Source organism: Phoenix dactylifera, chromosome 2 (genome assembly GCF_051530095.1).
Source record: "Phoenix dactylifera cultivar Ajwa chromosome 2, Ajwa_hap1_PhDact_Kaust_v1.1, whole genome shotgun sequence".
Lineage (NCBI taxonomy): Eukaryota > Viridiplantae > Streptophyta > Magnoliopsida > Arecales > Arecaceae > Phoenix > Phoenix dactylifera.
The window spans coordinates 37,955,697-38,077,592 of record NC_143191.1 but is presented as its reverse complement, the minus strand read 5'-3'; the positions used below and the strand labels follow the sequence as shown (position 1 = coordinate 38,077,592).

Below are 121,896 nucleotides of genomic sequence, written 5' to 3'. Positions count from 1 at the left end.
AAAAAGAACAATAATAAAAAGCAACAAATATAATACAAAGAGCAAGAACAAATTAACATATACGGCATAAATTAATAACTCGATATCTAGTACACCAACAAACATACGAGATTTCAAAGTTTCATATGGCGATAAATTGATCGACATCTAAGTAGTTAAATCACTCCTCTACTTTGAGGAGGTTTCATGGTTGACTTTGTCAAAAATTTTGGTGGTCTTAATACCACTCTCAAACTATTGAGATTTTAAACAACGACACTCTTTCGTAGCCAACAAATGGTATCTATTAGAAGAGGCTAAATTTGTTGTAACCATGTAGATATCAACTGCTTGGATTCCAACCATAAGTAAATATCTGTATGAGTTAGCCCTTCTCGTCTCATGGCTTTATAAATCACATTAGTTTGCAGACATTACATATGTTATTATTTTCTATGAGCCTGTTTATAGACCAAACAAACCCTATATTTCGACAGCGAGAGAGAAGCTTCTATTCGAGCATCAGATTTTTTTTTTTTTTTTTTTTTGTATCTTTTTCATTCCTTTGAAGGATGGCTCATACTTGTCGTTTTGCAAGAGGAGAATAAATGTGACAAGAGGAATAGGTGGGATCCATGACGTCTGACGCCTGGGTGGTGCGCTCGGTGGCGAATCGGGCCACCGCGTCGAAGGTTTACAGAGATCGTAGATAGAATAATTTTATCCCCACTGAAGAGCTTTTCTTTGATGACCTTTCGGTGGCCACCCCAACTTCTATTTTTTAATGTTTTTTTAATATTGTATTTCACGATGCAGGTGGTTTTTAGCTCCAAGGTTGACAGAAGAAACGAAACTATTGCATGATAGCAATAGTATAGAATGGTTTAAACTAAAACAAAAAAAAAAAAGGAAAAGAAGGGAACAGCAGTCCTCACGTACTCAAAATATATAAAAAAACAGCAACAACGCTTTTGCCAACAGATTTGAGCCACCCGGGAACAGCATGCAACAATGTTTTGACCCATAGAAACCGACCGCCAAATCTGAAGGTTGAATCCTCGAGGGAGGGGGTGGTGGTTTGAGTCAAGGGTGCAAAATGGGTCGGGTCAAGAGTTTGATTGGCTGGTGTTTGCAAAATGGGTTCAGAATGGATTAGGGGATAATTTGTTGGAACGATTCATGCAATGGATCGAATCTTAAACATGTAGTTTGATGCATGAGGCTCCAAAAATTTAGTATTAGCTCAACTTGATCTCCATAAATTATTGAAAATCTAAGCTTTAGCGAAGTCATTTTCCAACTTAACGATGAATGATTTTACTATCGATATATTCATTTTATGGCTAACCCATGCGGCCAAGCAGCTCGTGTTGGTCCGAATCCATGAGCCCTGACAGGCTCACAAACTTGTGTCCAACCATGCTCATTAAGCTAGCCATTGTCATGCCATAATCTTCAAAAAGAAATCATACAAAACCACATTATAGGGACCCTGGATTCATGACAGGTTCGTAACCTTATCCCATCCGGCATGCATATCCCTCAAGATAAGCTCTTCACCATGACCAAGGCTCATTTCTTCTGAAGGTTAAAAATATCATGTCGGAGCTTGGATTCTGCCCCACTTTATCACAGCTTGGACCACCGAGCGCTCACCAACCGGTCCGACGAGGGACCCCGGTCCAACTCGTCGTGGTTCGTTCGAAACCAGTTCGAACCGTTCGGTCTAAATTTGTAGAGGTTGACGTACGGGCCACGCAAACCGAGTCGGAAACCCGTCGAAAGAGAGAGCCGTTGAATCCGTGCAGGTGAGTGGCATTGTCGTGGAAAACACCAAAGTACGTGGGCATTTGGTAGTCCTAAGGAGAAAACCGGTGGCGGGGTCGAAAGTATCGCCCGCGGGTACTGCTACGGTTTCTCCGATAAGTAGAGGCCAGAAACACTGGTAGGGGGAAGACGGTGATAGAGATCGAAGAGAAGACCGGAGAAGAGAAGGGTAGGGGAAAAATGAATTCGGATTTCGGCGTTCCCCGGGAGCTCTCTGAGCTCCAGCAGAAGAGAGCTGAGTACCTTGCCGAGCTCCCTCCTTGCCTTCAGGTCTCTCCTCCTTTCCTTCTCTCTCTACTTCTTGTTCTTCTCTGGCCATTGCTTTTCTTCAATATCGATCGAGAGATTTCCTTCTCCTTCTGATCTGTCTCTTCTTACGGGTTGATTCGATGCTGGTGCTTTATTTGCTTGATTTTTTTGTTGGAGTTGTTTCATTCTGGTGATAGAACTGTTTGGTACTCTGCTCGGTTACCGGCTCAATAGTCGTTTGGATTTGATGATTGTTGCGAGGAGATCGGTCCTGGCCCCTTTTGAACGGTCGGGGTCTCAATTGTTTTTTTAGTATTTTGTGGATTGGATTTTACTGTAAAGGAGCAAACTTGGAATTGCTGCACAGCTTATACTTTCCGGTCTTGAATCTTGATGGTTTAGATTAGTAGGTTGCATGGTTTAGGAAAAGTGAAGCAAGTCTTCTTCTTCTTCTTCTTTTTTGAAGGAAAAAATGATGCCTTTAAGTGGGATTATGGGTTTCCCGTAAAGCATCAAGTTAGGTGCCAGTTTCTTTGTGTTTCATGTTATGCTGATCACCTGGATGTAAATATTTTGACCAGTTAGCAGTAGCAGAAATTTAATTCATGCCATATATACATTGTCTTTTTTTATCCTTTCCCTTTTTTTAATTTCTGTGCTCAATATTTTTGGAACATTTTTTTGCTGGCAGCAAATTCCAAGCATCCACATCGAATGACATATTTAATGAGCTCGTGTCTGATTCTAGTAATTTTGGACTTGTTCATAACGTTGATTTGTATAACTGGCATGTGGCAATGATAAGTTGGTTGAATTTATGCATGGTTATTAAGACTAGATGAAAAGTTTTTTTTTTTCTATATCAGAATATGATCTGAATCCATGGGTTTCGAGCTATCAGTCCGAATTATTTTACATTGTTTTTTTTTCAAAAGTCCGATAATTGCCATGCTGTTATCTTATTTGACTTATTTTTTTCTAATTTGTGTTTATTTTCATTACAATAAACAGGGGACAACGGTGAGGGTAGAGTTTGGCGATTCAACTACCACTGCAGATCCATCTAGCGCGCATGTTATCAGCCGGGCCTTTCCACACACATTTGGGCAGCCGTTGGCTCATTTCTTGAGGGCAACAGCAAAGGTCCCTGATGCTCAGATCATAACAGAGCATCCACCTATGAGGTCTGTATTCATCTGTAACTTGTCATTTTAGCATATCTTTAGCTTGGGACGCATCAACTTGGTAGTCATTATGAACAACAAATTGTTGTTATAACATTTCGATTTATGTGTAGTGCTGAATTTATAGGTCTGAATGGCTTATTGCAGGGTTGGCATCGTATTTTCTGGGAGACAATCACCAGGGGGACATAATGTTGTATGGGGCCTTCACAATGCTCTCAAAATTCACAACCCTGACAGTGTTTTGCTTGGGTTTCTTGGTAAGCATGTTTAGCAGCATTCTCTTTAGTCATACCTTCTCCTTAAAGTTCACTTACTCCTAGTTAGATAAGCTGTCATGGTGTCATTTCTCTCTGTGTATATTCGATTCGGCTGCCACAGACAAGAATACAACAACGATAGAAGTCGAGTAGCTTGTTTTTATTTTGTACTCTTTATTTTATGGATGGAAGGGCCTGTAGGCAATCGGCTACACAACAATGGGTAGCCCTCCCCTGAGTAGCTAGTTAACACTTGTGGATTGCTTAGTTTTTAAGGAACTCTGCAGGTCTATCAATGGCATTAGTTAGGATTTGTGACGACTTGTTTGGCAAGTGTGATGGAAGTGTTTGGGGCTGGATTGCTACCTGTTTGTCATTTCTGATAATAGTTATGTAGTAGTCTTACTAATGTTGATGATTCTTCACTGCCAAGCTCTGAGCATCTTTATGCGCCTACCTATAAGGTATTGGTGAAATCACAGAAATGAAGTTACGGGTTGATACAATATTTGAGGGATCAGTGATATGAAATAAAACTAACGAAAGAGCTGCCAATGCAGGGAATAGGGATTTTATCTTCTGATGTATTACTAGTTTGCCAGCTCATACTTAGACTTGTAAATGTGTGTAAAATTAAATCCCAACAAAAGAGCAACTAATCAAATATTTGTTCCTATAGTCATCTCGCATTCCCACTTTCATGTCAATTAGTCCATCTGACCAGTTGTCTTAAAGAGTGTAGGATAAACATAACTTGGAGGCCTAAATTGCTACTAGAGATATGACCTGATTGATCTTTTGTTGTGAAAAAAATGTCTGTCAATATTTCTTCTGCTGATTTCTCTTGTCTGCGGGGACAGGTGGCACTGAAGGTTTTTTTGCCCAGAAAACTCTGGAAATCACAAATGATGTTCTTTCTACGTATAAAAACCAAGGTTTACCAAGCTTAACCCCTCTTCTTTTGTCTCGGTAATGTTGGTAATTCTTTTAATTTACATTAAATTTTCGTTTTCTGAAGGTGGTTATGATTTGCTTGGTCGAACCAAAGATCAAATAAGAACAACTGAGCAAGTTAATGCTGCAATGACTACATGCCGTGCTTTGAAGTTGGATGGTCTTGTTATTATTGGAGGTATCCCACTAATTCATGTAGGGAGTTCAATATTTGCCACCAGACTAGTAGTTTAGTTTCTTATTTGTTTCCTTAATTATTTTTTCTTTAAAAGGGGTCACGTCCAACTCTGATGCTGCCCAGCTTGCAGAGACCTTTGCTGAGTCAAAATGTCCAACCAAGGTACATTCACAGATATATGCATTACCTAAAGAGTCATTTTTTGTTGTATGTTTAGTCTATGTGCATTTTTCTTTTGCGTACATCTAATATCTGTAAACTCTATGCTATTTCCTTCTTACTTTTTGTGATAAAGTTGCTATGTAAACTGTAGCTGAATGGTGCAGATGTTTTCAGGCAATAGTAGTTTATGATTTCTTCCCTTTATGTCTATGTAAGCTTGTATTTTTCCGATGACTGAGAGAATTTTCTGGACAGGTGGTTGGCGTTCCTGTCACATTAAATGGGGATCTGAAGAATCAGTTTGTTGAAACAAATGTTGGATTTGATACAGTATGCAGGGTACGACTCCAGTGATACCATTCCATATACACATCAAGTTAGCATGATCTAACATGTTTCTCCCTTTTTTTTTTTTGGAATTCTAATTATTTCACTTTATATGCTTATGCACTATTGCTTTTGGACATAATACTCTGTTGAGTATGGTGATTTATCACTCGTGGTGGATGCAGTTCCAAACTCCAATAGGACTTGAAATTCATGATTAAATCAGCAGTTTATCTAAAACTGGGAAAATGGATACTTCATAAATATGGGAAAATGGAGTCTTGATACAATATCGATCTGTTTTCATTACTAATGATAATTGTTATTATCAAGTAGCAATTTCCATTATTTTTTCTCATAATCTTTGAGAAATTTAAAAAAAGTGGATTGACTTTTCTTTACTATTTTTTTCCTTTGTCTGAAGCTTATATTTTTGCTTTCTGATTTTAGGTTAATTCACAACTCATAAGCAATGTTTGCACAGATGCTCTCTCCGCACAGAAGGTATATATCATGATATCCTGAAGAAGTAAACTATATTTCTTTTAAATATCCAGCTAGCAGCTATGGCTTAGTTAGACCAGTTAGAAAATTCCTATCATGCTGTACTTATGGCATTGATGTTGTGGGTACAATGACCTTTTTTAAGTGTTCGATCGGTGATCAAAGAAGTTGGAGATGTTTATTTGCAGTGCTTATGTAACTAAACATTTCTCAATGGTCAAAGTTTTTCATTTTGCTTGTAAAACTTTGGTTACTCAGAAGATCATTCTGGTGGCATGAACTGTATATGATTTGTGTGATTTCACAATTTTGCATTGAACATCTTTTAAGCAATCAATGATTTCCATTTGCCTTTTGCAGTATTATTATTTCATTCGCTTGATGGGTCGCAAGGCATCTCATGTGGCTTTGGAATGTGCTCTCCAGTCACATCCAAATATGGTTTGGCTTCTTATCAGAAAAAAAACTGACAAACAGAATTTCATTTCTGATAACACATAATAAATGTTTCTTGATGAAAGAAATAGTGTACTATGTATTTTTGGTAAAGATTTCTTATGGAAAAATAATTTACATATTAGCTTTTCTATTAATGCTGTGTATACTTTCCTTGCTTTGCTTCGATATACTCTCAGCTCATCTTAGGTGAGGAGGTGGCTCTGTCAAAACTTACTATATTTGACATAACAAAGCAGATCTGTGATGCAGTCCAAGCCAGAGCAGAAAAAGGTTGGATGCAACTGGTTATACTTGTTTAATGACTAATTTGTTCTTTCTGATGCATTATATGTTTTTGGTGCAGACAAGTATCATGGTGTCATTCTTATTCCTGAGGGTCTTGTAGAAAGCATTCCGGAATTGTATGCGCTCCTTCAGGTAGTTTCCCTTGTTATATATACGAACTGCAGCTTTAGGACTTGCACCATGGTTTTTGACATCGCTGAAAGCACATATCTTATGTGAACTCTGTTTCACTTTTTGAACTTTTGATCCTATCATTGTAACTTCTTTAGGAAATTCATGGTCTCCACAACCAAGGTGTTTCTACAGAGAATATTTCTTCACATCTTTCACCTTGGGCATCTGCCTTGTTCGAATTTTTGCCTCCTTTCATCAGGAAACAGGTCATTTCCTCCCTTTTCTATGAATTAGAAAATATTGGATAAAATCATTTCTATAACATGCCTGAATGTCAGTTTTGCTGATAAGCTGTTCAATGATGCAGCTGCTGCTTCTTCCAGAATCTGATGACTCTGCACAGCTGTCCCAGGTAGATGTGCTTCAAGAGCAGCATTTTTTTGTAATGAAGGCCTACAACATTTTGTAATTTTATGTTTTGGTTTAATATCTTCCTGTTCAGATTGAAACAGAGAAACTTCTAGCCCAGTTGGTGGAAAAAGAAATGAACAAGCGTATGGTAGGTTCAGTTTCTCCCCTATTTAGTGACTATGCAACATGGAGAGTATTTCACACCTAATATATTGCACTTAGACTGACAGAATTTGCTAAGAAAACTTTTCTTTCGTGCTCCAGGTTGCACGTTACCTGCACTATGAAAGAGTGCACTATTGCATTTCTTTAATTTGTTGTGTTGTTTTGTACAACATTTTGTATAGGGGCTGAAATTTGCTTGTGCTCTATATCTATGTCGCGTCTTTCTTTGCTACTCCTTCCTGAGTTAATCTTTAAGTGCACTAAATAGTCTAATGTTTTTCCAGAAAGAAGGCACATATAAAGGAAAGAAATTCAACGCTGTCTGTCACTTCTTTGGTTATCAAGCTCGGGGATCCGTACCATCCAAATTTGATTGTGACTATGCATTTGTAAGTTCTGGCAAGAGTACTTTCTGTTGTTGTTTTATAGTTATTCTGCAATCATTATGTTATCCTTATATGTGCAGGTTCTTGGACACATCTGCTATCATATTCTAGCTGCTGGTTTGAATGGATATATGGCTACTGTAACAAACTTGAAACATCCTGTGCACAAGTGGCGATGTGGTGCTGCTCCACTGACGGTGGGATCTTTGTGCTCTTTTTTTTTTTAAAAAAAAATTAAGCTAAAATGATTTATTTTTGAAATTATGATACATCTGCAAATGTAAAGTGGGAAAGGACTGGACAATATTAAAATATTCAAGTATATCATGTCTGACAGTACATATTGTTTCTTGCAGGCAATGATGACTGTGAAGCGATATTCACGTGGTCCTGGATCAATACCTATTGGAAAACCTGCCATCCATCCTGCTTCAGTTGACTTGAAAGGAAAAGTATATGAGTATGTTCCCTTTACAACTTCTGACTGATTTTTTGGTTGCTTTCTTTTCTGCATTTTGACCAAAATCAGGCTCTATTATTTATTAATTTATAGCAGCCATAGTTGCTGATAAAAGCATAGTTCCTCGCCATCCTTTATTTTCTTTTTCTGCGTGGTTAATTGTTCTTTAGCTTAACATTTGGAAGATGGTGATCGGTTGGATCTTGCATGGATCCAGATTTATACCTGCAAAGACTCAAAAATCTGAATCCTGATCCGCATCGACCAATTTTCAGACCTATGTTCTTAATGAGGTCCATTTTGTCATCAGATGGAGTTTTTTTTTGGGTTTAATTTTACTTGGGTCTAGGGAAAGGGATCTACTTGCTTATCAAATTAGAGAGTAGGAAAGCAAGGGACGGCTATCGTTACTATAGAAGAGCATGATACTGTGTTCTTCTTCCCTCGCAGCTTCTGATGGGCGAAAAGATCACAATTAGCAACTTGCCGAGAGAATGGGTTATCCAAGTACAGATCTGGCCATGGAGGGTTAGGCTTGATTCATCCACCTGTGAATGCAGATGGATTTGAATTCCTAATTGTGAATTGGCATTCAGTTGCTGCATTACACATAAATGGAGAGCAGAAAGTATTGACCCCTCTTCCCCAGCTCTCCGCCACAAGGATGGCAAACCGCAGTGGAGCGTATTTTGTAAATCTACCAAACAAGTAATCCAATGGCCAGTCTGCCCCATTGCCACTTTGTATGTGGTTTGATGGGTCAGGATTGGGTGGTTGGTGGGTGCTCATTGCGATGCGATCCTAAAGATTCACAACTAAAGCTAAGAGAGATATTGGTTCATATTCATACAAAACTTTAGAAATAAATATTATGACCATTTGAACCATGTTGTGTGTGCATGTGTTTGTGTGCTGGGCTATTAGACCCTTGAAGATCTAATACGGATTAATAAGCTCTTGTATCCTTATGAGATCTGTGATATTAACTCTGATATCAACTAAATAGTGTGTCATGTGGATTGGAAGCATAACCAAAAGTTTGAATTATATGTTGATTGTGTTGCTGGGTTATTGGCTTCCATTGCTACACTATATGTTAGTCTTGATTGGTGTTTGGATGCTGTTTATGGTCATAAGAAACTTTTATGGATTATTGGCCTCCATTGCTACACTGCATGTTAGTCTTGATTGGTGTTTAGATGCTGTTTATGGTCTTTAAAAACTTTTATGCTTTTCCTTATGGGTTGTTTTAAGAGCTAAAATTTTTTAGTTATTATTTCCAAATATTGTTAATGAGAATTCTGAAATTTTTTTTATATATAAGTAGCCCAACTTTTGGCAGTGCTAATGATGATTATGTTCGTTTCTGGCTTTGGATTTCAGGTTGTTGAGACAAAAGGCACCTAGTTTTCTGATGGATGACTTGTACAGAAACCCAGGACCACTTCAATTTGATGGTCCGGGTGCTGATGCGAAGACTTACACATTATCTGTTGAAGATCAAGATTACATGGGCCGAATCAAAAAGCTCCAGGAATACCTTGATAAGGTACTCATATTGACTTCTATGTTCGAGTAGTTTTGCTTTCCCTTTCCCTTAACTTCAAGTTGCAAATCAATTTGCTTCTTGGGTCAAATTAGGGTTAGTCACAGGTTTGCAAAGCTTTTTAATTGCATGTCATATTATTGATCCTTTATTCTCGACATCATTTCCATGCCCCTTAGTTTCACACTCCATTTTTTTTTTCAGTCCTATGTTGCCACCTTCAAATGCTCCTTCCTACATCAGTTCTAATACATTAGTTTCCTACATCTTCAAATTTGAGTCCGCACTCTTCTCCGTACTGGCCATAGTTCGGCATGTATTTTTCTCTTTCTTACTTGCATGATTCAGTTCCTTTTTCACATGATTGCATGTGAGATGGTGGGACGGATAAGAAATTTGAGCGACAGTCGCTCACCCAAAGGTCTCTTTATTTGTCGGACATAAATCATTGATACACCATTTTGGTTGATTGGTTTAACCTAGACCTTAAAGTAGTTGGCTAGGAACTCCAATGCAGTTCCTTTTCAATGATCTCCATCAAATATTGCAACCTCTCCAACATATCTGTAGCTTTATGAGACCCTGTCCGCAATATTCATGTGATCTAGCATTAGTTTTCTAGATGCTGCCTCGGCCACCTGCATGTCGATATGTAGCTTTAGATACTCCAATTATTGGGTTGTTCTGCTGCTTAATGCTCCTAGTTAAATTTACAGCTCTCATGCATGCACCACCCATGGGCACACTGTGTTTTGCCCTCAAATTCTTATATTTCTTTTGTATGTGCAGGTGAGAAGCATTGTGAAGCCTGGGTGTTCACAGGATGTGCTGAAAGCTGCTCTAAGTTCCATGGCCTCTGTGACAGATGTGCTATCGGTGATGACCGCTCCATCATTCCATAGCCAGCCACCTCTTTGAGTTGCGGAAGCATCTTCAATGGAGATCTACCAGTGACCTGTTCTGTTCATTTCCTTCAACATAATCTACATAATCTTCTATTTTTCCATCAAGTCAGTAATGGTATGAAGTCAGGATCATTGGCATCCTCAACATTCAGCCTACTTGTATGTCTATGCTACCGCGGGCCTCCTGGCATTTTCGACGTTGGTGAGTTCTTACAATGAGTCTGTTTATGCAAAATAATGACACAAGCAAACAGTGTCAAACAACTGTGATTTGAGCATTTGCTTCAGCCAGATGAAGTTCCATGTATTTAATTATAGACACAGCAGGGAATGTAGGCTTCTGAAATTTTTGGGATGTTGAATGGTGATGCGTCGTATAGCTGCAGTGCTGCACTGAGGATAGCTGCTCTTATGATTAATTGGCGTGCATCATTGTAATCCATATATTTACATATATACATGCATATAGTCATGGTAAATGCATCCTTAATATATACTTGTAATGAAATATGTGATAGCCTAATGTCCTCCACATCTTGCTTAAGAAATGAGAGACAGCAGTTTGTTTCTAGAACTAACAAATATTTTTTTTATTTATTTTTGATAGAAGGAATTTACTTGGTCCCATTGCTGAACTTATTTCAGACCACTCCAAATGGTCGTCAGGCGTGAAGAGAAACACGCTTCTGAATCGGATAATTAATAATTTATCCACAACCTGATAGGTGGGTGTGTTCTTGCAAGGAGGCTATCAATGTCTCTTTGGACCACATTCCCCAACAGAAACCCAAGTAAAAAAAAGAGACAAAAAAGGTGCCATTTCCAATCTTTTCATTTCTAAATTAACTATGGGAAGATAGGCCGAGCCTGTACAAGCTCTTACTTATAACAATCGTGATATCCTGCTGAGATTATATTCTTTCAGTAAATTGCAAAAACCATCTTAGCTTTATATTTATTATATTTACATTCAATAATTTATAAAATCTACATTTACACCCAGCTAAATTGGTGGAGCTAATGAAACTACTTATCTCATATAAAAAATTGAAAATATCTTTAAATGTAGTGGAGGGTATATACGTTTTCTTATGCCGTCGGTTTGCTGTTATATCACTTCAGGTTATTTTTTAAATTTTTTCTGATATATCATTTGGATTCTATTTAAGGTTAATGATTTAACTAATATTCTGTTAAATCATAGGTTGTATTAGATAAAAACAAATATAGATTTTTCAAACTGTTAGATATAAGTGTAATTTATTCCTAAGTTTAGAGAACTTTTTGTAATTTATTTTTTTTAGATGATAAATCCCAGTTGAGATTTTTGATATGGACAGCTTGATAATCTATCATAAGTTGTTTATACCAACTCAAATGACCAGGTCTACCGGTACAAATCCTGGACCCGGTCCAATTTATACTTTCCAATTGGAAGATCTACCAAACACCTGCTTTATAATTTCTTTGCTCTTGACAATGTTCCATTGATAGGCCGTCTGCTTATTGTTTCCTAGTCACCTTCAATCCAAGGTGTGACAATTAAGATCCTTAGGGCAGAAGCCAAGTGCAACCTCCCTTGGTTCCATCTTTGCCATTTAAATACAAAAAGAAAAAAAATGCACTAGATGTCAAATTAAAGCAATAACTATCTCCCTCCCTCCCTCCCCTCCACTCTCTTCTATGTGAATTGGTCTATTTTTTTGGCGTATTGTTCTACATTCCACACGTTCAAGGCATAAGTTAAGCAATGAAGCAGCAGCAACTACGTGCTTACATCTGATGCTGGGTCAAATTGCATCAAGAAAGCTTGCATTTTATAATATTTTAAAGCTAACATGGATATAATATCAATCTTAAGACTATTTTTTTTTTTGAAGTTAAATATGGGCTTTATAGTTCAAAAAAAAAAAGAAAAAGAAACATCCAACCTATTCCCATTGTTGAAGTATCATTTTCTCATTTCCTTTGGACTGAACACAATAGAATCTGCCATCCAGAGGTTCTGATTGTAATTACCTTGTCCACTGGTGGCACATTTAAATCTTTTCTTACATTCCATTTAAATGAGATCAACTTTATGTCACCAACTCTCAACTTTGACATCAATCATCTATTCAATTTTAAAGAAAGAAAAAAGTGAGAAAGAAGAGACAACAGATACTCAGATATGCGCATGTATATTCCTACCACTTCCCTTCTAGGACAAGGGCTAAACTAAAACACTAGCTTGGAATCTACAAACACATGAAGTATGAAATGAAGTTTGAAGCATCTCCTGTTCTTTTAATAAGACATTTAGGTAAGCCAGTCTAGTTTACATTTCTGTAGCAATTATTTGAAGAAAACCTTATCCAGTCATCTAAAATTATTGTTTATGTACTTTCAACAATCATAGATGAACGGAAAAACCCTTCGATGAAACCAGAAGACTGCTCATGACAAGATACATTACAAGCTGATGTAAATGTTTAGTTTAGCATCCAGACATCAACTATGAAGGGATGCCTCAAGGCACATCAACTATTAAGGTCTTACCACCACTATTTGACATAAGCGAAGCAGCAGCAGCTGCTGCTCCAGGAACAATACCATTGAAACACTGCGGTTCGAAAGATGCAGGAGCCTGCAGCAAACGAAATCCTCATTAAGATATAATCATTCAGACATCTTATGATCAACAATGACATGGAAGGGTATGCTTATGGAGCCAGATACTCGCCAAAAGAAGTAACAGCAGAAATGACTCCCCTATGGTTTTCGGCTGCAGCAGGGGCTGCGATTTCAACCCGTTGGATGCCCGGAGTAACAGGCACAGCTTCATCAGTGGTGTGACAGTTTGGCACTTTACCGGCAGAAGTCACAATAATAGTTATCTGGGCTCCTCCCTTGAAATGGAAGGCAAAAACCATCTTCAAAAGTTCATGGTCTAACTTGTAACCAAGGGACTAAAAGAAGCACAGCACATTATGACCCACTTTGCTTTCCACTATCGTTCGAACTAAAACTGAGATCTGGTTGGCACCGGCACCGGCACCTCTCATGGCACCCCCAACATGCTGTAGAGTCCTATGCAATCAGAAGACTCAGTCATTCAGGTTAATTTGAAAGGACAAGGAAGTAATGTTGATAAGGTGACTGTGAAAGCTCTACTAAGAAAGTGCAGGCTGTGTTCAATCACACAAAAGACGGACATCAGAGGGCACCACTCCTATAAAACAGAGAGGCATTTTTACATGAGTGATTGACCGCTGAATAAAGACATAATGAATTCACAGTTGCAATATACTCACCAAGGTTTGGTCCACTTTTTATGCACAGCTCATGTACCCTGACACATTCTTATGGAACACCACACTGGTCCTGAAGAAGAATCTCCACAGCCTCAAAATGCTGAAAACAGACCATTATTATGACTCATGTTTCTTGTGCCACAAAAAAAAGAAAAAAAAGGTGTAATCAAATTTTCAATCAATAAAAAGAAAATCTAGGTTTCATAAACCACTAAGCTGTCTTGCTGTTGCTATTGTTCCAACTTAAAACATCAAATATCTTGGAACTTAGTGTTTCTTTCATTTCATATCAAATACTTTCCAAAGCTGAAGCTTTTTATGTAAATGAATTAGTTAATGCTTGTTCAAATAGGGAGTTTTTTGCTTTTGCCATGTCATGCAAGTAAACATGGTGTAGAATAATCAAACAACAGTAGTAGCATAGACAATGCCTGTGACTCAATTATCCCTTGAGCTATGCAATCCATTTAACTTCTTGTTACTCCATCATTCCTTTCCTTCTACAAATAAAACAAACATCATTATAAAATTGCAATCTCTTTTATTACAGTGAAAAAGGGTTTAGAAAATATGCATCATCTTGTATGAAACGCCAATAAAATATTCTACAGGTTAGTTATGATTCAGATAGAAAACTCTTCTGATTATCTGTGTTTTCTGCATAATGCACAGGAATTAATATGGGCAATAAGTTTCAGGACTGGAGTTAACCTTTCCAGTTTAGAACAACCTGCTACAGTCTTTATCTGCTCTAAATCTTTCTTTCATTTTGTAAACAATGGAGGTATTTTAAAAGGATGTAAGAGTGCTAATGAGCTAGGTGAATGCTAGGATTGCTCCAAAACATAACGCCTACTAAAAAAGGTTGCTCCACTAGTAAGTGAACTGCCAAGAACCATTGTCATTTTTATGTAGATGGACTAATCGAATTCCATCACTCAACTTTATTAATCTCATCAAATATGATGTGTGAAGCCATGCTTTCCTGTTCTGTTCAGTACTGACATTGCCATAGTCATTTGTCACAATTTCAGTCCCAGCTCAAGCTTGCTCTTCAAATAATTCAAGTATGTGCACAAGTCTCTGCCGAATTTAATTATTTTCCACCAATATTAGACATTTGCAAAAAAGAATCTGCTAATGCTCAAAGTTTCCCCATGGAAACAAATGTTCCTTTCATCTCCTCATCATGCACATTTTTCAAATCATCCTTTCAGCGCATAGTTTTCCCAAAGGTATACTTTTTTGATCTTATCTTACTTTGCATCTCCCTTATAACACAAACACGACCCCCTCTCATATTGTTTTCCAGTCTGAAATTTATCTTTTGTTCTAAATATTTTATACATTCAAGTAGCACTTATCTACGTCACAATATTAAATAGAGAAAATACGCATCACCCACGACAAAAGTAGGAAAAAAACAAGAAAAGAGAAAAAAAAAATTATGTCTGCAGCCGCTGAGGCATTTCGTCAAACAGTTCGCATTAGAGAACAAGAACATGCAGCCCATGAAACGATACATTTTGGGTTTGTGCCTATATACACTGTCGATGCTTAAATCCAACAATAGAGCATAAATCCAGAACCGCTTTCATAAAATAAGACAAAAACCGCCAAATTCTTCCGGGGTAAAATGACCACCTTTGAGGCGGAGAAGAAAGGCTTCCACCCCCGACACAGCTCGTTCCTAGGAGCCGCCTACTCCCCGAGCCCGACTAGCCTTACGGCTTACGGTGACTCAAAAGTCCAATAACGTGCGACCCAGGAACACTTTTAACTATCGTTCACCGCTTGTTTGTCACGGTCGTCTAGTCCTCAAATGACCAAAATGCCCCTTCCGCTCCCCTCGCTTCCCCAATCCCCATTTCATCTGGAAGAAGGGAGATCAGAGAATCCCTCCCTCTCTTCCCTCCACTTCCCATGGCTTCCTTCCCCTCCGATCTCAAACCCTAACCCTAACAAAATTCGGATCCAACGATTGCCGATCCGATCTGATCTCTTCTGGCGTCCGCCATGGCGTCTGCGCAGCCCCTGGGGGGCTCGTCTCGCGCCGGCCGCGTCCTTGGTCCCGGCCTCGACAAGATCATCAAGAACGCCGCCTGGAGGAAGCACTCCAACCTTGTCGCCGCCTGCAAGGCGGCACTCGACCGCCTCGATGCCGTCACCGACTCCGATGACTCTCTCGCCTCCCCCCTCCTCGGCCTCTCCACCTCCGACGCCGACACTGTCCTCCACCCCCTCGCCCTCGCCATCGACGCCGCCTCCGCCAAGGTTGCCGAGCCCGCTCTCGAATGCGCCCAGAAGCTCTTCTCCCACGGCCTCATCCGCGGCGAGATCGACCACCGATCCGAGGGCGACAACCACCACCTCCACGCCGCGTCCCGCCTCGTCGGATCCATCTGCGGGTGCGGCGGGCTTGGCGAGGACGCGATCGAGCTCGCCATGCTCCGCGTCCTCATCGCTGCTGTCCGGTCGCCTGTCGTGCTGATCCGCGGGGAGTGCCTGGCCCAGATCGTCAAGAGCTGCTACAACGTGTACCTCGGTAGCCAGAGCGGGGCCAATCAGCTGTGCGCCAAGCTGGTTCTGGCTCAGATCCTGGCCATCATGTACGCCCGGGTGGAGGTGGATGCGATGGAGGTCGGGGTTCGCACGGTGTCGATCGCTGATATGTTGGATCTCTCCGACAGGAACTTGAATGATTCGAGTCTGGTACACGCTGCACAGAATTTCATCAATGAGGCGATGGAAGGAAGCGAATCTGATGCGCTTCCACTAAAGGTACAGAAAACGGATAGGGAGGTGAATGGGGGAGTTGATTCAGGTGAATTGAGTAAAATTAGGGAGGATGGGCTGTTCCTGTTCAAGAACTTGTGCAAGCTTTCCATGAAGTTCTCGACACAGGAGAATCCAGAGGATCCTCTTTTGCTGAGGGGGAAAGTTTTGTCTTTGGAGCTGCTGAAGATGGTAATTGACAATGCTGGATCACTTTGGCGAACAAACGAGAGGCAAGTTTTTTTTTTTCTGGTCTTTTCGTTTTTCCTTCAAACTTTACTTAATTAATGATAGGTGATTTCATGTTAATCTGGTTTTTGGCTTTTATGATAAATGATCCATGTTAGACAACAAGAGCATTTCATTTTTTTTCCTTGAAATTTAGCGCAAGATGTTTGGAAATTCATGTTATGACTTCTTTCAACAAATTGGAAAAACACTGGATATGTAGTGTGATGCCTATGACCAAAGCTATGTGAAATATTAGGATACCTTTCTAAAATTTTGTAGCACAGTAGTACTTCCAATATTCGTGGAATAAAATGCTACATAATGAAATCATTGAAAAGTGATGTAATAATGGTTAATACAAGGAAGAAGGATTTTTTTTTTTTTTTTTTTGTTGAATAACCATAATGGCTTTCTTCTACAAAGGCCAACTTTTTAGGTTCTATATTTCATAAATAATTATTTCAAGGGAACTGCAAAATAAAGAGAAGCAAGTCATTCTTTGATTTGACCATTAGTAAAGCATAAGATAAATCATTAAGAGAGTTAAACTAATGCCTACTTAGAAAGGTTAACATCCAAGATGTTTATAGATAGCATGATAGAAATGCTGGAAGAGATAGCACCTAGTTTAAGGAGGGAAGAGAAGGTTAAGGAAGGAGAAAGGAGAAGGAAGTGGTGGCACTAATCCTAACATGGGAAACCTGATTCTCACCCTATATAAATTTCTAAGGATCAAAGCCAACCTTGCAACCAATACTTTATTTTTTGGAGGCGGTGATGGGGATGATAGAGTTCCAACTAGAGGCTCAAGGAGGAAGGAGGGGAAGTATAGGGAAGTAAGGTGGGGAGGGTTGCACATTGGTGAAGGTGTTATCCTCAACCCCAGGGGCCATGACAACAGATGTGGAGATGATGAAGAAGAGAGTTTTAAATGAGGGAAAGTTCAGGACAACATATGTGGAGATGGTGAAGAGGATAGTCTTATGAGAGTAGGGTGTTCAATTGCAAATTCATCACTATTGGAGTCTCCAACATTATAATTTGATTGAGTGGAGGCTAATATGGCACAAAGGCCAGTTTCTTTGGATGGGGATGGCACTGGAGTAGGAGGGAGGGGGCCGCCCATCTTCCTTGTGGTGGAGGAGAGGTCATGAGTGAGTAGTGAAGGACAAAGAGGGAGATTGAGTGAAACCGGTCTAGCTTGAGCATATCAGGTCTAATAGCTCGAGCATCCCATGCCAAAGTCTAGGTGATAGTTGGTGAGAGAGATGACAACTAACAATAATGAAGATGACATACAATAATAGTGGAGGTGCACATAGTTGACGGGGTTTTCCTTTTGTTCTTTTAGTAATTTCTGATCCATCCTTCTCCTCATTCTCTTTTCTTTGTCTTCTTTCTCTCTTGCAAAGTGGTTGTAGCGATGATTCATTGTACTCACCCTTATTACCTAGTACCAGGCAAGTCACACTGTATTAGCAAGGTACCATTACAGTATTGAGGTTTGATATAACAATGAGGTTGAACCAGCCTATACTAGGTGGGACCAATTGGTTCCACTTGTTTTCGTGTTGTACCAACCCTTACTGTTTGATTTCTTTAGTATTTTAAAATACGGTGCATACTACTGCATATGTGTCAACTTATGCATACATGGTCCTTTACTTGCATTGCATATATGTAGTATTATATGTGGTCATATTGCATATGGATTAAAAAGGTGATCCACTTAACATTTCGTTGCTGCATATATGGCCAATTTAGTATGCATACCTGAGCCTGCTTAGCATTTTGGAGCTACATATATAACCCACTCTTATGTATATGAAAGTGAAGCGGTTACAAGTTGATGGGTAAGTTTGATATGAATTTCAGGTGACTTTATACAGACATAATAGTGCTAAAATTTTGGTTATGCTATAATTATTGCTATTAGATATTAGGTAGTAAGCAATAAATACTAATTATTAGTTGTTATTATTATCAATATTTGCAAATATCCATCCATGAAAATAGTATCATTACTATTATTTTTCTTATATTTAATATATTATATTCATTTTTAGATAGTTAAAATAATAATCATGTATATACCCGCATATGCAGCCTGCATATTGCATATACATTAGGTCCTTTAATGGCCCGCATACAGATAGCTATTTTTTATAACATTGGTTTGGGCTACATCATGGCTAGACATGAGAAAAGGGTCTCCTGATCTTGTATTGGTAGGCAGAATATAATAGATTGTATTAGGTGTACCATACCATATTAATAAGGTACTAGTATGGTTCCCAATACTGTTACAACAATCTATGATTGCCACTATCATGACTATATGGGTGGTGGTTATCCTTGGTGTTATTGAGTGCGGTAATGATGGTTATTGCAGCAGGTACCACTGGTAGTTGTTGTTCCTGACAAAGGATAAGGGGAAAAAACTAAAGGAGAAGAGGGTTGAAAAATGAAAAGGAATTAGTAGAGGGGACTTATTCATAGGTTTTTCCTCCGAACTTTTATTTTTTTCTTGTTTTTTTTCGGTCATCTTCGGTGCTTTGACCATTAAGTGTCTGCGTAGTGCCTAGTACAAGATTGAAGGTAAGTGATTTTACACTTCAAGCAGAGTACGACAATTTTTCTTCTATTTTGTGTTATAACATGACTTATTTTCTCTGTGACCAGCCAACTTGAAACCATATTGGAATATATGTATATATATTTTCATTTATCCTTGTATGAAAGAAAGTATAGATATATATGCATACATATATCCACGTGTATGTATGCATGTGTATATATGTTGTATGCTTGTATTTCTGTAGAGACAAACAGACATCTCGAGTCAAGGAAGATAGTGCAGAGATGGTTCCAACGGGTTCAGCATATGCTTTAGAAGTAGGAGGTTAGTAAGGACAGGACCTTGGACTTTAGTTGAAGAGTATATGGAGAAGCCATCTGTATAACAATCAGTGTGAATATTGTGAAAAGTTTTAAAACATGCTAGCTAAAATTCAGAGCGCATAGCGTTGAATTTATAGATTTCATTATTTGAATCTGGAATGGATCTTTAGTGTTCTTTACAATTTTTCTTAGAAATGGAATCTGAGACCAAAGTCTTCTTAAAATTTCTATGCGCCACTAACTGACTGAACTGATCAAACATAACCAATTTCTTTCAAAAATAATGCATTTGATACCCCAGTAAGAACCTGAGATTGAAGGGCTGACCAAAGCAGCACACCAAGTGAAAATGGAACCAAATCCAGTGAACGTTCGCACTTCGCAGACCTGAAGGAAACCAGCTACCTATGTGAAGGAGACTTGAGGACTGATGCTTCTATGCAGCTATAGATTTTCACTTATATTTTGCATTAGCTACAGTTTGCCATGCTTTAATTCTATAATTCTGTTCTTTATTATTATTATCATTTTTTTCCAGAAACAGGCAAAGCAGTACCTGCTAGAGGGAAAAAAAGGAATGGTGAAATTAACAATAAGAAAGAAAATGTTTTTGCTATCACAATATTGAAGAAGAGAACAGAGTCTGTAACACAAACATGTTGTGAACTTTTACCATGTCTTTATCAGTGTTATCTATCATTGTTATTACTTTGATTATGATATTGGTACGTATCTTTGCTTTATACAGGTTTCTTGGGACGATCAAGCAGTACCTCTGCTTATCATTGTTGAAGAATAGCGCTTTATCTGTGATGAGTATCTTTCAGCTTCTATGTTCGATTTTCTTGGGCTTGTTAAGGTTTAGATCTGGGCTGAAAGAGGAAATTGGAATTTTCTTTCCTATGCTTGTCCTACGCATTCTTGAAAATGTGCTTCAGCCTAGTTTCTTGCAAAAAATGACAGTTCTCAACCTGTTGGAAAAGATCTGTCAGGATCCACAGATGATTATTGATATTTTTGTGAACTATGACTGTGACGTGGATGCACCAAACATTTTTGAGAGGTACACTTTCATTCGCAATTAATGTTTCCCTTTACCTTCTTCTACATGGAAAAACACATCTATGCTGCCCCTTAGGCAGAACAAATTAAGTAGAGTATTTTCTTTACTGAACGTTTTTACATTTTTGAGCATCATCTTTGCTTCAGTTTTTATTAAAATGTATTAAAACACTTTTAATTCCATCAGACTTTTGCAGGATTGTCAATGGTCTTCTGAAGACTGCTCTAGGTGTGCCTTCTGGATCTGTAACAACATTGTCCCCAGCACAGGATAATACGTTTCGCATTGAGTCAGTCAAGTGCCTAGCTGGTATCATAAAGTCAATGGGTGCATGGTTGGATCAGCAATTGAGAATTGAAGATTTTTCTCCAAGAAGTGCTGAAACTGATTATTCGATAGAAAATAGTAGCTCATTCACTGGAGAAGAAGGAAATGGATTTGACTATGAGCTGCATTCTGATACCAATTCTGAATTATCAGATGCTACCACATTGGAGCAACGACGGGCTTATAAAATAGAATTTCAGGTGAAAGTAATTTTTTGTATTCCACTTGACATTCTATGTTATTATTTACAATAACCCATGGCATTGTGATGATGACTGCATTGGTCATTGCAGAAGGGTATCTCGCTATTCAATAGGAAACCTTCGAAAGGTATTGAATTTCTGATTAACACCAAGAAGATAGGTGCTGCTCCGGAGGATGTAGTTTCATTCCTGAAAAACACCACTGGGTTGAATCAAACAATTATTGGTGACTATTTGGGTGAAAGGGAGGAGTTCCCTTTGAAAGTTATGCATGCATATGTGGATTCATTTGATTTTGAACGTATGGATTTTGGTGAAGCCATTAGGTTTTTCTTACGGGGCTTTAGGTTGCCTGGTGAAGCACAGAAAATTGATCGCATCATGGAGAAGTTCGCAGAACGCTACTGCATATGCAACCCTAGTTCTTTTACCAGTGCAGATACTGCATATGTTCTTGCTTATTCTGTGATATTGCTAAATACAGATGCACACAACAACATGGTCAAAGACAAGGTGTGTTCAAAAATGTTATTTTTATTAAATTCTAGAACAGTAAAAACTAAATGGTTATATCCTCTTCTTTTTTTTTGGGGGGTGCAGATGTCTAAAACTGATTTCATTCGCAATAATCGAGGAATAGATGATGGAAAGGATTTACCAGAAGATTATTTGGGTTCCTTGTATGATCAAATAGTGAAACATGAAATAAAAATGAATGCTGATTCCTCAGCTCCACAGAACAAGCAGATAAGCAGTATCAATAAGCTTTTGGGCTTGGACAGTATTTTCAGCTTAATCAATTGGAAGCAATCAGAAGAAAAGGCTTTAGGTGCAAATGACTTACTCATTAAGAATATCCAGGAGAAATTTAAAGCAAAGAGTGGGAAGTCAGAGTAAGATTAATTTAGATAAATGCTTAAGAGGATGAATTTAATGCTACTTTGATTATGAATTCACTTTTGTTGGTAATGCAGGTCTGTGTTCTATGCTGTCAGTGATACAGCTATTCTGAGATTTATGATGGAGGTTTGCTGGGCCCCAATGATGGCTGCTTTCAGTGTGACACTAGACCAAAGTGACAATAAGGCTGCTACATCTCATTGTTTGCAGGGTTTCCGATATGCTGTGCATGTCACCTCAGTAATGTGTATGCAAACGCAGAGAGATGCTTTTGTTACATCTGTAGCCAAATTTACATACCTTCACTCTGCTGCTGACATGAAGCAGAAGAATGTTGATGCTGTGAAGGTGACCATTCACAAGGATATTTCTTTTATTTTTAAGTAGTATTATAAATTAACCAACTTTGATGGAGAAGCACACAAAGCACGCCTTCATTATTTTCTAGCATGATAATGAGGCTGCGGTAGATTGACTTTTCTGAAGGATAGGAGCCTTATGGTTACTCAGGCATTAGACTTTTTTCTTGATTAGTTTTGTTATTCTCGTTGCCTAACATAAAAAACTTCTGAGTTCTGAACCTTATCTATTGGAGTGACGAGAGCCTTTTCTTTACTTGCTTATCAATTTACTTGATACGAGCTTGTCTATTACAACACTATGAAGTGACAAGGAATGACTATGAATCATTTTCTCAATATTAGATGTTACTTACACAAGGAATAGGTACTGACTGTATTGGTGTTCCGTAACATTTGATTCTTCAGTATTCAAAATCTGAGCATGCTTACAATTATGTAAGATGAAAATATGTAAAAATGAAAGATATCCAATTACATTATAATACATTCACTGCCACATTGATTTGACTATTTAATGGCACCTTGTTAGAAATTTGCCTTATTTCATTATGTGATTACAAGAAGTAAATGCTATCCTCACTGTGTATATATTAAAAACTCATTACTTTCATTAAAGTATTTGATGATATGACACTCTAAAATGTTTTGCTGTCTTGATACTGTTGGCTGATTGCGGCTGTTTAGCCTCAATATTTTCGCCATCTGTGGAATGGAATTGTGAGCTTTGGTAACGAGACTTGTTTACTATTACTGACACTTGTTTACTGCATAGCTGCAGATGTTATATTGAATTTGGTAGGATTAAATGTGGCATCAGTATTATTTCTTATTATGATGTTGAGGTTGTTCAAGCTCTTCTTTTCTGGTTTGAGATTATGGATCTTCCATTGTGACTTTTGAACTGCATGCATAATGCTGAAACCAAGTGGAACTTGCTGATGTTTCATGCAAATATGATTCTATAATTGTATATCTTACCCATTTTGGTCTGTTAACAGGCTATAATATCGATAGCCATTGAAGATGGTAATTATTTACAAGAAGCATGGGAGCATGTATTGATGTGTCTTTCACGATTTGAACATTTACACCTGCTGGGAGAGGGTGCTCCTCTTGATGCTTCATTCTTTACAGTATCTCTCATGGAGTCAGAGGAAAAGTCACAGAAGTCTCCTACCATTCCACCCTCAAAGAGAAAAGGAAATGCCCTTCAAAATCCAGCTGTAATGGCTGTTGTCCGAGGGGGTTCTTATGATAGTGCATCAGTTGGAGTTAATGCTTCAGCATTGGTTACTCAAGAACAGATTAATAATTTTATTTCAAATTTAAATTTACTGGACCAGATTGGAAGTTTCGAGCTAAACCACATATTTGCTCATAGCCAGAGATTGAATGGTGATGCAATAGTAGCTTTTGTAAAGGCTCTTTGCAAGGTTTCTATCGCAGAATTGCAGTCTCCTACAAATCCTCGTGTTTTCAGCCTTACAAAAATTGTAGAAATTGCGTAAGACTGGTTTCTGAACTTGCCTTGGGAATGTATCTTTCGAGTTCACTATTTCTTGTAAAACAATAATGCAACATATTAAGTTTACTAAATGCTTTGTTCTTTATGTGCAGGCATTATAATATGAACCGCATTCGATTGGTGTGGTCTCGCATGTGGAGTGTTTTGTCTGACTTTTTTGTCTCAGTTGGGTTGTCTGAAAATCTTTCAGTTGCAATATTTGTGATGGATTCATTGCGACAGTTGGCTATGAAGTTTCTGGAGAGAGAAGAATTGGCAAATTATAACTTTCAGAATGAATTCTTGAGACCTTTTGTGGTTGTTATGCAGAAAAGCAGTTCTTCAGAAATCAGGGAACTAATTGTTCGATGTATTTCCCAGATGGTTTTGAGTCGCGTAAATAATGTAAAATCTGGCTGGAAAAGTGTTTTTACGGTATGTTTTGCTCTTCTTTGTCATATTGGCAATTTAACATCTTTTGTTTTCTCAGAGTTATTTGTGCAAATGTTGAACATAAGTGAGAGCTCATGCAGCAGTGAACTTTGTGTTCTCATTGTCCATTTTGCTCATGTATGCCTGAAACTTATAGCTGCTCTTCATATTCCAGGTTTTTACCACTGCTGCTGCCGATGAACGTAAAAATATTGTTCTATTAGCTTTTGAGACGATGGAGAAAATAGTTCGTGACTACTTTCCCTATATAACTGAGACAGAGACCACAACATTCACTGACTGTGTTAAGTGTCTCATCACATTCACGCACAGCAGATTCAATAGCGATGCCAGCCTTAATGCTATTGCATTTCTTCGGTTCTGTGCTGTTAAACTTGCAGAAGGAGGATTAGTCTGCTATGATAAGAACACCGAGTGCCATCCAGAAAACAGAAATCCTTCAGATGGAAATAACTTTTCTGAGAAAGATGACCATGTTTACTTTTGGGTCCCTTTGCTTGCTGGTATTGTCATTTATCAAGGCTTAAATTTCTTGTGCTTTGTATCTCTTTTAAAATTTAAAATTATATCTTCATTTATGATGTTAACTTTTCTCCACATGAATTTCAGGTTTATCAAAATTGACGTCTGATCCGAGGCCTACAATTAGAAAAGGTGCTTTAGAAGTACTCTTTGACATTTTGAAGGACCATGGGCACCTCTTCTCGTGCACTTTTTGGAACAGTATCTTCAAATCTGTCATTTATCCTGTATTTAGCAATGCACGCAGCATACTTGATGGTCAGGTCTCTCCAATGCATAACTCTGAAATCCTTGAGGAAGATTCCTGGAGTCCAGAAACTGATGCCGTGGCAGCACAGTGTTTAGTGGACTTATTTGTTAAGTTTTTTGATGATGTGCGTTCACAACTAGCAATGGTTGCAGCTATTCTCACAAGTTTTGTGAAAAGTTCCTATCCACAATTAGCCAGCATAGGTGCGGCTGCTTTACTGCATTTGACAGGACACCTTGGAAGCAAACTCTCAGACACAGAATGGAAGGAGATTCTGTTGCATTTAAAAGAAGCAGCTACTCTGTTATTGCCTGTATTTTCAAGAATTGTCAGAATAATGCAAAATATTGAAATTTCAGATAAAACTCAAGCTTATTCTGATGCTGAACAGTATTCAGATCATGAATTTGTTAACGATGAGGAGGATGCTAATATGGAGACCGCATCTTATGTAGCTGTAAGACTGAAGAGTCACATAGCTGTGCAGCTTATGGTTGTACAGGTACTTTGAGCATTCTCCTTTTAGCAGCAAAGTTATTTCTAGAAGCTTTTCCTCAGTGCCACAAGCATTTCTTTGTGATTTGATCCATGATATCTTGATGCATGCTTTAAATGCTATAAATTTGCAAGTACAGTTACTTCCATTTTGTAGCTTGAAGCTGGTCCCATCTTTTATCCTTTTGCTTCAGTTGTTGGGTCTTACATGCAATATATCAGAAGTTTCAATTTCAGCATATGAAACTGTTGAACTAAAATATTCTGACCCTTTGAAGTACATATCATTTATATTTATTAGCTACCTGATGATCAGATCAATATCAGTCATTGATGGACTCAAAAGTTATAGCAGTTGAAGTTTAATATCCAAGTAAGAAGTTGTAATGATAATGATACTGGGCTGAAACAATTTTACAAGGAATGTTCAGGTAATCCCATTTTGGGAGTTCAGATGGTGTGCAGGTGCTAAGTATGTGAGAAATATTTGGCCATATTCTTTACATATATTGAGAGAAAGCATGTTACTTTAGCACTTGTGCTACACAATGGAATGCTGATGAAGTAGAATTCAGTGTAGTTGGTTTTAATGTTGCTAATTGCCCCTGTTTTCTTTTTGTGTTGACATGATTAACATTAGGTCCCACTTTATTCAAATGTTAAATGATTGTGGTATAAAGAGAATTAGTTTTCCATGTTACTTATTCAATCCACTAACAAGACCATGCTTTCTTTTGAGAGTGAACTTCATATTATGTATGCAAAAAGCACTTGAAGATGCTTCAAGTGACATTCTGCTTTCAGAAACAAGTAAATCTTTGTTGATGATATGAATGATTCAACAGAAGTTAGTGATCTTGCTAAAGCTACAAGTTAGTGGAACTATATTGTTCTCTATTGGTTCTTTTAAAGCAATTCCATGCTGAAGTGTTCAAAGGAGATTAGTGGCTGAAAGAGGAGTTTATACTCCACTGGAAGATGTTAATGAGCTAAAAGTGGATGGCCTTTGTTATTGAGGTGCTCAATCTTCTTATTCCTTGCAATGAGTCAAATCACTTAACCTATGATCCTTCAATAAGTCCTTATGAAATTTTATGAACAGAGGTGTATATATGTGTTTTTTATATGCTTGTGATTTTTTATTCGTAACCTAGTAATGGTTGTTATATTTTATACAATAAATATTACTAGTTGATGATTGGGTATATAAATAACCAGCTAAGGTGAAAGTAGTTTGATGAGAATTGCATTTTGATGACTAAGAAAGAGCTATGTTTGAACAAAAACTGGGTACCTGAACTCTTAAAAACGCCTGCACTTGACACTTTGACATGGGCATGGGCATGACACCTTTCATGGGTCTGCAAAGAATGGAATTCTTAGATATTAGACTGTTCCAACAATAGTTATTAAAACCGGACTGGAGACTGACCCAGTCAAGGGGTTGGGTCGCTGGTCACTGGTTTGACCACTGGGTTAATCAGTCAAACCGGTTTTGCATTAAAGTGTATCCAAAATTTTAAAATTAATAAAAATTATTATAATGTAAGAATATATATATATATGTATATATATATGATATATATGTTTAATTTGAATTTTGCTCTTTGGATCACATTGATCAACATCCTTCACTACACTTCAGTTGTATCATAAATATAAAGTCACGAATCATCTATTTTTAAGAATTGTAAGAATAATTATATATAATGTAGAATTAACTGGTATATTTTAATTATAACAAATAGTAACATTTTAAAAATACCTAAAAAATTGAAATGAAGTGTATGTACTATGTACTTTTCATTGTTCTACCAAAACAAAAGAAATTGACTGTTGAAATATTATACCTGCTTGAAATACTCATTTAATTATATTTCTTAATGAATCCTAAAGAAACACCAAAATGATCCTCGATGGTTGAGATGTTAGCGTTACTCTAAATTGATGGGGGTTCAGCTCTCCTATTACACTGTATTTTTGGAAGAATTTTTTAGAGTGATTTAAACTGGGGTTCCAAATTCACCAGAGTTTTTGCAGTCTGGCAGGTTCGATCCAGTTTTCACTGGGTTAAATGCAGATCTGGTCCGATTGCATAATCGGACCAGATAGAGTGCCAGTTTTCCTGTCCAACCGGCCCATCAGATCTGGGCATAATGACTATGGTTCCAACACTACATGCATCCCTACCTGTTACTCATTCTAGTGTTTTTGTAATGCAGGATCTAAAAAGGAAGCTGAATTGGTATTTCATTTGGATAACAATCAGAAAAGGGGTGAATAGCCTTAATAAATGATGCACACATGTTTAAGGAGCCATGGATTACTTATTTGGCCCCTAGCCCCTTGTATCAATGTAATATTTGGAATTTACTGAGATTGAAGGATCTCAAACAACCAAATAAAGCTGCATTTAGAACAAATAGGAGACTACGCTTGACAATCCTCCACCTCCACCACTTTTTGAAAAAGAAAAAGGCAACATGAAGCCAATTACAATAACCAGAAGGATACAATGCATGGTTGAAGAAACATCTATCAGACTTTAAATTGTCTTAGATATGATACATGATATGGAACTGACTGAGTTTGTTTATATATAAATGATGCACAAATTTCGTTCTTTTTTCTTGAGCTTTTATATTCAATTTCTTGTACTTTCAGCTATTTCATTGGAGATTTTGATCTGCAACTACCTTTTCTTTTCTGTTCTGTTCTTTTCTTGTTTTAACAGGCTGTTATGAAGTTGTATGAGGTACATCATAGAAGCTTTTCACCAGCCCATATTAATATTCTTTTGGAGATACTCTCATCAATTTCATCACATGCAAGTGAAGTGCATTCAGAAACTGCCCTACAGCTGAAATTACAGAAAGCATGTTCCCTCTTGGAGATTTCTGAACCCCCGGTGGTTCACTTTGAGAATGAATCTTACCAGAACTACCTCAAGTTCCTGCAAAGTCTACTAAATGATAAGCCATCTCTGTCAGAAGAGTTGCGCGTAGTTTCCCAAATAGTGGCAGTTTGTCAGAGAATATTACAGATATACTTAAATTGTGCTGGATACCAACCAAAGCACCAGAATCCAAGCAACGGTCCATCTTTACGCTGGATACTTCCTTTAGGTTCAGCCAGGAAAGAGGAATTGGCTGCTAGGACTAACTTGGCTGTGTTGGCTCTGCGGGTGTTGAGCAGCTTGGAGAGAAATTCATTCAAAAGAAACTTGGAATGCTTTTTCCCTTTATTAGTTAATCTTATTCGTTGTGAACATGTCTCTGGAGAAGTACAGCAAGTGCTATCAGATATATTTCAGTCATCAATAGGGCCATTAATATTGACTTTGTGATATTTATGCTAATATATATTTCATTCTTTTCCCCCTTATAGTATTGTTTTTTGACACCCTGCTGGTCAAGATATGCAAGATCTGATCTTGTTATTGTAGATTATGCTGAGGTTTAGCGTAAATATTCTGAAAGTAAGGCAGTAGCCCATCTCGGATTCTAGTTGGAATTGACTTTCTTGTTTTATAAATCTAATCCTGCTGGGAGATTGAACTAAATCATTCAATTGGCTGCAGTTTCTAAACTTACATTCAGGGCCTGCCTGAGCATAAATTAACTGGTTGGTGATCAATTGGGAGTTTTATCCATATTTTGGACTTTGGTGTTAGTAATTCTCCTCGCGAGTGTATGAAGTAAAAGAGTCTGTGCCTTGCATGCTTCTCCTTGTACAAAGGCTTCTTTCTGCCATCCAGAGCCTATCGGATAGGTTGAACAGCTGATCCTGGGCTTGTTATCAATTTCATAACCTTCCAGGCTTACTGCCCTTGGTTGATTGTCATCTTTTTCCACTGTTTCAGGTAGCCTTGATAGTGACAGCATGTCCAGATTCGAGCAGTGCTACAGTAACCCAAGAATCCACGTTCAAACTGTTAGAAGGCCGATGTGTTGCTTCTTCATTGTTCTGTTAACTAGTGAGTTGTATGGTTCTAGGTACGTACAGGCGGTCAGTGGGCAATCATGTGTGAGATTTCCATGTTACTTCAACATTTTTTTTTTCCAGATTTTTAGGAACATTTTTATTGGATAAACGGTGGATTGACTCATGTTTGGTGTCTGTAAGGAGGGAAGTTACTGTTACTTGCTGTGGACGCATGAAGCGAAGGACTGGGGAATCACTCTGTAACTAAAATCTTGTTTATTTCAATTTCCCAGCTGACAATTGCTCAGAAGAGAGACGAGTTCAACAGCAGCAAATTTCAATGTGAGGCTATCGAAGACCACAAATCCATCATAGCATAACAGGAAAAGCCTGGGGACCCATTATATGACATAAAAGGAAAAGATGCATTGTATGCAGGATTTAGCAGCACAAGAGGATTTAGTGCAGCACTTTGTATCGAATGGTAGACATGAAACGCGAGGGTGCCTCCCGATGGGATTTACGTAGTCCCTGTTCTCTTGAAAGAAATTAGCCCAGTTCAGGCTTTTTTTCAGGGATCTGTCGATTTTAAGGTAACACTTTTTGAAGACATTGCCGGCCCGGTCAAGCTAAGACGTTAATTTTGTTTTCGGATGGATTCAATATGTGCTTGCTAGTTTGTACGTGGAGTCACTTTCCATTAATAAAAGTAAAATGGAGTGATAAGTTGGTACTGAATGGGAAGGGGGTAGTGATGTTTTGTACAACCCGACTAGAGAACCCTGCAGCCAAGGTTGCGTGTTCTATTTGTGTGCAGACATTTGGTTTCTAGAAAAGTTGAAGGCGCCGGCTAAATTTGGTTATTAGTCTAAAGCTTTGCTGGTTGCTTGACTTTTCTCAAGCGATGCACAAAATAAGATCCCTCCTGGTGCCTCATGATGATTATTGTAAAGAAAAATGACCAGCATTTTCCCTTACTAAGCTGCACAGCCCATGGTCATCAGAAACTTCGTGGCACTCTTTTGTGCAGATCCACATACTCACTATTCCTTTCTTTCCTTTTTCTTTTTTTTTTTTTTGAGAAATCACTGTCTTTATGTGCAAATGCTTGCTTTGAGCCTACTCGAAGTAAATCTACTGATAACAGCATGCAGACCCTCAAAAGGATGATAATTAGGGTGCCACTTGGCTGAATCATGTAAGGCCTGGCTCATCTAGGCTGGCCTAAACCCATGTCAACCAAGTTCGTAGGCTGGCGCACGTGTTGGACGACGAGAGACTCTTGATGGGAGTTGGACTCTCCATGACTTCTGGTGGAAGGCGAAGTCCTCGGAAAACCTTGGCCTCCATCTTTATTTGAATGCACCCTGACCCCCCACCCCTCCCTTTTGTTTTGGTGCATCGGCTGCTCAAACAGCTCTAACATGAACACAACTAGCTATATCAGAAGCAAAAAGACTACACAAAGCAGAAGAAAATGAAGACTGCAGAGTCCAAAAAAATTCTTCCGAATTGTGAGCAGCAAACAAGGCAATCCAATCAGCAACTTGGTTTGCCTTTCGAAGGACATGCCTGACTTGGATAGCTCAGCACTCTCGTAACATCCGTCGCACATTGCCCAGGAGTGGGTGCTCCACCTCCTCTCGCATCTTCTCTCAAAGACGCGCGATCAATGAGGCTGAGTTTCTCTCCAGAATGATACAGCCAGCTTGCAGAATATATCGTGCATAGGTAAGCCCCTCCCATGCAGCCTTAAGCCTGCAGAATAACCCCCCACCCCCTTCGAGGTACCACTCCATCACTGCCCCTTTTCTCTTTCATTGAGCCACCATTTTCCTTGCCATGCCACCCTCCTCGAGGTCTAGCCGGAGCCAGATAATGGCATCGCCAGCTTCCTCAACTTGTCCTTTCATCACACTACTGCTGCCGGCCGGAATCTCTTCAGGAGATTGTCCGATCTCGCTGACACCCACCTCCCCTGTTCTCTTGTATTGTCCCCCGTTTTGGTTATCTTGGTCGTGTTTCAAAGCCGAGGACTTTGCGGAATCTCTGACCGAGCACGACCCTTCGGGACCGAGGTTGGAGCCGCAACTGCCAAGCAAGTTAAGGCTTGAATTGGCATGGCCTCTTGAATTCCCTATCACCGACGTGTGGTTTCCTCATTCTTTAGTATCGGTTGCTCATTGCCGCCCATTGTCACCATTGACCACCGCTCTCCGACGGCTGCGCACCACCGTCACGCCCTTCCCCTCTTCTTCTTTTTCTATTATGAGAGAACCATGAAGGCCCTTCCCCTTCTCCATGTACCAGGCTCTCTCTTTCTCTCCCTCAACTCTCCTCACATTCTCTTCCTACATGTTTCAATAGACCCCAATGGACGGCCTCATACTCTCTCCGTGGACCCCAGGTTGACTCCAGCGGAGTGTCTATCATATCAACCTTCATCAGGCATCCCCAACCTCCTAACCTACCTGCTTGACACTGTTATATTGGCGGCCTTATCTCACTTTCTCTCATATTTTTCTATACTTGATTGTAATCAGCCTATAATTTTTTCTGATTATTGGTCTCAGCTTTGTAGAAGTGTAATCATCCAGACAAGAAAACATCCAGCAGCAAGAGATTTTACACTTTAGTCTTTAAGTCGAGGAAAATCCTATCTCTTTATTTATTTTAATTTTGAATTAGGGTAGGATAAGAAAATCTAGTGTTAAAGGAAACTGGGATATTGAGACTTCAAAATTAGAAAACTAAAAATTAATTAATTAATATTGCTGGTGGTTGACCAAAAACAAATTGGTTCTATATTGATGTCAAATTAATTAGACATACTAGGTGTCCACTCGAACTGATAAACACGTTATCTAAATTTTGTCGTTGATAGAGAAAAATTTTTGTACACAATTACCTACACAATCATAGATATTTTATAGATATATGCATTATATACTAACAATTAAGAAAAATAATTTGTAAGGATTCTTTTTGCATGCTTCCTTAAATTAATTTGTATTTTGATATATGTATGCATATTATAGAAGGTAAATTGTGCAGAGAAACTGATAATATTATTGCATTCTTTTAGTAGATGTATAACATTAACATAATTGAGACTTGCATAACTTAATTATTGGGTGCGGTGCTTTGAATTAACCATGTTATTAACAATTGCCTCATCAACAACAGGAAACATGATTGTGGTTAGTCTAAAAACCGAAAATAAAATATTTGATTTGTGCAAGTGAACTGCTTGGATGAGTGTAGACTCTAAGCTATGGAACGTTGTCAACTACCCTATCATAGGCAAGAAACGTGATCAGGGTCACCCTAAAGATGAAAAGATATCCGTTGTCGCATCCGGGTTGGGTTTATTAGAAAATGACAAATAAGTTATTTGAAATCACTATGGAATAAAATAACTATTGATGATATATGATGTATCATTTTGAAGAGAATGATTATGTAGATAATATATGATGCATTTATGTGTATCAGTTTGTTTAGACAATAATTATAAGGTAGTTGGAATGTGATTTCATCATAAATACATGTATTTGATTTTAATACATCCTTTCTAAGCTGTTGGCTCTTACTATTTTGTTATTTATTTTCAAAGGTGTAGAAGGCTTAGTACTTGATAGTTTGGGAATTGTAGTCTAGCAAAAGAGTAACCAGCACATCTCTAATACTCAATGATTAAAGTACATGGTTGATTTATTTATTTATTTTTTTTGTAAGGAAAAATTGCAAAGACACCCTCTCAACTTTGGGCCAATCTCAAAGACATCTCATCAATTCTAAAAAGTTTCAAATGGGTTTCTCACGTTTGCAAACCGTTCCAAATTGGTTCTTTGACTTTCTCGACATTAGTCTGCCATTTCAATTGATGAAAATGCCCTCCTTCTCTTTTAGCATATTCCAACATTAAGATATGTGCAGATGGATGAATAATCCAAATCATCCACATAGTCAATTTGAGATCTGTGTGGCGAATAAATATTCGGATCATTCATGCAGTTGATTTGAAATCTGTACAAATGGATGAATAATTGGATTGTTCAAGATATGTGCATATGGATGAATAATCCAATCATCCATTAATTGTTTAGAGATCTATGTAGGCAGATGAATATTTGGATTATTCATCACATAGATCTCAAAGTGCTCCAAGCTCCTTTATACATCCACTTGCATAGATCTCAAAGCGACCAGTACATGACTAGGATAATCCATCTACTTGCATAGATCTCAAAGTAACTTATGTATGATCTAAATTATCAATGCACCAGCAAGTCTCAAAATAATGCATAGATGATCAAGATTATTGATCCTTCTACAGAGATCTCAAAGCGATTAGTGGATGATCAGGATTATTCATCCATCTGCATAGATGTTAAAGCAATCATGGATGATCCAAATATTCATCTGCATGCACAGATCTCAAAGCAATCGTATATGATCCAAATATTCATCTGCCTGCACAGATGTCAAAGCCATCACGGATGATCCAAATTTTCATCCACCTATACAAATCTCAAAACCACCATAGATGATCGAAATATTCATCTGTTGCACAGATCTCAAAGTGATCAGCGAATGACTAGGATTATTCGTCCGCTGGCATAAATTCAAAGCAATCATAGATCATCCAGATATTCATCTACTTGCATAGATCTCAAAGCAACCATGGATGATCCATTAATAGCTTCGAGATCTATGCAAATGGATAGACATTTGGACTATTCGTAGTTGCTTTGAGATCTATGCAAGTGAATGAATATTTGGATAATTTACGATTGCTTTGGTATCTGAGCATGTGAATGATTATGTAGATAATATATGATGCATTTATGTGTATCGGTTTGTTTAGACAATAATTATAAGGTAGTTGGAATGTGATTTCATCATAAATACATGTATTTGATTTTAATACATCCTTTCTAAGCTGTTGGTTCTTAATATTTTGTTATTTATTTTCAAAGGTGTAGAATGCTTAGTACTTGATAGTTTGGGAATTCTAGTCTAGCAAAAGAGTAACCAGCACATCTCTAATACCCAATGATTAATTAAACTACATGGTTGATTTATTTTATTTTTTTGTTAGGAAAAATTGCAAAGACACCCTCTCAACTTTGGGCCAATCTTAAAGACATCTCATCGATTCTAAAAAGTTTCAAATGGGTTTCTTACGTTTGCAAACCATTCCAAATTGGTTCTTTGACTTTTTGACCATCAGACGACATTAGTCTGCCATTTCAATTGATGAAAATGCCCTTCTTCTCTTTTAGACTATTTCAACATTAAGATCTGTGCAGATGGATGAATAATCCAAATCATCCACATAGTCACTTTGAGATCTGTGTAGGCGAATAATATTCGGATCATTCATGCAGTTGATTTGAAATATGTACAAATGGATGAATAATTGGATTGTTCAAGATATGTGCATATGGATGAATAATCCGATCATCTATTAATTGTTTAGAGATCTATGTAGGCAGTCTCAAAATAATGCATAGATGATCAAGATTATTGATCCTTCTACCGAGATCTCAAAGCGATTAGTGGATGATCAGGATTATTCATCCATCTGCATAGATGTTAAAGCAATCATGGATGATCCAAATATTCATCTGCATGCACAGATCTCAAAGCAATCGTATATGATCCAAATATTCATCTGCCTGCACAGATGTCAAAGCCATCACGGATGATCCAAATTTTCATCCACCTATACAAATCTCGAAACCACCATAGATGATCGAAATATTCATCTGTTGCACAGATCTCAAAGTGATCAGCGAATGACTAGGATTATTCATCCGCTGGCATAAATTCAAAGCAATCATAGATCATCCAGATATTCATCTACTTGCATAGATCTCAAAGCAACCATGGATGATCCATTAATAGCTTCGAGATCTATGCAGACGGATAGACATTTGGACTATTCGTAGTTGCTTTGAGATCTGTGCAAGTGAATGAATATTTGGATAATTTGCGATTGCTTTGGTATCTGAGCATGTGAATGATTATGTAGATAATATATGATGCATTTATGTGTATCAGTTTGTTTAGACAATAATTATAAGGTAGTTGGAATGTAATTTCATCATAAATACATGTATTTGATTTTAATACATCCTTTCTAAGCTGTTGGTTCTTAATATTTTGTTATTTATTTTCAAAGGTGTAGAATGCTTAGTACTTGATAGTTTGGGAATTCTAGTCTAGCAAAAGAGTAACCAGCACATCTCTAATACCCAATGATTAATTAAACTACATGGTTGATTTATTTTATTTTTTTGTTAGGAAAAATTGCAAAGACACCCTCTCAACTTTGGGCCAATCTTAAAGACATCTCATCGATTCTAAAAAGTTTCAAATGGGTTTCTCACGTTTGCAAACCATTCCAAATTGGGTCTTTGACCTTTTGACCATCAGACGACATTAGTCTGCCATTTCAATTGATGAAAATGCCCTTCTTCTCTTTTAGACTATTTCAACATTAAGATCTGTGCAGATGGATGAATAATCCAAATCATCCACATAGTCACTTTGAGATCTGTGTAGGCGAATAATATTGGGATCATTCATGCAGTTGATTTGAAATATGTACAAATGGATGAATAATTGGATTGTTCAAGATATGTGCATATGGATGAATAATCCGATCATCTATTAATTGTTTAGAGATCTATGTAGGCAGTCTCAAAATAATGCATAGATGATCAAGATTATTGATCCTTCTACAGAGATCTCAAAGCGATTAGTGGATGATCAGGATTATTCATCCATCTGCATAGATGTTAAAGCAATCATGGATGATCCAAATATTCATCTGCCTGCACAGATGTCAAAGCCATCACGGATGATCCAAATTTTCATCCACCTATACAAATCTCAAAACCACCATAGATGATCGAAATATTCATCTGTTGCACAGATCTCAAAGTGATCAGCGAATGACTAGGATTATTCATCCGCTGGCATAAATTCAAAGCAATCATAGATCATCCAGATATTCATCTACTTGCATAGATCTCAAAGCAACCATGGATGATCCATTAATAGCTTCGAGATCTATGCAGACGGATAGACATTTGGACTATTTGTAGTTGCTTTGAGATCTGTGCAAGTGAATGAATATTTGGATAATTTGCGATTGCTTTGGTATCTGAGCATGTGAATGATTATGTAGATAATATATGATGCATTTATGTGTATCAGTTTGTTTAGACAATAATTATAAGGTAGTTGGAATGTAATTTCATCATAAATACATGTATTTGATTTTAATACATCCTTTCTAAGCTGTTGGTTCTTAATATTTTGTTATTTATTTTCAAAGGTGTAGAATGCTTAGTACTTGATAGTTTGGGAATTCTAGTCTAGCAAAAGAGTAACCAGCACATCTCTAATACCCAATGATTAATTAAACTACATGGTTGATTTATTTTATTTTTTTGTTAGGAAAAATTGCAAAGGCACCCTCTCAACTTTGGGCCAATCTCAAAGACATCTCATCGATTCTAAAAAGTTTCAAATGGGTTTCTTACATTTGCAAACCGTTCCAAATTGGTTCTTTGACTTTCTGACCATCAGACGACATTAGTCTGCCATTTCAATTGATGAAAATGCCCTTCTTCTCTTTTTGACTATTTCAACATTAAGATCTGTGCAGATGAATGAATAATCCAAATCATCCACATAGTCACTTTAAGATCTGTGTAGGCAAATAAATATTCGGATCATTCATGCAGTTGATTTGAAATATGTACAAATGGATGAATAATTGGATTGTTCAAGATATGTGCATATGGATGAATAATCCGATCATTTATTAATTGTTTAGAGATCTATGTAGGCATAGTCTCAAAATAATCCAAAATAATGCATAGATGATCAAGATTATTGATCCTTCCACAGAGATCTCAAAGCGATTAGTGGATGATCAAGATTATTCATCCATCTACATAGATGTTAATGCAATCATGGATGATCCAAATATTCATCTGCATGCACAGATCTCAAAGCAATTGTATATGATCCAAATATTCATCCGTCTGCACAGATTTTTCAAAGCAATCGCGGATGATCCAAATTTTCATCCACCTTTACAAACCTCAAAACAACCATAGATGATCGAAATATTCATCTGTTGCACAGATCTCAAAGTGATCAGCGAATGACTAGGATTATTCGTCCGCTGGCATAAATTCAAAGCAATCATGGATCATCCAGATATTCATCTTCTTGTATAGATCTCAAAGCAACCATGGATGATCCATTAATAGCTTTGAGATCTATGCAGACGGATATACATTTGGACTATTCGTAGTTGCTTTGAGATCTGTGCAAGTGAATGAATATTTGGATAATTCACGGTTGCTTTAAGATCTGCGCAAGCGAATATCAGATCATCTACATTTGCTTTGAGATCTGTACATATGGATATCTGGATTATCCGTGTGATTGTTTTGAAATATGTATAGATGGATGAATATTTGGATCGTCCATGGTTTCTTTGAGATATATGCAAGCGAATGAATATTTGGTCATCCAGATGATCTATGATTACTTTGAAATCTATGCAGATGGATGAATATCTAGATCACTATTGTTGGTTTGAGATTGGTGCAAATAAATTAATATCTAAATTATATATGTTTGCTTTAAGATCTATGTAAGTAGATGAATATCTGAATTAGAGATGCAAATGGATTGGATTGGGTTGGACCTTGAGTGACCCCAACCGAAACCAATTTTTTTTTTTTCGAATTCTAATTTTAGACTCAGACTCAACCCAATATAAGATTAGGTCGGGTCGGCTACAATTTTTGATCCAATGGGTCATTCGGATCGGGTCAAGTCTATATATAACCTAAACCCGACCCAAAATTCGGATCTAGGTCCGGTCTAGTTCGAGAAATAACGATATAGTTCAATTTAAAATGGCAACCATAAAGTCCAGAACAGGTGAATTCTGTAGCGAAAATTGTAAGTGTAGAAGCATTTTGTATCACCTCCTCTGTAAAAAATATTGATATAATTAGAGAACAATATGTAAAACTACCATGACTATAAAACTGATTCCAACTTCAAACAATACATTGCCATCTCTGTGCCACAAACAAGCAATAAGAGTACAACCACATTATAGAGGGAAATACAATAAAGATCGTGACATGCGTGTAATTACATAGCAATGTTACACAAGCTCAAATGATGGATGGCGAAGAAACATTTCTGGCAGCACATCCAAATACAGAGACAAATGATTAGTTGGATCATAGAACACTAAAGCTTTCCTTCAAAACAGGAACAGAAACAAGGGAAAAGGGACGGACAGCATCCCAAAGTATAACTACAATAATGCCGCCACAACTGCAACACCAAAATATCAGAGGTTTACCAGGAGAATGGTTTGCAGAGAAATTACAACTGCAGATTCGTACGTTTAGATCTTCAAATAAAACATGCACAGCATATGGTTCAGGCAGCAGATTGCTAAGGACTCCTCCAAACCATCTGCATTTGGGTGAACAAATGCACTTCAATCTCCAGTACATTGATTAACTTGATTCAGAAAGTACACTGTACATAGTTGATGCTTCACAAGATCTTGCAAATTGCTTAAACACATTCATACACCCACTCGCAGGGGGATGGGGCGGGACAAATCATAGAATTGAAAATCTAAAATTATCCAAATTTCAAATGAGTTGGATTGGGTCTAAATTTAGTAAACCTAAATCCAAACAAAAAAATAGAACAAGTCCAATTTTAGGACCCGGCCCAGCCCCACGAATCCTCCAATAGGATCAGGTCGGGTCTAAGTGGCTCGGGTCACAGATTCACTCAACTCATTTGCAGCCTTAATCTATATAGGTGGATGAATAATTCTGATCATCCACTTATTGCTTTGAAATATATGCAAAAGGATGAATAATCTAAATAATCTATGCATTTGTTTTGATTTTATGTAGACAGATGAATAATCTAAATCATCTACTAATTGTTTTATAATCTGTGTAGATGAATGAACGATACTAGTCATGCACTGATTGCTTTGAGATCTGTGCAGATGAATGAATAAAAAATTTGGATTGCTTTGAGATCTATGTGATGGATGATCTGACAGTGGATTTGCACGAAGGAAGATGAGTCCTGCAATAAGATCCTTTTATAATTGAAAGGGCAATTTGATCATGATATAATTGGCATGATGCATTGCTGCTCCACTAATGGAGATGAACAACAAAATTACTTCAGAATAATTTGCAAATTTGAGGGATCCATTTGAAACTTTTTAAAGTCAAGAAGATATCTTTGAGATTGGCCTAAAGTTGTAAAAGTATCATATAATTTTCTCCTTTATTTTTTTAGATTGTATGGGCAACCACACTTTCTCCCAGATCTCCAATACTGCCAAGATATGTAGCCCTTGCATGCCCCCTATGATCTTGCATAGGGGTTCTGCGGCCACATCCCATGGCTGAACCAAGTGATGGTTTTGGGACGTAACACTGCAATTATCATAATTCAACCTCTCATGTCAGCAAAAGCAACTAATATTTCATCAGGTCTCTTCAGCCCAGAAGTGAGCAACAGATCAAAACCAGCAGTTCAAAGTTAGGCAAGACCTTTCTTTTCCTTGTTTCGCCTGGCGAGTTACTCTGAATCATTGCCCAACTCTCCAAATTGCATAACTTGAAAATGTAATGATTTATCTGAACAAGTCTGGCTGGTTCTGTTCCACATATATTCTCCAACCTGCATAACTTAAAAGTGAATGATTGTCTGAACTAGTTCCGCTGACTTATAAAACTGATAAACCAGTTCTAAAACACATGTAAGATAATATAATAATTAACGAAAAAGAACCACATTGACTTGAATCAGAACCCACATCTTAGACCTTCCCACAGAAAGCATGCATGAATGAATATATATTCAATTCAATGAATTGTTCACCGGCACCATCCTTGGCTCTTCACCTGTAAAGAGTAACCTGTCTGCTTGCAAAGTACTGACATAAGAACACAATTCCAGTAGCTTTTTATATAATATTTCCAACTTGAGCGAAAAATATGATGACAACCATGGTAACATGTTTCCACAAAAAATTCCCTCAGCGCTCACCAAATGGCAAGAGGAAAGACATCCTTAAAGATGTGAGAAAAAAAATAAGCAACCAGCACCTTATGGTTGCCCAGAAGCTGCTTATTTGGAAACCAAATGACCGCTGCATCGGTTTAGCAAGGCTAGCTACACAATGACCAGCCCCACTGACATCATTAATCTTTGTCCACATGACAACAATTATGCAATCTGACTGATTAATCGTAGGAACCACAAAGAAAGACTATATAACCAGATTAGCGCTCTGGCGCTCAAAAGAATCTTTTTGGATGTATGGTTTGACTTACAGCATGTTCCTATATAGGTTGCCAGAACCCAATTCCGGCATCCATCAACCCAGACTCCACCAGTCATCACAAGTTCTGGCAGGGCACAGGGATTTACAGACACGAGTTCTAGATACACAAGTGCCATACAAGATACGCGTAATAGATGTGTTTAAAGACAACAGTAGGGAATAGAGTTTACAATAAGTGTTAGAAAGAAAACAATAGCTAAATGAACAATAGATTCAAGTACTTCTAAAAGGCGGATAGAAAACACAATTTACCTGTGTTAAAGAGTATTACATGATGCAAGAGGAATATATTGAAGGCCCTAGATCTTATTAGATCTGGCCTGGATCTTTGGCGAAAGCTGTCCTTCTCCGGGGTTTGTTGTGGAACAAGCCCGGGGTCAGGTGGCGGAGATTAGTCAAGCGGATTTGTTGGATGAACCTTTGATAGCTCGGAGCACCTGGGGCTCTACTTCTGCTCGTGTAGCATCTCGGATGGTGTTCTTCACCTGGTAGCCCTCACCCCCGAGTTTTCTCAAGATTAATTATGATGGATGTGTGTGTGCTAGCTGGTGGCAGGAGGGAGCGTGCTGGATGGTGGCAGGAGGGGGCGTGCTGGCTTTATTATCAGAGGCCCAGATTTCAGGATGATTGCGGCCGGTGGCTGTTAGATCTTTGACACCTCCGTCCCGGAGGCTGAGCTGAGGGAGAAATGGGCCGGTCTAGGTTATGCTCGATGTGTGTTGCAGGCTAATGCAGTACTGCTTGAGGGGGATTCGGCTACGATCATTGAATGGGTTCAGCGGATCGTTGGCGGTGTGGGCGAGTGCCACCCCTTGATTCGAGACATCCAAGCCATGGTCGGTGGTGGGATGGCCTTCCAGGCTAAGCACGTCTATAGAGAGGCCAACGAGGCTGCAAACTGGGTGGCCTCGTACGTGGCCAACCACTCCGGAGCTACCCGTTGGGTTGGAGTTAGCTGTCTAGTGCGCTCCGGAATATGCTGTATTTTGATCTTTTTGGATGTATCCGTACTAGAATTGTATGAATCATCCGGTTCAGCAAAAAAAAAAGGCCGAGATGATTGCATTCAGTCAACTTACAGATAGTGGCAGAGACAAAACTTTGACCAATGGGGGAGAAGGGGCCAATACTAAAATTTCAATCATTAAAATTTTGAAAAATATTATAATGGATTCTCTATTATATACTTAATAAAAGAACCACGATAATAAATAAAATCTCAGTTCCTTTAACACTGAAATATCATATTCCATAATAAATAAAATCTCAATTCCTTTTATATTATATACAGCAAAACATATACTGATCGTATTATATTTCATCATAGTAGTGTCATTGTGCTAGTTATAATACCACATATTATGCTATTATACCATATATAGTATGATAACATCCTAGGTCCTGATGTTGTCTTAATCAGTTTTTTTCCTTACCTTCAGTAAGGTCCCATTTAACTTTTTTGAGCTCGCTGATTACCGGTGTGACTAGAGCGTAAGTCGCCAACTCAAGCAAAACTTCTTCTAACTTATACTTTTCAGTCAATCTTTATTATTGTCATTCATAAGAAGCTGTATAGGAATTCCACTTAAATTGAAATCTGTTTATGGTGTAGTCATGCCAAGTTTCAGAAGCAATCAATTAAGCTGCTGGTTTTGTAGCTGAAAAGGGTAACTAAGAGAGCAAAACAAGATTAAGGTTAAGGGTTTTGATATGAAACTGTCTTGCAAGATGAGAGTGGAAGTCATAGCTGAGAATAGCTGATTGGATTGCAAATATAGAATCCAGGTTCACCTAATTAGTTGTTACCAAGGAGCACTTTGTCAAGCCATGCATTAGAAAGAGGATCTGACTGGAAATTATATGCTAAATGTTTGATCGAATACCTTAATGGGTAAGCCTTTGGCCATGCAAGCTTGAACTACCACAGGATATTGTAAGCTTGTTGACCCAGTTTTAGGCTGAGATTGCAACTTTATATTCTCAAAAACCCAATCTTGAAGAAAACTTACCAAAATGGGGTTGGTACAATTGACAACTCTTTTTTGGACAGATGAAACTATTTTTGACCTCTTGCAGTTGGTTTAGGCTGAAACCAAAAAGGATAATATATATAACTTTGTATTGTTTTAGTTTTCTGACATGTAGCTTTTTGGCTCCAGAAAAATGAAAACGAACAAATGGTGTAAAAAATAGGTGCGAAGGGTACAGGAAAGGCTGTCTCTTCTAGATGATCAAATCAATATTCTTGATTAAATTTTCTCTAGAATTCCATTCTCAGCCATTGATTCAGCCAAACTAGTGATTATTGATTGTCGTACTTGCTGACTGTTGTCCTGTTCATTCTATTATCCCCCCCCCCTAACTGGCTTTTCATTCATGACTGTAGGGTTATCAAGAAAATAATTCAGCCAAAAGGTAGCACATCTCTTATGGAATCTATCATCGGTGTCATTTTCTAAAAGGATCATAGCTTCAATTTGATAGAACTGCACGACTGCCCAGACATATGAAGTACAGGTTATTTATTGTTTGGAAATGATTCCTCGCCAAATAAATTTCATCATAGTGCTAACTTTGCAATTTATTATTGTCTTACAAGAAAAGAAGGATAGTAAAGGAATTTTCTGAGACAAGAATAGTTTGCATTATATGATTTTCATAAGTCAATAAGACAATGAACCATAAACCTATATCTTCGGGCACAAATTGTATGAAAGAATCAAACCAACCTCTAGCCTGCAAAGATGACAGCTTGCACGGCAAGATAAGCATGCCACTGAAGTAGCAGTAGTGCTGTTCTTAGTCCTGCAATCTAAGGATATCTGATAGAGACAGAAAGTGATCTACGATCAGGTCATAAGGACATCAAGAAAACAAAGTTAAACAGTTCAAATGAGAAGTATACCTTGAGATGTCATCATACAGATACTCCTTAACCTGCTGTTTGGTCTGAACAACTGCCCTGCATGAACTGTCGTGAATGCGTAGGAACAATGAATTGTGGTTGAGCTGGAACTGGTGCCCCTATTCCTGAAAAGTTAAGCTAAATCATAATTGTTTTTAAAAAGAAAATGCAATGACCAAATGCCAGCTCAATATGCATCATTATTAATTTTTTTGTCTTTTCCTTGTTTAAAATGAAAAGTGCTGAGTCATTTTTAATCAAAGATAAAAATAATGGTCAAAATATATGGAATACTGGGCTAGCTTTGGTTTAATATAAGCAAATATGATGCAGGAGCACTACAAGAAAGCATAAAATATATACAGCTCAAGACAACTAAATACCAGGACCAGCCCAGATAAATTCAAGTTCACCCACTGTATACCATAAAGGAATATAAAGCTCAAGCTCTGTAAATTACAAAACAAGTGCAAGATCACATCATTTAAGGTCACCTTTTTCAGTCCTTAGTCACCAATCTTTCCTGTTAAGGGTTACCTTCCATGTTATAGCAAGCTTTTGTAATCCTTGTCCACAACTCCATTCATGTATGCATAGATTTTCCCTTCCTCTTTTTAGACTCTTCAATAAGAATCGAGAAGCATTCCTTGCCAAGAGCTTGCTATTCTCAAATTATTGTTCCTAATATGCATCACAATTAGCTCTCTATTTTGTTCTTGATTGGTTCATCCCCTACACCTCATTACGTATTCGCTCCTTAGTAACATCAATAATACAGGTCCCCACAGAAGAAAAAATAACCTAAAACATTGACTTTAGGTTGATAGCCAACCACTGAAAGAAACTCAAGCTAATAATTGAAGTATTAAATGATGACATGATTGAACAATGAATAACAAAATTAGGCACTTGAATGCCATGATTCAAGCATCAGTCTAGAGAAGCAAATTAATATCTAGGGTTTACAGATTTAAAACTGAGTGCATAAATGTTATGCACTCTAGTACTGATATGCTCTATAAATTTTACGATTTATTGGCCAGGAGAGATCCATACATGCATCATGCATGACTGAACGGAAATTTTTATGCAACAACAGTATGGCTACCAATACTGTATGGACCTAAAATATTTACTATGGTAGGTGAAAATGTTAAGGTCAAAGCAATACGAGACTTACATACAGAATATAAAAAGACAATAGCATACGACTTTTGATGGAGATAGAGCTCTTGAGACTGGGCCGGATCTTTGGAGTCTATCTTGCCTGAATTTCATCCATTGTCTCTACGATTCAGAGTAAAATGAAGAAGGGAGACAATAGAAGAGGCAATACAAAGAGTAAGATTCAGGCTGACTTTTTCTGAGCACAAATTGCCTTTGAGTTCGCAGGACAGCGTAGAAGCAGATTTTGCCACCGGACTTAAAATCAAATAGGTATTGCCTAAATCAAATGATCCACTTGGCTGCATCCGACCCTACCCCTGCACATTGGTTTCAGTCTCTATCTCTGATCAGATCCTTTCCGAACCCTCCCTGTAAAGCCTTTGATTCGACTTTTGGCAATGCCACTTCGAAAGAAAGGGACTGTGAAAGTAGATCTGGAATTGCACTAAGAACAATTAAAAGTAATGGAGAATTGATTAAAGACAGCATGAACATATCTGATGAAAAGCAGGTGAAGCAAATGGTAATCTACAGTGCTTGCTCTTGGTGAAATTGTCAAAAGCAGGGGGGAAAGGGAAGGAAGGAAAGAGGGAAGAGGGGGGGGGGGGGGATGAGATTCTCTCAATGGAAGTTAAGTAAGGATTCAGTCTGATCTGCATAAACCAAGGATTTAGCTTTTGATAGTCACATAATCATAGGCCGAATCCTACTGGTAATTACTTTATGATCATCATGTCTCCTTTTACACCCATACCACCTCCCTTCTGCACACTTGCAGATGAAATTTTAAATGTGCATACAACAATGTACACATTCATGTTATCAAGACAGCTGGTAACTTTGCTCCTTTACACTCTTAACATTGGTTATATAGATTACCAGCTGCAAAAGTGAACCAAATATAGAACTCCTGTTCAGAAAGCTTGCCTGCAGGATATGGTGACTGAATTGCAGGTAAAGGCGCAGTTGTTCCTCCACTGACATTTGGCCCACTGATTTGCAATAGATGGTGCCTGGGCACAGTGTAGCCCTGAACTGCCGTATAACCATGTCCACCAGAAAGTGGCTGGCCAAGTTGCCCATATTGGCAAACTGCTGTGTTGACTGCTCCAGGAACACCATATACTTGAACATAGTGGTGTCCTGTGTAAGGAGTATAAACATTCTGCAAACAATATAAGATTGCAATCAAGTTAAACAGAGTAGATGACCAACTTCCAAACTTTATATTCCAGAAGAAAAAAATGTGGAAAACTTGAAATTAGCATTCACAACCTGTGGATAGATGTACTCAGGTGCATATGTTGCATACCTGCATTAGGAACCAGTAATTCCTTTTGAGAATTTTTTTTGTCAGTGGTATTCCTATTGATGTCAACACATGAATTTTCAGAATCTGTATGCAGTCCAACTATATTTAAAGAATAGACTTCTTGAAAAGAAAAGGACACTAATAAATAACTTAATTAATCTATTTCTATTTAAATTCTCATTATATGAATAGGAGTGAAGTTTCACCTGTCCTCTAATAAATTAATTGTCAGAAATTGCTTCAGTCTGTGGTCATCATTTTTCATCTAAGCTTAAACCTGACACCCAGTCAGTCACCGACTTGTGTAAAATTTAACAGTCCAAACTTTCTGCTTCTGTTTTTCTATATTATTTACAAACTCTATACACAAGCTTCAAAACTTATTTCAGATGTCAATCTCATTCACTACCAATGTGTTAAGATCTAAGTTCATAATACTCTATCATCTGTTCGGTTATCTGGCTTTTGTAGTTTTTGGTCACAACATTCTAAATTTAGCATGATATTACAATAACCATACCATCAAGCCTTGACCCCAAAAACCTCAGAAAGTGTTGCTTATGGAGAGAGCATGCTAAGGTTTGAGGAAGATAAGCTGAATTGGCTGTTCAAATCCAAATATCAATATCTAAGCAGAATTTATATTTTGAACATAATCTTTTAGCAAAGCAAGATTTCATAGGTCAACTTACGCATATGGTGGATATGAAATAGCTTGTTGGTAGTCGTATGGAAATGCTTGGTGATAAGCGGAACTTCCTATGTAAGCCCCCCGGGGAACTGGAACTCCTCCAAAGCAAGGGCCCAATGGCCTTAGGCGTGCTACATACAAGAAGTCAGAGCAGAAGAAACAATGATCACATCACAAGAGTACAAAAAGGAGACTCATGAAAAGCAAAGGACATATATAACACGAATCTGATCTAATCATTTTATATATCCTTCAGCTGTCACTGCAAAAGCTGATGAAATGCTAACAAATCTTAGTTCTTGTAAGTTAAAAAGGTGAAAACTATATTCCATAACTACAAGAAATTTTTAATTAAGCCATATTTTATGGATAAGATATTGTTCCATGTTTTGGAGGAATAAAATATTGCAATAATATTTTTCTTTTCCTTAAACTAGAATTTTTTTCCCAACTACTGAAAGATAAAAGTTTTTTTCCCTCCTTTTTTAGCATTGGAATGCTATACAGAACACCAGATCTTAACTATGCCATTCAAAAATAAATTGCTAATGATGCCATCTATGGATTAAATTTAGTTTAATCTTGACATTCTTTTTTTAAAAAATAAAATGCTTATTTTCTTCTCCTTTTTTTGCTGAATTTGAGTCTTAGGAAATCAATATACCAGTTGAGGGTCAAAATGCTACTTAGTCAAGGCTAATCCTTTGATTTTTTTGGCTTTCTGCATAAAGACTTCATGATTCTCTGAATTTTACGGTGTAGGAAGTCATTGGTTATATTTTATCAAGAAACACTTGGATGCGAATCAGTATGATCTTCAGAATTGTTTGTCATGTATAGAGTTATCAAAGGTGAAGAGAATCAATATTTTTAATTTAATAACAAAATCATCACTTTTTGTGCCTTTTCTGCTTCGTCCTCCATCCCTTTTCTCCCTCTCTTGGGCTTCAGGATTTGCCTCAAGTTATGGACACAATCCCCTGTGAAGCATGGATTCTATTCCTCATATAGATTTTTCTGACAAAAAATAAATTTATTTTTCAGATTTTTACAGCTTTTAGAAATATGAGATAAATTTCAAATCTTAACCACCCCCAAAAGAATCCCTACACTGATATGATTTTAGAGCAACAACATGAGAGGCTTCAAGGGTAGGATGAGTCATGACAATGCATGAACGACTGTTGCAACCAGATAGATAAAAGCTAGATTAGATGGCACAACAATATCATGGAATTTATAGTACTGATACAGTGGACAGGTGGACTTCCTCTAGAATCTAGAATTCTTCACAATACATAGATACACTGAAATCTGAACATTCACTTTGTAAAGAGTCCTCTGTGAAAATAGTTTGGAGATGATAGAGAACCATCCAGTATCTTTGTGGTCAAAGATCAGATGGATAACTAGATGTCTGCTAGAGTGTGTTTGGATGGAGAAAAGTGAGGAGATATCCCCCCCAAAAGTGGCGGGATTATCCTGCCAAATACCAAATGGGATGGAGAATAGGACCTTATACTGTGTGGGACTACAGTGAGCTCACAAGTCATAACTCTATCCCACCATTTTAATGGAATAGACTTATACCGTGAAAGAGGGGAAGCTTATTGCACCTCCTACTTAATTTTTGCCCTTATCCAATCTCTAAACACTCAAAAAAAAATGGAAGGGTAATTTGGTCTTCATGATAAAATTCAAACAATCATGAAATCTAACATTAAATGCCCCTTATTCCCTACACTTATCCATCCAGCCAAATGCCAAAAGAGTCCTATTCCACAGAATAGGTTTATAACTACAATAGCAAAAATGGTACCCCTTCCAAAATATATTCTACAACCAAAAGCTACCTTATAGTTTAAACTAGATGTCTAGAAGATGAAGATTTAGCAGTTGAACAACCACAAGTGGAGCAGCATGGGTCCCATCATTGATTCAAAGCCAAAGATTGTCAGAAAGCATAAACCCTTTGATACCTTTGATCATAATTCTGAAGTTCTGATGGACCACTATTCTACCACAGACAATCACTATATCTATAACCGATGAATGAGATGCCCCACAGTTTAATGGATTGATCACGGAGAGTAGAATAATGGTATCAGTCTCCACTATTAAATCATAGCAATGCAACGGCGAAGAAAGCATTCAAAATTAATTGAATTATTGGTTCTGTTCTCTTTCCCATCTCTCCTTCTTCCATATTCTCACTCTCAGCTCAAGGATACAACCTAGGTCATGGATATCAGCACCTAGAAGATTTTTATCTGAAAAGATTTGAAGATTAAAACATAACTAAAACATAAAGACTTGGTTTTTAAAGCTAACAAAATGAAGATTAAATAAGTTCAAGTATATATACATTACCTAGAACAATTTATGTTTATTTTTTGTTATTTTAGTATCTTTGGGAGGAATAATGAAGTTTGAGAAGATTTGATGAATACTCCAGGCTTTCCTTTTCACAACCCTGTGCTTTGGGTAAAGGAATCTTGACCTTCAGGCTTTTCCCTTGTCGTGGATGCGAACATTGTATTTCTTTCTACGTTTTCCACTAAAATTTTAATACAAATCAGATCCACAATATTGCAGATGATTTTTTGAAGATTCCATTCACACAACTTTGGTGTCAAAGCAACAAGATTCATCTATTAAAGCATCTTTTCTGGTTTTTCTTCGACATTATTATAGATGTCAGCTGCAATTAGACCCAACAAAATAACAGATCAAACCATGTTGATACACAGACTTACGAACAAGGAGATACCCACGAGTTGATGAGTTTTTTTGGCCCTCTTGAAATAAGATTTGTGTCAAACATCAATTAAGCTTTTGTAGTTTAGATTAAAACTAGCTTGCACTATCTTTACAGCTTAAAGGAAAAAGTATCATTATAGAAGATCGTCAGGCTGAGAATTCAAGAATATAGAGTCACATCGTAGACAACTTGTTTATTGAACAACCACTTGTCAAAGAATCAACTAGCAAAAAAGCCCGACAGTTGATAATTTACGAGGAGTGTCTGCAAGACATTTGTAGAGGTGGTGAACAAGATCATATACAAATTGTTTAGTGATCCATTAATCTTTGACAAGATGGATTTAAAGGTGTACTTAATAGGAATGCTTGGCAAATGAGAATTGATAAAGACAACCCCAATTTTTTGGGACAAGGTAGCATGGTTTGGGTTATGGTTATCATTGATAAGCCAACCCCAGTTTTTTGTGGATACACAACTATGTGAGGCATTATTGTTAATCTCTGCCGTGAGATACCAAAAACCCAATGATGGAGCATGAGAGCAGAGTCCAAGGCATGATTTAAAGTAGCAGTTTCTATAACTTTAATAATGGTCGTTACAATAGCTTAGGAGGCTCATCTTATGTTATACACTTAACCACTGATGTTTGAAAACAGCCATTATCCTGCAAGAACGACCATTATAAAATAGGAACATGGACATGATTTGACAATTTCATTGTTTGTCTGATTAAAATAATTTTTTCAATCAAATAACCATATCAATTGATAATATGTATTTCATTTATTTTATTATGAGAGCAGTGATAACAAACTATCTTTGTTGTCTTAACATTTTTGTCCACTATCTCACATTTGATGTCTAATTTAGCCATTATATCAGCAATTATTTTTATTCATAAAAAAATCTTCCAAGGCTAACCCATTATAATGGTTTTAACAACTATGGATAGAACAATTGTGATGACATGCAAGCATTGCATAGGGTGTGTTTGGCACTGCTTAAAAAAAAGGAACTCTGCAATTTTTAAAGAAAAAAAAACACTTCCTAAAAAAAATGAATGTTACATAAAATTATCTGAAAAGTGCTTTTGAGAAGACAAGTCAAAAAGTGCTTTTAGGAGAAGCTAGAAAACCTAGCTTTTGGCTTCTTCTTTTTGTAAGAACATTTTAAATGGTAGAAATAAAACGCCCTAAAAACTTAGGTTCAAGGGGATGCCTGGACAAGATTTGCCCAGCTGAAGTGAATGAATTTAGATTAAATTTAAGTGGGACTTAACATCGGTACTTTTTAGAATCTTGCTGAGTTTATTCGATGTTTTAATTAATTTAAATTAAAAAAATCATGATAAATGGAGTTTAATATAAGTTCCAAGCCTTCCTTGTTTTTCATGCTTTAGATCTAGGAATACAAGCTTAAGGATATTACCACCGATTGCAAATTTGATCAATGTAGTTCTCTTTATGATTTATATTTCCTCTAGGAAAAATCAGTTACGCACGCACGCATGCATGTAACATATGTATGTAAGTCAATGTATTAAAGCGAGATAGTTCTGAATCCTAAAAGTATTCTACATATTCCATCTACCAGTTCTTGTTCGCAGAATGCTATGGACTCCACTCATGGCCATTACTCCAATGGGTTCCCACTTTCCTAATCTTTCTCACAAGGATGGCCACTTATTAAACCTACTCAAAATGACATGTAATTATTTCCTTCCTTTTAAACCACGGTGATTCCCTGCACGCAACCCCTCTTTGTGGATCTATGACTCGAGTTGGGTTTTGGGCTCAGGATTTGGGCCTAAAATCGGGCTGGGGTTCAGGCCAAGCCAAGCACTGATCTAAACTCAGCCTAAAATTCAATTGGGCCTTCATTTTAGAACCAAGTTCAACTTGAACATTCTTAGACTGGACCAAAGCCCGACTTGATGTCGACCTGGCCTGACAGGCCTCAAGCAGGCCCAAGCCCACCTCTAGCCCTATCCATAACACCCCATAAAGTTCTTTGCAATGTCATCATGGCACAAATTCCCTAGTGCAATTATTTTCAACCTTCAATTTATTCAGGACACTTCTCTCTAGGGATCCACCACACATTTCTTGGTAGCCTCATCATCTATTTTTCTTGAGCTATCTTTGATATGGAAATCTCACATGAAAAGGTAACACATTTGTAGCTCTCCTACTGCTCAAATATGAAATCTACCTGTCACCTTTCCATGTGAGACTTCCATTATATAAATAGCTATAAGAAAGAAATCACACCTAACTTAGTTTGCAAAGAACCATTCGGGGAATCCCATGAGCATGCCAGTGTGTGAGAGAGAGGCCAACATCATAGTTTGACATCAGCTTTGTACCTTGTGAAATTCCTATCTGAATACAGTTTCTTTCTATAACTACTAAGATAGATTCATGTTCCAATGAGGCCGATACCTCCTTATAATGAATCTCATCAGACCATCTATAATGGAAATAACATCAATAACTAACCAAATCAAGCCCACATCAGGCAGAAATGATTAATCAGAATCTCCTTTTGCTTCAAAGATACAATATCTTGTAAATACTACCTTGGCCAATGCATCCCAAAAAAAAAAGGATGCTGACTTAACATTAATAATGTTGTGTTTTCTAATAAAGAATTTCTTGACTTTATTGATATCTGGAGATTATCTTTTGAAACACAAATTCATCTGGATCTCCCATTAAAAGTGAACAGCTAATACATTATTAAGACTATACAACTACTTAAAATTCAATTGATCGCTAGCACTAAATTCAAATATATTGCCATTCTAAAATAAGTTCACAATATAATTATATTTTAATATGAAAATTTCAAAACCGGTATTCAAGTAGAAAATGTATAGACAAAACAATTTCTACTCTTTAAGCCCCAAGTGAGATATACATGTCCATGTACTAGCATGTATGTGTATCCATGCTCGCAAATACAACAATCAATTCCAATTTGAGAACTTGATATGCCCTATATCCTAATAACCTTCGCTCCTTTAATATCTTGATATCATTCATATTACTTATACAATACGCATGGAGGTGAACAAAAACAATGAGTTAGGGAGAGAATTTTCTGATAAAATCTTTAGGTTTCTATTTTTTGTATGCCAAAATATTTAAAGAGATATATTATCTACTAAATTTTGCACATCAATAAAATTTGTTTGATGAAAATATGCCTTTTATGTCTATATTAGGATCATTGTTAAAAGATAAAAATAATATATAAAATAAAATACAACCTATGTCGTATACTTGGATTCAGATATCTAGATCCAACTCCAGCATTTGGGTTCCTAAATGAAGTCATCATCTAAATGGAAAATTTAAAAAAGTCACTTCACGATATCTGCCTATAAGTCTTCTTAGTTTTGCACCCGCCCCCCTCTCTTTCTCGTTTTCCATCTAAATATAAGACATGTTCCTTATTAAGATTTGGAACCATTTATTCTTTAATATCAAACAAATTCAATGATTTCAAATGGTTTGTCCACAGTACATCCTTCATCTATGATACTCCTAAGCTTCTCTTATTGCATGTTCTTTTATGTGTATTCTTATTTTTCTTCGGTGTATGAACCTCAATATGTTCAAGTGTCTTCACTATTCAACATTGTATCCCATAGACTATAGATGGTTTATAATCGTCATATAACATAATAGACATAACAAACAAATTGATTGGGAATCTTCCATTTTCAATGCTTACTGCATCTTCAACACCCTGTGCCTCCTAATGTAGTTACATGTCACAAAGCATAACTATTCTTTATTTTCAAGTAATAATTAACACTTGAGTAGGCTTCCATGTTTCCATTTAACTTCCATCTTCTCATGTGTTTTCTTTAAGTAAGAGGGTCATACACTAATCTCTATTCAATTAGCAGAATTTCTCTTAAATAAGTTAATTATGTACTAGTTCATAATAATGTCATAATGATGCCCTGCCCCTCTAGTTGCTACAGGCAGGACTCTGGCACTTTCCATTGCCCAATGAATCATAAGGGGGTTATGATGTTTCTGGTCCAAAAAAGACAACGACAGCATCTGTGGATAGAATGCATCGGAGGCTGGAAGGGACCACACAATCCAACACAGCTGTATCGGGTTCGTGTAAATCTATAAATCTGAAGCTGCAGTGTGTTGGCATTAGAGCATTACCACAACACTCAGTGAGAAATAACAGAGGAACTTCATCACATTTTTTTCAGCATCAAATACAAGGTTTTCATACTAAAATATAACTTAGCTTAAGTAGAAGAATGCAAGTGCAACATTGCTGATTACAGGGAAGCAAACAAAATGAAGCTCAAAAGAAATCCAGATCAACACTTAAATATGCTCCAGTAGCGGACAAGCCCAAAATTTATTATTGTTTGTTAGCTTGAATTTGCAGAATCTATCATGGTATATAGCACAAGAAAAAAGGTTCTTACAAAATTAACCCTAAATCGATGACCCACCTGAACATCCGATAACATTAAAGGCAAAAAATCACAAACTTCATAACTATTACCATATCCCGACAAAGATCCAAGAATTAAATGAGAAAAGAATGAGAAAACTTTGCGATCATATGTCTTGTCATTGTTGAGAGAACGTGATGAACAAGAGGTGGCAATTAAAACATCTTGATATGGCTATATCAGTAATTACACCCAAAATCCAACTACAATGTGTAAAGACCTACCATAAGGTGGAGCCGGCCGAGGTCGCCCTAGCGAAGCCAAATTACAATTCGCCCGTCTCCCATCTATGACAGGGCTCGGGTCCGCACACGCCCTTCTTGCAGATTCTGGATCACGGAAAGTCACCTAAACCCTCCACATAAATCATCACCCCAAGGAAGATTCAGCGATCTCTTAAACTCATAAAAATCAAATCTTTTTATCACTTTATAAGTCAAGACGTCGACTTTTTAAGAAAAAGCATCAAGCAACGAAAAAAAAAGAAGAGAAACATCAAAACATCAAGAAAAGAAAAACTCACGAAACCGTAGCCCTTCGACCTCCCCGTGTTCTTGTCGGAGATGACGACGGCCTCGAGGATCTCGCCGAAGTGCTCGAAGTGGCGGCGCAGCGTCTCGCTCTGCGTCTCCCACGCCAGGCCCCCGACGAAGACCTTGGTGAAGGTGGTGTCGCCGAAGGGGGAATTCAAGAAGTGGAGCCCGGAGCTGGAGCCCGATCCCGACCCCAGCGGCGGGCCGGGGTGATGGGCCATGGAACACAACCCAGAAAAGACCTTGATTCAAGAACCAAGAAGGACGTTTGGGCAATAAGAATTGATCGCGAAAAGATTGGGAATAAAGAAGGAGGGGAATCAGCCGATGTCGTGACAAGCCAATTAAACCCTAGGACGAACCTCTTTGTTATAAAAAGAAAGGAGTTTTGGCTTAAAAAGCAAAACCCCTACCTTTATCGAGATGGAAGGAGGGATAAAGGATAGTGTGGTCAAAGGCGGAAAGGGTTTTGATATTGATTGAGAAGCTCTCAGAAGATGCAAGGGAAGATGTTGAGAAGCCCTCAGGGGAGAGAGAGAGAGAGAGAGAGAGAGGTTTTTTTTTTTTTTGGTAAATAGAGAGAGAGAGGTGACGACTGACGACTGAAGCAAAAATAGAGGGAAGGGAAGGGAACTAATGAAGGATTAGAGAGGCGGGCAAGGGGGGAGTGGGCCCTCCTTTTTTGCTTTAACCATTAGCTGTAGGCTGCCATCTCTGGTTTCTTACTTTCTTCTATTGATTTTATTTTTATTTATAAATCTGCCATAATTTAAAATTAAAATTAAAATTTAAATTTAAAATTTAAATATTAGTAGAGAACCAGAATTATATTTCGAAAAATCAAAGTATTCCCATTCTCTCCAAAACTTGAAATGAAAATGAAATTTCTCCCAACCAAATAGCTAAATTGAAAATCATTCATTCACCTTCCTGCTTTTGATCCCATCTTTTTCTAACCAAACATGCTCTTAATTTATTTATTAGGTCTCTTCTCAATGTTCTCAATTGGGCCTACCTTATTCTTTTTAAAATATATTGATGATCATGGCTCATCTAATAGTGTTCAATCATGAAAACCTTGATAAGGCTTGCCACGAAATTACATTGCGAGTAACCAACTTTTGTCGGCTATTTTGTTGCATGGTTGACCACAAGATTATTAATGCAGCAGCTAAGATTGCAATGGAGGACCAATTCCCATCTCATATGGAGCTAGAAATTTAGAATAACATTTACATTCAAGGAAAGCTCGCAATTTTTCCGTGGCTAGTAAAGTCTAACATAGTAAGTTAGCTATGGTTAGCTCCATTTCTTTTAGAAAAGTCAACTTTGAAATACGTAAGCAACCAAAAGCGGCATCTATACAGCATGTAAAGCTAAGTTCTGAGTTCTAACTCCATAAAACTCTAATTACAACCAAAAAGAACTTGCCTTAATTTATCTAGTTAACATAGCTATTATTCTAAAGTCCATTTCCGCAATAACTGTGAGCTTCGTTTAGGGGGAAAAAAAGGCATGACTGGATAAAGTCTAATTTGTTTTCCTCTAATGGAACTCCCATAGATGTCAATCTGGTCCAAGAAACTAATTTTTACATAATTGGATAAATTTTTTATATAATCTGTCCTAAAATGTATAGATCGGCCCTTTTGGTTATTTAAACCTAATAATTTACTTTTTTTTCTTATTTCTCATCAATTCTACATCCCCTCATGCTTGGAGTTCAAATCTGTCTTAGCTCTTGTACAATTCATAAACTCCTAGAAAGTTTTTTATGGCAATTATTTTACTTTATTGATCTAACTTTCTTTGTAGCCTTCCTAAAATCAATTAACTGCAGCTGCGCCCGGCACTTGATAATGAAAATTTATATACTGAATATATTTTTTAACCACTTAGATTTTATAACTTTTACCAATCTACCTTCTCGCTCTATTAATAACTAATAGTAAAATCCCCACTATCTTTTATAGCTGAAATCTTTGTGATACAACATGGAATTTTCTGTCTTATAAAACCTTGGTTGCACGGCACTATATTGTTGGTTTTTGTTATGAACCAGTCCCTGGATTGCGTAATCCAACAAGATCTATGTCCTTAGATTCTATAATCCTTTCCATCTCTTTTCTTGGGACATAAGAAAGGAGGACATGTTCTCCTTAAATGCGTAGATAAAAACATTCAAGAGATAGTCTTCAATATGGAAAGCCGTCTACAGACCGCATCGATCCTTGGCCGGTTTGAAGAAGGGGATGAAATAAAGTGGAAAGGAAAAATTGCAATAATAGAATAAAAATTACAACAAATTAAGAGGGCGAGTCCTGGTGATCTAGGTGTTATAGGTTTTAAAATATAAAAACAACCACTCTGTATACGGGAGTAAGGTTATGTATATCTGATTTTGCAATGTGTTCGTAATTAACTCAGTTCCCGTTTAAAAGACAACAAGAGGAGTGCAATAGCTTAAAAAGGAGGAAAAGAGGAATCATTTCATCAATTGTTTCTCTCACATGATCTCTATCCAATCTCGATATCATGTACATCGCATCTGCATGATACTAACATATGTCAATCATTGAAAGGTCAATTAAATCAATCTCCAGAATTTTCTCCCAAGCCAAGCTTTGGTTGACCAATCAGAATACCTAAAACCTGTTAAAATTTAACTGGTTTGAAGGTTGGCAGGTTTCGCTTTGACTTGTTATGGTTTGACATGTAGGATTGTTGAAATTAGTATCATTTTCATTAAAAACAAGTCTTTTTTTTTCCTTAAGAAAAAGAACGTTAAGTACAAAGTCTTCGCATGCTGTTGGTCGCTTACGCGTGACCATACACAAAGTAGAAGAGTTCTGCAATGTGTTCATCAAAACCATATAGAAAATAGAAGACTTCTCCAATGTTTTTCATGCAAAAAGATATATGTAGCTCACAGAAGCTGTCCAAGATCCACAGGTGGTCCAAATTTTTTCACTGAAGGACTTTTTTTCTCATTTAAAAAGGTAAACTACACAGCTGTTATATGGCTCATACTAGGGAAAAAGATATATATATTAAGTGATCATCCTCAAACCTGATCGCTTAAACTGAACTAGAGCTCAGAACACCTATGCCCCATTGTAAGGCAAACCAGTCACACCTTGCCATTAATGCTGGGTGAAGGTTGAACCAATATGTTAAACAAGGGAAACCAGCTCAACTGTGACTATTCCATGTACTCAATACCATTCTTTTCTGAATTTGTAGTGCGAAGTACATAAGTCTTAATGGAGTTTGTGTTTTTCAGCCGGCAAAGGTAAAAAGCGATGTAAGAAGCATAGGCCATGTAGAGAGCAGTATGAAAACAAGCTCGAGTCACCTGCAGAAGAGAAAGCATGCATGAAGGGAAAAAACAAGAGGGAAAGAAATTGCCAGGTCCATTATTTGGCTCTGAAAAGCACCAGATCTTTTTTCTTTTTTTCTTGTGTGTGTGTGTTGTGTGTAAAATACCTGACTGCATTTCTCAAAACTATATCAGACCGTATATTTGTCCGGAGGATGGCAAGTTATCAGATGTCCAGAAGGCCAACTGATGCAGTGCCTACTCTTGGATAAGCAATGAATAGAATAAAATATAGCCAAATAAATAACGAGAGTGTGAAATATATCATTACTCACCTTTTTTGGAGGACATTTGCAACCGAAGGAGAAAATGGATGACATTTATTTGACAATTTTATTAAACTATCCTTTGATTAAAAAAATATTATTATTATCAATGTATAATACTTATTTATACTAAAAAAGTAGGGCAATATATAAACATGCAGTCTTTGTAATTTATGATTATATAAAATTATATAAATATTCTAATTTTAATTTAATTAGATGAAATAGATAATTTTATAGACTAATTATATATGAATTAATTTTATTTATATATACTAATGATGTAAATAACTAATTAATTAATTAATAATTTAATTTAAATAGTTATTTAATTCCATATAAATAGTTAACTAAAAAATATTGAATATAAATAAAAAATAAAAGACAATCCTAATTATTTACTTATAATTATGACAATATGTACTAAAATTAAAATAATTAGTAACAAAATTTAATAGTATAGAGTTAATAGTATAGTAAAATAAATAAATATATATATATATATATATATATATATATATATATACACATATATAAAATAAATAAAAAAATAAAGAAGTGTTAGAGTTTTGTCAAAAATTAATGAGCAATAATTTTGTCAATATAGAAATCCACCCCTAACATGCTCCATCCATCCTTCCTTGCATCCACCAAATTGGAGGATGCAAATTAGCGGGTCGGGAGAGATAGGCAATCTTTTCTTTTCATCTATCCTTCCTAAAAATTTTTTTAAAACCAATAACAAATGAAGGTTGTCCATCTTTCCAAATTCATCCATTCTTTCTCTTATGACCCCAACCAAACATAGGGTTAGCGCTGTTGCTTTTGTTATTAAAGCTGATGCTTCACATGCTAGAGCAAAACACGGGCATCCATTAAGATCACGAGCAATAATTTCAATTCCCTGTCATCCTATCAATTAAGAGCATTTGGTTGGGGTGAGTTGGGCTTTGGAATGGAAATAGAATGAGTCTCCGATTCCAACTATTTGGTTGGGGAGAGTCTTGTTGTCATTTAGATTCCAAGGAGGAATAGGAATTCCTCAATCCCCAAAAACCCAAATCCAACTCTTCCAAAATATTGGAATCTTATTCCGATTTCAATTTTAATTCCAGCCACAAACCAAAGACATTAGGAAATATAGTCATTCCGATTTCTATTCGAATCTATTCCAAATCCGACATCAATTTTGATTCCGGTTGGGAAGCAAACATACCCTTAAAGAAAAGGCATATCAAAATTAAGTTTAACCATCTCATGGAAAGGTGTCCTTGAGACCCTCATCGACCACTGGCTTGGAAGGCTGAGGATGATGATAATATTTTGCCATGGCCAAAGCCAGCCAAAAGTTGCCTTGGGAAGAAGATATAGGACCATCAAATGCCAGCCTATTCTAAGTCTTTCCCCCACAAAACATTGCCCATAAGAGCCATACCCTAATAAGTATCTAGACAAGCTGCCCAAAGAAAGCCAACCACCTTGAATAGCATCCTCCCTATTGACAGTCATCCATCTCAGAGATTCCCTGGATGGAGTTACATATGAATCAAGGCCGCCCTACAACATTGAAAAACAAACGCTCAGTAGACTCGGATTGCAATCCACACAAAAGGTTAAATATAGAGAGCATGGAGTTAAAGATTAGTAGGAAATCTATTCCACAGCTTTTTCCATTAAGAAGTTAATCCAAGGCATAGAAAGCAACTTCGGCAGACTGGCCCAACCATGTCAACGTTAACCATGAGTTTGAACAACATCAAATGATAAAAAAAGTATAAACAACCCATCGACTGTTAAGTATATGAAAAAGGAATCCTCTATGTAATATCATCCAAGTGAGAGCCATGATCTTGCTGGACAAGATGTAAATTCCAGGTACTATAATGAATAAAAGCAGAAACAGAAGTAGAGTTGATAGCATCTACAGTAATCTCAAGGGTAGGTTTAAGGTTAACAGGACAATCCAGCACACAAGAATCAATAGTAACAGACGTAGACCAATGATGAGCTAAAACCCTTCCCGATGAGCTGAAAACCCTCTCTAATAGACCTACACATATTGCAAGCAGTTCCCCTTGCCCAAGATATTTGCTCAGGGTATATTTGGAGAATATAGTAGAATTAGGCCGGATTTTCTGTTAGATTTGTGGATTGGATATGGCCTATATCAACTCAATATCTCTACCGCTCAAATACTATAAGAAAGAAAAAAAGATCTTCGTAGAATTATTTTTTCTTCTGGGCCAGCAAGTTTGACTAGAATTTAGGTTAGGACTTAAAAGTAGGCTCTAGAAAATTACGAGCCAGGCAAGCAAACACTACATTTCTGCAAGAATATCGAAACACTTGAGTGTCTCATGTTTACCAGGCACAAATTTGACCTAGGAAATCTTTCCTTTTTTTTTGGTAAATAATAGGAGGGGAGAGGGAGGGACCAGCCCCCTAACATAGCAGCCTCCACTGAGCCTCCCTTCTATCAGAAAATGTTCGATACAGGTCGTAGTTTTTCGCGTGCCTTTTCCGACCCGTGGGCTCACTGCCTCAGGTGTGAGTACGTCATTCTAGCGCCACTTTGGTACAAATGGAAGGAAAGCATAACCGCCAGCAAGCCATCCGAGCGTGGGACATCAGGTTTTCTAATTTAATCGACGTCCGCGTGTTTCGAATTCGGACAACTTGGACGAAATTATCGTTTCCTTATCATCAGGATGGCAGGAGACACTATACTTGGTAGAAGGAGCACCATGGACAGTTTCTCCATCCACCGTCAACGGGCGCCCCGCGTCCTCAGCCACCAGGATGACCCACCTCTCGATCCCAAAACTTGGACAAATCCACCAGTCGAATCCACGCCATCACCGTGACGATGGTTGCTTTCAAGGCTCGGGAGAAATCATCCTGCCAACACATCAAATCAAGAACCGACCCATTAACAATCGAAGACCCCTCTGTGAGCACTGTAGCCTTGTTCGTTCCATTATTGAACTTAAAACACGCAGAGAAGGCCACGAACCATGTCAAGCATGGTTCAGTAGGAGGCCACCACTTACTGATCAATTGGAGCTGGAGGCTGGAGCTCCACCGTCTGCAAAGGCCTTTGCCCAATTTAGCAGCGAGAAAAAAATTCTAAAAATTTATTAGTAGGCATGTCTATAGAGAGACCAACGAGGCTGCAGACTGGATGGCCTCGATTAATCACTTCGAAAACACTTTTTAGGTTAGAAAGAGTGAACTACCTAGTGCACTCCAAAATATACTATATTTTGACTTGTCTAGATGTATCCGTATTAAAATTATATGAATCATCTATTTTATAAAAAAAAGAGAAAAACTTGCTAGTAGGATTATAGTGCACGGGAAGACAAGCTATATAAATTAACATGGCAGACCCTTCAAAATTTAAGATTCATGCAGGTGCGAGCTGCAGACATTTCATTTCACGCAACCTTATTTTGATTGTGATCGTGGAAATGAGCAAGATTTAGGCTGAAAATACTCAAAATTCTCCATATGGTTGGCCTGATAAATTGATAATGTCTTTCTGAAAAAAAGAAAAAAAAACAAGAAACAAATCAGTCCCTTGCATTCCACTCCTTCCAGGAGCCTGATAAAATCCCTTCTCCATCATCATGATGTTAATTTTGGTTGACCTGCAATCTTACCATCAAAAGACCTAGCCTTGTCCTGGGACATTTTTCCTTCTGGTTCAACTTAAGCAGCCTCTCCTACAAGCCCGCTCAGCCCAATTTGTCCTCAAGGTAATCATTTTTTAAGGGCTAAAGAATCTACAGCCATTCCCCCAAATCAAAGACAGGAATAATGCTAGAGCCACCATGAACAAAAAGTTCTTCTCCTCAAAACCTTGACAGCGATGGTCTTCATGTCCTTAAATTCACCAAGAATAAACGAGGAACAAGGCAAGTGCATGTCCATGATAACAGGAAATTACTAATCCACAAGGAAATTCACCTTCTTTTGTTAAAAAAAAAAAAAATTTGGGTTCGTTTGGTTCGCGGAAAGCATTTTTTTTCTACAAATATGATTCCTTAAAAGCAGATTTCTAGAAAAGGATGTCTGGAAAAGTACTTTTAGCATATTTGGTTGACCATGGAAAAGTGACAGATTTACAGAGTGCTTATGTTTAGTTGATCATCCACTTTTTTGAAAAAGTTATGTATAATTTCTATTACATCCTTAATAAAAATTAGGTCTTTAATGCCTCTTTAATGCTGAAGGATCTTTTTGGGAAAAAAATAAAAATAGAGTGGTTCCCAGCTCATGGAAAAGTAACTTTTCCATGTTTCTCATGGCAAAGACTTTTTCTAAAATATGGGAATCATATTTTCATGAGAATACAACTTTTCCATCTCTCTCTTTTGAAAACTCCAACCAAATAAGAGATATCTCATTACTTTCCCGTTGACCACACTTTCCCTCCTTTCCCGCAAACCAAACGAGCCTTTTGTCTACCTTAGAAGGTCCTCTATATACAACCTCCTTGGATGAGCATTTTAGAGAGACAAAAATTCAGTCATTGTACCAAGGTACACCGAACCAGTACCGATCGGCGTACAAGTAGCGACTCGGACCGAGTCGCCACTGATTCGAGCTGTACCGAACCGGTACTGATCCAGTCCATGGCGAGAGCGCCCTGCACCGCACGCAGGACGCGTTTCACCGTATTTCCACGAGCGAAGCCACGCGCACGGGACGCGCATGGCCGCGTCGTTTTCTTTTCTTTCTCTTCTTCTTTCTTCCCGATTCTTCTTCTTTCTTCTCCTCTCTTTCCCCCCTTCTCCCACAAGCAAAGAAAAGTGAGCACCCCAACGAGGATCACCCTAACGAGGCCTAGTACTGGTAAGTCTTCTTCTTTTGTCCTCTCTCTTTTTCTTTCTCTTCTTCCTTCCTCTTTCTTCCTCTTCTTTCATCTTCTTTAGGCACATTGCCCTGCGCGTACTGGTGCGAACCATACCACTTCGCACCAAAAACTGTTTTCCACGGTTGAATCGTACCGATTGACTCCGGTACCGATATGGTACATGTTGAACTGGCCCGTACGGATCAGTTCAGCATACCACGCACTGTACACAAATGACAGAATCAACCAAATCTCACCTACCTTTAAAACATTTGCAAATAACTGGGTTCGAGTAAACTATAGTTGTAACTTGTTGGCTGGTTGGCACAGTAATTGTACAAAGACAAGCGCGCGCGCGCACAAAAAAAGAACAAAACATCATTGTTTCTAGTACATACCACAAGCTTGCAGCTTATTGGCTTCTTCATAACGTTTACATTACGATAACGGCTTTCAATGGACCCTGCGAGACTGGAACCTCCACAACAGCTTTTCACTCATCACCAAGCTAATGATGTAGAGTGATTCAATCTTTGCTCAAGAGACCAGCATCTCGATAACTTTCAACACTATCGATAAGGCTCTCCTCAAGCCTCCTGCATTTCCATCCCAACATCTTTAATTTCTCTGAACTCAGCTGGCTGCCTTCATCTACCTCAACAAAACTGCCATCAAAATATTCAAGATCAAAGAACTTACTACAGATAACTAGTTGGTAATTCCTAAAAGCATTTTGCATTGGGCTTTGCCAACTCTTTTTCTCAACAGAAAAAAAAGCAATTAGTTGGTAATGAAGGCTTACCTTTTAGGGTAATTATAGTTGGGATACATGCTCTTAAGCATGTCCACCAGGTCATGAAGTTTTATCAAGTGAGATGCACAAATGTAGCGTCCAGATGCTTCGGGCTTCTCATATACCAGAAGCAGTGCATCAGCTACATCTCGGACATCCACAAAGTGCCAGCCTCTGTTCTCCACAGATTCACGAACTCCTGCAAAAAAAATTATAGAAAAAAAGTGATCAGCAAAACCAAGTATCTAATAAATAGCATGCCTAAGCACTTTGTCCATCATTCCTGGAGTAGACAAATAGTATCCAGCTTGAAATTGGATGTCGAAGTCATGGAAGCTAGAATGCAGGTGGCAAGATCACAGAGGACCAGCAGGAACAGAGAAGACCAACGTTCCTAGTTCTTTTCTTTTTCTCCTTTTTTTTGAGCAAAATACCTTTTTTTTTTTTTTCAAAACTTGGCCAACTGAAGCTTGTCATAGTAATAAATGGAGACTGGCATGAGCTAACTGAACTTCTCTCTCTCTCTCTCTCTCTCTCTCTCTCTTTCTGGATGCGTTTTCTTCATTCTTCTAGAACATGCCCAAAAAGAGGGCCTACAAAGAGGAAGAGTTGAACAGGGGAGTTTATCTATGAATAACCCATAATAATTTAAATTAATTCTTTTCTGATCCACGTCAATCAATATACCAAAATGAGATTTTTGGTGAAAACAGATGACATAATGGTATAGCAATCTGAGATTTAACAGCCATAACGGTATGTAGGAAAAAGTAGAGATGGGCGAGAAAAACTAATTATGTCAAGCATCATTATAGTTTTATCAATGTAATTGAAAAGAAAATGGCTATTGGTCCATGTTTTGAACTTGTCAGAGAACACATTGAATGAAAATATTTTAAGACTCTACAAGGCTAAGGGAATGAAAACTAGTTTCCAGTTGTACAAAAGATGAGAGTCCAGCAAGCATCAAACTTTTTGGATTGCCATGCACCAGATGGAATCAAAACAAAGTGATGGTTTGACCAATAGCAGAACGGTATGGGAAGATGTTTGATGAAAGCTATAAGAAATGGCGGGTGTTGAAGATTTGTCCTTTGACAAGCTCTTAAAAAAAAAAAGCAAATGCATGATGTTGATGTCAGTAGATGACATAAGCTTCACTACCTCTGTATAGTATTAACATCAGAGGATGGATAAGGCTTGCTGGTTCTTGGTTCATCATGGCAACAATACACTGCATTCTTTCAGATAGAAGCAACAAAATGAGATAGTAGTGAAATGAAAAACAGACCTTTCACAAGATTGATAAGCATCAAGCTGCTAGAATTCACAGTGGGTTGCAGCAATGGTCCAAGAACCATACATGGGCAGACAGTTACAATATCAAGTCCATGTTTCTCTGCATATTCCAGTGCCTCACTCTCTGCCAGTGTCTTTGAAAGGAAATACCAGTTCTGGCAGCATTATGAAATGTTGATTATACTTAGTTCTAGGGAGCCAACAGAAAAAAATACTTTGATGTACATTATAAGACAACTAAAGTATTTATATCAAATAGTTAAACAATTCAAAGGAAATTAAGTTCTACTATACTTGATATATGAGCACAATATGTGGTCAGATTTACTTCATGCCTTCCCGTGCGATGCAGACCTACCATCTAGTAGGCATGTTGAGTATACAACTTATAAATCTTGCAATTCATTGATCCATAAGATTAGATGGCTAAAACATAAATTCATAAGCATACTTTGAAAATCATCTTAGAGAACTGATGTGCATGAAAGTTGTTGTACAGCTGTGTGTGTGAGAACATTCTATGCCATAGCAGGATAAAAAGGTAACGGTGATATGCTCAGTCAATGCTCCATCAAGTACAAAATAACAACTAACCATCACATGCCATTCTTGCTTCTAAAAAACTACTTGTCTGCGTTATCGAGCCATAAGTACTTCCACAATAGAACAGGCTTCTACTTCAAAAGCTCCACATGGTAGCACATGTCACAGTGTTAATTCCATCGCAGTCAATACAGCTCAGAGTTCCTTTGCTGCTCTTCTTGGGTCATATCACATCTAGGAGTTGAGCTTTGGAGCTATATAGGTGTTAAAAGTCAGAAACTATGGAGAATCCTGAAGTCTAGGCACAAAGAAATTAGTTAAGTTTAAAAGAGGGAAGCCTTTAAACTTTGTAATGGCTCTTGTGCTTAGACATGCATTAAAGATCAGTTGAAGTCCTCATGATTAGTTTTTATATACATATAATGTAAAAGTTGAATGACCTAAAAACCCTCCTTTTTTTGGTGTTTGCTAGTTTTAGTCATTTCAGTGCCCTGTGTCCAAAGCACGTACTGTCCATAGGTATGTACATGTGCTTGTGTTAATAAGCATTTGTTGAATTGACCCATATGAAAAGATTTTCAAGGTTCACTCATAGCATCTTAGCGATGGAGCTTATAAAATATTTAAATGCTCCATACTATGTGCCAGTCTAGGACTTTGAGGTGAGTGAGAATTGCAGGAATTTTTAAGGTTCTAAAGTTTTTCTATACTCTCAAACCAGGAGTTCTTCACAAGCTAATTACAAATTTAACCGTTTAAAGACAGGCATCCTTAATCCACATTTCACTGCAAAGACAAAAAGGGGGGAAAAGCATCCTCAACCAACTCATTTTTTTCTTAAATCTAGTGATGCATTAGTCAATTGCTAACATAACAGGTAGCATGCTTCATATTTCTGCAGCACCCACTTTTCTGCTGTAATAACGAACATGCTCTGATACTTGCTAATGCATACATCATCCTTGGTGAGAATAGATATTATTCTGTTGTGTAATACATAAAAGAAAGCCATCCACTTTTCCCTGATGGACAACTTATACTTCACATATCAAACTATGCATATGGACTCAGTGTACTACGTATTTTACTAAGACTAGCTCCCTCTTGCAATAAAAACAAAGTAGGCCTGATAAGAAAATAAACATAAGAAACTTCCTGCTAAAATCATTCCAATCTAAGAATCAAATCAACTTCCTCTAGAGATTCTAGCCATGTCAGACTATAACCTGAAATATACAAATTTTTAAGGAATATTGCCATTTAAGGTTGATCTCCATATCGAGGTCCATACCTGTACACAAGGTTCGCCGTCTCGAGACCGGAGCCCATGCCAATGTCATACTAGCATAGTATCGGTATGGTATGGTATGAAATTTTTTTGGCGTACCGAGTGTCAGTACGCCACCCGTACCAGATACCGGTACCGAACTGGTATAGTACATCCCGTACCGTCCGATTCGGGATAGTACAGTGCACCATGATAAATCGAAAGGAATTATTAGTCTTGTAGTAGACTTAGCCAGACATTTGCATTGTGTTTGGTCTTTTCCCTCCCTTTATTCCTCATTGAAAAAAGGAGCCAGTTCGACGCTTCTTACTGCAACTTAATGTAGTCTTTTGAACCTAGAAAGGTAGCTAGCTGTTTCATCTTATGTGTCAGTAGGAATCCATATCATCTTGCATGCCAACAGAATTTAAATGGACTTCAAAATCAAATATAAAACAAAGAAAATACACAATAACCAGAAAGCCAATAAATTGACCAAAAAATGAAGAGATCTGCTCATTATAACCAATGTGATTCAAGCATACAACAGTTAGCTACTGAAATCACTAAATTGTCTTGCAAAAAAAGTTCAGTTTATGCGGCTCCAAGATCTTGATGATATAGCATTATACATATGTTTTTATGTCAATCACCTCTGTTGTCCTGCAGTACTCCTTGTCTGACCAGCAACTCTCATCCTTCACTTTGCCCTTAGGCCAATTTGGAGTCATAACAACAGCAGCAGATGATGACACCACAACCACTCGTTTAACTTTTGCCTCAGAACATGCCTTGAGCACATTTAGAGTGCCTGTTACAGCAGGAGCAATTACTTCTACCTGTAAAGCAGTAACTTTTGCATAAGAAGTGGAAAAAGTGCATACTAAATGCACAGTTCTTTCCTGATGGCATAGGAAAGCCAACCATATGAAAAGGTCTAAATATAAACATCATTGCCTTCTACTTACAAGTGCATCTATATATCATGGAAGACAGCCAATTAGAAGAGATCATAATCTACAGAAAATGTCATCCTTGTCATTTAATAGTTCTATACCCTTAAACCTTTTCCATTTAGTCGCAAGCCTTGATGAGCAAGCAAGTCATAGAAGTGCACCACATTGTCTTATTGTCACATGAATAAAAAAACAGGTACATGATATCAAACACTGATATTATATTGGCCATGACCATCATAAATATAAGATTACTCGCAATATACTCACAAGCATTTCGTATCTAATTGGAAGGACGTATGTGAGATATGTCAAAGCATCCTAAAAGGTAAAGAGCTGCCTGGGAATCTTGCCTCTGGGTTGGGCACTTTGATTGCAGGAACAGGACTAGCAACGTGGAATACTCCTTCACATCCAGCAATCGCTGATGCTACAGCATTGTAGTCAAGCAAATCTGCCTTAAAGAGTTGCAGGTTTTCAGAGGCGTTCTCCAACTTCTTCAAATGAGCATTCTTTTCATCACCTGATGCCAAATTTAGCAGGTTTCAGAACATGTTATGAATTAGAAAATGAGATAAGATGCAAACATTGGTTCATGCATTCAAAACTATAGAGCTAACAATAAAGATGCAATCTTCCAGCCACCGAAAAAACACCAACCAAAGATAAGTTTCCATGTGCAGTAAGACCCCTGAGACCCGAAAGCCATGGGTTTATATAGATGACCTTTCTAAGGTTAAGTTCTAATTCATGAAAACAACAAAACAGTCAAGAAATCAGCTAAATTAAACAAAATATCATCAATTAACTCACATGCAGGCATTAACACAATCGCATCCAAGAGCTTAAATTTGGCCTTTAGCTTCCAAATAGATGCAGCGAATATGCCCAATTCAGAAATTTCGCATGTCTGTTAACAATGGGTCTCCATTTTTGTAGACTCAGTGACAACCCAGGAGATCTCCCCTGTGAATAATGTCCTCGTCTAAGGGTCTAAATCCATTCAAATCTAATCACAAACACCACGACCCACAGTCAGCCTCGCGTACACTAATAAAAGCCTAAAATAACTTGTACTGTAATTTTACCCAAAGTTCTGATTAGGTTAAAAAAGATAATGGCTTTTGGTTTGATTTCGAACGAAAAAAAAAAAATCCAACTTTCTTTATTGTAACAAAGAAAATATAAAAGACTTTTGTGCAAAACACGCCAAAGTTCGATCTTTGTACAGGATAATGCAAGAAAAAAGGCTTTGCACTGTGGTACTGGAGTACCAACGGCGGGTCCAATTAGGGAAAAAGAAAGAACCCACCAAACAAATCCAACAAAGCCACAGACAAGAATGAGACGAGCCAAGAAAAGCAGCACCAAAGGCTACAAAGATGGAAGAAAGCGGGGAAAGCAGAAGGGAAAAGGGGACGGTACTTGGATCTCTAACCGTTCCGTGGACCATGAAGCCCTTGTTGAGGAGTAGCTTCACCAGCCATGAGCCTATGAACCCTCCCGCTCCGGTCACGCATACCCTCCTCTTCTCTCCAACCTTCTCCATGCCTCTCTCTCGCTCTCTCTCGCTCTCACAAGAGAAGAATTTTTAATTAGTGACGCAGCGTTCCCCTCCGGTTCACCCTGGGATGATCATTAGCGGCGAGGAAAGCGTCCATCGGGGATTGAGAGAACTAAGAGGACGCTTCAAGAACTCTCTGACGCCACGGCTTCCGTCATGCCCCTAAAAGTTTCTTATATTAATGGAAAGGCAGCTTGCGTCGGTGTCCGATTTGGGACGTGGATAGTCATAATTAATAATATTATTATATATATTTTTAATAAATAATAAATAAAGTTAAAAATTTTGTTTTAAATTATATTCATGATACTGTTAATACGATTTTGTATTTTAAATTATAAGTGGGATTCTTATTTAATATAATTTTTTGTTTTAAGTCATCTATGGTACATACCTAGAATGTCTATACCATCACAGAAAAGCTTTTGCTTTAATATATTTATAAAAATCTTAACATCTTCCCTTTTAATAAATACTTTTCTTTTTAAATAAATAAATCTCTTTTAAAATATCATTTAGTATTAATAGTTGATTTTGATGCCAATAACCATGAATATTTTCAACTGCATCATTTTTTTTTTACTAAATAAGTTTTTTAAATTCATTATTTTTTTAAAAATATATAATTTAAAAAATAATGTTTTTATCATGTGAAAGATGGCTTTAAAAAATACTATCATTATTTTTTGCTTTTTATCGATTACTATTATAATAGTCAATACAACAATAATTTTAGATACCAAATTAATAATATATTAGGTAGCAAATAATGATTGTTATTGGCTCTTATACATGGTATAAAAGGAAGATAGAATTAGATAAGTATTATACTTATTTAAACAGCTGTCATTTTTAGGGAGTTTTTACTCAATTATCATCGAGGTTCATTATTTCATACATAATAGAAATTCAGTTATGTATTCCTTCTATTTATTATAATTTATTATATTATTATATTGCATTTTGAGAATGGTTAGAGATTGAAGAAAAAATTAGATATGCGGAGCTTGTATTCTAATAATTCATAGTATATGAATTAAACATTTTCTGTGTTGTGTTATACCTTTTGGTTTATAAATTTTCTGATATTGGACATAAGTTAGCTAAAACAATCGATTTCAGGAGATGCACTTTTCAAAGTTGAATTAAAAAAAAAAAATCACTAACAAACTCAAACTTGCACACAATGAAATTAGCCTGTAGCTTTGAAATAGATCCAATACATGATATTCCCAATTTAAAAAATATGACATCTATTAACGAAATTATCTGAAATCCTTTGTCGGCCATATGATTGTAGATGTCCCGTGACATTATAAATAGATTTTAAGAGTTAGATAAAAATAGTAATTAATTATAAGAAAGAATTTTGTGCAAAACCCATCATGAAGCTTGCATCTTAATTTGAGGACAAGGAAGAAGGTCTTACATACGGATGGAGAGAGAGGGGTGGCTTGATCAAGAAGAAGGGAGGGATAAAAATGGATGGCCTTATGGCCAATGCTTCATATATTTACTTTTTTTTAAGAGAAAATTATGGGACAGACTCCATCAATAGAAGTTTTGTCTCATTTTGACTCTTTGGTTTCCACTTTAAAATGGATCAATAGGATATGCAGCACAAAATTAAGACTGCTCTATAGAATCTCATCTAGTGTGTGCAACACAAAATTTTTGTTCTAATATTATATCTTTTCATGTTGATTAAAGTTACAAGATATGTCCTGCCCTCTTAAATGTTTCTATAGATTGTCATGTAATAACAATTGGATCTTAAATTGAGCACCTCATTGGAGAAACACTTTACGGGCTTATTGCACTCTATCAGCTCTTTGTAAAAGTAAGGTCCGAAATGGCTACGTATATCACCCTGACAATGAAGTATTAGGATGCGGTAGAGCCTAGCCATTTGGGGCCTATCAGCCTGTGTATCATACTGTCCAAGATTGTGGCGAAGATTATGATAGGCAGGATGAAGCCTTTGTTGCCAGGTATTATCTGCGAAGAGCAAGAGCATTCGTGGGGGGCAGGCACATTTCTGATAGTGTTATGCTGGCTTAAAAGATGATGTGAAACCTACAACGGGCTTTGAAAAGACAGAGTCTGATGGCAGTCAAGCTAGACGTGGAAAAGGTTTATGATAGGATCTGATGGAGCTTCCTCATGCAATCAATGGAGAGCTTTGGTTTTCATAAGATCTAGATAGACTGGGTTCTAGGTTGTGTACAGGGGTTGGGCTTCTCCATCCCGATCAACGGTTTACCACCACCGTTCTTTTGGTCTACCATGGGGCTTCAATAGGATTGTCCCTTGTCCCCCCACTTATTTATTATTTGCTTTGATGTGCTCTCTTGTGCCTTGTGGGCAGCTTGTCGAAATCGAGAGGCTTCCAGCTCCCGATGCTCGACCAATCTCTCACCTCTTGTTTGCAAATGATTTCTGTCCAGGGCGAGGGATGCACGGGCCCTCAAGGGTGTGCTGGGAGATTATTGCGAGGCTTCAGGGCAAAAAGTGAACCTTCAGAAATTGACCATCTCCTTTAGCCCAAGTACGGAGTTGAGAGTGAGGTGGGAGATCAGGAGGGATCCTAGAGATGCGAGAGCAGAAGGGGTCATGGAGCTACCTAGGGGTGCCTATCATAGGAAGGAGGCTGCGAGTGTCGGAATGCTTAGGGCTGGTGCAGCGAGTCTAGGATAGGTTGGAGGGCGTCATTTCTTTCTATGATGGGCAGATTGACACTAGTTAGGTTGGTATTATGCTCCATGCCAGTCTACCTCATGTTCAATACTATTGTCCCTAAGGCAGTGTTGATGGAGGTCAAGCAGCTTCTTCGGAACTTCTTGTGGGGTTTGCACGGAGGTGGCCATGGGATGAACTTGTTGGCCTGGGAGAGAGTTTCCACGCCGATCCACAAGGGAGGATTGGGGGTGTAATCTCTTCTGAAGAGACAAGAGGCACTCATTGCTCGTTTTTTTTTGTGCGGTGAGGTTTATCCTTGAACTGCAAAGCTTCTAGAGTTAGGTCAAGGCGACTGGATACGACCGAGTGAGGACTGATGGGGTGGTCCTGAGTAGACGGAGATGCTCCTACATGTGGTGGAAGATTTACAGGTATATGCTTACTGCCTTGGCAAACACCAGATGTATGATCGGAGACGACAAAGCATGGATGTGGTCAAGGACTCGTGGGTGGACTCTTTTCCTTTAAGACTCTGGCCAACTATGGTTAGCATCGAGGCAGTGGATGGACTTTGGGTCTGCGATCTTCTTAGCCCAGAGGGAAAGGAGTGGGACGTCGGCAGGATTGGGTAACTATTTGGAGAGTACCTTGTTGAGTGTATTTGATCGCTCCTGGCTTTCAGGTGTATTGGCCCAAATGTGAGGGTTTGGAGCACGTCATGCAAAGCTAGTGTCAGGGTGGGAGATGTCTTCCATGCCTTCCATTGGGAGCACAGGTCGGAGATGGATTGTGCTTAGATCTAGAGCTTCGGACTCTACCCTTATTTCTGTGGAAGGTGGTCTGAGAGCGCTTGCTAAAAAGATAGGTGCTAAGTAGAAGAGGACTGGGCATTCAACCCCAATGTCTGAATTGCCGAGTGGATGAGATGTTGGATCATGTCCCAGTGTGCATGGGCTAGAGGGGTTTGGAAGCTTGCCGAGGTCACATAGGATCTCTAGAGCCGGATGGGGCCTTTTTCTACAGGCAATCCGTCAGTAGTCCAACACCCCCCAGATGCACCGGGTGGCCATTAAAGCGACCTGCACAGCTTGCCAAATATGGTTGGCGAGGAATGCTCGGACTTTTGGCGAGAGCAGTTCATCCCTAAGGTTCGTCGTAGAGAGCGCCCGAGTACAGATAGCAGAGATCATTCATGGAGGCTTAGCACATGAACCTTTGATGGCTCGGGACACCTAGGGTCCCCACTCTACTCAGGCAGCGCCTTGTATAGTGTTTTTCACTTAGGAGCTCCCACTTCTGAGCTTTCTTACGGTCAACTTTGATGGCTCTGTGCTGGATGGTGGCAGGAGAAGAGGTGTTGGGTTTGTCATTAGGGGCCCGAACTCTAGGGTAGTGGCCGGTGATGGTTGTTAGATCTTCGATACATCCGTTCCTGGAGCAGAGCTGTGGGCGGCTTGGGTCGGCCTAAGCCATGCACGACAGGTGCTACAGGCTAGCTTGATTATATTGGAGGGCAACTCAACTACCATGATCAACTAGATCCAAGATGGCCCAAGTGGTGGTGGAGGGGGCACCCCTACTTTGAGATATTTGGACGATGGTGAGTGATGGGGTGGCTTTTTAGGCTAAGCATGTATTCAGAGAGGCCAACGGAGTCACAGACTGGATGGCTTCTTATGTGGCCTGCCACACCGGAGATACTCTATGGGCTAGGGAGGCAGAGTTGCCTAGAGCACTCCGAGACTACTTATTTTCTGATTTTATTAGGTATATCCCTACTCAAAATATATGAAATGTTCGTTTTAGCCAAAAAAAAAAAAAACAAGTAAGATCCGAAAAAAAAATGACGGCAAAATGGTCAAGCTTCATTTTTGGTCATACTAATCTATGCTTTTAAATTACAAGCATTCCAATATGTTTACGGGGCAAAATAACAATGAACGAAAAGTATTAAGAATGAAATATAAATTATTTAATTAGTTCAGTAAAATTGTATCTGCAATGCAAAGCAAACAAAAGAAGGTTGGCATTGTTACCATACATAATTGAAAATAATTACACACATATGTATATACACATTATAGCAATCCAAAACATATAACGGTGAATCGAACGGTGAATCGAACGGTGGTCTGGGTCCGGCTGCCCGGGCTCCCTGTTGAGTACTGGGACATGGAGGCCATCAGGGTGATTGTGGCGGAGGTGGGGAACCCCCTGGAGCTCGACCGATTCTCCCATGAGAGGCGGCGCATCGGGTATGCCAGGGTTAAAGTGGAGATCAACATCCGGCAACCACTGGTCCCGGGGACCATTGTCCAGGGCGTGCAGGCGAGATTCTGGCAGACCTTCGCCTATGAAGATCTGCCGGGGCTATGCTATCGATGCGCCCGTTTGGACCACATTGCCGGTGATTGTTGTTACCAGGCCTCGGGAATGCATTCGGGGACGGAGGCGGAGGTCCAAGGCACGGAGACGGAGGGGCAGGGCGAGCCTGCTAGTGGATCGGAAGCTCCCCCGCAGGTAACGAAGGCCCGGATGACCTTTGGCCCGTGGATGACGGTGCCCCGGCAGAGGTACTGGAGGAACACGGGCGCTCCGGGCGGTGTGAAGAAGACGACGGAGGCGGCCGAGACGGCTCGGCGAGCAAGCTTGGTGAAGCCGACCCCGGAGACGGCTGAGGTTGATCTGGCTGACTCATCGCCGGACACTGAGGGGTGGCGTAAGCCAAAGAAGGTCGCCCGGCGAGGGTCGCCGGGGAAGGGGTCGGGGCAACCGGAACCCGGTGTGGCGGCGGGAGTCCAGACGACTGAGTTGACTCGGCACCAGGACCGAGTGCCGGAATCGCCAACCAGACCCCAAGATCCAGGCCCAAGTCAGATTCGCGGGCCGAACATTTCTGCAGGCCCACTGGACGTGGATCGGGCCATTCATCGGGCCGAGGCGGGGCCTGTTTTGCTGAAACGGGCTCGTAGCCCAACTAAGAAGTCGTCTGGCACGGCCCGGCTGGCACGGTACCCTTCCGTGCCAAACGTGCCGCGGCCGGCGATGGCAGGCCGGGGAGCTGACCGGCGGAGCTTCCGCAGCCGGAGTTTGTCGCCGGCGGTTGTCGGAGGAGTCCGGCCAACTGATGGGAAGCCCTTCGCTGCCGTGTCCGGTGGCTCGGTGAAGGGGGGCCGCGACGTCAAGGCGGTGGATCAGCCGGGGAACTCAAGTTCGGCCTCTACATCGGCGGCCGGCGGCGGGATCCCGGCGGAGGCTCCAGTGGAAGGTTCCTTCTGTTCTGGAGGAGGGGAGATCATGGATACGGGAGACCCCAGATGCTTGCCGGCCGACGGTGTGCAGATGAAATCGGTCAGTCCGGAGAATGGGGGAGGAGGCAACGCTGGCGGCTCGGCTCTTGCAGTGATTGCCAAACAAATGAGGGAGGCTTTGTCAAAGAAGGTGGCGGATGGGTCGTCCACAGAGGAGAAGGGGTCACGGGTGGTGGATGGGTCACAGGCATCTGAGACTCCACCAAGCACTGTTCAGCCGTTTTTATGAAGGTCCTATTGTGGAATTGCAGGGGGGCAGGGAAGCCGTCCTTCAAACCGGCTTTCCAGAGACTGGTTAGTCTTCATGATCCCGAGATTTGTATCTTATTTGAGACAAGATTGTCGGGAGGTAGTTTGGAGCGGGTCAGGCATGTTATCCCGAGATCTTGGGGCACCTATGCAGTGGAGGCGCAGGGGCTATCTGGAGGGATTATTGTGTTGTGGAGGATGGGGTCGTGCAACATTGATGTTTTCCACCAGTGCAGGCAGCAGGTGAATATAGTGATATCAGAGGGTAATGCTCCCCCATGGGTTTTACTTGCAGTATATGCAAGTACGGACTATAGGGAGAGGAGAGTGTTGTGGGAGGAGGCCACAAGCCTCATACAGCTGGGGCACCCGGTGTTGGTAGCAGGGGACTTTAATTGCATTGACAGTCCAGTGGAGAAGAGGGGCGGCAAGGCATTCACCAACAAAATTGAGGTCAGGGAATTTCAGAACTTTTTGATGTCTAATGGGCTAGCTGATCTTGGATTCACCGGCCCAAGATTTACATGGTGCAACAACCAGCAGGGTCAGGCCAGAGTATGGGAGCGGCTCGATCGAGTATTTGCCTCGACTGGATGGATCCAGAGATTCTCAGATTACTGGGTGCGCCATTTGCCTAGGATTGCCTCTGACCATAGCCCCATATTGGTGAGTACTTCACATTTTATTCAGTCTCATTCTCCATTTCGATTTGAGAAGGTATGGTTATCCTACCCGAGGTCGTGGGAGGTAGTGAGGGAGGCCTGGAGAACGCCTGTTCGTGGGAGTGCAATGTACAGGGTGTCTCGGAAGCTTGAGCTGACTAGACGCCGGTTGATCCGGTGGAATAAGGAGGAAGTGGGGAATCTTTTCAGAAGGGTGGAGGAAGTTGAAGCATCTATTACTAGGGCGCAGGCCCAAGAGGATAGTGGTGGAGGATTGTCGGAGGAGGACCAGGGGGAGCTTAGGGGACTCTTGGCCATGCATCACTCTCTACTCAGGCAGCAGGAGGTATTCTGGAGACAGAAATCGAGGGTTTAGTGGATCCGCGAGGGAGATCGCAACACGAGATTTTTTCATCAGTCGACTATCATGCGGAGGCAGCAGAACAGGATTCGCAGGATCAGGGATAGTAGTGGGCAGAAGTCAGAGGATATGGAGGTTATCAGGAGGACACTATTGCAGTTTTTTCATGCCAGATGGACTGACACAGAGCGACTGGATGTTGATGGTTATGAGTGGGGATTGGTTCCAGAGGTGCAGATCACCGAGGGAGAGAATGCAGCATTGAGCAGACCAGTATCAGATATGGAGATTCAGGAGGCCCTATGGTCTCTAGGGGAGGATAAGGCCCCAGGTCCGGATGGCTTTCCCCCACTTTTCTTCAGGAGGTATTGGCAGATCATTAGACAGGAGATTCTACAGGCTGTTCAGCAGTTTTTTGCATCGGCTTCGATGCCTACGGAGTGGAGGCGGACTTTTATCACTTTGATCCCGAAGAGACATGATCCAGTAGAGCCGGGCCACTTTCGGCCTATTAGTTTGTGCACGACTTTGCACAAAGTAGTGGCTAAGGTATTGGTACAGAGGCTGAGAGGTGTTTTGCCCAGGATTATTTGTCAGGAGCAGGGAGCTTTTGTAGGGGGACGTTCGATTTCTGATAACGTCCTCTGTGCCCATGAGTTTATGACTGATCTGCAGAGTGCTCCCCGCTGCAGGAGTTTGATGGGGATCAAACTGGATATGGAGCGGGCGTATGACAGGATGAGGTGGGATTTTGTTAGGCGGTCCTTGGAGATGTTTGGATTCCACCCACAGTGGATTAGATGGATTCAGGGGTGCATTCTGGCACCATCTTTTGCATTATTGATAAATGGCTCCCCATCGCGGTATTTTGAGTCATCAGTGGGTCTGAGGCAGGGTTGTCCATTGTCACCACTTCTGTTTATCATCTGCTCGGACTTTTTGTCACGAGCACTCCGCCATGCGGCAGTGTCACAGGAGATTGAGGCATACAGGCCGGCGAGGGGCGCGACGGGTATCTCACATTTACTTTTTGCGGATGATTGTTTACTACTGACCCGCGCGACTCGGAGGTCAGCTCTGACTATTAGTGGAATCCTGGAGGGATATTGTGGAGCTTCAGGTCAGATGGTCAACTTATCTAAGTCAGCCATCAGCTTCAGCCCGAGGACTGATCATAGGGTGAAGGCATCCATCATGAGCAGATTGGGGATCGCCGAGCAGGAGGGGACCCTTAGATACCTCGGGGTCCCGATTACTGGTCGACGTCTACGGCAGGAGGAGTGCTCGTCCATGGAGGCGTGTATCAGACGGAGACTGGAGAGCTGGCAGGTGAGCACTCTTTCGATGATGGGCAGAGTTACCCTACTGAGGTCAGTTTTGAGCTCTATTCCTGTTTATCTACTGTCGAATACACTGGTACCGGTGTCTGTGCTCCGTAACCTGGAGAGGTTGTTCAGGAGTTTCTTATGGGGGCACCGTGGGGACAGAGGGGGCATCCACCTACTGGCTTGGGAGGCCATCTGTCAGCCAACCAGTCGGGGTGGGCTGGGAGTCCACTCTCTTTTGGAGCGCAGGGAGATACTGGCCACTAGGCTGGCAGTCAGATTTATTCTGGAGCCGGGAGGTATCTGGGCTTCCCTGCTGAGAGCGAAGTATGGTGACCCCATTACTTCGGATACATTCAGAGCCGGACGTGGATCTTCCTTTATTTGGAGAGAGATATGTACTCGTGCCCCGGGGGTGTTGCCTATGATCCGATGGGAGATTGGGGACGGTCGGACTATCAGTATCCTAGAGGATAGATGGCTATCGGAGGGCAGACTGCAGGATTGGCCCACACTGATGGATCACGGGTGGCTGGAGGGGCGCACACTGAGTGCTTTGTTTGTCCAGGGGGAGCAGAGATGGGATGCAGACCTCGTTAGGCGGGTTTTTGATGATCAGCTGGCAGAGAGAGTGTTGGCCTTACCGATCCCGATGGGGATGGCAGTGGATAGGAGGATATGGAGTCTGTCCGGGAGGACGATAGTGAGCTCCCGCGATATAGCGCAGTGGAGAGGAGGAGTGGGGACCCGACACTTTGATGGTGCCTGGATCTGGAGACTACGTGTTCATCCACGCATCGCACTTTTTCTGTGGAAGGTAGCATGGGGTTGCCTACCCACTAGGAGTGTTCTGATGCGACGGGGAGTACGGATAGCTGCAGACTGTGTTGTCTGTCCGGAGGTGGAGGAGTCTATCTATCATGTGCTAGTCGAGTGCCCGCGGGCTGTTCAGATTTGGAGGTCTGCAGGGATCGCCGATGACCCGGGACAGAGATGGTCGTCCATAGCCGAGCTCATCCGTTTCCTGGAGTTCCCAGGGGCAGGACCCGGGGTGGAGGAGAGAGGGACTCGTGTTGCATATCTGGCTTACCACTCCTGGTTAGACAGGAATGTACGAGTCTTTGAGGGTCGCAGCTCGTCCCCAGGGGTGGTGGTGGCCAGGGCCTTTCTGCATGCAGAGGAGTTTCTTAGCACTGCTGTTAGGTCACCTTCCAGGTTGGCTAGGGACATCTGGGGTACCCCGACCGCTCTTGGAGCGTCCATCTGTTTCGTATCTTGGGTACCCCCACCCCCTGGCTTCCTGAAGGTGAATTTTGATGGTAGTTTGGCAGCTGACGGTAGTGGTGGAGGTGCAGGCTTCGTCATCCGTGATCATGATGCCAGGTTAGTGGCACTGGGGGGGCAGCGGATCTTCGATGCATCGGTGGTATGTGCGGAGCTCCGAGCCGCATGGGAGGGCATATCTTATGCGAGACGGATATTGCATGCCGACCAGGTCATTCTTGAGGGCGACTCAGCCACTGTGATTGATTGGATTAGGGGTCGAGGTCGTGCAGGTGAGGGCAGACCGCTACTCATGGATATTCGCGGACTTTTGCAGGCGTGTGGAACCCATCAGGCTACCCACGTCTACAGGGAAGCGAATTGTGCAGCCGATTGGGTCGCTTCCTATGCGGCTCACCATTCTGGTGGCTTTACTGTGCGGGAGCCCGACACTGTGCCGGAGTCTCTCTTAGATTTACTTGCTTCTGATTTTGGAGGCCGTATTCATACCCGTAGGGTATGAGCCGCCGTTGCACCTAAAAAAAAAAAAAAACATATAACTAAAAAAATAATTAAGTTTAGGAATTGCAAGCATCATAATTCTGACTTAGTTGCTCTGCTCCGTCGATCATTATAATGGATTAATGGTGTCCTTTACACAGGAAAAAAAAGAAGGAAACGAAACAACTCAAAACTCGTAAGTCCATAACATTCGTAAACAGATCGGCCTTCATCCAAATCTTGGTGGCAAACCGGATGCCACTTTTCGTTCTCCTCCAGCTTCAGCCTCAGTCCCGGTAGTTTGAAAATTAGAAAGAATAGAATAGAAAATCACAAGCAGCAGCTCCAGCCTTAGTCCCAAGAACAAGCGAGCCAGGTCCGACCAGCCGCTTCCTCATCCTTCCCCGAAACCAGCGGCATCGATGCCCGTCACGTCATCTTCGCCCTCCGTCCCAGCCGGGTCCGGGTCGACGATGGCGAGCGCCTCCAGGACGGGCTGGATGACGAGGATCACCTCCCCGGCCGCGGCGCAGCAGCTCACGGCCACGAAGGCCGCCAGCTTCAGCCCCTCGGAGGTCACCTTCCCCGGGTCCCAGAGCGCCGAGAGCGCCAACGTCGCCACCTGCACGCAGAGCGCCGCCACCACGGCGGCGGCGAGCGCGTAAAGCCGGACGCGAAGGCGCTTGTTGATCACCACCGAGACGGCCCCCCAGCAGGCGGACACGAAGAGGGGCACGTAGACGGCGCCGAGGGCTGCGAGGAGGACGGCCCCGAAGAGCGGGTAGGTGCAGCGGGGCTCGGCGGAAGGGCGGACGCGGTAGGCGAAGCTGGGCGGGCCGAGGAGGTCGACGGGGAGGTAGAGGAAGAGGGCGTGGAGAGTGAGGAAAGGAATGGCGGTGGCAAGGGCGGCAGCGAAGGCAGCGGGGGTGGAGGACTTCGCCTGGTTGGAGGCGCGGAGGAGGAAGAGGACGGTGGCGAAGAAGCAGGGCTCGGCGAGGGCGTGGGCGGCGAAGACGTGGGCGACGCAGAGCGGGGTGGGATCGTGGCGGAGGGGTAGGGGGAGGCGGAGGAGGTGGCGGAGGAGGGGGAGGCGGAATAGCTCGGCGAGAGCCCAGAGGGAGGCGAAGAGGACGAGGAGGAGGCGGACGGGCCAGAGAGAGTTGAGGCCCAGGAGGCGGTTGCGCAGGCGGGAGCGGAAGGAGCGGAAGCGGAGGTGGAGGACGGCGGCGGCGGAGGCAGCGGAGAGGAGGAGGACGGCGGTGGCCAGGGCGGCGACGGTCTCGTCGAGGGTTTCGATTGTACTCATCTCATCTCATCTCCCTCCCGCCCGGACGGACGGTAACCTCCGACGACGACGACGAATCTCGTCACCTCCTTTCCTTCCTCTGTTTCATCTGCCGATGAGTTTTCTCTCTCTATTTTTTTTTTCTTTTTCTTTGCTTTTAATTGCTCCTGTTTTTCGTGTGGTTGGGGAATGGGGGCCGTCCTGGTTTTGGCCCCCCGCTTCGTTGCACTAGAAAGGTATTGGTTTGGGGTCAGGAATTGGGTGAAGGAATGGGGTCCGGGAAATCCGGTGCAAGGATGGCTGTGGGGGCTTCCTAATCTTGTGTGTTAGCTTGCTTTTAGCCTTTTAGAATGGTTCCTATCTGTTAACTTTGTTTAATTATATGTATAAACACATATCTATTTAGAATGACATTTGGGAGCCTCTTATTTCTAAGACGTCCTCAAGCAATGTCATATGCTGATGTTTATATCATTATATTAACTTTGTCATGGGTTTGCAGTGACAATCAAAAAGTTTTAATAACCGATAAGACTAGATAGGATTCTTTGCATAAATATTTTTCTAAAAATTTAAATTTGCGTAAATATCCTCTTAAAATTTACATTAATTTCTGTACCCTCATAAAATACTGTTTTTGCACAAATACCTAATATAACGGTTCTTCTAACACCATTAATAAAAGCCATATTTATTTTAATTAAAAATAAAATAAAATTTTGAAATTACTTTTTTGTCCTCCATTGCAATTGTCTCATAAATTTTTTTTACACATCTATCCCTTAAAGATATTAAAGTCATTTTAATTTGAAATCATTAATTTTTCAACAGTGTTAGATGGCGTGGATATATATATATATATATATATATATATATATATATATATATATATATATATGCAAAAACAAGAATAAAAAAAGGTAGAATAACAAAATAAGTATTTTACGAGGATATATATATGTAAATATTAATTTTGGAAGGGTATTGATGCAAACTTTAATATTTAAAAAAGTATTTATGTAAAAAATTCAACTAGATAGAGAGAAAGCACAAGACAATTCTGAGCTTGGATGGTGTTTGGTTTTGCTCTATCTAGTTCTAGATTTATCAAGGTTATTGTGGCTATATACCCAGCTACTTGAATATTGCTGGGTGCAAATATGCTAGATGAAGATCATTTATGTTTTTTTATAAAAAATCTACAAAACTTGAGCGATCCTTTTTCCTCCCCTTGCACACCTTCCCCCCAAATGGTCATTTGTTTGAGAACTATAGGGTCATAATGAGAGAAGGAAATGGAAGTCAATAATTAGTTGTTCAAATTTTGAGGCTATAATCCATAGCTTCTCTAGCTAAACATGAATGAGGGCTTCAACATTTTTTTTATCATTTTGCCTTCTTATAGGAAATTGAAATTCATTTTTCATCATATGACGGGCCCAAAGAAGCTAAAAATTCGATCATTTCAATACATGTGAAGTCCTAAAACTTTAGTGTTCCATCCAACTTTAAAATGAGGAAAGCCCTTTGCAGCTGAACTCCTCCAACCTCCAACCGCCCTCCCTTCTCTCTCTCTCTCTCTCATGCATTTATTAGAGTCCTAATGTTACTCCAAGTGAAGGAAGTGGAAAATCAAAATCAGTAGTTCAACTTTGAGACTGTAGTCCATTAGATGGATCCACCTTTCTTACCTCTGTTGGAAATGCTCAGGTTCTTCTACATGTAATGTACTAGTTTAAAGACAAGGATATGTGATATCAAGTCTTATAAGCTAGATATGATCATATCGTTTCATGTAAAAACTTCTAATAAATATTTAATGATCCATATTCAATCATGAGCCGTGACTTAATTAGTCGGATCTTGATAGGAATAATAAATTTTGTTAGGTTCTAAATGGATATTCAAATAGTAAATTCCAAGGTAGATTTGGTAATTTACTCGATCAACTAGAGGACTCCCCTTTTGAATTTTCAATGATGATGGCACAGAAATTTATTAACTATGAGTTATTTCATTCATGAATTTCTTTTTATTGTAAATTTTATTCTTTTAAAGCTCACTTTTTTTAAAAAATGTTTTGATATATGGAATCATATGTACAGAATAAAGCATCTTGAAAATTTGACATTGCAAGTGACCTGTCAAAAAGTTGTGTTATGATGGTGATAATGAGTCATTTGGCTTCATCCTAAGAGTATAATTTGGCCAACCCAACCTACCAACCAGATGCATGAGAATGAGCTTCGATCATTTGTCTTCCCCTAGGTAAACTCAAGCACATTATTGAGCTAAATTTTCTTTCGAGCCCCTTAATTACGCTTAATTAGCCCAACCTAATCCATTTGGATATTTCATTTTTGTGGATCTATTCAATTGCGTGTTTATGTGCGCGAGAGGAGGAAGGAGGGGGGTATGCATGGATGATTGGTTATATCTGTTAACTTTGGTCACTTTACACTAGATTTAAGTAGGCCTGAGCTAAACTATCTTCATCTGTGGGATGTTAAAGGCACAATATCAGAAATCAACTTTACATTCCATCTTTCCTCTTTACGTTTCTTCAAAAGGTTCTCAAGTTAGACCCACTTTTTGTTTTTGGTTTTTTGTTTGATACAACGACAACTCATATTAGGTGAGCATGAGTACAGCCAGAAAGATCAGAAAAAAGAAGTTGACGAAGAGAGGAAGGAACAGACTCATGACTCTCCTAAAAAATCTCTCCTGAATGATGCGCAGCATAGGAGACAACCCAATCAGCAGCACTATTTGTCTTCTGATAAATATGAGTGGTCCGAAAAAAGCTGAACCCTCTCGAGAGCCTGCAGATGTCTTGAAGCAGCAGGTGCCGGTCGTCTTTGCTGTACTGGTCCTAAATCCAGTCGATCACCATAGCTGAGTCATCTTTAAGGTAGATACTATCCGTACTCAGAACTAACCTCGCATGGGTGATACCCTCCAATGCAGCTTTCAGCTCTACTTCGATAACAGACTGTAACGAGTTTAGAGTTATGATCTCTAATCACAAAGCCCACTTCTCCTTTGCCTCCATCTTCAAAAATACTACCATCAAAGTTAGACCTAATTTTTCAAAATAATAAAATAATTAATGATATTTTCCCTAGACGTGATCCATTACTACTTTACGAGCCCTACCATCTTTTTTTCTCCTCGAGATGAAAGACAAGGATTTTGATAACATAGGCTGCTGTCGTCTTCACCCAATAAGCATTGGCTGACATATATTGATGTAGAAAAGAACTTTAGAAGATTATTGGCAAGGTCGGGTGGTGGTGGTGGTTATCATACGAATCATCATCAACTATTCCACCTAATTATGTTCTATGAATGTATCTAATTAATAGACTAGTCGGCCAAGGATGCAATGTTTCCTGTCATGCCATCATTAGCAGAGCAGTTAAGGTTTGGTTAACTGGTATCATGCTTCCACGGGTATTCTCGCAACATAAATTTTATAGCCCTGGAATGCTTCATGGTGAACTTGTGCCAATAGCCTTTTGTTTTTCATGTCTAATTGTTTTATTTTTGATGAACATGGTTGATCAATATCATTTCAGTAGAATTCTTTTAGCAATCGCCGAGCATTATAGTTTTCAGCAAACAAGAATCCCACTAGTCGGTTGCATCCTGAGTCTAGTTGGATTTGGTTCCATGCACCTGATCTGAAAAATATTCATCGATTGCATCCAAGTATATGAGTGGGTTTTGATCATTACCCATCTCTTTTCCTCATTCCAGCCTACCTAGTGACATCTTTCATCGCATCCAAAGGTTTACTTATATGAGATATCATATACTCCTTTTCAATTCAGGCACGGCAATAGTGCTACTATATTATATGATCTAAGAGGAAAGAAAGAGAATGTAAATGATATCGAAAACTCGATAACATGATCCTATTCATAATAATCGGGTATGGAATCAATTAGTTATTTTCTATAATGTTATCAGATCAAATTCGGATTCTGTATATAGAATTGATTTCTCCTCAGATTGAACTCGAATTTATATATGTTTAAATCTGAAAGCCTAATAACTTGAATATTGAAAGAAAAATATATACATCTGGTATATCTAAATATAGGATCACGAAGAAAGTTGACAAGATGATTTTTGCTAATTCATATTCTTCATTTTTGGATTTACACTTTTTCTCATACATGCTCTTCTTACGCGCGTGTTGCCCGTTGCTATTTTAGTTTCAAAACGCCAACCAATATTTAGATTTTGATTATGTTTCAATGAAACTAAACATAAACAAGAAACTAAATTTGTTTTAAAAGTGATATTATTTTTTCAAAACCAAGCATTCCTTTCCATATTATACTCCTTTTATATTACAATCTACCATAAATTTTTGTGATAAGAGTCTCTTTAGTTGTGGAAGCTGTGAACCCCTGACTAGTTAGCCATTGAAATTTTATATGCTAAATCAAACCTAAAAACAAAACTTGAACCCAAACTCAACTCTGATTATTAATCAAGTTTGGATGCGAGTTCGAAGCTTACTCATTTTGATGGATTCAAATCTAAATCCAAATTCGGATGCAGATACAATATGCATGTAACCCAACCCATTCACCATGCGTCCTGGAAGAGAAAAGCTCATCAATAAGTTTGCTCTAGTTCTCAAAGCAATTCGTCTAATTTGTGGTGCTGAAATATAATTGCATGCTATCCGGATGCCATATAATTTGTGGAAATGAAGCGGGCTTGTAGAAGGCTAAGAAACTCATTGAAATGACATTCGATGTCCTTACAAATGGCCCATGTGTTCATGGCTAGTAAGTCTTGAGAATTTTGTTCAAACGTGATTTATCATGGCCAAAGGTCCAAAATGAAGAATTGTTCACTTTTTCGTCCAACAACAACACGAACTACTTGTTGGGTTATCTTCATCAGAGATATTACGTTCCATTTTCCTGGCCAATAATGCTGAGGGTTTCATTTTGACACGTATAATCAAAGTTCAAAATTACCTAACTTGCTTTGACTAGAGAGCAATGGTTTGTCATTTAAACACTTTTTCTTTCCCAGACCACGCTTCTTCCTTGTGCAAATATGTATTTTAATATATGGAAGCCTAACTCCCCGCGGACCTTCATGCATGCGACGGATTTACCTATCTATCTATCTTTCTCTTCTCGAAACTTTAGCTCCATACCTATCAGCTTTGGATTCGAGTTGTGTCTTTCACACAAAAGAATGATTGATTTTCGATCTTTCGGGGTGTCAACTATTGGATCACGCCCTGCACATAACTCAAATTGCTTCGAACTTTCTTATACATCCATTGCACAAATTCTGAAGTGATAGTTGCATGATCCAATGATGGATTCACGGGAAAGAAGTGAATTCTACTTCCTTGCGCAAAAGATACAATCCTTGTCTGTCAGCTTTAGACAATCTTTGTAGGCAGAAAATGATCGATAACCACAAGCCACTAGTTAGTTCCTTGTCACCTCTGATGCAGATTGGTCTTCCTTGAGATCATTGTTGTGAACTCTATCTTGCTTTTGATCTACGGAGGTCTCTTACTTCTTACATTACACCTTAAAAAAATAGAGCTCCATGACCTATATCACCTTTTCGATGTATATATATATATATATATATATATATATATATATATATATATATATATATATATTAGGAGGAAAAATGGATCGTCCAGCCTACAACTAAAAGGCCGCCCAGTTTCGGCCCAGTAAACGCTAACGGCAATTAGCTGAATCTTTGCTTCGGCCTAAAGTCAGCTCGTCTTCGGGACTCCACTGAAGGCTCCACTAACTTCAGACATTCGCCGACTCCCCCGACTAAGCTCGAGGCACCTCCAGATAATTGCCGACTCGTCCTAATCAAGCTCGGGGTGCCAACCTCAGCGATACGCTCCGACCCTCGAGATCGGGGCGCTCCACCGAGCACATCTCGGAATTGCTATGATTTTAATCTTGCTCTTTTAAAAAGGGAAATTAAATGTAGAATACCCCAAGTATAGGGTGTAGCAAAGTAATATTCTCGGTGAGTCCGAGATCGAATCCACAGGGATTTGATAGTGAACAAAAACTAAAGGCTAAATAATATTCAGATTGACAAAAATATAACTAAGGCATTAGGATTCAGCCTAGCACTTAATCATGCTTTTCTTAAAATCATCTATTAATCATAATAAAATAGATTTCTATTTTATGGGCAGCATTACAGTAATTCTATTTTAAATCTAAGCATCTATTATACCCGGGGAAAATAACAAATCAAAGAAAATATATAAGTTTGAAATAATTTCTATCAATCTATTGCACCATAATTCAAATCAAAAACATTAAAATCCAATTGATGATTAAAGAAAATACATGAAGAAAATGCTAGGCTTTTCCCTAGCCTTAGCTTAAAAAGATTTAGCTATCCATATGAGATGCAAGCAATTGTATAAAAGGGATTAGCATAGAATAAATAAATAAAACATAAATCCCCTTTTTTTCTTTTTCTTTCTCCTCTTAAGAAAACAGAGTGCTCTGTTTTCTTTCATTCTTTTTCTTTTCTCCTCCCGATGCTTCTCCTCCTCTTGCCCGGCTGAGAAGATGGATCGGAAGAGGAGTTGAGATGCTTTGCTTGCTGGTTCCCTTGGCCTCCTCCTCCTTCGTCGCACGGCCTGCTGTCCTCTTCTCCTCTCTCCCTCGGCTGAGAAAAAATCGGAAGAAGGACTGCGGTTGTTTGGGAGACCTCTGGTTTCCTTCTTCCGTCCCTCGCTCCGTGTCCTCCTCCCCCTCTTTGCTCCGTCCTCCCTCCCCTTTTATAGACACCTTAAGCTTGTTGAAGGTGTGGCTGGGAATACGGATCGGGGTCGCAGCTAAAACGCATGGATTTGAATGCAGAACCTGTGGCCTCCCTCGTTTGCTTGAGATGCGGGATGAAAGAAGTTGAATCGACTTTGGGAGATCGCAAAAGCTGGAACGCTGCTGAGGCGGAATGCGGATGAGATGCTATGGATTTCCCTCGCTGCCGTTGAGATGTTGAAACATAGACGAAACCGTTGTGAAATTTAGAAGACTCCTCAGATGGCTGATGGGGAGAATGGAATGCGGCTGAAACGCGGACTGTTTGGCTTCGGATTCCCTCGCTGGATGCGGATGATATGCCACGATGCTTGGAAGATCCACGATCGGTTGGGAAGATGAGATCTGTTCGTTGGAAGCCACGGACGACGGATGAAGGAAACGTGGATGATCGTTGGGAAGCTCCTCACGGCCGCTGGCTCGAACGGATGGAATTTGGCGACGGTTGGGAAGCTGAGAAGAAGATGACTGTTGGGTTTGTTCCAAAACAGAGGAGATGGAATGTTGCCACGGATGGTTGGAAGACTTTGACGTTGGGAAGTTGCTGGGAAACGGATACTTGGTTTGAGAAGCAATTGAATTGCTTTGGGACTCTCGAGACGGCTCGGGGACACTTGAAGATGTTGGAAAATCACTTGCTTCAGCCCGTTGTCGTGGATACATGGGAATTTTAGGTTAGGAACTGTTGATTCGCCTCATCACGGACACTGGAGAATTTGTTGAGCTCGGGCTGACAGGCATTGGGCTGAAACCCAGCGTTATTGAATCTCTTGAATTACTTGCACTCAGACAATAATAAAACATTAATTAATTAATTTTATTAATAAAGATTAGCTATAATACTAATAAAGATAATATGAAAATTTTACTTTTGTACTCTCATCACACCCCCCAACTAGCTTATTGCTAGTCTCTAGCAATTTAGTGTGAAAATGATAAAATGAGGGTGCAAAAGTATTGTTTATTAATATATATCAATATGCATGAATTAAAATAAATACTCACTTTTGTAGAGCATTACGATTGCACTTCGCATGTGCAACAAGCTGTTAAATCCCTAGGTTATCCTAGTGGACGAGTGTTGTCTCGTGAGGGTTTGCAGTGATGTTACCCACAAACATTGTTTTTAAGTTAGAAGATACTTTAAAACATAGCAACTCTTAAGGCAAATGTAAATGTGACGTCTCAGAATATCTATACCTCTACCACAATTGGGTACCCCTTGAGTTCTAGGTGCACTACTCAAATTCACAAGTGTTAACTATCATTTGTTAGCTCCCGACTCACTAAATTTTCCGAATATCACATGTTATTTATCCAGAATGGTTCGCATATAAAAATAAAGCTATCAATCCCAACTAGACATCCCAGGTACACAGAGTTCTAAAATAATGGAGTCAAACCAGTCATCCACATGTCACTTGGTTTAAGTTTAACTAACTCACTCATGTTTATTTTTTTTTTTATTTTTTTTTCACACAGTGATTACAACAGTCCAACTCCATTAGGCTCTAGTAAGGTCCATGTAATGAGCTTTGGGTCAATGACTCTTGATCCAGTTGGCTCAAGGCATTAGGTGAAACACCCCTCGGACTTAATTACTCGAACCAGACTACACCACGAGGCCAGACTAGTCACTTATTTTAGTCATTTTCACCTTTTTACGCGAACACTCGCTGCTTTGTAGGTAAGAGGCCCGGTTACTCAGTGAAGACAAACTGTATTATTTCTCTCTCTTTTTTTTTTATATACATATGTAACGTGACTGTATTGTGACTATAGGTCAATCAAGGTCAGAATATAAGGCACCCAGGTGATCTAGCCGGAAATTTCAAACTCTATCTTTATGTGAGAACCAAAATAAACTTTAGGACAAGGACACTCGTACTTCTCTTGCAAATAAGGTCAACAAACAAATAGGTAACACAAGTGAACTCCTGAGGCCTTCCTATTGTCATTGAATACTTGTGTGGGGATCTAATAATAGGTCTCTAATAAGTCATAATGTGCTCCTTGCCTTAATAGCTACACATGTTTAATTCTTTGAAAAAAAAATTAAAGTGGTAATTAAATGCAACAAAATATATGTTTGTTATTATTACTACTATTACTATTATTATATATATATATATTTTATTTTTTTATTTTTTTATTTTTTTTTGTTTTATTATTATTATTATTATTATTTTGAAAGATATGACAATTGATATGATATATAGAAAAATACAGTAATCTCTCCCCCCAACTTAATTTCAACATTGTCCCCAATGTTGCAACATGAATGCATAAAATATGGCATTAATGATTGTATGAAGGATAATAAGGCTGAAGGTGAGAATTTACCTGATAGAATGATTGCGTACTGTTGTTGCTCTCCAATTGTCATTATAACAGAAAATGAAAGAAAGACAAATTATGATACAAACAGAGGATCTCTAGCAGATATAGAGATCAATCCTGATAAACAGGATCTCCCAGATTGGTCGATTCAACCTCTGGGGTAAAGTTGTCTAAAAATAACTTCAAACGTTGGCCATTTACTTTAAAAATATTACCGGTGTTTGGATTCTCTATCTCAACAGTTCCATACGGATAAACAGTTTAACTATAAATGGGCCGGTCCATTTAGATCTCAATTTTACTGGAAATAAATGAAGTCTTGAATTATACAATAGAACTTTCTGGAAAGGCTCAAATGTTTTTCTTATAATATTTCTATCATGAAAGACTTTCATTTTGTTCTTATAAATTCAAGCATTTTCATATGCTTCATTCTTGATTTCTTCTAGTTCATTAAGTTGAAGTTTGCGTAGTGAACTAGCCTTATCCATATCAAAATTAAATCTTTTAATAGCCCAGTAGGCCCTATGCTCCAATTCCACAGGCAAGTGACACGGTTTGCCAAAAATAAGACGGTACAGAGACATACCAATCGGGCTTTTTGATCGGTTCTTTCAATTTTGAAAATAAACCACGCAATAGCACGTATCCTGTAGGATAGTGATTACGGGTGTCGGTCCACAGGGATTGGAGACAAGTTATTTTTCCTAGTTAAATAATTACTTCAAAAAGGGATAAGCTAGAGTAAATGATAAAAACATAAGAATTAATATGGGTGTAGTAGTATGAATTATCTATGGAGAGAGGTGTTTAGGGCTAGAATCCACCGATGGATTCGTAAGTGTGATGCTTTCAATGACTTAGATGCGTGTATGATCCGATTGCTCTTAACTACAAGTTAGGGCAATCATACAAAAAGCTGAAATCTAACCCACAGTATGAGTCATCTAAGCCTGGCACAAACCATCTTTTCTAAAGATAGGCATGGTCTGTCCTATTTAGCATGATTCATCTGATGATTAATTTTTCAAAGATAAGTCCGATAGTTGCATAGCAATCTTTTCCAAACCACAGGTATTGGATTCAATTTCGATAAACTAGATTAATTCATGCAAAGACTTTCTACAAGATAAACATCTTACATAAATTAAACAAGACATTTTAAGATCATAATTTCATTGAGTATGCAACTGTCTTACAACGCTAAAAATCAAAGAAATGCAACACAAATACACATCCATGGCTTCATCAAACCCCTAAACCGAGGCTTAGCTGCTCATGGTGGCCGGAAGTCCTCCCATCTTCATCTCCCTCTCGGCTTTCTTCTTCTTTTCACTGAAACAGGGGGTCTCCCCTGTTTTTCTTTTGAACCGATCCGAGCCCAATGACATTTAATTCTTACTATACCGCTTCAGATTGAACTCAACCAGATCAGACCGTGACTTAATAAAAGGGTTAATCAAATATTTTTCCATATAATTATAACTTTCAATTTAACCAGGACCAAAGCCCATTGAATTATACCCTTAGCTTGATTGCAACTCCATCAGGTTAATAATTCGGGTCAACACAATCTCCTCCTTATATATTTTTATGAAAGATCTCAACCAGAAGAGAGACAAATTCAGAGTCTGTTTTAAGAAAAGTATTATTTACCTCTTACCATAATTTAAATTTATTTTATTGTTTATTCAATTTCATGGTAAAACAAGTAGTTATCCGTTTAAGAACATTGATAAGTGCTGGAAAAAGAATATTAAATTATAGATTAATCAGCACTTATCATACCCCCAAACCTATGTTTTGCTAGTCCTCGAGCAAAATGAAATTAAAGAAAAGTTTTAACTCACTTTCGCAGGCATTGCGATTGCATTTACCATATGCAACAAGGCTTTAAACCCCTAGGTTATCCTAGTGGACGAGTTATAGTCTCGTGAGGGTTTCCAGTGAAGATACCCACAAACTTCAATATCATTTATTGTTATGATTAATTTGTTGTTGTTGTTGTTGTTTTTTTTTATTTATTTTTTTTTAATTCGATTGATGAAACTTCAAATTCCAAGTGCATACTAGCTAGAAAAAAAAAAACTTTTTTTTTAATTAAAATCTAATTTAAGATACATAAATGATAAGAATTTCAAAGCACACACGGTTTTATTTACTAAGTCAGCCCAAATTCTAGATTAGTATGCAATCTAACTTAAAGTCATTAAGTTTCCGTTTAGGGAGTTGTAAGACTTATTTATACTGGAGTGCTCGGTGAAATCTGGACCGTACACAAGCTAAGGGTTCGGATCTCCAAAATATTGTTAATACTAGTAGTTTCCAAGGATTGGTCGAAAAGACCTACTCACTGATTCAAAATCATCTTATCTGCAGGATTTCGAGAGTTGTGAATGTTTACTTTAGTACCTCACGGGCTTTATCTGTAATATTCCAGTTTACTCGAATTTTTGCAACGACGGCTTTCACACTATTGTCTTTTCGGTCAATACAACATTTTTTCCTTTTTTTTTTTCTTTTTTTTTTAAGAAAGATATATAAATTGTGCACTTTTACTCTTGTGGTGATTTCTCCGTGTAACGAGCAATCAGTCGACAACTCTCACACCAGTTGGCATAAGGTGTCGGGCATCAAGACTCCCCTACGGACTTATGCTCGGAGTCCTCATCACAAGCCCACTTGATCTTTGACAATAGGTAGCCCTTTTCGATGTTCCTGACTAAATCCATTTTTATTGATGTTTTTTTTTTTTTTTTAAGATTAGATAAGTATGATTCATCAGGGTCGAAGGTTGCTACCATACTCTCAACATAATGTCGAGCCTAGACCTTAGAAGAGTCGGCCAGTGTGTAGTGAAATTCCAAAGTATTAATTAGCTTACAACTCCCTAAGAGAGACTTAATAAAAAGAACTTAAATTTGTATTACTTCCCACTAGTCATTGGGCTTTTTAGATTTTATATACCTTGTGTGTTCATCGTTCTCGCATAAATGTATATAAATTAGGGCTTTTTTTTATAACAAAAACTTTTTTTTAATAACTTTTTTTTATTATTTTATAAAAAATGAAAATAAACACATTTTATTTAAAAAAATATTTTTATTTTTTATTATTTTTTAAAAAAATGATATTTATTATTATTATTATTATTTTTTATTTTTTTTATTTTTTATTTTTTATTTATTTTTTATTTTTTTTATTTTTTTTATTTTTTTATTTATTTTTTATTTTTTTGACGAAAATCAAGATGAATACCCCAAACCTAAACCTAACATTGTCCTCAATGTTAAGAAATAATCTAAGAGAATTGGGTTGCCTCCCAACAAGCGCTAAGTTTATTGTCTTCAGCCAGACATAGTGAGATAGTTTTTGCATCTCCTTCTATGAGGTCATCTATTTTGTCTATCATAAAACACTCAATTTTTCTTGCGGGTTGGTCGGCCGCATTGAACACATTTAATTTTACCTTCATATTCCCAAATGATATGTTCATTACCCCTGTTCTACAATTGATGCACGCATTGGCTGTTGCTAAAAAGGGCCGCCCAAGGATAACGGGAATTTGTTTATTAGGATTGGGCTCATGTTCCATATCAAGGACAATGAAATCTACTGGAAAATAGAATTTATCTACCTTGACAAGAACATCTTCAATTATCTACGTGGTGTTTTTACAGATCGATCAGCCAATTGAAGGGATACCGAGGTTGGTTTTAACTCACCTAAACCAAGTTTCTCATAAACTGAATAAGGTAAAAGGTTGACACTTGCCCCTAGATCTAAGAGTGCTCGATCAATGAAATTATTTCCTAAGACACAGGAGATGGTGGGAGCATCAGGATCTTTGAATTTTGGAGGGGTGTTGTGTTGGAGAATAGAACTCACTTGCTCAGTTAGAAAGACCTTTTTAGGCACATGTGTCCTAGATTTTCGCTTTTGTGTACAAAGGTCTTTGAGAAATTTGGCATAGGAGGGAACTTGTCTGATGGCATCAAGGAGTGGGAGGTTGATTTTAACTTGTTTGAAGACCTCCATCATCTCTTCTAATGAAGTTCCCTTTTTGCCAAATGGAGAGGGTGAAGTAAGAGCTTCAGGAAATGGGGCCTTTGGGATGTGAGTTTTGGCAGAAGATGGACTAGCCGAAGAAGAAGAAGAAGGTTTTAGATTTTCATTTGACACATTTCTATCCTCTTCTTCACCTTCCTTATTGTTGTCCTCCCCAATCTTATTGTCTATTATACGTCCACTCCTTAGGGTAGTCAAAGCATTGGCTTGTTCATGATGAATTGCATTTAGTTGATTTTCTTGAGCCATGTATTGTCCCCTAGGATTACTTAGTGGTTGGCTTGGAAGCTTTCCTTCCTCTCGCTTGTTTAGTGCATTAGCTAGTTGACCCATTTGGGATTCTAGCTTGGCGATTGATTGCGTATGAGAGTGCACTAATTGTGTAATGGTTTCCAAACCTTGAAGGGCGTTCAACACTTTCTCCTCAAAGGCTGTGTTTCTTTGGGGTAGAGGAGGAGTGTGTTGAAATTGAGTCGAGGGACGGTAGGGATGAATATTTTGTGGGGTTTGAAAATTCTGAGGGTTTGGAAAGTTTTGGGAATAAGGTTGGGCAGTATTCGAAGCTTGCTGCTTCCAAGAAAAGTTTGGATGATTTCGCCATCCCGGGTTATATGTATTGGAAAATGGGTCATTACCCGGTCTAGGTAGTGTTTGAGCAGCATTGATGTGTTCTTGCACAAGTTCGAGGAATTGGGGCGCTGAAGGGCACTCATGAATAGGGTGGGATGGGCTAGAACAAATAGTACACACTTGTGCTTGGGAAGAGTTCATGTAATGCCCACCTATCATCAGTTGGTCAATCTTATGGGACAATGCATCTACCTTGCTAGACAGGTCCATAGAATGACTTATTTCACAAATGGTCCCTTTTCTTTGAGAACTCGGGGGTGCTTGACGAGAACATGAAGCATGGTGGAGGGAGTTTTCATTTAGATTTTCAAATAATTTCCATGCTTCATGCTCATTTTGAAGCATGAATGTGCCCCCACATGCGGCATCAATCATCTGACGGTTTCGTTCTGTCAATCCGTCATAAAAACATTGCACTAGTTGCCACTTAGGTATTTGATGATGAGGGCATTTACGGATTAGGTCCCTAAATCTCTCCCAAGTTTCATGAAATTCTTCTCCCTCAGTTTGGGAGAAGCTTGTAATGGCACATCTAAACTGGTTCGTTCTTCCTATGGGAAAGTATTTTTTAAGGAATTCTTGTTGCATTTGATCCCAAGAACGAATTGAGTTAGCTTCTAAAGAATTCAGCCATTGTTTGGCTCTATCTTTAAGGGAGAAGGAGAATAATCTAAGTTTCAGAGCATCATCAGTGAAATTCTGAATCTTGACAGTGGTGCAAATTTCAAGGAATTCATCTAGGTGTTTATATGGATCTTCGTTGGTGAGCCCATAAAAAGATGGAAGCATTTGGATCACACTAGACTTTATTTCATATTGTACAGCTGCTACTTCAGGTAATCGAATGCAAGATGGGGAAGTGTAAATAGTGGGAGTAAAGTACTCCCTCAGGAGTTTGGGTTGTTCTTCAGCCATCTTAAGAGGTGGGGATGATCCTAATGTTTTGATCTTAGCTCGAATGTTCCTAAGGGTTCGTTCTATTTCAGGGTCGAAAGGTAATAGATTTTGTACTCTAGAACGACTACCGTGCATACACTAGTACTCGATCAATCAAGCATGCAATAAAAGAGAAAAGCATATCAATCCTAGTCTTTGACCTAAAATCACTAGACAGCTCCTAACTGGTTTGAAGAGGGCACCTAAGCCTCCAATCCGGTCTAATGAACCGAGTTGACCAGGTAAGCTCCCAGGTAAGTGGAGGGGTCACGATGCGTTCGCAAAGGTCCCACTTAAAACCCACTTGCCTCGAACAGATGAACTGTCTCCCTTATAGGGACAAAGCTTGCCTAGACATCAACTAAGCCACAGAGCGAAATTGGTGCAACTTTCGGTGATCTTCGTCCTATTGAGCTCGAATATCCCTAGGGGCCAACGTCTAATTGATTTTAATTAAAGATGACACTATGTGAGATTGAGTTCACCTAAGTTGGGCAAGAGTCCGGTGATGAAATCCGGCTCTTATCTTGTTGGGGTGATTGCCCTTACTATGTGCAAATTGATTTGTGTATGTGTATCAAGCATGCATTCACACTCTTGCTGAAATTGAAATCAAACAATCACCACAAAATTTCAAGCTAATAATTAATTTAAATAAGAAAGGTTTAGAGGTTACCAAAGAAAATTTTCCCAGCAATTTTAATTTTTTTTTTAGCAAACCTCCAAAGCATTCCTTTCTGATAGCCCAGATCTCCTCTTCGATTTCTGATCAAATAAGACCAAAAGAAAAAAAAAATTAGTAGAAGAGAAAAAGGAGATAAGAAAAGTAACAATAATAGAGAATAATTATATATATATATATATATATTTTTTTTGAAAGTTTTTTTTAATTAATTAATTTTTTTTTATGATAGGAAAAATAACTATGCAAGCAATCCCCGGCAACGGCGCCAAAAATTGATCGGTTCTTTCAATTTTGAAAATAAACCACGCAATAGCACGTATCCTGTAGGATAGTGATTACGGGTGTCGGTCCACAGGGATTGGAGACAAGTTATTTTTTCTAATTAAATAATTACTTCAAAAAGGGATAAGCTAGAGTAAATGATAAAAACATAAGAATTAATATGGGTGTAGTAGTATGAATTATCTATGGAGAGAGGTGTTTAGGGCTAGAATCCACCGATGGATTCGTAAGTGTGATGCTTTCAATGACTTAGATGCGTGTATGATCCGATTGCTCTTAACTACAAGTTAGGGCAATCATACAAAAAGCTGAAATCTAACCCACAGTATGAGTCATCTAAGCCTGGCACAAACCATCTTTTCTAAGGATAGGCATGGTCTGTCCTATTTAGCATGATTCATCTGATGATTAATTTTTCAAAGATAAGTCCGATAGTTGCATAGCAATCTTTTCCAAACCACAGGTATTGGATTCAATTTCGATAAACTAGATTAATTCATGCAAAGACTTTCTACAAGATAAACATCTTACATAAATTAAACAAGACATTTTAAGATCATAATTTCATTGAGTATGCAACTGTCTTACAACGCTAAAAATCAAAGAAATGCAACACAAATACTCATCCATGGCTTCATCAAACCCCTAAACCGAGGCTTAGCTGCTCATGGTGGCCGGAAGTCCTCCCATCTTCATCTCCCTCTCGGCTTTCTTCTTCTTTTCACTGAAACAGGGGGTCTCCCCTGTTTTTCTTTTGAACCGATCCGAGCCCAATGACATTTAATTCTTATTATACCGCTTCAGATTGAACTCAACCAGATCAGACCGTGACTTAATAAAAGGGTTAATCAAATATTTTTCCATATAATTATAACTTTCAATTTAACCAGGACCAAAGCCCATTGAATTATACCCTTAGCTTGATTGCAACTCCATCAGGTTAATAATTCGGGTCAACACAATCTCCTCCTTATATATTTTTATGAAAGATCTCAACCAGAAGAGAGACAAATTCAGAGTCTGTTTTAAGAAAAGTATTATTTACCTCTTACCATAATTTAAATTTATTTCATTGTTTATTCAATTTCATGGTAAAACAAGTAGTTATCCGTTTAAGAACATTGATAAGTGCTGGAAAAAGAATATTAAATTATAGATTAATCAGCACTTATCACATTTAAAAGCAGTACGATAAGCCCAGAGTGCATCAGTTAAACGCAAAGACCAGTCTTTGCGATTTGGGTTAACCGTTTTTTCCAGAATATTCTTAATTGATCGATTGGATACTTCAACTTGTCCACTTGTTTGTGGATGATAAGGAGTGGCGACTTTATGGATGATCCCATATTTTCACATTAAAGCCTCAAAAGGCTTATTACAGAAGTGTGAACCCCCATCACTGATGATGGCTCGAGGCGTTCCAAATCTGGAAAGAATGTTTTCTTTTAAAAATTTTAAAACAGTTTTGTGGTCATTATGTTTGCAAGGAATTGCCTCAATCCATTTGGAGACATAATCTACAGCTACTAAGATGTACAAATTTCCGAATGAAGGAGGAAATGGACCCATAAAATCTATTCCCCAACAGTCAAATATTTCGATAATTAAAATTGGGTTGAGGGGCATCATATTCCTACGAGTTATCCCACCTACTTTTGACAATGCTCGCAAGCTTTGCAAAAGTTATGGAAATCTTTGAACAAGGTGGGCCAATAGAAACCGCACTGTAAAATTTTTGCAGCCGTTTTCTTAGCAGAGAAATGACCACCGCAAGCTTCAGAATGACAAAAAGAAATGACACTAATAAATTCGTCATTAGGTACACATCTCCTAATAATTTGGTCTGGACAGTATTTGAAAAGATAAGGATCATCCCAGAAGAAATTTTTTATTTCGGTCAGAAATTTTCTTTTGTCCTGTTTATTCCAATGGATCGGGAGTTCACACGTGACAAGAAAATTTGCAATGTCTGCAAACCAGGGTGACGATGTGATCTCAAAGAGTTGCTCATCAGGGAAAGTGTCTCTTATGGGTGAATTGTCTATGGAATCTGGAAGAGTGAGACGGGACAAGTGATCAGCTACTACGTTTTCTACCCCCTTTTTATCTCTTATTTCTAGGAAAAATTCTTGGAGTAGAAGGATCCACCTAAGCAAATGCGCCTTAGCATCATTTTTTGAAAGAAGGTACTTAAGGGCAGCGTGGTCAGTGTAGATAATGATTTTGGATCCAATCAAGTAAGACCTAAATTTGTCTAGTGCAAATACTATGGCAAGTAGTTCCTTTTCCGTAGTGGTGTAATTCTTTTGTGCACTATTTAAAGTCTTACTTGCATAGTAGATAACATAAGGCTTCCTTTCTTTTCTTTGCCCTAGAACTACCCCAACTGCATATTCACTAGCATCACACATAATTTCAAAAGGAAGCGACCAGTCAGGTGGTTGCATGATGGGAGCAGAGGTCAGCAAGCTTTTAAGTTTATCAAAAGCTCTTTGACATTCTTCAGACCACACAAATTGGGTTTCCTTTTGAAGGAGATTACATAAGGGTTTAGATATTGAGCTAAAATCTTTAATGAATCTTCTATAAAATCCTGCATGACCCAAAAATGAGCGTATATCTTTGATAGTTTTTAGGTTGGGTAAATTAGCAATTAAGTCAATTTTAGCCTTGTCTACTTCAATTCCTTCAGATGAAATGACATGCCCGAGAACAATTCCCCTAGTTACCATGAAATGGCACTTTTTCCAGTTTAAGATTAGATTCTTCTCCTCACACCGAATTAAGACTAGCCTTAAATGGTCCACACAGTTTTCAAAAGAGGAGCCGAAAACCGAAAAATCATCCATGAAGACTTCCAAAAAACGCTCAACCATGTCAGAGAAAATACTGAGCATGCATCTTTGGAAGGTTGCAGGAGCATTACATAATCCAAAAGGCATTCTCTTGTAAGCAAATGTGCCAAAAGGACATGTAAAAGTGGTCTTTTCCTGATCTTCAGGATCAATTGCAATTTGGTTGTAACCTGAATAGCCATCTAGGAAGCAATAAAATTTATGACCTGCCAACCTTTCTAAGATTTGATCAATAAAAGGTAGAGAAAAGTGATCCTTCCTTGTGACAGAATTAAGTTTTCTATAGTCAATGCATACACGCCAACTAGTGGGGACCCTAGTTGGAACTAATTCATTGTTGGCATTTTTGACTACAGTAACACCAGCTTTTTTCGGGACCACTTGGGTTGGACTTACACATTTACTATCTGAAATTGGGTAAATCATACCCGCATCCAGAAGTTTCAGAACTTCTGCCCTAACCACATCCTTCATGTTTGGGTTTAATCGACGTTGAGGTTGACGAGAAGGTTTGGCATCAGCTTCTAAGTGGATTCTATGAGTGCAAATTGAGGGACTAATTCCCTTGATATCAGCAATTGTCCACCCTATTGCTCCCTTATGCTCTTTGAGAATTTCTAATAATTTTAGTTCTTGAATATGTTCGATTTGGGATGATATGATCACAGGAAAAGTCTCTTCTTGACCAAGGTATGCGTACTTGAGCTCAGATGGCAAAGGCTTTAGCTCAAGTTTAGGTGCTTGAACACTAGATGGTAGAGGACTATTGTTGCGTGTGGGCAATTCTTCAAAACGAGATTTCCACCTATCTGTATCCAACAAAGGAGCTGAATCTAATATAGCACTGATTTCTCTAAAGTTTTGGTTGATATCTGTATTTCCGAAATGAGTTAGGCATGTTTCTAAAGGATCAGAAGAAAGAGATGGGACAAGAGCATCTTCTACAATGGAGTCGATCAGATTAACTCCATGAATTTCATCATTTTCGTTGTCATTATCGGGTTGCTTACAAATGTTAAATATATTAAAATCTATAGTCATATTTCTGAATGACATTTTCATTATTCCATTTCGACAGTTGATCAAAGCATTGGAAGTAGCTAGAAATGGGCGGCCTAGAATGACAGGTATTGGAGTGGTACAGTTCATGACAGGCTGGGTATCTAATACTATGAAGTCGACTGGAAAGTAGAATTTATCAATTTGGACAAGTACATCCTCGACTACTCCTCTTGGTATCTTTATAGATCGATCGGCAATTTGGAGAGTAACCTTGGTGGGTTTTAATTCACCAATTCCTAACTGTTCATAAACTGAATAGGGCAGTAAGTTAACACTTGCACCTAAATCAAGAAGGGCTCATTGTATCCTAAAGTTTCCTATGATGCAAGATATGGTAGGACAACCAGTATCTTTATACTTAGGTGGGGTATTGTGTTTGAGAATAGCACTCACCTGTTCAGTTAGAAAAGCTTTCTTTTGTACGTAAAGCTTTCGCTTTATGGTACAAAGATCTTTTAAAAATTTGGCATAAGATGGGATCTGCTTAATGGCATCTAATAAAGGAATATTAATCATTACTTGTTTAAAGATTTCCAGAATTTCTTGGTCAGGTATTCCCTTTTTAGCTGCAAGCAAGCGCTGAGGAAATGGAGCAACTATCTTGTGATGCAGTATTGGATCATCTTGTTCATTATCATCTTCATCCTTCTTTTCAATAGATTTTTCAGGTTTGTCATCTTTTGTCGGAATTTTTTTGTTAATTATTTTTCTGCTACGAAGGGTTGTGACAGACTTAACTTAGCTCAAATTTAGGTTGGGATGAACTTGCTTCATGGACCTCATGTTGACCCTTTGGGTTAGATTGAGGTTGGGCTGGAAATGTCCCTTTTTTCCTAACATTGAGTTGAGCCTCAATTCTACCTACAGAATTTTTAAGTTCTTGGAGTGATTGCATTGTATTCTGATTTATTTGAGTCTGCCCTTGCATGAAGGTTTGCAAAGTATCTTCAAGGGATTTCCTATGTGGTGGCACATAAGGAGTAGGAACAGAATTTCCTTGAGATTCATTGGCAATGGGTCCATGTCTCTAGCTAAAGTTAGGATGGTTTCGCCAATTAGGATTATATGTTTCTGGAAATGGTCTTTTATAAGTATTGGTGAAATTTGCTTGATCATGCAACACTTCTTGAAAAGCAGGGATTGTAGGACAATCCTTGGTCACATGTGCATTACTCTCGCAAATTCCACATATACTTTCAACAATAGTTTGTGCTTTTCCTATATTGGCTTTGCTTAATTCCATGGCTTCAATCTTCCTAGTCAGATTAGCAATTTTTACATTGACATCATTATCATCTTTAATAAGATATATTCCTCCTTTTGCATTAGGTGCTATTTTAGATTTTTCATTTTTATCTGTTGTATCCCAAGCTTGTGCATTTTCTGCTAAAAGATCAAAATAATCCCAGGCTTCATTTGGTTCCTTACTCATGAATTCACCATTACACATCATTTCTACAAATTGTCTCATATTGGAGGACAAACCATCATAAAAGAAACTAATGACCCTCCAAATTTCATATCCATGATGTGGGCAAGCAAGCAAAAGGTCCTTAAATCTTTTCCAACACTGAAAAAATGTTTCTCCATCTTTTTGTGCGAAGTTCATGATATTTCTTCTAAGTGTGTTTGTTTTATGTGTTGGGAAGAATTTCTTTAAAAATTCTCGTGTCATTTCTTGCTAGGTAGCTATGGTCCTAGGCCTTAAGGAGTGTAACCATAACTTAGCTTTTTTCTTTAAAGAAAAAGGAAATAACTTAAGCTTAACTACCTATTCAGTGACATCATTGAAATGAAGTGTTGAACACACTTCATCAAATTCTTTCAGATGCAAATAGGGACTTTCAGAATCAAGTCCGTGAAACTTTGGGAGTAATTGGATTATTCCTGGTTTCATGTCAAAAGCTCCCGCAGCAGTAGGAATAACCATACAGGATGGGGTACTGGTCCTAGTGGGTTGTAGATAATCACGAAGCGTTCTAATAGGTAAGTCATCTTGAAATTCATTATCTCCCTGATTACTACCATTATCTTCCATTTGATTATTTGAATTTTGAACAATTAAATTTTTATCTCTTGATTCAACTCGAAATAATCTATTCGTTTTATCTCTCTCCCACAATAGCATAAACTGAATTATTTATTTATTTATTATATATATATATATTGTTGTTGGTACAAGTACCACCTAAAGAGATATAAACAAACACCTTCAAAAATTTAATTAAAATTAAACATCCCCCAATAATTTCTAATGTTTTCCTAAAAATTCTAGACAGCTCCTAACTGGTTTGAAGAGGACACCTAAGCCTCCAATCCGGTCTAGTAACCTTAGTCGACCAGATAAGCTCCCAGGTAAATGGAGGGGTCATGATGCGTGTAGCAAATGTCCCACTTAAAATCCACTTTCCTCGAACAGAAACTGTCTCCCTTCAATCACTTAGAGGGACAAAGCTTGCCTAGACATCGACCGGGCCACAGAGCGAAATTGGTGCAACTTTCAGCGGTCTTCGTCCTATTGAGCTCGAATATCCTTAGGGGCCAACGTCTAGTTGATTTTAATTAGGCTTAGGATATTTATGCACTTGGATGATTTTTGGGCTAAGGACGAGTGATGAAATCCCGACCTTATCTTTTTAATGGGTTCAGCCCTTAGATTATTTTATGCAAATGCTTTATACTATATGCAACAATTAAGAAGATTTTTAACATTTTATGTCATGACATTAAATTGCATTTGAATAGTTGATCAAGCAAACTAGCTAATTTTTTTTTCTTTTTATTTATTTATTTATTTATTTTTTTATTATTTTAATTAATAATTTTTTTTTAATTTTTTTAACAAGAGTAAAATTCTAATCTAGGAAAAATAGGACTAGCATGAACAAAACAGGAAAATTAATTTAAATACTCACGACCGGAGTTCGTTCACTCTGGGAATCCAAAAATTTGATCGTGATCTTCCTCGTTACTGGTCCCGCTTTTTGTCGTCCTTGAATCTGTAAAGATTTGAAATTTCAGTCGTGTTAAAAATAAAAAAAAATTGAAGAACTAGAAATTAAAAATTGAAATTTGCAGCCTTGTTCTCGTTCGCACGTTGCAAATCCCCGGCAACGGCGCCAAAAACTTGCTATGATTTTAATCTTGCTCTTTTAAAAAGAAAAATTAAATATAGAATACCCCAAGTATAGGGTGTAGCAAAGTAATATTCTCGGTGAGTCCGAGATCGAATCCACAGAAATTTGATAGTGAACAAAAACTAAAGGCTAAATAATATTCAAATTGACAAAAATATAACTAAGGCATTAGGATTCAGCCTAGCACTTAATCATGCTTTTCTTAAAATCATCTATTAATCATAATAAAATAGATTTCTATTTTATGGGCAGCATTACAGTAATTCTATTTTAAACTACAGGGATTTCTAAGCATCTGTTATACCCGGAAAAAATAACAAATCAAAGAAAATATATAAGTTTGAAATAATTTCTATCAATCTATTGTACCATAAATCAAATCAAAAATATTAAAATCCAATTGATGATTAAAGAAAATACATGAAGAAAATGCTAGGCTTTTTCCTAGCCTTAGCTTAAAAAGATTTAGCTATCCATATGAGATGCAAGCAATTTTATAAAAGGGATTAGCATAGAATAAATAAATAAAACATAAATCCCTTTTTTTTTCTCCTCTTAAGAAAACAGAGTGCTCTGTTTTCTTTCCTTTTTTTTTCTTGTCACCTCCCGATGCTTCTCCTCCTTCTCTTGCCCGGCTGAGAAGATGGATCGGAAGAGGAGTTGAGATGCTTTGCTTGCTGGTTCCCTTGGCCTCCTCCTCCTTCGTCGCACGGCCTGCTGTCCTCTTCTCCTCTCTCCCTCGGCTGAGAAAAAATCGGAAGAAGGACTGCGGTTGTTTAGGAGACCTATAGTTTCCTTCTTCCGTCCCTCGCTCCGTGTCCTCCTCCCCCTCTTTGCTCCGTCCTCCCTCCCCTTTTATAGACACCTTAAGCTTGTTGAAGGTGTGGCTGGGAATACGGATCGGGGTCGCAGCTGAAACGCATGGATTTGAATGCAGAACCCGTGGCCTCCCTCGTTTGCTTGAGATGCGGGATGAAAGAAGTTGAATCGACTTTGGGAGATCGCAGAAGCTGGAATGCTACTGAGGCGGAATGCGGATGAGATGCTTTGGATTTCCCTCGCTGCCGTTGAGATGTTGAAACATAGACGAAACCATTGGAAAATTTAGAAGACTCCTCAGATGGCTGATGGGGAGAATGGAATGCGGCTGAAACGCGGACTGTTTGGCTTCGGATTCCCTCGCTGGATGCGGATGATATGCCACGATGCTTGGAAGATCCATGGTCGGTTGGGAAGATGAGATCTGTTTGTTGGAAGCCACGGACGATGGGATGAAGGAAACGTGGATGATCGTTGGGAAGCTCCTCACGGCCGCTGGCTCGAACGGATGGAATGTGGCGACGGTTGGGAAGCTGAGAAGAAGATGACTGTTGGGTTTGTTCCAAAACAGAGGAGATGGAATGTTGCCACGGATGGTTGGAAGACTTTGACGTTGGGAAGTTGCTGGGAAACGGATACTTGGTTTGAGAAGCAATTGAATTGCTTTGGGACTCTCGAGACGGCTCGGGGACACTTGAAGATGTTGGGAAATCACTTGCTTCAGCTCGTTGTCGTGGATACATGGGAATTTTAGGTTAGGAACTGTTGAGTCGCCTCATCACGGACACTGGAGAATTTGTTGAGCTCGGGCTGACAGGCATTGGGCTGAAACCCAGCATTATTGAATCTCTTGAATTACTTGCACTCAAACAATAATAAAACATTAATTAATTAATTTTATTAATAAAGATTAGCTATAATACTAATTAAGATAATATGAAAATTTCACTTTTGTACTCTCATCAGGAATCTGAAAAGCCAAGCTACTCCCAGCACCCGCCAAGATGACCTCGTCAAATACGTGACGCGACTACTTAACGAGTTCGCCCTCACCAACGACCACACACATGTGCGGGCCTATGCCCACCTACGTGGCCGTACTTCACCACACTACCGTGTCATGTCTCCATAACCGACCAACAACAGTCAGACGATACTTTGACTACTCCGGCTATACCCTGCCGTGATTGTCAACACCCTACCATTCTCAAGAACGGGCTGTACCGCACGTCACCAGCTAGCCTGAGCTACACGCCATCCGGCTCAGAGCCACGTCCCCTCATGATGAGGGCTGACAGTACCTCCGCCACCTGGGCCACTCCATCGAGACTATAAATAGCTCGGACAGAAAATTTTTAAGGGACGCTTGGCTGGACCAAATTTATCCCACTCTAACTTGATCGTCGGAGGGCCCTCACGAAACACCGGTGAGGCTTTGTGCATGTCCACGGCTGTCGCGTAGGAGGTAACTCCTGTCTTCTCTTTCCAGCCACCGACGGCTCCTTCGACTCCATTAGCATGGTCACCCTTGGGCCAAATTTGAACTACAACATTTTTGGCGCTAGAGAAAGGGACTGAGTCATGATCACAAGAATAATGAGCCAAGGGGCCCCAAACGCGTCGAGCAGCTGGGAATCAGCGCCCGACTGCTCTCTCAAAGTCCACCTCCTACATCGCACGCCCCTACAGACCAAACCTCTCAAATCTAGCCAGAGCAGTTTTACCTGCTCGCCCAATAAGTCCAAACCCTGGCCACGGTTATTCAAACCCTTCATCCTACCGTAGTTTCATCAACTACTGAACTTGACAGGAAGGTCGAGGAAATAGGGCAACATATCCAAATGCTTTGGGATCAGGTCGCAGAACTTCATGAGGAGTGTCATCGATTGAGGGGCAAGTCTCCTCGGAAGTCCGGGAGATATCTCTCCCACCAAAGTTTTGAGGAGTATACTCCTCTTATGTCTTCCCGGGCCGAAATCCTCACAGAAATTGAGGGCTCCGGCCACCTCCAATCTCCCTCGATTATGCGACCATCCAAGTCACGAAAGTGTTTAGACAAGTACTGCCGCTTCCATAAGGATCACGGCCACGACACAGAGGATTGCTATCAACTTCATGATAAGATCGAAGTAATCGTTCGCCAAGGCCATCTGAGCCGGTTCATGGGCGGGTCAACCAATAGAGTGGAGCTTGATAGGCAGATTTCGGGACCGTCTGACGGACCCGACGACGGACGCCGCAGTGCGAGCATTATCAATACCTCGCCTATGAGTCTCATGTTGATGCCGCCCTGGCCCCAAGGGGCCGAGAAGAGGCCACGCTCACCAGCCCGAGGTTGGTGATCCCAGATGTAAATTACTCCTCCAAGGAAGGACCTTAGCCTCCTTCAGGTCAGGGCTTTCTTCCTTAGACCGTAATCTAATGAAGTTATCTTTCGGAATTTTTCCAAGGCGTCTATGAAGTGTCCTAGGAAGCTCGGTGCTCATTTGATGTCCTGGCGGCTCGAGTTATGTGCCGACGACTTTATAAAGTCGCCCCTGGAGCTTGACTCGGGGCGCCCTGCAGGATTTAGCAAGAGCCCAAGGGTCTGGCAACTGCGGGTTTCATCTACAAAGTCATACCTTGAGCTCGGCTCGGGATGCCCTGCGGCGTCAACGGGGAACCAAGAAAGGACACCCCTCCTCTGCAGGAACCTACAAGCGGGCTCCGGATCTGAGTAGGGGGCATCTACAAAGTCATCCCTTGACCTCGGCTCCGCATGCGCTACAGCGTCAACGGAGAGCTGAGGAAGAGCACCCCCTCCGCAGAAACCTACAAGCAGGCCCCTGATCTGAGTGGGGGGCAATTACAAAGTTATCCTTTGAGCTCGGCTTGGGATGCCTTGCGGCGTCAACGGGGAGCCAAGGAAGAGCACCTCCCTCCGCAGGAACCTACAAGCGGGCCCCTGATCTGAGTGGGGGGCATCTACAAAGTCATCCCTTGAGCTCGACTCGGGATGCCCTGCGACATCAACGGGGAGCCGAGGAAGAGCACCCCCCTCCGCAGGAATCTACATGCAGACCCCTGATCTGAGTAGGGGGCATCTACAAAATCATCCTTTGAGCTCGGCTCGGGATGCCTTGCGGCATCAACGAGAAGCCGAGGAAGAGCACCCCTGTCTGCAAGACTCTCGGGTGGATGTTTATCCCCGAGCTTATTATTCCTGAGGTGGCTTCGACCCTTCGGGTGGATTTCTAAATCTCGAGTCGGCCTCGGCCCTCGAGTAGATTTCTACAATCGGATGGATGTTTATCCCCGAGCTTATTATTTTCGAGGTGGCTTCGGCCCCTCGGGTGAATTTCTAAATCTCGAGTCAGCCTCGACCCTCGAGTGGATTTCCACCCTCGGGTGGATGTTTATCCCCGAGTTTATTATGCCCGAGGTGGCTTCGGCCCCTCGGGTGGATTTCTAAATCTCGAGTTGACCTCGGCCCTGGAGTGGATTTCTACCTTCGGTGGATGTTTATTCCGGAGCTTATTATTTCCGAGGTGGCTTTGGCCTCTCAGGTGGATTTCTAAATCTCTAGTTGGTCTTGGCCCTTGAGTGGATTTCTACCCTCGGGTGGATGTTTATCTCCGAGCTTATTATTCCTGAGGTAGCTTCAGCCCCTGGGGCAGATTTCTAAATCTCGAGTTGGCCTCGGCCCTCGAGTAGATTTCTACCCTCGGATGGATATTTATTTTCGAGCTTATTATTTTCGAGATGTCTTCGGCCCCTCGGATGGATTTCTAAATCTCGAGTTGGCCTTGACCATCGAGTGGATTTTTACTATCGGGTGGATGTTTATTCTCGAGCTTATTATTCCCGAGGTGGCTTCGACCCCTCGGGTGGATTTCTAAATCTCGAGCTGGCCTCGACCTTCGAGTGGATTTCTACCCTCAGGTGGATGTTTATCTCCGAGCTTATTATTTTCGAGGTGGCTTTGGCCCGTCGGGTGGATTTCTAAATCTCGAGTTGGCCTCGGCCCTCGAGTGAATTTCTAACCTTAGGTGGATGTTTACCCTCGAGCTTATTATTTTCGAGATGACTTCGGCCTCTTGGATGGATTTCTAAATCTCGAGTTGGCCTCGGCCCTCGAGTGGATTTCTAAATCTCGAGTTGGCCTCGGCCCTCGAGTAGATTTTTACCCTCGGATGGATGTTTATCCTCGAGCTTATTATTTCCGAGGTGGTTTCGACCCCTCGGGTGGATTTCTAAAGCTCGAATCGGCCTCGGCACTTAAGTGGATTTCTACCCTCGGGTGGATGTTTATCCCCGAGCTTATTATTCCCGAGGTGGCTTCGGCCCCTCGGGTGGATTTCTAAATCTTGAGTTGGCCTCGGCTCTCGAGTGGATTTCTACCCTTGGATGGATGTTTAGCCCCGAGCTTATTATTTCCAAGGTGGCTTCGGCCCCTCAGGTAGATTTCTAAATCTCGAGTTGGCCTTGGCCCTCGAGTGGATTTCTACTCTTGGGTAATTGTTTATGTCCGAACTTATTATTTCCGAATTGGCTTCGGCCCTTGATTGAATTTCTAGTCTCGGGTAGATGTTTATCCCCGAACCTATTATTCTCGAATTGGCTTCGGCCCTTGAGTGGATTTCTACTCTCGGGTAGATGTTTATCCCCAGACCTATTATTCCCGAATTGGCTTCGGCCCTCGGGTGGATTTTTAAGTCTCGAGTTGGTTTCAGCCCTCGAGCAGATTTCTGCTCTCGGGTGAATACTTACCCCCGAACTCACCTATACTCCTGAGTTAACGAAAGCCCTCGGCGGGCTTCTATCCTTAAGCTAATCTACAGTTGTTTTCCTTCTCTGATTTCGCTCTCCTGGGCAAGGCTCTAAAGCGGCCCACACTACTGAATGAAGAGCTACGAGCTCGCCTTATGTAAGACATTTTTTTTAGTTGGAAGAGTATCGAACCCGGAGATTTCTACAAGTACTAAATGCAATAAGCCCAGATATGGGTTCCAGAATTCGGATCTTGATGTCCGAACATGGAGCAAAAACAAACTCAAATACTAAGTAAAAGAGAAGAAATTTTATTGGTAGAAAAGGCCGAAGGCCGAATACAAGGATAGCCGATCTCGTGATCGGGAGAATTACAAAGTGCCTAAATGACCAGCCTTACAAGAATAAAAATGAAAACTAGTCGATGTGGACGACCTCCACATTAGTGTCGGCTACGGCCTCCGGCTCGGTTGCGACCTCGGGAGCGCCGTCCTCGCCTGCTTCAGTGTCTTCAGCTCCAGCGCCGGCATCAGGAACGACTGATGATTCCACCCCATTGGTAGCCTTGGGGGCAGTCTCCAGCCTAGCCTCAGCAGTGGCGTCCACAACGCCCTCACCTGTCTCATCAGCTTCGTCCAGGTCTGGTTCAAGGCCGCTGAGGTCGACTCCGAGGCAGAACTGCTGAACTTGGAGACAACAATTATCGAAACTTTGGACCATAGCAGCAGCGGCCCCTTCCGCCGGTTTAGCGAGGTACTCCTGTGACTAATGTAAGCAACCTCCTCGGACCCGAGGGCTGAATTGCCCTTGGGTGTGCGCCGTGGTTGTTCCCTGCAGAACTCAAAAAATATTGGCGCGATCCTCGCTAAGGCCAAAACCTTAGAGAAGGCTGCAACCTCAGCACATGATAAAATAGTGGGAGGGACCGAAGTCCCGGGCCCACACCCCAGCTCGGGATCCGGTCCGGATGGATGGGCAATAGCTGCGACCTCCAGAACTTGGTCAGCAGGTGTGACCGCCATTTGAACAGGGAGATCTCCCCCAGTTGTCGACTGGGGCACCTTGGCCTCTTATGCGGGCCCCCGGCTAGAGCAGGAGCGACAACCTTAGGCTCTCCCCGCTCGATCTCGAGGCCAGAGGCGACTCTCGCTTTCTTTGGCTTCCCTTCAAGACGGACCTCTTTGGGGCGCCCTCTTCTTCTTATATATGGCCATCAGCGTCTTGGTGTTGAAGATCATCCCTGCAATATCTGCAGACAAAAAGTCTTATCAGTATCCCCGACATAAAAGGGAAGAAGGAAAAATCAAATTATTCTTACCCTTAAGACAAGCCAGGCTCAAGCCAAGATTTACTAGGGCCTCCTCGCTGAGCAAGTCGGGGAGCCGAGGAGTTTCTTTCAGTCCGAGCAAGCTATCCAAAGTCTTCTGCTCGGACTACGACAATTGCGGGTGCCTATTGTTTACTGAGGCTAGTGGAAAGCTACAGGTCGGATTAAATCCCCACGATTGCTCGGAGGAGATATAGAAAAAATTATCCTTCCACCTGTGGATGGAAGTAGGCAGGCCCCCAAATAGCTTACGGCCTCCACGAGGGAAGAAATACTTATCTACAGGGTTGCCTTTTAATATAAAGCAACTTTTGAAGACATTCACTAAGGGGGGCAAGCTGTATGCCAAGCAGAGGGCGAGGAAGCCGATGATCAGCCTCCATGAATTCGGGGCAAGCTACGCAGGCACCAGGCCATACGCCATCAGAAGCTCACCCACAAATCCATGCAGAGGAAACCTCAGCCCTGCTTGAAGTGTATCTACGTACACTCCGACCCAACCGATAGGTGGGTTGGTGACTCGGCCTCCGAGGTCCGGGAGTTCAAGAACAAACTCCGGAGGAATAAAGAATCGGGCTCGAACCGAGCCCAGATCCTCGTCAGTCATGAGCGAGCCTGTTCTGTATGGGCTCGGGCCCACCTCAAGTTCAACCTCTTCCACCTCGAAAGAGGCCGGAGCTCGTGATAGACCTACATCGAACATCGACGCCCTCGTCGGCGAGTCCATTGCCTTGGCCTTAAGATTATGAAAAAAGGGGAAGGGGAAGACGAAAGACTCTCCGAGCGACCAAAAGGAGGGATAAAATGTCTACCCGAAAGCTTGCCGGAAAAAGATGGACGGGCAGAGAAGAAGAATGTCCGCCGGAAGAAGAAATCAGCGGGCGACACAAAAGCTAGTAGAAAGCCCCTAAGAACGCCTGGAAGGAAGCTCCAACTCCCCGACAACAGCAGCTGAAGATAGAAGATCAGGAGCAGGGAGAGGGTCAAGTAACGACCCTAGGACCCCCCTTTTTAGGCCTTATATAGACCACTACAGTGGCTCCGATCAGGTAACCTAATGATCATACGGCCCGAAATTTGCCACGCTGCGAGCCATAAGACGACCTCAACAAATCTCTCCGAATCGCCTCACTAAATGCTGATCATTATGGAGGACGCTCCAGAGCTCGAAATATTGATGATTGACCTCCTGCCTTCTGCCAGATGAGATGCTTCGAAGAAGGGATCATTAATGGCTGACTCCTCATATTCCGCCAGAATGAGTGCTTCGGGGGATGGAGAATTAATGGTCAAAACCCTCCTCGTCCTGGTCCAACAACTCTCCGGAAAAGAACGCCCAGGTGAAGCCCAAAAAATTTCCACGGTGAATTCTACTCTCGAAAATCTAGCAGCTCGGACGTCCCATGTCAGACGACGAGCTCCCGGCTGAGAAGTACGCCGAGGCATATCCAATTTGGTACCCACCTCTTTCTGCCTATATGATTGTAGCATTGGACGATCAGGAGTCTGCCTACTTCCATCATCCGAGAAGCAAGGCAGCTCGACCTCGGAAGTGGGGGGCAAATGATAGGGGGAAAAATGAATCGTCCAACCCACAAGGCCACTCAGTTTTGGCCCAGTAAACGCCAACGACAATTAGCTAAATCTTTGCTTCGGCCTAAAGTCAGCTCGTCTTCGGGACTCCGCTGAGGGCTCCACTAACTCCAGACATTCGTCGACTCCCCCGACCAAGCTTGGGGTACCTTCAGACAATCGCCGACCCGTCCTGATCAAGCTTGGGGCGCCAACCCCAGCTGTAACAACCTAGGACCTCACCCAAAATAGCTAGCCGGAAGTTATTATTTGGGTTCCTTGATCCTGTATAAGTACCCAAGATCTACCCAGCGAATAACCGATGTGGGACTAAACACATGCCCGCACGGATCCTCACATACTCCTCCCATTCAAGCCCTGACGTCCTCGTCAGGCTAAGGATTCAAATCTATTCACAAACACCACAATTGGCCCATGGTCAACCACAATGGATCCGTGCTATAGTGTCCCCTAGTCCACATAGGTTATAGACCGAGTCTGCTTTGATACCATTTGTAACAACCCAGGACCTCACCCAAAATGGCTAGCCGGAAGTTATTATTTGGGTTCCTTGATCCTGTATAAGTACCCAAGATCTACCCAGCGAATAACCGATGTGGGACTAAACATACGTCCGCACGGATCCTTACACCAGCGATACGCTCTGACCCTCGAGCTCCGGGCGCTCCACCGAGTACATCTCGGAATTCGGAAAGCCGAACTACTCCCAGCACCTGCCAAGCCGACCTCGTCAAACGCATGACGCGACTACTTAACGAGCACGCCCTCGCCAACGACCACACCCATGTGCGGGCCTACGCCCACTTACGTGGCTGTACTTTACTACACTACCGTGTCATATCTCCATAACCGGCCAACAACAGTTAGACGACACCTTGACTACTCTGGCCATACCTTACCGTGACTGTCAACATCCTACCGTTCTCAAGAACGGACTGTACCACACATCATCAGCCAGCCTGAGCTGCACGCCATCCGGCTCAGAGCCAGGCCCCCTCATGATGAGGGCTGACAGTACCTCCGCCACTTGGGCCACTTCCTAAGGCTATAAATAGCTAGGACAGGTAATTTCTAAGGGATGCTTGGCTGGACCAAATTTATCCCACTCTAACTTGATCGTCGGAGGGTCCTCACCGGAAATACCGGTGAGGCTTTGTGCAGGTCCACGGCCGTCGCACAGGAGGTGGCTCTCGTCTTCTCCTTCCAACCACCGGCGGCTCCTTCGACTCCATCAGCGTGGTCACCCTCGGGCCAAAGTTATTTTCATCATAGATGTTACGTACCATTTTCCTGGCCAATAATGCTAAGGGTTTCATTTGGACACGTATAATCGAAGGTCAAAATTGCCTAACTTGCTTTGACTAGAGAGCATTGGTTTGTCATTTAAACACTTTTTCGTTCCCGGGCCACGCTTCTTCCTTGTGTAAATTTGTGTTTTAATATATAGAAGCCTAACTCCCCGCGGACCCTTGGGCAAGCGACGGATTTACCTATCTATCTATCGATCGATCTATCTCTTCTCGAAATTTAGCTCCGTACCTATCAGCTTTGGATTTGGGTTGTATCTTTCACACAAAAGAATGATGGATTTTCGATCTTTCAGGGCGTCAACTATTGGATCACGCCCTGCACATAACTCAAATTGCTTCGAACTTCCTTATGCATCCATTGCACAAATTCAGAAGTGATAGTTGCATGATCCAATGATGGATTCATGAGAAAGAAGTGAATTCTACTTTCTTGCGCAAAAGATACAACCCTTGTATGTCAGCTTTAGACAATCTTTCTAGGCAGAAAATGATAGACAACCACAAGCCACTAGTTAGTTCCTTGTCACCTCTGAAAAAGATTGGTCTTCCTTAAGATCATTGTTGTGATCTCTATCTTGCTTTTGATCTACGGAGGTGTCTTACTTCTTACATTGCACCTTAAAAAAATAAAGCTCCATAACCTATATCACCTTTTCGATGTATATATATATACACATACACGTACAAGATATGAGATGTTAGAGGAAACAACTCACTCCTATATAACTAGAACCTATCATCCAGACCAACTCTGCTAAAAAAATTGGGAGGAGAGGAATAAAGGGCAGCGGCAAGGGTAATGGAATGGAAGAGCTCCACTCAAGTTGCCTTCTGTTCAATGAGCTCTTTGAGACTCCTGGATCAGCCAGAGGATGACGAAGATGGAGTCATCTCATGGTAGAGTGGTGGAGAGGAAGAGGATATTGAGTAGGGTAACGGAGTGAGAGAAAGCCACATCAGTCATACTGCATTTCTATGAACCCTTTGGATCTGAGGTTGCGGACGTGGCGTAAATTCAACATAACACTACCTAACTTAGAATAATTGTGAGGTATTGTCCTCAATCAGTGCAAATATAATGTCCGAGAAAATGACATATTGGTCTAAGAACCAACACTTTCTAATCCATGTTTAAATCAATCAACATGATTAAGAGCGTGACCGCCAAACGATAGTCTTCATATGATCATCGAGCTCAACATAGCTCGAAACTTCACCAATCGAATACTGTTTAATTTAGGCATAGTTGGAGTTCCAAAGAATTTTTGTTACCTGGTGTATTTTACTTGTCCTCATCATTTTATCTTTGTCTCCACCTTTGGCGCCTTTCAATTTATTCAATACTTCTCTATATCCCAAAACCCGTATTGCACGTAGAAATCATTTATATGGTCCAATTCAATAAAAAAACTAACTTCCTTTTGGTAGTTTGGTTAGTTTTTTCTAAAGGTAGGGCCTAACATATCAGCATTTACAAGATGTAACAAATAATTACAAAAATTGAGTCCATGTACGTAGACAAGTATAACTCTTCATTGGCAACCTCTCCAACGTCCTCTCATCAACATCTCATCCAACGGATAGCTATATAAAAGAAGCTCTGCATCTAGAGATCTATACCGTTGCATTTTAATTAAATCTTCTCATCATGATTCATGCATGAAAACATATGCAACCTTTATGTATATCTTGAAGCACGAAGTGACATGCCATCTCTTGGATATTTACAAGAACATATATTTCTTTTTTCTAGTTTCTTTCATCTACTTTTGCTGTTACAGAAGGAGAAAAGATTTATACAAGATAACTTATTCATTTTCGTACTTGAAAATGACTGTCCAAAAGCTCAAGACTTCCTCCCCACTTATTGCAAGAGAAGCACGTAATCAATGTATTGAGCCATGTTTATCCGCTCGGCTCTTTGTTTTGGCCAAAAATAAGTGCATTTCTCTTCTCCATGGCATACCTAGGGCCGGCCCGAGCCCTAGACGATCGCTCGAACCAATGGAAGGCCTCCGGAAGGCTGACCAAAAGCAAGCAAAGGCCCCATATAAAATGGAGACAGGAGCTGGCTACGAGTCTTCCCTCCTGATGGACGGGAGATGGAGAGTTTCCTGGCCTGCAGAGGGGCAATTTGGGAAGTTGGGGATGGTAGTTTTGTTTTGGATGGATGGATGTGGAGAGAGAGAGAGAGAGAGAGAGAGAGAGAGAGAGAGAGAGATTTGGTTGGCTTGATACATGTCTGAAGCCACTCTTATCTTTCATCCCTTCTCTTTTTTGGTTTTGGTTTTGGTTTTCCTTCCCTCACATTACTCCTTATCCAGCTGGGCCATCAGGAAGAAAGATAGGGCGATTGGAGATGGACTTCTTGGAGGGTAGAGAAAGAAAAGGAGGGAAGTGGGGTTGAATGGCTGCAGTGCTGTGATGTTGCAGTGGCTGCTTGGGTACTCACTTGAAGGGGAGATGGTGTGATGGGACTTTTATTAATTAGATAGAGTGAATTTCCCATAATGTCCCTACTTTCTCTTATAGGGAGGTTTCTTTCTGGCCAAATTCTTTCCTTTACCTGGACCATGAAGTGCCATGGGATATCCTTTTCCTACTCTGCTCTTGCTCGACATGGTAAACAGTACTGTGAAGCATTATCTCGATTATTTAATCAATTTTATGGGTCCTTTTTTAAGCATAATTACTTTTTCATACTTTCATTCAAAAATTATATTAAACTAAATTTTTTTTTATCTGTCTTTGCTGCATGCATTTTTATTGAAATAATGTACTTGATAGCTATCTATTTTCATATTTTTTAAGTATTTTATACTTATTATAATTTTTTATTATTAAAAAAAAGCCTCATTTACTGAATCCGTCTTAGGCCTCCAAATGTATTGGGCCGCCTGCGCCGATACCCAATTCATTCTCTCTACACCAAGTAGTCAATACGTCCTCTTACCATCATTGGAGCCAAACAATTAAACCAAGTAATAACCACCCTTTTTCTGTCCATCCTCTCCCTCCGATACAGCGAAGTGGGAGAAATTCCCGAACCTTACCATTTCATGTCAGCGAGGCAGCCCCAACACTACAAAATCCAGTAACAACTTAAATTATACTAGTAAGTTCAATCCAGTGCCAGTAGCCCACCAATTTGTCTCTAAGTCCAAAACATTGAATCCAAACCTGTGGGTCGAGTATATGAGTCCTCAAAACCTATTTAGGACTGAAAATGGAACGGACACAAATTGAATACTGATATATTTATATTTATATTTAAACTTTTTAATGGATACAGATATTAAACGGACATCAAAAATCGATATCTATATTTGTTTTAAATGGATAAGATACGAATCAGATATCAAGCATGTCCATATTTGTTATAAATGGATATGGATATGGATACGAATCAAATATTAAACGTATCCATATTTTCTTATCTGAATACGGATATGAATTGGATTCTTTTTTGGATATTAATCAAGTTTGAACAAAATTCAATGATGAAAATTAGCAATAAAGACACGATCATAAAATAAAGATTCAATTTAAAAAAAAATTAGTTTTAACAACCATTTATTAATAATAAAAACTAACAATTTTTATAAAGGATGTATTGCTCAAGGTTGCTCATCACCAAAGTAGATGAGATCTATGGCACTTCTAATGTGTTTCACAGTTGTCGACGGTTGCAATCGTCAAGTAAAAATTAGAAACTGAACGGACCTTCGAAACCCTAATTGTTTGAAGATAACGAAGAGGAAAGAAGAAGGAAACAGACGAACGAGAGATTTAAGCCTTTCAAGTGTGAGGGGTAATTCGAAAGATTTTATTCAAATCAGATTTTCTGTATTCGGATTACTATCTTAAGTGATGGTCATCCGATATCTGGTTCCTTTTAGTTTAGATTTAGTTAATCACTTAATTGGTTCTTTGATTTAACATAGCTTAGACCTTTTCTTTTCACTTACTTTTGTTATACGGATATATCCGGATTAGGATCTAAATTTAGAAAAAAATCAAGTGTATCAGCATTCATACTCGTATTCGAAAGATTTTTGAACTGACTATTCAGATCCGTATCTGGATCCGATTGGATAAAAAAAACAGTTGACGAATCCAATCCAAATCGGATATGGAAACGAATATAATCTGCCCCGTTTTCTACCCTAATCAAGTGCCATTGCATAAAACAAAATGACAAACTCTACTTATGAGTCTAACTGTATCCATCATTTTTGTCCAAGAATCCTTGATTTTAAAATGAAGGGATCGATTTGGCTTAATGATTCAGGTTGGATTGGTTTTCGATGGACCAGGTCTCATCCAACTCCACCTACATTTTTATCACTAATAGATAATGTGTAAGGATTAAAGAAGAAAAGAATATTTATGATATTTATTATTTAAATAATTTATTGTGATACCTTCTTAATTTTGGAGATTTTTTAAAAGCACTCTCAACTTTGGACGGTTTCCAAAGACGCACTTTCAACTTTAAAAAGTTTTCTCTAAAAGGGGCGATTTACGTGTTCAGAATGTAATTAGGTGCGGTTAAAAATAAAATAAAATTTTAAAATTATTTTTTTATCTCCTATCATGATCGTTTCATAAATATTTTTTTTAATGCATCTATCTACTAAGGATATTTTAGTTATTTTAATTTGAAATCATTAATTTTTTAAAGATGTTAGAAGGTGTAGATATATAAAAAGAAAAATAAAAATAAAAAATAGTAGAATAATAAAAATAAGTATTTTATAAGAGTATATATGTAAATATTAATTTGAAAGGATGTTTATGAAAAATTTGATCTTGGTATTTATGAAAACAAAACCTAAAATTTTAATAGGAAGACAAAACCCAAAAAGAGGAAAGAACGGAGCTATGCTGTTAGTTTTGCTGGCAAAATAACCGGAGGAACCAGAATTCGGCCACTATAAAAGAGCTTCCCCTGCTCCGGTCCTCCGCCTTGGAAGGAGGAAACAGTCTCCGGTCTCTCTCCACCATCCCTCCCTCCCCACCACCCATCCACCCTTCCCGGGCCCAAAATGGACGTACGCCGGAGACTTCCTCCGAAGCCCGCTCGCCCCTCGCCGGCGCTGGGGAAGCCCCCCAGCCCTCCCCCGGCCTCCGCTGCCCCTGCTGGTGGCGCCTCTGTCCAGGCGTCCGACGCACTCCCCCTCCCCATCCGCTATACCAACGTGCTCTTCTCCGCCCTCTTCATGGTCTCCATCTACTTCCTCATGTCCCAGTGGCGCGAGAAGATCCGCTCCTCCACCGCGCTCCACGTCCTCACCCTCTCTGAGCTCTCCGCCATCGTCGGTCTCGCCGCCTCCCTCATCTACCTTATCTCCTTCTTCGGCATCGCCTACGTCCAGTCCTTCATCTCCTCCCATGATGACGACGACGACTTCCTCCTCGCCGCCCCCGAAGCCGCCCCTTGCTCCCTCCTCTCCGCCGGCGATGCCCCGGAGAAAATGCCGGTTCTTTCTGATGACGACAACGAGGAGCTCGTCCACGCCGTGGTCGCCGGCAAGGTGCCGTCCTACTCCCTGGAGTCGAAGCTCGGGGACTGTCGGAGGGCCGCCGGGATCCGTCGGGAGGCGCTGAGGCGGATCACTGGGAGGGCCATGGACGGGCTTCCGCTCGACGGATTCGACTACGCGTCGATCCTGGGGCAGTGCTGCGAGATGCCGATTGGATACGTTCAGCTGCCGGTGGGGGTCGCCGGCCCGCTGCTGCTCGACGGGAGGGAGTACTTCTTGCCCATGGCCACCACCGAGGGGTGCCTCGTGGCGAGCACCAACCGGGGATGCAAAGCCATCGCAGAGTCCGGAGGAGGGTCCAGCTTGGTGCTGAAGGACGCGATGACGAGGGCGCCGGCGGTGAGATTTGCGACTGCCAAGAGGGCCGCCGAGCTCAAGTTCTTCTTGGAGGATCCCAACAATTTCGAGACGCTTTCCGTCGTGTTCAATAGGTACTGGTGTTTCCTCTCTCTTTTCCTTATTTTCTTTTCCTCTTTCCTCTTCTTGTGGAGGGCTAAAGATCTGAACTTCGTCACCTTTTTTTCCTGCTTTTGTCCGAGGGTTTTGTGCTAGTTGAAATTGTTGCTTTGCTGGTGTTAAATTCCAAATCTTCTTTTTAACGGCAAAAAATCGAATTTGCTTCTTTGTTTTTTTCACCTTTTGTGAATTCTTGGCGGTCTATTGGAGTTGGCTTTCGGAATTACCTGTCTTTTCTTCTGAGTGTAGCAATGCCTTCATCTCGTTTTTAAAATTGTCTGTGATGTGTTTGCAGATGGGCTCGTTAGAGACATCTCTTATTGCTAATAATACGGGCTGCTTAAGAAAGTTTCTTTGTTGTAATCTCGTAATGCTTTCTTTTTATATATTCGTATAATTATTCTGGTTGTTGGGTTCTGATGTTAATATTCATTTTTAAGGATTGAAAGATATTATCGCCAAAAAAAAGGTTTAAAGCTATATTCCAAGCCGCTGCTGCTTCTCTCATTCTGGTCTTGAGAAGCGGATGATCTCACCCTATTTGTGCAATAGTTGATTGTTTTAACTGTTCAATAGTTAAGTGGAGATCAGTTCTATGGCAGATGTGAAAATCTGAAACAGATGAGTGTTCTTTTAGGAGTTGTTTTTTTTTTTTGGTATGCTTTTGCTTATCTTTCATCATTAATGTATTCCAGAGGTTAACCTTTATATTTCCTTTTCTTCCCTCGTGTTCTGTAGGTCCAGCAGATTTGCTAGGTTCCAAAGAATCCAATGCTCGCTTGCGGGGAGGAATCTCTACATGAGATTCAGTTGCAGCACTGGAGATGCGATGGGGATGAACATGGTCTCCAAGGGTGTGCAAAATGTGTTGGACTATCTGCAAAATGATTTCCCAGACATGGATGTGATCAGCATCTCTGGTTAGATTCATTCTCCAGCAGAAATTTGACTAATTTGCCTGCCTACTCTATTATTGCCCAATTTTAATTTGATTCTTTCTAGAGTGAAGATCAGATAAGAAGACTGCTTACGTCATGAGTTCAAGGATAAATCATAATCAACAGTTCTGTTGTTTTCCTGATTACGATGCTTGAGGTCTCGGTGTATTTTTTTAAAAATGTAAATTTTGGATTGCCTATCATAGACTACAGTTTATGTATGGATTTTATTTGCCTTGGTTCTTAGAAATTGGATTAATTTGGTGATTTGAGTAACCAATTTCCTTATGCATTTGGTGAAAGTTCCTATATTCACATGGTAGGAAGATTTACCTTTACTGAGTTCCTTTGAAATTGCTTAAAGTGAATTAGTATGGTTAAATGTCTAGTTGATGCCATGTTTCCATATCCCACTTTTTGTCATCTCCTTTCAATGGTTTTATTGCATTATATCAGTGGCAAGTGGATATATGATCTTGCCGTCTAAGGAACAGGCGTTTGGTTGGCTTGCTACAGTCAGATTGAGATGTAAATTTCAAAATTGTTGTTTCATTTGTTGATGATGCAGATTGTGTTAGCTCCATCCATTTCATGAAATCTCAATTCAGTGTCATCCACATGGTTTAATAATTAAAGTTTCAGTTTAGCCAGTCATTTCTATGCCAATAATAATCAGTAGAATTACTTCATGAAATGCCAAAAAAAAAAAAAAGATTCTTATGACCACCGTAGAGAAGCCATCCCTGTCATTGTTGAAATTGCTGATATTGTCTCTTCATTTTACTGAACTTACTTTGTCTTTTTGCCATGGTCAGGCAATTTCTGTTCAGACAAGAAGCCAGCCGCTGTGAATTGGATTGAGGGGAGGGGCAAATCA

The 121,896-nt window shown here is 39.7% G+C and overlaps 7 protein-coding genes, 2 non-coding genes and 1 pseudogene across 35 annotated transcripts in view; 6 read left to right on the top strand and 4 right to left on the bottom strand.

Annotated features, from left to right (window-relative positions):
• The first annotated feature begins 1,831 nt into the window (after window positions 1-1,831).
• On the top strand, window positions 1,832-10,717 carry LOC103695832 (pyrophosphate--fructose 6-phosphate 1-phosphotransferase subunit alpha-like). The gene is made up of 19 exons (XM_008777256.6): window positions 1,832-2,076; window positions 3,067-3,239; window positions 3,387-3,499; window positions 4,360-4,434; window positions 4,518-4,631; window positions 4,726-4,793; window positions 5,049-5,132; window positions 5,571-5,624; window positions 5,985-6,065; window positions 6,260-6,353; window positions 6,427-6,500; window positions 6,638-6,748; window positions 6,850-6,894; window positions 6,985-7,041; window positions 7,343-7,447; window positions 7,525-7,641; window positions 7,801-7,904; window positions 9,288-9,453; window positions 10,240-10,717. Exons 1-19 carry the CDS (start codon window positions 1,987-1,989, stop codon window positions 10,366-10,368), a joined length of 1,854 nt encoding a protein of 617 aa, XP_008775478.2. The 5' UTR covers window positions 1,832-1,986; the 3' UTR covers window positions 10,369-10,717.
• Window positions 10,718-12,776: 2,059 nt separating this feature from the next.
• LOC103695835 (mediator of RNA polymerase II transcription subunit 18-like) lies at window positions 12,777-15,378 on the bottom strand (annotated as a pseudogene). Its single transcript, XR_015975462.1, has 6 exons — window positions 15,293-15,378; window positions 14,080-14,148; window positions 13,649-13,748; window positions 13,509-13,566; window positions 13,074-13,424; window positions 12,777-12,981 (listed from the first exon to the last, which is right to left on the bottom strand). The product of XR_015975462.1 is annotated as a mediator of RNA polymerase II transcription subunit 18-like (transcript).
• Window positions 15,379-15,453: 75 nt separating this feature from the next.
• On the top strand, window positions 15,454-29,018 carry LOC103695831 (SEC7-like guanine nucleotide exchange family protein). Of its 2 annotated transcripts, XR_015975447.2 has the most exons (12): window positions 15,500-16,656; window positions 20,304-20,618; window positions 20,815-21,145; window positions 21,239-21,661; window positions 21,749-22,041; window positions 22,123-22,396; window positions 23,409-23,914; window positions 24,028-24,349; window positions 24,522-24,870; window positions 24,977-25,641; window positions 26,480-26,651; window positions 28,369-29,018. XR_015975447.2 is itself a non-coding variant. In XM_008777254.6 (11 exons), exons 1-11 carry the CDS (start codon window positions 15,665-15,667, stop codon window positions 28,978-28,980), a joined length of 5,082 nt encoding a protein of 1,693 aa, XP_008775476.2. In that variant the 5' UTR covers window positions 15,454-15,664; the 3' UTR covers window positions 28,981-29,018. The 2 variants fall into 2 exon arrangements, 1 of the variants encoding a protein (XP_008775476.2); XM_008777254.6 differs by lacking the exon at window positions 26,480-26,651 and having other exon boundaries at window positions 15,454-16,656.
• A 9,596-nt stretch (window positions 29,019-38,614) lies between these two features.
• On the bottom strand, window positions 38,615-55,483 carry LOC103695829 (uncharacterized). Of its 24 annotated transcripts, none has more exons than XR_005512518.3 (9): window positions 54,859-55,483; window positions 54,560-54,683; window positions 47,078-47,207; window positions 46,386-46,438; window positions 46,001-46,238; window positions 43,907-44,031; window positions 40,471-43,823; window positions 40,205-40,334; window positions 38,615-39,089 (listed from the first exon to the last, which is right to left on the bottom strand). XR_005512518.3 is itself a non-coding variant. In XM_039128153.3 (8 exons), the coding sequence occupies exons 2-8, from the start codon at window positions 55,087-55,089 to the stop codon at window positions 43,801-43,803; spliced, it is 924 nt and encodes a 307-aa protein (XP_038984081.2). In that variant the 5' UTR covers window positions 55,090-55,110; window positions 55,282-55,483; the 3' UTR covers window positions 38,615-43,800. The 24 variants fall into 24 exon arrangements, 3 of the variants coding, with proteins under 3 accessions (XP_038984081.2, XP_038984094.2, XP_088572412.2); XR_015975449.2 differs by having other exon boundaries at window positions 38,615-40,334; window positions 40,471-40,576; window positions 41,254-43,823; XR_005512522.3 differs by having other exon boundaries at window positions 38,615-40,334; window positions 40,471-40,576; window positions 43,731-43,823.
• Window positions 55,484-63,658: 8,175 nt separating this feature from the next.
• On the bottom strand, window positions 63,659-69,946 carry LOC103695828 (cinnamoyl-CoA reductase 1-like). Of its 2 annotated transcripts, none has more exons than XM_088716283.2 (6): window positions 69,655-69,946; window positions 68,583-68,752; window positions 67,927-68,112; window positions 65,456-65,618; window positions 64,174-64,363; window positions 63,659-64,036 (listed from the first exon to the last, which is right to left on the bottom strand). In XM_088716283.2, the coding sequence occupies exons 1-6, from the start codon at window positions 69,776-69,778 to the stop codon at window positions 63,898-63,900; spliced, it is 972 nt and encodes a 323-aa protein (XP_088572409.2). In that variant the 5' UTR covers window positions 69,779-69,946; the 3' UTR covers window positions 63,659-63,897. The 2 variants fall into 2 exon arrangements, with proteins under 2 accessions (XP_088572409.2, XP_088572410.2); XM_088716284.2 differs by lacking the exon at window positions 69,655-69,946 and adding an exon at window positions 69,043-69,141.
• Window positions 69,947-76,008: 6,062 nt separating this feature from the next.
• On the top strand, window positions 76,009-77,070 carry LOC149768304 (uncharacterized). Its single transcript, XM_089928116.1, has one exon. It carries the CDS (start codon window positions 76,009-76,011, stop codon window positions 77,068-77,070), a length of 1,062 nt encoding a protein of 353 aa, XP_089784242.1.
• A 3,129-nt stretch (window positions 77,071-80,199) lies between these two features.
• LOC103695834 (uncharacterized) lies at window positions 80,200-81,867 on the bottom strand. The gene has a single exon (XM_008777259.3). It carries the CDS (start codon window positions 81,448-81,450, stop codon window positions 80,539-80,541), a length of 912 nt encoding a protein of 303 aa, XP_008775481.2. The 5' UTR covers window positions 81,451-81,867; the 3' UTR covers window positions 80,200-80,538.
• Window positions 81,868-95,757: 13,890 nt separating this feature from the next.
• LOC120104276 (small nucleolar RNA R71) lies at window positions 95,758-95,863 on the top strand. The gene has a single exon (XR_005506738.2). It is a non-coding gene; the product is annotated as a small nucleolar RNA R71 (small nucleolar RNA).
• A 6,801-nt stretch (window positions 95,864-102,664) lies between these two features.
• On the top strand, window positions 102,665-102,771 carry LOC120104303 (small nucleolar RNA R71). Its single transcript, XR_005506757.1, has one exon. It is a non-coding gene; the product is annotated as a small nucleolar RNA R71 (small nucleolar RNA).
• A 16,155-nt stretch (window positions 102,772-118,926) lies between these two features.
• Window positions 118,927-121,896, top strand: part of LOC103698006 (3-hydroxy-3-methylglutaryl-coenzyme A reductase-like) — a 4,823-nt gene continuing 1,853 nt past the window's right edge. The window contains exons 1-3 of the mRNA XM_008779957.6: window positions 118,927-120,056; window positions 120,820-121,001; window positions 121,835-121,896. The exon at window positions 121,835-121,896 is cut by the window's right edge and continues 285 nt beyond it. Of these exons, the coding sequence (XP_008778179.4) occupies window positions 119,128-120,056; window positions 120,820-121,001; window positions 121,835-121,896 (1,173 nt within the window). The 5' untranslated portion in view covers window positions 118,927-119,127. The remainder of the gene's footprint in view (window positions 120,057-120,819; window positions 121,002-121,834) is intronic.

Coding starts and splice junctions, on each gene's coding strand:
- LOC103695832 (XM_008777256.6), top strand. CDS start 1,987: ATGAATTCGGATTTCGGCGTTCCCCGGGAGCTCTCTGAGCTCCAGCAG. Junction 6,354..6,426: donor CCAAGCCAGAGCAGAAAAAG/GTTGGATGCAAC, acceptor TTTTTGGTGCAG/ACAAGTATCATGGTGTCATT. Junction 9,454..10,239: donor TCCAGGAATACCTTGATAAG/GTACTCATATTG, acceptor TTGTATGTGCAG/GTGAGAAGCATTGTGAAGCC.
- LOC103695831 (XM_008777254.6), top strand. CDS start 15,665: ATGGCGTCTGCGCAGCCCCTGGGGGGCTCGTCTCGCGCCGGCCGCGTC. Junction 20,619..20,814: donor GCACCAAACATTTTTGAGAG/GTACACTTTCAT, acceptor AGACTTTTGCAG/GATTGTCAATGGTCTTCTGA. Junction 21,146..21,238: donor CTTATAAAATAGAATTTCAG/GTGAAAGTAATT, acceptor TGGTCATTGCAG/AAGGGTATCTCGCTATTCAA.
- LOC103695829 (XM_039128153.3), bottom strand. CDS start 55,089: ATGGCCCATCACCCCGGCCCGCCGCTGGGGTCGGGATCGGGCTCCAGC. Junction 46,239..46,385: donor ATTACTGGTTCCTAATGCAG/GTATGCAACATA, acceptor TATTGTTTGCAG/AATGTTTATACTCCTTACAC. Junction 44,032..46,000: donor TCAGTCACCATATCCTGCAG/GCAAGCTTTCTG, acceptor TTAACTTTTCAG/GAATAGGGGCACCAGTTCCA.
- LOC103695828 (XM_088716283.2), bottom strand. CDS start 69,778: ATGGAGAAGGTTGGAGAGAAGAGGAGGGTATGCGTGACCGGAGCGGGA. Junction 68,753..69,654: donor CGGAACGGTTAGAGATCCAA/GTACCGTCCCCT, acceptor ATTTGGCATCAG/GTGATGAAAAGAATGCTCAT. Junction 65,619..67,926: donor AGTACTGCAGGACAACAGAG/GTGATTGACATA, acceptor TAATGCTGCCAG/AACTGGTATTTCCTTTCAAA.
- LOC149768304 (XM_089928116.1), top strand. CDS start 76,009: ATGAAGGTCCTATTGTGGAATTGCAGGGGGGCAGGGAAGCCGTCCTTC.
- LOC103695834 (XM_008777259.3), bottom strand. CDS start 81,450: ATGAGTACAATCGAAACCCTCGACGAGACCGTCGCCGCCCTGGCCACC.